The sequence below is a fragment of the Amphiprion ocellaris genome, chromosome 9 (assembly GCF_022539595.1).
Source record: "Amphiprion ocellaris isolate individual 3 ecotype Okinawa chromosome 9, ASM2253959v1, whole genome shotgun sequence".
NCBI classification, from domain to species: Eukaryota; Metazoa; Chordata; class Actinopteri; family Pomacentridae; genus Amphiprion; species Amphiprion ocellaris.
This window is the reverse complement of record NC_072774.1, coordinates 11,706,094-11,827,989: the sequence shown is the minus strand read 5'-3', so window position 1 is coordinate 11,827,989 and position 121,896 is coordinate 11,706,094. Positions and strand designations below refer to the sequence as shown.

General features: G+C 37.2%; 4 protein-coding genes and 1 long non-coding RNA gene across 5 annotated transcripts in view; 2 read left to right on the top strand and 3 right to left on the bottom strand.

The window, feature by feature from the left end:
• Positions 1-4,357: 4,357 nt before the first annotated feature.
• On the bottom strand, positions 4,358-5,991 carry LOC129349579 (uncharacterized). Its single transcript, XR_008602637.1, has 2 exons — positions 5,851-5,991; positions 4,358-4,598 (listed from the first exon to the last, which is right to left on the bottom strand). It is a non-coding gene; the product is annotated as an uncharacterized LOC129349579 (long non-coding RNA).
• Positions 4,877-16,266, top strand: dek (DEK proto-oncogene). The gene is made up of 12 exons (XM_023270515.3): positions 4,877-5,004; positions 7,460-7,621; positions 7,908-8,006; positions 8,544-8,653; positions 8,976-9,070; positions 10,822-10,951; positions 11,145-11,495; positions 12,005-12,163; positions 12,338-12,428; positions 13,741-13,883; positions 13,972-14,040; positions 15,595-16,266. Exons 2-12 carry the CDS (start codon positions 7,498-7,500, stop codon positions 15,604-15,606), a joined length of 1,383 nt encoding a protein of 460 aa, XP_023126283.2. The 5' UTR covers positions 4,877-5,004; positions 7,460-7,497; the 3' UTR covers positions 15,607-16,266.
• A 2,248-nt stretch (positions 16,267-18,514) lies between these two features.
• On the top strand, positions 18,515-29,864 carry LOC111568724 (NACHT, LRR and PYD domains-containing protein 3-like). Its single transcript, XM_023270509.3, has 11 exons — positions 18,515-18,715; positions 20,006-20,131; positions 20,327-20,446; positions 20,797-20,842; positions 22,290-22,515; positions 23,152-24,940; positions 26,570-26,743; positions 26,932-27,105; positions 27,217-27,390; positions 27,472-27,518; positions 28,801-29,864. Exons 2-11 carry the CDS (start codon positions 20,025-20,027, stop codon positions 29,358-29,360), a joined length of 3,417 nt encoding a protein of 1,138 aa, XP_023126277.1. The 5' UTR covers positions 18,515-18,715; positions 20,006-20,024; the 3' UTR covers positions 29,361-29,864.
• Positions 29,865-32,570: 2,706 nt separating this feature from the next.
• On the bottom strand, positions 32,571-104,288 carry npr1b (natriuretic peptide receptor 1b). Its single transcript, XM_055013321.1, has 22 exons — positions 103,833-104,288; positions 98,361-99,133; positions 73,617-73,804; positions 72,790-72,903; positions 67,787-67,922; positions 49,880-49,974; positions 49,278-49,413; positions 47,908-47,992; positions 46,527-46,644; positions 45,221-45,295; positions 43,618-43,695; positions 42,973-43,077; positions 42,827-42,898; positions 42,533-42,695; positions 41,183-41,338; positions 40,397-40,565; positions 39,452-39,598; positions 39,027-39,150; positions 38,846-38,914; positions 38,522-38,696; positions 37,698-37,796; positions 32,571-36,567 (listed from the first exon to the last, which is right to left on the bottom strand). The coding sequence occupies exons 2-22, from the start codon at positions 99,103-99,105 to the stop codon at positions 36,422-36,424; spliced, it is 3,195 nt and encodes a 1,064-aa protein (XP_054869296.1). The 5' UTR covers positions 99,106-99,133; positions 103,833-104,288; the 3' UTR covers positions 32,571-36,421.
• Positions 104,289-114,940: 10,652 nt separating this feature from the next.
• creb3l4 (cAMP responsive element binding protein 3-like 4) overlaps positions 114,941-121,896 on the bottom strand; it is a 13,325-nt gene continuing 6,369 nt past the window's right edge. The window contains exons 6-10 of the mRNA XM_035954067.2: positions 121,497-121,603; positions 120,682-120,750; positions 119,695-119,779; positions 118,907-119,000; positions 114,941-118,052 (exon numbers count right to left, since the gene is read on the bottom strand). Of these exons, the coding sequence (XP_035809960.2) occupies positions 117,748-118,052; positions 118,907-119,000; positions 119,695-119,779; positions 120,682-120,750; positions 121,497-121,603 (660 nt within the window). The 3' untranslated portion in view covers positions 114,941-117,747. The remainder of the gene's footprint in view (positions 118,053-118,906; positions 119,001-119,694; positions 119,780-120,681; positions 120,751-121,496; positions 121,604-121,896) is intronic.

Sequence of the window (121,896 nt, the reverse complement as noted above, 5' to 3'; positions counted from 1 at the left end):
CTGAGAAAATTCCACTTATATTTTCAGCTTAGCATTTTCTTTTGTTAAAGGTACAGGAACAAGAGACGTACTAAAGATGTTCCATCAACATCATCCCAAAAACATCCTCAGAACATTTCAGGCAGAATGTTCCACTTTTGCAAAAATGTCACATGACAGGAATACTTTTATAAAGAACATTCTGTTATCTGAGGCCTCAGTAACATTTTCATAATGTTGCATTAAGAACATCCTACCTCTGATTTTGATTAATTTTTGTAGAAGAATATTCTATAATGTGTTCCCTTAACATCCCCAAAAATTTCTGAGGATTGCAGGAAGAATGTTCCACATTATTGTTATTTTAATGTTTTATAAAGAACTTCCTGTTATCTGAGGCCTCAAGAACATATTAACATTTTTTTGAATGTTGCATCAAACACATAATTGTTAATGATAACTTTGTTATCATTGTGGAAACCCAGCTACCATGGAACATTCTCACAACATCAGATAACGTTGCCTCCATGTTTTATTCATTTTTAACATTTGAATCAAATGCTCAAAGAAAGTTTTATGAGTATTTCCAACGATGTCCCTGTCATGTTTTATTGTTGACTCCAGGGGAAGTTGTCCAGAACACAGATGATGTTCCATGATAACAGAGGAGGAACGTTCTCAAACTAAAATGTAAAAAACGTTGTGAAGCTGTGATCAAAGCCTCACATGACAGAATGTTTTATGTACAGAACGGTTTTTAAATGTTCTGTTGCGCAATATGTTGAAAGTGGAACATTTTGCCTTTTTGTTAAGGGTTCTTCTATAAAACATTTTTTTTAACATCTGTTGCATGATAACAAAAGCAAGACTGTTCTCAAACCAGCATTCCAAAAATGTTTTTCAGATGATATCGAGGTCTCTGATGATTTTTTTTTTTTTTTTTTAAGAATAAGGCATTCCTGTAATGTGATACATACATATTTATATATACAAAAGTTGAACATTCTTTTCGAAATGTTCTGAGGATGTTGTTCAGGGAACATATTATAGAATCTTAAAAACATTCCCACAAAGTTCCACAATGTTAACCCTTGTGTCGTCCTGCAGGTCAAATTGACCCATTTTAAAATTTGAAAATGTGGAAAACATATTTATTTTCACATTTTTGGGAAGTTTTTCAATATTTTTTGGTGGAAAAAAGAAATGTTAAAAAAAAGGTTTCTTAAGAACATTCACAAAAAAAAACAACCAAAATCCAGCGAAATTCGTTGGATTTTGGTTGATTTTTATGTGAATGTTCTTAGAGAAAATATTAGAAATTTTATATGTATGTAATCACTAGATATTTTTAAGATTTTTTTTGGAAGATTTTTATTTTTTGAAATTATTTACAAGAATTTTCTTGCCAAATTTGGGGGATTTTTTTAAAATAAAACTTTTAAGGGAAACTTTAAAGGAAGTATTGAAATTTTCTTCCTGAAAGTTTTACAAATTTTCAGAAATTTGGTGAATTTTTTTTTCTGAATTTTTGGATTTTTTTCAGACAAGGAAATAATTGTTTTTGGTGCCCATAAATGAGGACAACAGGAGGGTTAAATGATAACAAAAAGAAAACGTTATCAGTGTAACATTCAATTTGGAGAACGATAAGGCATAACAGTCCAATAATGTTATCGCCAAACATTTTTAGATGTTTAGCGATAACATTATCCACCTTTAGTTATTTAGTTATCCACCTTTAGGAAGAACATTCTGGGAACTAAAGGAAAACTTCCCGTTGAAAATATTAGAACTCTGCAGAACTTTTTCAGAAAGTTTCTGGAGTTAAAAAAAATTCTACCTGTGTTCCTGACGACATTCTCTGAATATTGATGTTAGACCATTATATCAAATTTATTAGGACATTATTGGAAATGAAAATGTTCTTTAACATTCTGCTGATGTTTTATTAAATTGTTTTCTTTAAAAAAAATACTAGAACTTGAAGGTACTGTTTGTCAATGTTGTGGGAATGTTCCTTGCTAGGTGGGTTAATTCTGGGAGAAAAACATTCATGCAAGTGAAGTTTATTTGTCTTTTTCAGTGTTAACACATAAAAAAATTAATGACTATCAGGGCGAGCTGATGGATGAAGAGTAAAACTGACTGGCTGTGTTGTAAAATCACAGTTTGATCCTCCTCTGCTCTGCCAGCCTCTCCCTGATCATTGATTATTGATTATAGCAGCTGATTCCTGGTGTGTTGCTGTTTCAGTACTCAGATCTGGAGCTGGCCCTCAACACGTTGGTCACCGAGTTTCACAAAGCAGCGGACGACGGGCCGACCATGAACACCACCCAGTTCCAGACTCTGATCTCCAAACAAATGCCTGCACTATCCAAGGTACTGATGACATCATAGCTCATCCTCCAATCACAAAACACTACACTCAATCTCTAACCAATGGGGATTCAACCCCAGACTTCCTGCACAAACTTGCTCTGAGTTAAAATTAAGAAATGATTCCCCACAAATGCAGTACTTCACTCATCTTCATCAGTCTCTTATGTAGCATCCTGTACATTCATCACTCACCTGTAAATCCCCTTGAATTGTATTTGATGTGTGTGAGAGGGGCTGTATGAATAAAGTTTGACTGATTGAACAAACATCTGCAGAGTGAAGCTCAAACTTACAGCATTTATGAAAGGAGGACGTTGTCTGACTGAAGTCACAGTTTTTGCTGCTGCCTGCTGGTGGAGCCTGAAATGACAAAAAGACAACAGAACAAATCCTCCACATTAATAATATCAAAGGTCCCTGAGCTGTTGTAGGAGGCTTCATGCTGAGGCTTTGACTGACTGACCATTTGTTGTATCTGCAGACGGTGGAGAATGAAGAAGGCCTGGGTCAGGTTCTGCAGCAGATGGACGTTCCCAGCGGACAGAACATTTCCTTCGACAACTTCTGGAAGCTGATCAACAAGCAGGCCGTCGACCTCTTCAGCGCCACGTACAAAGAGAAGAGCACTAAGTGCAACTGCCTGCTGCAGTGAGACCTGCAGCCAAACCATCACCTCACCTGAGCCTGGAAACACCACACCTGTATGGTGTATCCCCTCCACCAAGAGGGGGCGCTGCAGGACCACAGTCACACAACAGGAAACACTGAAACAAGAAAGAAATTTTAACGACACACATTGATGATGTATTTAATAAAATTAAAAATCTGTCAAATGTGCAAGTTGCTCAAAAACATTAGAAATATTTGAATTAAAAAATAAGTACATGAAAATTTGCTATAAATCTGCAAAATTTACATTAAATTGGAAAAAAAACCTTGCTCAGATGTGCAATAAAATACAATTGAATAAAAATCAAGAAATAAATTAAAGGAGAATAATGTTTAGAATCAAAGGAATATGTTTTGATACTGTTCAGAGTATATTTTACAAGTTTTTAACCCTTCATTTATTCATTTTCATTAAGTCAGGTTTGGTCCTCCATACAACTACTGTAACAGGCTCAATCCAGATTCACAAATAAACAGAAAAACTGCACCATTTTGCTGCATTTTAAAGAGAAGCAAAAGCAAAGTTTACATGAAATTACTGCTTGATACAAAATAGCTTTTTTTTAACCTAGAAAATGTTCTTTAATATAATCCAGAAGTTACTTTGTCTTATAAATTGCTTCATTATACACATTTGTTCATCTCCTAAATAAAACTGTGATGTTTTGATACTAACTTGACTTTTATACTCAGTCTGAATGTTAATGACGTGAATTTTCACCCTCAGATTATCTCAATGTTTGTGTTAATAAATCTGTCACAGCTTTTGATTTAACAAACCAACTGATGTGTGAACAGAAATTATTTGTAAGGACAACCTAAGGACCTACCCAGCTGTACACTATTTTCTTCTAAAACATTCAGTGAGAAGTTTATTTGTTGATTATCTCCCAAAATGCTCTTTATTTAAAGCAGGATAACTGAAGATATTCTCATAATGTTTAGTGATAACATTATTGGATGGTTACTGGAATGTTGTAGGGAAAACGTGTCATCTGACACTCAATAACGTTGATTTGAGTACATTCATCTTTGTGTTATGATGGAGCATTTTCTGTGGCTTTGAGAACATTTAGTATTTGTTCACATCTCATATTTGAAATAAGCATCTTTAAAATTTTTAAATTAGATTGAAACTTGAAAAAAACAAAACAAAAACAAACTGAGCATGTTGGGAATGCATTAAAATTAAAAAAACCTCAGTAACTGCATTTTTCCAAGTTGAAGTGTAACATATTTCCTTTCTTTCTCTATGAACAATCCAAAACAAATACTTAAAGACTATACAGGATGGGCCATGCGTTTCCATACATAGGAAAAATAAATATTTTATGTTGGACAACCGTTTTTATTTATATAATGTGCTCTATATGATTACCATTGTTTTGAAAACACATATTAATACGTGTTTTCCACTGTTGATGAACTTGCATCAGCACAGTTGAAGCTCGTAGTCGCGTTGGTGATACGCTCCTTGAGAGGATTTAGGTCTCGTATCTTCACCTGATTGATACACCATTCCCTTCAAGTGCCCACAAAGATAGCGTCAAACACATCTTCTAAGGTATCTGAAACATAAAAAAAAATATATATATTAGACATTTTCCTATGTACGGACACTTATGGCCCACCCTGTACTGAAAACGTAGGCTGCAAAGAAAAACACACTGCAAACAAAGTGAATTCAGCTGTGATCACTGACACTTGGACCTATGCATTGTGTAAATGTGCATGTTTGTTGTGTTTCTTAAATTTTGCTGTATGGCAGCAGTGCCAGCAGGGGGCGGTAATGCGACACTAACATGGGTCCATTCGCCAGTAACAACACGAAGAACTGCTACGTCATTGGGCTTCGGTCCAATCGCCGAAGTAGCCTCCGCGTTAGTCTCCGCCCCCCTGAGAAACCGCCATCATGAAATGAAAAACAGACGCTGACAGCTGAGGCGCATCTCGGAGCTCCATCAGTGAAACCAGGTAAAGTTCTGCTAACTGGGTCACCGGCGCACAGCTGGGAAACTGCGGCAGTTCGGTGCACTGTGAGCGGAGTCTGTCGCGGGTCAGAGTCGCTCCGTGTCGCTGTTTGTATCTGATAAACGCGCAGCTGAACATTATTTTAGCTAACATCCGTGTTAGCAGGCGACTGCTAACTGCGCGCAGAGCTCACTACTAGTTATCGTCTGGTTAAATATTTACACTCAGCTGCAAACTAATAAACAGCAGTTTACCCATCCATGGACACCTGAGAGGCAGCACATAGGGAGTGAAAGCTGCGGTTTGTAGCTCAGACTGTTACAGGGCTAACTTAACGCGCTAACGGGTTTGAAAGCTTAAAGCTGCAGCGCGCCAATCCGCATGCACATCTTATTGGGAAGAAAGAAGGATTCAAAAAGAAAACCTGAGATCTTAATGTTAGACTAAAATAAAAGTCTGAAACTGGTGCTCCTTCTGCAGACACTCGATAGAGCTGGATTTAACAGGAAATTCACGGTAAAGCTGGTAGTGTTGTCCAAGCTGCCAGACTCCTTTTAAAATTGTTTTCATGGACTAAAGCACTCAGTTGCTAAAATAAAAGATCTCATTTTTAGGCTTAAGAAATTCTTACAGTGAATAATACAATTCTGCATATTGCTTAAAAACACTTAGTGAAGTGAAATGTAAATAAACTCTTAGTTTATCCGTCGTGTAGTGTAACCCAGCTCAGTACTACAGTCTGTCATCTGATAAGAACCTCTTGAAATTCTGGTGCTTAGTTCTAGCTACAGACTTCCCAGCTGCTAAAATCCATTGAAAATTCTGTTTTGTGGCCAAAAAAACAAGTACCTGGTTTGTGGATAGCAGCTGGACGATGCCTTGTTAGACTCATCAGTGTCAGCACTACAGTCCTATTTATATTTTTAAAAAATTAAGGGAAATTTAAATCCACTGTGTTACAACTTGGCTCAAAACTGTAACAAAAACACGGAGACAACTGTGTGGTGACTAAAATAGAGTCAAAATAAAATAAACTATGCATTAAAGAACCAAACAAAACCCCGAAATTGTGCTGCTGGTGCTCCTGGAGATAACAACTCCTCTCATAGAGCGACGCTGAGAATGATGGAGGCCTTATGTACCTGAGAACTGGACCCAGGTGTGGTTCAATCAACTGATGACCCTCTACTCAGCCTCTCTAGCAAAACAAAGGGACACCTGGTGGACTGGTGGAGGGTCGTCACATCTCTTAGTTTGAACTGCTGAGTTTATGAGAAGATTCACAGTAAAGATATAAGCTGCCAGGCTCCATTATAAAATGTGTTTGTTTTTACAGGTAAAACCACTTACCTGGTGAAAGATGTATGAATGATTTTTAATTTTTAGACTTGACAAATTATTAGTGTACATTCTGCATACGTCTGAAACACATTTAATAAAGTAAAATTTAAATCCTCTGTTAGTTTGTTCACCTCAGTGCTAATCCTCGGCGGTTAGCATCGTCGCCGTGCAGCTAGAAGATCCCTGGTTGGGTCTGGGATCTTTCTGCATGGAGTTTGCATGTTCTCCCTGTGCATGTGTGGGTTTTCTCCGGGTTCTGTGGCTTCTTCCCGTAGTCCAAAAACATGCTGAGTTTAATTGGTGATTGTAAATTGTCTGTAGGTGTGAATGTGAGTGTGATTGTTTATCTGTATATGTAGCCCTGTGATAGACTCCAGGATGTCCCCTGCCTTCACCCAAAGTCAGCTGGGATAGACTTCAGCCCCCCCACAATCCTAATGAGGAATAAACAGTGTATAGGTGATGGATGGATTGTCTAAAACCTTGATCTCAGATGTTACAGGGCATATGGAATAAAGAGAAATCCAGTTGCTCTGCAACATACATTATCCTACCATTCCCATGTAGATAAAATCACCTGGTCTTAGCTTTGGTAAACTTTGGTTGTTTTAAATTCAACTCCTTTAAAACACAATTTTTGGGTTACAAAACTTGATTTTTTTAGAAGGATAACTGTCAGGACAATTCTTCAGTGGAGTCCTGACTTCTCCAAATAAATACTCAGAGTCGTCTCTCAAGTCAAAGCAGAGTTTTCCTTGTGTAAGGGATCAACGTGAACAGAGCACAGTCTGAACAAGTGACCGGTAAAGATGGAAAATAGCACAGTTTTTATACAGGCACATAAGCACGAGTTACACATCTTGGTATGTGTTATCTAGTTCGCTGCGGGCGGCTAGGACTGGTTTCTTATCCTGCAAACTCCTGTGCAAGCAGCTTTTGTCCTTGTTCCTCTTTTAGCACACATCACACAGTATTACAATGAATAAGAGCATTCAGTCATCAAATACAATAATTTTCATAACAGTAACAGAGATTGGTAGAACTTTATTTGTTTTTGTATCACAGACCCCTGTTGGTATTCATTGCTGCTGTAAACATGTTGTCTTTCTCGTGTCAGGTTTATCTGATACTGGGTGAGACTGCTACAGAGCAGATATGAGCGACGTGGCGGAGGAAGCAATGGACAGCTCTGCAGTGTCCGAGGAAGAAGTGGAGGACCAGCGGGAGACGTCGCAGGAGGACCAGGCGAGTCCAAACAAGGGCCGCTCCAAAATATCCGGTAACAGAAATCAGACAGTTTTCTGAATCCGTCTGTGGTGGTTCGACCTCTAGAACCACTCTGACTCACAAACCTGGCCTTTGATATTAAATAATTCCTGGACATACGGCATGCTCAGTCTGTGGTTTACAGAAACTGGAGCTGCTGCAGAGTTCAGTTAATTAAGTCACATCGTTTACACTGGAGATGCATGTAGGAAAAGGATTTCTGCTGGTCATCTGTGTCATTGTTGTCTGATGGAACCCAGGAATGCTGTTTGATTTTTATTTCCACTGTGTTGCTGCAGCTGTGGGTGAAATCGTCGAGGGAAAACGGACAAAGAAGACTGTAGAACGGCTCGACTTCCAGGCACCGAAGCAAATGGAGAAGCTCAAGATTGGAGACGGTAAATAGTATATTTATTATGGAGTAGATTTACGAAGCTGTTTCATTCTTTTCGGGTTGTCAAATTATTAATGCTAAAAAAAAAAAAAAAAAAAAAAAACTTCAGGTGAGATTATATTGTTCCATCATAGAACTTAAGGTTGCATCCAACAGATGTTTATTTTCTGAACAGTGTGTAAAATGTCTCATTATTCTCTACAGATGTTTTGATGTTTTCCTGACTAACAGTAAAAAAAAACAAAAAAACAATAGGATATCTAAATATTCACAATATTATTTATTTATATATATTTTTTGAAGATTGGAGAAACAAACCAACATCTTTTTGCATATTTTCGTCCATTAAGATCACAGTTGTATTTCCCATTCACCATTAAAAACAGCAGCTGAGACGTAAATCCAAAATGTGAATGTAAATGAATCTAAAACTTGTGTAAAGTGTCAAACAATAGTTTAATGTATGCTCCTATTTCAGCATTAGATTGCAGGCCGTTTGGTGTATGAAAACTGTGAGCTTGTTTACTTTTGATATTTTCAGGCAGTGGAGATAAATTAGGAGATATTCCTCGCACCAGCTACCAGATCACCAAGATGAAACCGGCTGATCTGAAACCTCTGCACGCCATCCTATTCGACAGACCAGGAAAGGTATGAACATCGAAATCTGTAAATGAAGAGCATTTAATGAGAAAGTCTCGGTTTTTCATACTTACTACGTCTATCCCAAACAGCCTAAGATGCTGAAGACACAGAACCTAAACCCCACTAACCGTTTTCTACAGATGAGCTGACACAATCTGATGTGACAAATTTTAATCCAAAATACTATCTTTAACTCTCATCACAGGCTCCTGTTATACTTCTGTACTACATGGCCTCAAATGTTAGCTTGAAAACATAAAGTTACATGAGTACAAGCAGGATTTTAAGTCTCCTGACATGACTAAGATTATTGTTTGTCCCCCCTCAGATTTCCACGTTAAAGAAGAACCTGCGGCTGTTTAACGGATTTCCTTTTGATGCCGACAGCGAACAGTACAACAAAAAACGAGAAAAACTTCTCAAGTAAGTTTCTCTTCAGAGAGAAAAGCTCAGTCCCAAACTACAAGAATGAGTTTTTTTTTTAATAGGGCTCAACTGATATGGTTTTCAGGGCTGATGTCAAATCAAGAAAGGCGGCTATTTATTACCAGCATTAGATAGTATAGAACCTTACATTTGAATCCAGATTACCTCATTAAGGATTACTCTAACTAAATATGTACAATAGAAATGGGAAGGGTGACAACACAGTGTTACGTGATGCTACGATGTTCTCCTGTGTTTACTAATTGATCGATTGATTGAAATCGATTAGTTTGTCTCCTGTAGTTCTGTTTTCTTAATCTTTCTTTGGTTTGTCATTTTTATTTCCACTAAGGTCTAGATCTTAAAACATTGTTTTATTTTATAGTTACTGTTTTCCAGACTCTGTTTCAGTGTAATCTGCGCCTGCATCTGCTAGCTTTTAGCGTAGCATTTGCCACTGTGAAAGCTGCTAGTGTCCTGATTTGTGTTGCTGTGCTTCTTGTTGAGTTTTTGTAGGTTGTGTCTCTGCTAGAGAGACGTGTCTGTCATTTAGAGCAATTTGTTAGTAAATCTGACTTTAGAAAGCTGTTATGGTGCTTCAGATAGCGTTAGCCATGGGCTAAGAGGCACAGCTAATCTCTAAGTTATAGCATTAGCCTAGCACCATCAGTAGAATCAGTTCCAGCTGCACTGACACCAACAGGTGGATTATTCAGGTGAAACTGAGCAGCTGTGGAAGGTTGTGTTGTTTCTTACAACTTCAGCAACAGCTGCTACCTCACCTTCAAAGGAGAAGCTCTGCAATCTCGTTATACATTGTATAATGACAATAAAGAATATTCTGTTCTATTCTATTCTATTCTATTCTATTCAAACAGCTCTGCTAATTCACCAGAGCTGCTACAGTCTTATAAAGTGCTCAGTCTGCAAACAGCAACTTTCAGTGATTGGTTTTTAGTGTGACCTGTAACCAATCAGATAGAGTTGTGGATGGGACATGACACATGATGAAACCACAGTTTATTTAGAGATAATTGGTCAATAAAAATAATGGCCCTGATAATTTTTCAGGCTGATAATCAAACCATCCCGAGGTCATAGTGAATTTGGTGATGTAAATACATCTGCCACCCTCAAAATGTCACAAACCTAGTCCGAATGGTGCTGGAAGTCTGTCTGTGGCTGTCCTAATTATTTGCATTTTCTGTCAGGTTTTACAGATATTCGTGGATTTACAGACTTTTGCTAAAATTTCAAAACTGAAATGTCACAAACAGGGAGTGATCAACTCATAAAACTGACAATAAAACCCTTGACTGTCCTAATCCTTTGTTTCACCATTTCATGGTTGATTGAAGGTGATTTTGAAACACAAAATAATATTTACGGTTTTGTTTTACTTTTCTCATGAGTGCTTCAGATATTTTAACTTTTAAACTGACTGTCACCAGATTGTTTTTTTTTTTTAAAGATTTGCTAATGGCATTGAAAATAAATATTCTGCCTTGTTCAATAAGTAGATTTATACTTGGAGGTGGAACTTCCTGAGCAGTGATTACAGATAATTGCTAATTATCAGATATTTGACTTATCAGTACACCTTCTGTTTGAGCTGAGCAACAAGATCGGAGTATAAACGTTCTTTATATCTTAGATTTATCTTCGGTTAAACCTCTTTACCTCAGAAACGGATGTTGTCTAGGACAAACTGATGACTTCTCTTTGTCTTTTCTCTTCTTTTAATTCAGGAGTTCAAACTTTACTAACCCCAAGCTGAAGGTTATGTGCAGCGTTCTGGATCTGGAGAAGAAAGGGACCCACTCAGATCTAGTGGACAGGATCCTGACTTTCCTCGTGTCACCGAAAAACAGCGGCAAGGTGAGCTGACATCTGTGGCTCTAATTATTCGACAGATTACTGTCACTGAATTGTGTTTCCAGTAGAAAACAGTTAGTTTTTCCTCAATCCCAGACTAATTGTGTGTTTATTTTTGGGGTTAATTTCTAAAGAAAATTGAGTTTGAGACCTCATAGTGTGCCCATCTGTAGAAATGCCTGCTTTCATGTTGCAGCGCCTTCTCGTGAAGAAGAAGAGGAAATCCAAGAAGAAGCTGTCGGGCGACGACTCAAAGGCCAAGTCCAAGAAGAAGAGCAAACCTAAAGCCCGCAGCTCGTCGTCCAGCCCCAAGAAATCCAAAGCAGGCAGCAAATCCAAAGCCATCGTCATGGACTCGAGCAGCGACGAGGATGATGACGAGGAAGATGAGAGGGCCGGAGCTTCTGCTGAGGCTGAGGGATCAGACGCTGAGGAGAAACCGTCAGAGAAGGACGAGGACCAGTCGGACAAGTCAGACGAATCTGGAGACGAAGAGGAGGAGGACGAAGATGATGATGATGATGATGATGATGATGAAGATGATGAGGTGAGCATAAACCTGATACACCCCTCTTTAAACCAGCAGGAGCTCATTAATTAGTTAATTATCACCTGTTGATTAATCACTGATGTGATTATTTTGAATTCTCTGTTTTAGTTTGTTTACTGAATGATGTGGAAGTTTGTAGCTGAGACACCAGGAACAGAGAAACAGTCAGTTTTAAGATGGAACCTCAACAGCTCATTATATCATCATATTTTTGCTTTTTAATGACATTACCATACTATATGTCACAGATAATCAGTTTGTGTAATCAAATCATGTAAATTAGTCATATTCTTTAACTTATTTGTTCTCCACGGTTTCCTTTTTCAAATATGTGTTTCATGTTATAGAAGATAAGAAGTTTCTTGTTAAAACGGGATTAGTTTGTATGTTAAGCTTTCCACATTTTAATGGGATGCTGATCGTTTTTTCTTTCTAAGCTGCTATGTGTTACAAAGCTGAACGTTTGTTGTGACAAAATGTGATGTCTGAAACCATTTCTGTGTCAGTCTCCCAAATCCAAGTCCAGCAGAGGGAAAGCTGCACCCAAGAAACCGGTGAAAAGACAGAGAGCTCCAGCAAAGAAGACGGGTCCTCCTAAAAAGAGAGCGAAAAAGGAAGCTTCAGACGAGTCGGAGTCTGATGCCAACAGTGATGATGATGAAAAAGTGAGTCGTTTTCAGATTAACAGCACGAAGAATGTGAGATGTGTGTTTTAGTAGGCTGTAATGTTTTGCATGTTTGATGTTCTCTCAGTTTTCTTTCTGGATGTAATTCCAGTGTTTTGTTCTGGGTGTTTGAAGCTCAGCTCTCCACTGCCTGACTTTTCTGTTGGTTTGCAGCCCAAAAAGAAGAAAAGTGCCGCAGCCAAACCTGCCGCTAAAACAAAGAAGGCCGACAGCAGCAGCAACAGCAAGACCAACACAAACACAGGTGAGAGCATTTTAGTCAGATTATTCAGGTTCACTCACTGTTTAGTTTAGTGATGTGGTTTAATCAGTCTCAGCCTTTTAGTCCTGACTATAGAGCATGATAGCAAAATAAAAGTTCAGAAACAGCAGCAGGGAATGTGCTTTAGAGACACTGATAATCACAAATGGTGCGAGACGTTTAGGGAACGTCTGTTAATAAACAAACATTTACAAAAGGAAGAATTTAGTCTGTGCTGAGTTCATAGAAGAACTGCAATGACCAATCAACTACTCAACTAATCACTAAATATTTTTATGATTGATTATTATTCTCTTTTGAATATTTTTGTAAATTCTGTGATTGCGGCTTTTTAAATGTAAATATTTTCTGGTAAACACGACATTTAAGGAAACGCCAGTCCACACTTTCCACCATTTTCTGACATTCTAAGGACCAAACAACTGACTGATTCATCCTGAAAGTAATCCACAGTGAAAATCATTAGTTGCCGTTTAGTAATGAATGCCTTTAATAGCAATTAACAAATACATTTTTTTTTCGATTAATCCCTCAATAAAATGATTTTAAAAAATATGCTGAGCAGCAGGTGACAAATTCATGTTTTGTTTTGATCAAGTGTAAGTAGAAAAAAACCTCTGCAAATACTCAGTTTATAATGAAATAAGATGCAGAAAATCAGCAAATCTTCTCTTTTGAGAGGCTAAAATCTGCAAATATGTATATTTTTTATTATTTTGCTTTAAAGAAGCATTTAATTACCAAAATATAGGTTAGATTAAGTTGCAGGATCATTTTTTTCAAAGCTAATAACATTACAGAAGCTGCAGCTCAATTATCCTGCTTGCTACTGAATAGAGCTGCAATGAATAATCAATTAGTTATTGATTAGTATTAACTCACAGCTATTTTGATAACTGATTAATCTTTTTGAGTAATATTTTATTAAAAACGTCTAAAGTCGGTGATTGCAGCTTCTTCATTGTTAATGTTTTCTGGTTTCTTTCCTCCTCTGTGACGGTAAAATGAATATCTTTTGACAAAACAAGACATTTGCGGAAGCACAGATCCCCACTTTTTGCTATTTTCTGACATTTAAAATAATCCACTGAATAATCAGTTCAGCTTTGTTTTGATGTTTGATATGAACTTTGCAGCTACATATGATTGAATAAGTAGGTGTTCCTAATAAAGTGCTGGCTGATATGAACATGTTAGTGAGTTTAGGAACAGCTCTATAGACTGATGATCACTTTGACTGTCTGCAGAGAGTTTTACCTCTCATTCTATTTCTTCTTCATGCGTTTCTCTGCAGCGGAGGACAGTTCGGACGACGACGAGCCGCTCATCAAGATGATAAAAAAAGCTCCGAGCGACGAGCAGCTGAAGGAGACGGTGCAGAGTCTCCTGAAGGAAGCCAACCTGGAGGAGATGACCATGAAGCAGATCTGCCAGAGGGTGAGACGCTTCGTCATCCTGCAGCCAGCATCAGTGAACAAACTTTATTCCTGTGGTTTTAGAAAACAGCTTCACTCCTGTGTTTCAGGTGTTTGACACATACCCAGACCACGACCTGACCAGCAAGAAGGACTACATCAAACAGACAGTCAAATCTGTGAGTAACACCTATATGTCCTCTTTATTCTGGTTTGTGGTCAATTAGTTCTTCTTGGTGACGTTTGGTGACCATTTGTACATTTTCTAATAACATCAGGAGGGGTAAAATGTTTTTTAAAATCAGATTATTGCTGTCCTAGCATGTGATAACTAAACCTCATTAAGCAAAAAAAGAAAAGCCAAACATACGGAGTTCAGTTTCTTCATTCTGAAAATTTTAAGCTTTTTTTTTTTTTTTTTTTTTATATCGCAGCATATTAAATATTCAAGATTTGGACATAGAACCATAAAACAAGACACTGAAATCAATCACTTTGGGCTCTGAGAGACTGAGAATGTTCAGTTTTTAAAACATTTTACAGACCATATTAACAGTTGTTTGATGAACAAAAGATAGATTGATAGACCAGATTTTAAAGGTGTTTTAAAGTTTACTTTGTTCAAATTACCAAAATGACACCATTTATCGACTAGAAACTGTAAAAACAGAAAGAATCGTTGGATTTTAAACTTTTTGGTGGTCTTTGAACTACTCATCTGTGGCATGATGTTCTGTTGGGTAAATGTACCAAGTTTCAGCTTGTGTCCAAGATTACCAAGATTGGATTAAGAATGAGTGACGATTCTTTTTATTTTATTGCTAGTAAATGGTGTCATTTTACTGTTTTTTCATTTATTTTTAAAATTCCTTTAAGATTGGATGACTCACTTAGGGAAACCTTATGTTTGCCTCCTTATTTTATGCATAAATCCATAAAAAAGATGCCTCAAGCAATCAGATTTGATTTCAGTTTCTCAGAGAAACTGAAATCCTTCACTGTTTTCTGACATTTTATAAACCAAATAATCAGTCAGGTTGGTGCACAAATATAAAACATTTAGTTGCCGACTCCTCTGCAAAGAGGCTGTAGAAAATAGTACCAAAATGATATCTAGATCTAATCGAACTGTATTAAAACTACACAAGACAGTGAAAACTAACATTTACTTTTGAAAATTAAATATTCTTCATTCAGGTAAAAAAATTATAGGTAGTAGTGTGATTTAATGTAAAACATTCAGCTGCTGTTTGTAAATGATCTTCAGGGTTTGGCAGCTCATCAGCACAAAGTTCAACCAGATAAAAACAGATAGCTGACGAGGCTTACTTTCAGTTCCAAAGGCCAAACTTCAAAAGTTCAGAACTTAATATAGGACTTGGAAATGGATCCCTTGGAGTTAAGAGACACTTTAACATGAATTTATCAAGAATACCAAACGTGACTTGGAAACGGGGAAAGGAATGAGTTGACAGCAAAAACATGAATATTGACTGTGAGCACATCGATACAAAGTTGATTTTGTTGGTTATTTAAGTCCCTTTACAAGCAAAAATGAAAAAAATCTGTAGTTTCGATTTGATTTTCCCTTATCTTGGACTGTCGCATCTAGACATAGTTATGAATATTAAATGATAGACACAGATGTCCTCCTTGTTGACTTGTAGAACTTATTGAAGGCATTTCGTCTTGAGTATGACTTTTTATTTGATGCTTTGAATGTTTCCTCGCAGCTCATCACATGAAGACGTGGACAACGAAGTTGCTGCAGAACTCCACAAGGAGAAAACTTCTTTGCTTTCATATCATGTTTGTTTTCAGCTGTTGATGTTTTTTTTATTTTATGTGTGACTCTGTTGAGCTTTTCACTTTAACTCTGCAGCATTCATGAACTTTAACACGTGTCGAGTCCGAAACAAGGATTTGATTAAGTAGCAAATTATCTTACAAAACTTGTAGACAAGAAAAGTATTTTTTTATACTTTAAGCAATTCATGAAAAACTAAAATGTGTAAAGAAAAATGAACCAGGATTAAACAGTCAGCTTTGTTTAATTTGTCGCTGCAGCTTCAGTTTGACAAACATTCAGCCTCATGAAGCAGAAAAATCTGCAAAAGTTTTTTCATGTCAGACCGAACAGCAGTGGTTTGGACGTTGGAAAAATTCATCTGCTTTATTTTCATTAAAATTGAAGCTGATCTTTGCTTTTGACTCTGTTCTTCATGTTTGTTTCTGGATAAAAGTCTGTACATATGTTTCTAACTAGGTGAAGATATTTTTGATTAACACTGTCCATTCAGGAAACGGCTTCAGGATGCTTTGTTTCTCATTAATTTAGTTAAAATTGTCACATGAAGTGTGCTGAATGATTTACTCACTGATTAAAATGCTACCTTTTTGAAAAACATTGTCTGGAAGTGGTTTGAATTCTGCTCTGAAACATTTTACTCATCCGTTTGACCATGAAAGTATGCAAAATTAGCCAAAATGTTGCAAAACAACCAAAATGTGATGTATAACAAGCACAGTTTTGCAAAACTACACCCACAAGATGCACAAAGCCCACTAAAATATGGAAAGCAATCCAAAATGTTCTGCAAAATGACCAAAAAAAGAACTGCAAACTAAACAAAACATGATGGAAGACAACCACAAAAAGTTGCACAATTATTAAAACGTAATGTAAAGAAACACAAATTTTTACTCCCCCAAGCAATGTGGCGTAGTTGTGACGATAAGCGTTGGTTTGTCTGTGCATAACATTACTCAAAAACGGACTAAAGATTTGACTGAAATTTTCAGGGAAGGTCAGAAATGACACAAGGACCAAGTTATGAGATTTTGTCAGTGATGTGGCTTATAGTCTGGATCTACAATTTATTTTAATTTTTTTAAAGATTTCTGTATCATTGCAAGATAGCGGCATCACTAACTGTGACAAGTGAACACTATGTTACCATCACATGATTGCGATCCTACCACAGATCGCAGCCTTGGCGGAGTACTGCGCTCTCTGAGTGCTTTTCTAGTTTAAAATGTGATGCAAAAGAACCAGAACGCAGCGCAAACTGACCCCCCAAAACTGCAACACAACCAAAAACACAGCAAAAAAAACTACGTTATGCAAGACAACCACAAACAGTTCCAAAGTGACTAAAATGTGATCCAAAACGTGTGATGAGCGCCTCTCACCTGGTAAAGAAAGCCCTGCAAAGACTTCACTTCCTCTGATGGGCTGGACTCCATTCTTGGCTGCTGACAGACTTCTATAGAACCACCACAGAGAGCATTCTCTGTCTCGGTATGGTGATCAGGTATGGCAGCTGCACGGTACAGGACAGGAAGGACTTGGCCAGGGTGGTAAAGACAGCTCAGAGGATTGTGGGACGCCCTCTGCCAAACCTGAACCAGAGAGAAGCTGACAGCATTGCTACAGATTCAATCCACTGTGGTACCAAACTGTTTGTGCCTCTGCCCTCAGGAAGGAGGTACAGGTCTAGAGGACCTGAACCACCAGACTGAGGGACTGTTTCTTCCCCAGAGCTGTAAACTCTGTACCACCTCATGTACACTCACTTTAAAAAGCTTGAGACGAGACGGAGCTGAAACTGCACCTTGCACTGCTGCACTTTAGTCTGTTGCATATATATTTTCTTACTTTGAATATATTTTTACATTTTTTAATGCACTGTATATTTTACTGTCCACATCTTTTAATGCTGAGTTTTAAGCCAGTACTACCAAATAAATTTGATTATGTGACTGGTGAAAACTAATTGCATAATGACAATAAAGATTCTTGACCTTGAAAATGACCCCAAACCATGCAGAACAGCCAAAAAAATGAGCAAAAACCAAATGTGATGCAAGACAACCACAAAACTGTACAAAATGATTAAAATGTGATGCAAAACAACAATAAAATCTTGCAAAATTACCAAATTGTGATGGAAAAGAACCACAAATGCTGCAAAACTGCCACAAAAGTTGCAAAAAAAACCCAAAAGTGGTGAAAAACAACCAAAAAAGATAGCAAAAAAAATGTTATGCAAGAAAACCACAAAAAGCTGAAAAAATACTAAAATGTGATGCAAAACAATCGCAAAATGCTGTAAAACAACAAATGTGGTGCAAAATGACCCCAAAACATTGCAGAACAACCAAAAAAAAGGCAAAAACCAAATTTCCACAAAATGACCCCAAAAGATGCAGTTTAATCCCACTAAAACATCCAAAACAACCACAAAGTTTTGCAAAATGACCCCAAAAAGATGCACAAGGCCCCCTAAAATATTCCAAACTATTCAAAATGTGATGCAAAACAACCAAAAATGATTGCAATGACCAAAGTGTTATGCAAGACAACCACAAAGTGTCGCAAAATTAGTCAAATGTGACACAAAATTGTGCAAAATGACACAAATTCACAAGGCATGACATTTTGGATTTTTTCCCAATATAAAATGTAATGTCTTGTGCAAAATAACCACAAAGATGTGTCCTGTAGAGGAGCAGAAAGTTTCCAGATAGTTTCCTTTAACAGCTGCAGAAAACTCAACAAGTATAGAGCTGGTGATTGACTACAGTTACTTAGTTACTCTGAAGCTTCAGACTGCAGCTGGATTTAGGTTTCAGTTGTTTTCAGCTGCAGTGAAAAAGCAGAACGAGAATCTGCGTTTTTTTTAAGTCCTCCTTTGCGGCTTTAAACCGCAACTGCTTCATGTTGTTACTTCTGTTTTAATAGAAAGTGAAAGTATGTCGCAGATACAAAACGCGTCGTTAACTCGATGGCATCAGTTCAAACCAGATCAAACTAAATAGGACTAAACAGCAGCATTTCTCTCTGACTCTGAGGTAAGTTTGAGTTTCTTTAAAACTGCAGAAATTATTAAACGAAACGAAATGAAAGATTTTGTAGTTTCAAAAGTGAAAGAGCCGCAGCTGAGTTCCGCAGGATGATCCGTGTGTTTGTGCAGGAAGCAGCAGAAACAGACGGTTGGATTTATTCACAGCTTCCTGCAGCTTTGTTCACTTAATAAGTTGAATAATAATTTCACTTTCAGCTCAGTTTTATCATCTGAAAAGTTTTTTGTTAAATGTAATATCAATAACATGTTTCATCAAAAAACAAACATTGTTTAAGTTCAGTCTCTTCCTCATTCTGACTCATATTTACACGGATTTTCTCTGCAAATGTTTGGTTCTTCAAAGCGTTTTTCTGAATAAAAATGTTGTATGCGACGAAAATTTCTGAAATAGATGAATATTAATGTGTTTCCTCCGCTGATTTGAAGTTTGTTTACTTCACAGGAATCTGGTAAAACCGGGTATTAAGAATTTGTGGATCAGAGGCGACATCTAGTGAAGGAATTAAAAACTGCAGTCAAATACAAAATTTTATTTTAGCTTTTTTTATATTACGAATTGTGAACTTCATTTATGTGGCAACGTTCAACAATAAACTTACCAAGTAAGTTGCAGTAATTTTAAAAAATGACAATAAAAAGAGGCAATGAAAACCAGAAGTTAACTATAACTTAACTTTAATATTTAAACCTGTCAATTAAAATTGTCTTGAATTATAAGTCATTTGCATCATGGATGTGTTTGCAGCCATTGTTTGTCTATTTGTGGTCATTTTGCAAATCCATGGTAATTTTTCGTCTTTTGTTGGCCACATTTTGTCCCATTTTGATTATTTTGTCTTGCAGAGCTTCTCTTTGTGGCGAATTTACATCATTTTTTTTGAGGTTTTGCGTCACTTGTTGGTTTTTTTAAATGCTTTTGGGTCCCATTTGGGTCAGTTTCTTTCTCATTTTGTTCTCTTTGCATGTGTCTGGAGCAATTTTGTGTCTTTTTGTGGTTATTTTGTTGCTCCATATGGTCATTTTGTGATTTCAGGCCTCTTTACTGTCACATTTGGTTCCATTTCAGTGGTTCTTAGTGGTAATTGTGCATCTTTTCATGGTTGTTTTTGTTCCAGTTTGATCACTTTATGTCTCACATAGACTGTTTTGCATGACATTATGGTTGATTCAAGTCTTGTGGTGTTCTTTTTGCATCACATTTTTGTCGTTTGAAATCTTTTTGTGGTGTTTTTGCGTCATATTTTGGTCATTTTATATGCTTTTGTGTCTGCTGTAGACTCTCTGAAGCCCTGAAGATGAGTGGTTGTGACTCTGATGAAGAATCTTCTGCAGCCAGTTTAGCTCAGAGTGATCAATCCAAAGAATATCCTCCAGAACTCAGCACAGAACCCAAACCTTCAAAGTAAGATGTTCAGTCTGATGTCATTTTTGTGGTTATTTTGCATCTTCTGTTTGTCCTTGTGTGTCGTTTGTGGCCATTTTGTGTCACACTTTTGTCCTTTTTCTGGTCGTCGTGCATCACATTTTTGTTGAAGTCTTGCACTGGTCATTTTGAGTCACATTTTGGTCATTTTTTCTGTTTTTGTGTCTGCTGTAGATTCTCTGAAGCCCTGAAGATGACGGACTGTGACTCTGATGAAGAATCTTCTGCAGCCAGTTTAGCTCGGAGTGATCAATCCAAAGAATATCCTCCAGAACTCAGTGCTGCTGGAAGAAGGTCAGATAATCAATATTGTCCGATGTTTTTAGCACTAGAGATTTTACAGTTCTGATCCATCATGTGACACCAAAACCGAAAGGTTCTGATGTCCAGTTTTATTATTTTGGTTTGGAACTATTCTCAGAGCTATTACAAATATTTATTACATTTATTTACAGAATTAGTGGATCATCATCCGTAAATGAGAAGATAGTAACTTCACAGTTTTAGTTTCCATACAACAATGTCAGTTAATGCTTATTCCAATAAAAGTTAGTAAATCAAAGTGCACTTTAGGGATCTTTTTAAAAAATATACTCGTGGATTTGATGGAGTATGTTTTGTGACTCTTGTACATTTTTTTTCAGTGATCAGACCACCTCAAACCGACTGCAGATGCAAGGCACCCTGAATGTGAGCACTTTATTAATTACTGTTCGTTTAATTTCAAAGATATCTTAAGTTATTGTCAATAAATGTAGTTTCAACAAAACATACAGTTCTACATTTAAGTGTCTTCCCCTCATAGATGTCTGCTATCACAACACCTCCAGGGTTGCCATGTTTTATTAAAACTGTTCATTTTAGAGTGTGCCATACTTGTTAAAATGTATGTACTCCATAGTTAATTTACACCAACCCCAATACTGAGATGCTTCATGGAGATGTTGTTCCTCACACAGACAAACAGACCATCTGCAGTCAGATGAGTTATTTGCGGGATTTTGAGTTTCAAGTTCTTTTACAAACTGAGATTTCCTTTTGATTGTCACAGATGTCTTTTCTGATTCAGCTTTTACACTTGGCTCCTTCAGAATACTGTTAAATGCACTGATGGAGACTTTAGTCTCTTTTCTGAGTCAGAACTATTACCAGTTTTACATCATTTTGGTTTCAGTAAGTCACACGTCACAGAGGTGAGGCTTTCTCTAGTTTACAAAGTATTATTGTAACAGTAAAAGTAATATAGATGGATGGCAAATTAACTCTCCGAACCACAAAACCTGTCAAAACACCATTTATTAGCCAGAAAAAACACGAGAGTCTCAACTTTGAGACCTTTCAGTCCTTGAAAGTTCTTTTGTGACGGAGAGTTCTTTTGAGAAAAACTACATTTAAGGATTCACAACTATGGCTCTAAAATAGAGCAGAGAGGAAACGAGAGACTGAGAGGAAAATAAAACACACTTTATCAGTAAGATAAATGCAACATGGCTCAAAAACCGGTATACAGAGGAGGAAGTAGATGGAAGACGCACCCATCAGGTATAATTATATGTCCACAAACAAGTGAAGTGAATAACACTGATTATCTCTTTATCATGACTCCTTTTAGTGGGCTGGATATATTAGACAGGAAGTGAACATTTTGTGCTCAAAGTTGAGGTATTAGAAACAGGAAAAATGGGCAAACATAAGAATTTGAGCCAGTTTGATGAGGGCCAAATTGTGATTGCTTCGATGGGTCTGGGCTGTTTTGGCAGCAAAAGGGGGACCAGCACAATATTTGGCAGGTGGTCATAATATTATGCCTGATCGGTGTACATTCGGCATGGTGGACTTTATGCAGGACTTTATATTGCAGTGAAAAATGAACCCACAATGAGGGAAAATGTGACAGGAACAAAAAAACGCACCCAGAAACTGCTTGGAGCTCAGAGGGTTAAAACATCACCTCGTCATTACTTGTTGGTGTCAGATAGATTTTCATCAATGCTGGCAGTGAAAGATGATAACTCCCATAATCCCTCGCTGCTTCGTGACATCATTAACAAAGTTTTGGTTGTTATTTTAACTGAGAAACTTGTAGAAGCAGAAATCACTTACCCTGTTTCAATAAACATTTTTCATGGTCTGTCAGGTGTTTGAATCCGAAGCTCTGGCTTTTCTGAACAAAGCTCTGAAAACACACCAGAAAGTTCTTTCTGGAAAACACAAAAGACTGTTTGAGAAAGATGAGCAGGAGGATGAAGCTGGCGAAAAGCTGTTGGAGTGTGACAGTGAAACAAGTGAAGCAGCTCTGAGGGTCATCCTCTATATCCTGGAGACCATAAACCATGATGAACATCCTCGGATCCTGCAACGAAGTAAGACACTGCTGGTGTTTGAGAAACTGACTGTAGCTACCACTTGATGTAAAAAAAATCACCCCTGTGAAATATCACTTAAATATTATATAATTCAAACACCACCACCATTCAGTAATCAGATTATTTCTATGTTCAATAGAGTATTTGCCCTGGTGAACCTCCAAATCAAACAATACAATACAAATTCACACCCCAAAGTAGAAACTCAATTCAATAAAAGTGAATCCAGCTGTGATCAGTGAAACTAAACTGAGTTTACCTGTGATTTCCAATCAGCCTAACTGCATTAACATGGTTCTACAATGAGCTGTTAACAGCAGAACATTTTCAGTTTTGGATCTATGCACTGTATCCATCTGCTTGTCTGCATCATGGCTCCACATAGAAAAGAACTGAACAAAAGAATTGAAAAAAACCTTGTAATTCTTCTCAAAAATGGAAAACCTGATGACTGTGATACAGTTTCGAATCATTCAATAAGTGACATTGCACAAGGGTGTAATCTCTGCTGTTGAATTTCTGTCTTTTTTGTAGTAAAAAAATTGAATTTAAATATGAGCACTATAGCTTCAAAAGAAATGCTGGGTTGGTGACGGGGATGATGATTTGTTGTTGATGTTTCTGTACTGTTAGGTCACAGTTTTTATGAAACAGTTGGCGAGTACCAGCACAAACTGAAATCTTCCTTGAAGAGGAAACATGGCTGGTTGTTGGAGGTAATAAATGCAGAGCAGCAGCCGGTGCCTCTGAAAAAGATTTATGCAAAGCTCTGCTTGATCGAGGGCGACAGTGGAGAGGTCAACAATGAGCATGAGGTGAGACAAATCGAGGATTCATTCAACAAACAGAGATCTTCTGAGACTCTGATCAAGTGCGAGGATGTCTTCAAGCCCTTACCCAACCAAAGACAACCAATCCGGACGGTTCTCACCAAGGGAATCGCCGGCATTGGCAAAACTGTGTTGTCACAGAAGTTCATCCTGGACTGGTCCGACGACAAGGCCAATCAAGACATCCAGCTCCTGTTCGCACTTCCATTCAGGGAGTTGAATCTGTTCAGGAATCAAAAGGTCAGTCTGATGGAACTCCTGCACGAATTCTGTCCAGGCCTAAAGGAATCTGGGATCAAAGATGTGACAGTGTACAGAGTTCTGTTCATACTGGACGGTCTCGATGAATGCAGACTCCAGCTGGATTTCAAAGACAGATGTTGTGATGCGACACAGTCAGCCTCGATTGATGTGCTGCTCACAAGCCTCATTGCAGGTCATCTGCTACCAAAAGCCAGCGTGTGGATAACCACCCGACCCGCCGCTGCCGGCCTCATCCCTCCAGAGTACATCGACCGGGTGACCGAGATACGAGGCTTCAACAACCTGCAGAAGGAAGAGTATTTCCACAAGAAGATCGGAGATGAAGACCTGGCCAAAAGAGTCATTGCAAACATCAGGTCAGCCAGGAGTCTGTACATCATGTGTCACGTTCCGCTGTTCTGTTGGATCTCCTCCATTGTCCTGGGAAAAATGTTTGCCAAAGCAGGAGCAGGAAAAATGCCAAAGACCCTGACTCAGATGTACATCCACTTTCTGGCTCATCAGACCACACAAATGTTTGTCAAGTACAGCAAGGAGCAACAGCTGGATTCTGAAGGAAACAACGAGATGATTCTGGCACTGGGGAAGTTGGCTTATGAGCAGCTGGAGAAGGGCAACCTGATCTTCTATGAGGACGATCTCAGAGAGTGTGACATTGATGTTAAAGACGCCTCAGTCTATTCAGGAGTCTTCACTCAGGTGTTCAGGGAGGAGTCCTTCATGCAGCAGAAAGTCTTCTGCTTTGTGCATTTGTCTGTCCAGGAGTTTCTTGCAGCTTTGTACGTACATGTGATGTACAAGGTCCACGGCGTAAACTTGATGAAAGAAACAAAGACGACGTCCAAAACCAAGCTTGTATCCAAACTGCACAAAGCTGCAGTGGACCGAGCCTTGCAGAGCGACAACGGCCACCTTGATCTGTTCCTGCGGTTCCTCCTTGGACTCTCTCTGGAGTCTAATCAGAGTCTGCTCAGAGACCTGAAGATACTGGTGGAACCCAGTGATGATCAGAGTCATGAGGAGATTATCAAGTACATCAAGGAGAAAATACATGACCAGAGTCTCCATCCAGAGAAGTACATCAACCTGTTCCACTGTCTGAATGAGTTAAACGACGTTTCGCTGGTGGACGACATCCAGAACTGCCTTGATTCAGACCGAGACTCCATGATAGACGAGAGCAGCCCTGCAGCTCGCTGGGCGGCTCTGGTCTTTGTGTTGCTCACCTCGCCAGAGAAGTCAGAGGAGATCCAGCTGAAGAAGTACTCTGGGACAGAGGAAGGCCTCAAGAGGCTCCTGCCAGTGATCAAAGCTTCTACATCAGCAAAGTAAGTATCCATCAACATTTTCTCATTTTTCACTCTCTGAAGACTGAGCAGATTCAGGTTTGTTCATGCTCTTGTCTTATCTTTCCTTACTGAAGGTTTATTTTTTTACTGCAATATAAAGTCCTGCAAATCTATGGAAACAGCATAACCATTACTAGAAAGAAAGAGAACTCAAAAATGTCTTTTGTGTTCTATACGAAAGTTATGACAGAATTCAGTAAAAATCTTTTATTTTTATTTATAAAAATGTAAAGAACCTGAAATCAACATGTCCAACATTTTCCAAGTGTCCACATGTGTTACCAACAGTAGAAAAAAATGAAGGCTCCACATACTATAGATTATTAACGGCCTCTGCAAACTCTGAGACACAGTTTTGTCTTTTTTGTGTCATTTTGTTTCGTTTGTCTTTACCGTCTCATTTATGTTTGGTGTTTCTTTGGGGAAGGTTTGCCTTTTTGCAGTCACTTCATCTCCTTTTTTGGTTGGTTTATTTTCCGTTTGGTCTCTTTTGTACAGTTCTACAATTGCTTTTAGCAGACGCTTTTATCCAAAGCAACATACATCTGACAGTAGATACAACACAAGCAAGGATCTAGTCAGGAGAAAAGAACCTGGATAAGAGCCATAAAACAAGTCCAAGTGTGAAAATAGGACATTGGTCATCTTCTCTTTGCTCTGTGGAAACACTGCCTGCAGTTCACCTGAAAACTCAAAATTTTTGTCCCAACTGTTGGTTATAGCTGAAGCTGGTTTTATGCTTGCCATGTCCACGAGCTCCGTGCGGATGAATTACGTCATTTTAGCAGCCACGCCCCCTTACACAGCCCTTCTCAAGCAAAATATTTCTGTCGTGCACCTCCAAGTTTTCCTAACTATGCGGACGGAGACATGCAGAAAGCTGGCTGAAGAACAGGAGTTCCTAGCAGCAAAAGTTCAGAAATACAGGCATTTATACGATTCATCACCATGGTAACTGGGTTATGAACAATTCATAGCGTGAAATTGAAACTAACTGCTGAAATGCAACTATTCGGTAAAATGCCATGTTGTAAGTGGTATAAACAATGGCAGACTTCTTCTACTCTAGTTTAGTACTTGAGTAGACTAGGTAGACGTATGTTTGCAATACACTGCCCCCTGCAGTTTGGGCGCTGCATGGAGTATAAAGTCACACAGTCTCTCGAGCTGATTTCCAAGCGTCTCATTTGCACACGGCTCGTTTGTGCGGAAAACATAACCCAGCCTTTAGTGAGTCATGGTTTCATGGTTGCGTAGAGGAGCAAAGTTTTTAGTTTTTTCCAAAATCTGGTTAGAGCAAAAATCGTTTTGGCCATTTTTAAAAAGAAAATTATTTTATTTGAATATCTCTGTTTTGGCTTTCCTGATTCAACCATGTGTCACACATGAGTCGTTCAATGACAATGATCAAAAAGTTGAAAATCAGATGACTGATTCTGTCTTTGTAGTTTCTGGCTGATAATGGTGTCATTTCATGACTTTTTAAAAAATAACTGCATTTCAACCCTGCTGGAGGGTTTTAGAGTTCAGAATGTTATCAGTGGATGTGCTGAATAGATGCACCATAGATCTTAAATAACAACCTGTGTTTGCGTTTCTGTCTTTCAGGTTAAATGACTGTAATCTCACTTCGAACTCTTGCCAGTTGCTCTCCTCCACTCTCAGCTCAGCATCTTCACAACTGTGTGAATTAGACTTGACTGACAACAGCATACAAGACTCAGGAGTCAAGTTTCTCTGCAGCCAACTCCAGAGCCAACAGTTCAGGTTGAAGACGCTCAGGTCAGTCTCACTGCAGCTGACGGGACTCTATAAAGATTCAGTAACTAGTGCTACTCAGCAAATACTAGCATGCTAACACTCTAAGAGTATACCCGCATTATTTTGGTACATTAACATCTAGAGTACCACTGTAGACTCTTTGGGCTGAAATATACCAGACGAGAACTCAGTGTTTTTTGTCACTTCAGTCTGATCAGATGCGGTCTCACCTGGAAATGCTGTCAAAGTCTGGCTTCAGTTCTGAGCTTTAACTCATCACGACTTCGAAACCTGAATCTGAGTCACAACGACATTGAAAACTCAGGAGTCGAGCTTCTCTGTGGTGGACTGGGAAACAAGAGCTGCAAACTGGAAACCCTCAGGTATCACTGAAAGGAAACTTACTACTGCTGATTAATAAGTCTACTGTGGGTTTGTTAGCTGTGGCGGGTTTCTGCCTCCAGTTAAAGATGAGTCCTGTCATTCTGTCGCAGGCTGGTGTTCTGCAGCATCACACAGGAAGGCTGTGATTTCTTGGCCTCAGCAGTGAAGTCCAACCCATCCCACCTGAGCAAGCTGGACCTGAGCTACAATCACCTGGGAAAGTCTGGAGAAGAGATACTGTCTCAGACTCTGCAGGAGGCACGCTGTGAATTTATCAAACTCAGGTAGGGAGTGATTTTAAACTGAGATCAGATCAGATTAATGCAGCTTCCACTATGACAACATGTGTTTCTATCTGCCCACAGAGTCAACCAGAATGCAGAACACTGGTTTAAACCAGGACTGAAGCAATGTAAGTTCACAGTTTAAGCAGAAGCCAAACATAACTTCATTTGAGAATCTTTTGTCTATATTTTTGTATTCATGGTGACATTTGACTTTACCAACACACATGCAGCCAGAACAGAAAGGACATTCCCTTTGTTAAAACACAGCTGCAGCAGTAATCAGGAGGTACAGAAGGAGCCATAGTACCACTAATCAGAACTGTAGTCGTCGACCTCCTAAAATGACTCCACAGACAGTGAACTACTTCCACAATCTAGCTGTAAAAAACAGGCAGCAGCTGCTTCAGACTTGGCACAGAGGTTATCAATGGAATTTAAAGATTTTGTGGAGCCCAGACAGTGTAAAGGACGCTTTATGGCATCACCTCCATGTGGGGAGGACAAGAAGAAAACTTTGTTGCTGCTCAAAGCAAAACTTCCAGATGAAAGTTTATTAAAGAGCACAGAAAGAAACCTGATGAATGCTGGGAGCACAGTCTATGGTTAGATGAGACCAAGAAAAAAATTTGTTGGGCTCAGATGGAGCCTGACCAGGATTACCAGAGTGAATGCATAGTCCTGACAGTGAAGCATGGAGGTGGGAGTGTGATAATATGAGACTGCAGGACTGCAAAAGGCAGTGACATTTATAGATGCACCATGAATGTCTGTGGATATACAAAATATTGGCTGGCAAGTTGACTCCCAGTCTGCAGAAGCTTTAAAAAGAGGAATATTCCAGCATGATAACATCCAGGCATAAAATGACATGGGTTTCTGCAAAAAAAAAACAAAACCCAAAAAACAGTGGCAACTAGTATGTCCAAAATGAGTTAAAAATGTCCAAAATTACTCAAATTTGGACAAATGTCAATTTTTCAAAAAGAGTCACGACTTGAAACTTGTTCAAAGTGACTTGAAACATGAAAATTTGTCTTAAATGATGCAAAAATTTTTTCCAAAATAGCTCCGAACTTGTCCAAAAATAGTTGAAATTTGTCCAAAACAAGGGAAGTCCATAAAGGTGGACAAAATATTGAAGATATTTAAGATTAGAAATTCAACACTGAAAGGTGTCCTGACTTTTGTTGCTCTGAGCTCCTATCGTGTGGCATATATTCAAAATATAGTAAATCTAAACTGTTTGTAATTTGAAATCATAGCAAATACTCCAAGTGGAAGTAGTCTGATTACTGCAAGGTGGTACAGTTTAGAATCATTTTGCTGATATTAAACATTGTGCTCCCTGCTGTTGTGTATTTGCTGACATTGGTAGAAGTCTGACTCTGGCTTTCTTGCTGCCGTCAGATTCATGTGATCTCACACTGGATCTGAACACCATTCACAAACTCCTTGAGTTCTCTGAAGAGAAGCAGACCGTCAGCTGGAGCAGTAAGGAGCAGTCGTATCCAGATCACCCCGACAGGTTCGACTACTGGACCATCGTCCTGTTCCAGCAGGGCCTGACCAGTCGTTGTTACTGGGAGGTGGAGTGGACGGGAAAGTGGGCCGGCATCGGAGTGACCTACAGGAGCATCGGTCGCAAGGGGCCGGGCAATGACTCTGTGATGGGATACAACAAGCTCTCCTGGTGTGTGCACTGCTCTGATCACGGCTACCGAGCGTATCACGACTTCAAGAGCGTCGTCCTTCCGGTGCCTCTAGCCGGCTCTCGGAGGGTGGCAGTGTATCTGGACTGGGAGGGCGGCGTCCTGTCCTTCTACAGAGTTTCCTCTGGAGGCTCGCTGGCTCACCTGCACACCTTCCAAGCCAAATTCACCGATCCTCTTTACCCAGCGTTCAAGGTGTGGGGTAAGGGCTCGTCGCTGAGGCTGTGTCAGTTGAGAAAAAAAGCAGCGAATAACTGAAAACTAGCGATCACTGTGAGGCGATGAAGTCTCCCTGAGCAATACCAGAGATGATAAAAAGGAGAGAGTCTCCATTTAAACTGTAGAGATATTCAAAAAAATGGCACTTAGATGATGCATTACCCACCTGAACAGGTAAACGTCGTATGTACCATTGTTATTTTGGTAATATTATAGGCGGTGTCATCTCGCTTAGCTATACCAGAGGTATTAAAAGTAGGAGAGTCTCCATTGAAAATCTAGAAAGAAGAATCCTGAATAGATTGTACAACACTTAACCTGCCCAAACATCCAGTCATCTGCTTTGAAACAGCCAAACCAATAAAGATCCAGCCAATTCAGTTGTTGTAATGACTTGCAATGCCATAAAACGTGGAAGCAGTCAAACTTATATAGGGGGAAAACCACCAAAAATCTTTTTTTTCAGATTTGACTGGGGATTATGTATGTGTCCATTCAAATTACAGTTATGGCTCTTCCCCAGTTCATTTGGATTAAAGCCTGCTCTGAACATAGCTTAAAGCAGTTTGATATGTGAAAATAAACCCAGTAGTGAGCTCTTAAGTTATGCTGCATTGCATATGCATTTATGTAATCAATTACTTATATATTTTTATTATTCTTGGCAGTTTTGTTGCACTGAGCTTTACCAGAGATGTAAAAATAGAGTGAGTCACATTTTAAAGAATCCTGAATAGAAATTTATGGTAGGATTCCACAAAATGGCAGTTGTATGACGCATAACTTGCCCAAACAGCTAATTGTCTGTTCTGTTAAAACCGAACCGGGAAACATCCAGACAATCCTGTTGTTGTAATGACTCATGACACTATAAAATGTAGTAAATGGATGGTATCATGAAACAACAAGGTCTACCACAACATGGAATCCCTTCTGGATTGAACCTGATTGGTCGTGGGTTCATATACCAAGAAGACAATGACCCCAAGCGTACTTCAAAGATGTGTGGAGACTTCTTGACCAAGAAAAAGGAATCTGGAGTACTGGAACTGATGGACCGGCCAAATCAAAGTTCAGACTTGAATCCTATTGAACAGAACTGGGATTTATTGAATTCAAAATTAGATCGGACAAAAGCTTCATCTTGAACAAGACTCTGGGAACAGCTAGAAACTATTTGGAACTCCGTAACAAAAGAGACTGTGGAAAAGTACATAAAAACTATGCCAGCAAGAATACAAGCTGTTATCAGGGCCAAAGGAGGTCTTACAAAATATTCAGATGTGAATAAGGACTGTTTAGTTGTTCCAGTCTGTTGTTTGCCTAATAAATAGCAATACAAGTTTTAGTTTGAATCAAATTTCTGACAGATTTCTCAAATATTTGTGTTTTCTTGTTTTTATGATGGGTGGTTATTAAATTTGTTCAGCGCTGTATCTATATTAATTCATATCCAATACATGTGTTTCTATTTTTAATTTTTAAGAATCAGTCAGTTATTCATATAGTCATGTGTTTTATTATTCATGTGTGTATTTATGTGTACAAGAGCTATAAATCATACATATAATTTCATAATCACTCTGGGTTGGAGTATTACAGTTACTAATTGATCAACTAATTTGCAGTTTAGCTCAAAGAATTTTGTAGATATATTTTTGCATTTACATGTTATTGGCTTTTACAGTGCCAATAGAAAGTATTCACTGCCCTCGGATGTTTTGCCCTTTTTATTGCTTTTCAACATTGAACCATGATCAATTTAATTCAGCTGTTTTGACAAGAATTTATAATAAAAGACCCTTTCGTGTCAAAATGACAATAGAAATTCATCCCTTTCCAGGCAGAATTTAGTAGAAACACTTTTGATTGCAGTTGCAGCATTGAGCCTGAGTGGATAAATGTCAAATTTTACCCCATTCTTCTTTATAAAACTGCTCAGGCTCTGTCAGGTTACACAGGAATGAATACTTTTCATCGGCACCGTTTACATTATTTGTTTTAACGCTGCACCACCAGTGAAATAAAGTCAACATAAACATGACTGCTTTGCCTGTACTTCATTCTGTTCTATTGAGATCATCCCTGAAGATTTCACCCAAAATGTTTTCACTCTGAATTTGCAGCTGGGATTTTCACCTATCAGTCAATAACTGTGTCTCATAGATTTGCAGGTCAAAGATTTTCCTGTTTCTGCTGGAGATGAAGATTTCTTTAAAGAAAATGAGACACAAACAATGAAACACCAAAGGACACAAATGCGACAAAGTGACGAACACGAGACACAAAACGATAGAAAGGAGACGCAAAACAACAAAAACTAGATACAAATGGAAGTAGACAAAATTACACAAATGAGACACGAGAAACCAAACAAATGAGAGACAGCACAACAAAAAGAAAACAACAAAAATAACAGACATGAAAAAAACAAGGCACAAAATGGCATAAATTACACACAGACAAAATGAGACAAACTGACAGAAAACGAAACTTGAAATAGCAGAAAGTAGACAAAACAACTAAAATGACACCCAAAACATGAAAAACAAGATACAAAACATCTCAAAGTGACCACAAAAGACAAAACTTCCCAAAAGACCTGTAAAATAACAAAAGCGGGACACAACAGAAATACAACCAAATTTTCTCAGTTTGTGGAGGGTTGAAAAAGGGAAATATCTATAAAATGTGGACAATAAATGATCACAAAGAGACACAAATGAGACACAAAACAACAAAAACAAGACAAAACACTAACAAAAAAGACAAATGAGATGAAACAACAAAAAGAAGACAATAGACATAATGGCAAAAACAAGACACAAATGAGACAAACAAGAATTAAACAGCAAAAAGGAAAACAACAAAATCAGACCCAAAACGACAGAAAGTAGACAAAATGAGACACAAATAAGAAAAAAAACACAACAAAAATGAGACACAAAATCACAGAAAAAAAGTGAAAACTGCTCACAAAGTGACCACAAAACTTCCCTAACAAAAGCAAGACACAAAACAACAGAAATGAGACTAAACTGTCTCAGAGTTTGTGGAGGCTTTAAAAATGTGGAAAAACTAAATATCTGTAGAATGCAGAGACTAAACAACACAACAAAATGACACAAATGAGACATGAAATGGCAGAAAAAAGCCAAAACTGACTCAGTTTGTACCACTTCAAGCTTCCATTAGTCCAGTGTTGATGGCTCCTGCACATCACTGTGAACAAAAGAGGCTCATGACCAGTTTTTCAAAAGCAAAACTTTATTTCGCTGCAGCTTTTCATTGAAAACACAGTGAAGTATTTACAGAGTGAACGTTTCCTCCTGAACATCTTCCTAGGAGGATCTGTGGCCTTCGTCTCTCAGTGCAGCTGCTTCCTGAAACTCCACCTTTAACGGAGTCTGACTGAACCCACAGAGCTCCACACAGCAGCGACGATATCCACGTATACATCAGTCTGCAGCAAAACACGCCGTCTGACTCCTTTGGGACCAGTTAGCAGTTTTTTTGTCGTTTTCAACAGGAGCTCATTGTTGAAAACAGTTTTTAAAGAGGAAAACCAGCTGCGATCAAAAAGTTCGTCGACGTTTTTGTCGTCCTGGACAAATTTCAAGCAATGTTGCACAAACACCGAGTCATTTTGGACAAATTTTGAGTCATTCTTAGTAGAATTATGTCACTTTGGACACTTTTTTTTTTGGTCAAGTTTTTTTCGATGTTAGACCATTTCTGAGTCATTCTGTACACATCTGCAACAATTTTAGACAAGTTAATATCATTTTGGACACATTTGAAGTAAATTTCTATAAGGATCGAGTCATTTTAGAGAATGTTTTGAGTGATGTCAAATTTTGAGTCATTTATAGCAGGAATTTGGCATAATAGAAAAGTTTTTCAGAACAGTGTTTCAGTCATTTTTGACAGTTTTCTGTTATTTTGAACAATGCAGTCATTTTGATGAAGTCTTTTTAAAATATTTTGGACAAGTTTTAAGTCATTGTTAAAGTTTTTTTACATTGGACAATTTTTTTGTCATTTTTGACAAAAACGGTCTTAAAACACTCAATATGGCAAATGAGACGTGATCAAGAAGTTCTAACAATTTCTGTCATTTTAGAAAAAAATTTTGTCATTTTGTGTACAGATCGAGTTATTTTGGAGCAAATTTAAATAATTTTGGTCAAGATTTATTCATTTCAGACATTTAGTGTCATTCTGGAAACGTTTTTATTATTTGGGGGAGATGTTGGACCAATTCAGTTTGGACGAAGTTGTTTGTTTTCTTTAACTTTCATGTGATTGCACTATGAATTCATCCCCCTGGATTGAACCATCAATGCAGAGTTCTGCTGTAACGTCCTGAGGTGTCTGAGTGAGAACTTTCAGAATAAACACCTAAACATTGAACATGCTGAGATGGAGCTGACATGTTTAGAAGACAGAACTTCCAGCGAGCGTTCAAAGCATTGCAGGAGCACTGGGAGCAGAGTATCACTGCACAAGGAGGCGACTTCAACGGGTATGGAGGATAAATTTAAATCAAGTTTTGATCTTTGTGAACGCAGTCTGTGAACTTTTCAATTACACATAATAAATCAAAGCTTGTGTTTCAGTCTGGAAGGGGCTCTTTGTTGCCTCTTTTTGCAGCTCAGAGAAAAACACAAACCACGATTTTGACCAGCTGATGCAATATGACGTCTCTGCAGCAGAGGGTGCAGAATCAAATCACATTTCTAGGATTCTCACAACAGCTTCACCTACCCAGCTGGATGACTGGTGACGCACACAACTGAAACACAAAACAGTACTTTCTGACTAAGGATTTAAGAGTTTAAAGGTCAGTGTTTTCTCTACATTCATTCAGCAGCGGCGACCCGCCATTCCTAAATCCAAGAGGCCGCTCCTTCAAATTTCTTTTTTTTTTTGTTATTGTCGCAAATACACCACCACCACATCTCCACCTTCACAGCAGAGTCCTGCATTGTCAGGTACTCGCCAGTACTAAGGTAAACTATGGATAACTATCTTGCTCAGTATCTACTCTTTGATACGTCGGCTTAATACGACTGATGTCATGAGAGCGCGGCCTTGAAAGTGATGTCAAGTCAAGCAACCAGGCACCAGGTCAGAGAGTCAGAGGAGTGTTGTCTTGGAAAATAGGGCAGCGACTTACTGGAGAAAAGTTATAAGCTTAAGATAACTCATAATAACTTAAATAGACATTCACAAAATATTGATGGCCAGCTAACATTACATAACATACCTGTAGCTTTAGTTAACTGGGCCCGGTGCCAACTCAGTGTCGCTAGTGTGAGTAAACTAACTGATAGCATTAAGCTAATATCTACACACCATGATGTAACTGCTGACGGCATTTTCAGATGAGCTTGTTCAAATATTTATTTTATTTTTGTAACATTCAGCCTTCAAAAGCCATTTTCAACTGGCCATTCAATAAACACGTTGTACAAGTAAAATCTGCAGTCAAGTGTCATTTGTTTACGTGTCACTGCTCCCCAGAGAGCCTGCCTCTGCTGCTGAATAAAATCCTAGAGGAAACACTGAAGGTATATCCCATTCAAAATACTGCATTCTGTCCAATGCAGTATTTTAAAACTAACATTTCAAAAGTATAATACTCTGAAACAATATTCTCTTTCAAATGACTAAAGGCTTATTCCACCCAAAATAGAACCTTCCTGTCCAAATACTGGTAGTTTTAATATTTTTTCCCCACACAATTGATATTTCAAAGTTTTTTTCCACTCAAGATACAACTGTTTCCATGCACTGATGGTTTTTAAAGGTTTTCTTTTTGTTTTATAAAAAAATAGTTCTATCTAAAGACTGAAGAGTTTAAATGTATATTTAACCCAAAATACTACTTTCTGTGCAAACATTTATTTTAAACGTTCCTTCCACTCAAAATACAACTTTTGTCAAAGTACTGATAGTTTCAAAGGTTTCTTCACCCAAAATACTACTTTCTGTCCATGTGCTAGCTGTTTCAAAGCTTTATTGAAGCCAAATAATACTTTCTGTCCAAAAACTAAAAAGTTTAAAGGTATAATCCCTCCAAAATATTGCATTCTTTTCAAATACTGGTAGTTTTAAAGGTTCTCACTCTGAAACGGTGTTTTGTGTCAGCTGACTAAAGGCTTCAAAGCTTTATTCCACCCAAACTACTACATTATCTAAAAATACTCCTAAAACAGCGCTTTCTGTTGAATGACTGGTGGTTTTAAAGGTTTATTCCACCTAAAACACGACCTTCTGTTCTGAAACTTAGCTTGGTTACTAAGAGTTGCATGTTAAGCAGTTTGCATAATTAACCAATTAAAATAAAGACGGAATCAAATTCTATAGCCTTTAAAGTAAAAAAGCCTTGATTCACATTTCATACTTGTGCTCTGATTGTAGTCCATGTTGTTCAGAAATGACATGACACTCCCTTAAGTTCCCAGTTTGGTCCATGGTGCTGTAAAAAACAAGGGTCCAAGAAAAACTACAGCCTCCTCTGCTGCAGAAAGATATTTGACTCGGTGGGAGGCAGAAATGAGCTCATTAGGATCCGACGATAAAGACGCAACATAAAGGTGACTTGTACACTTTAACTGTGTTTTTACCGAGGAGTTGAACTGAAAGGATGCAGATTAACTGGCTGGTTTATTAACAGTACATGTGGTTCACCGTCCTGCTGCTGAATAACACCGACCCTGACTGGTCACAGTTTGCAATGAAACTGGACCACATTGAAAAGAGCGTCCCTGCAACAGAATCTAAAATCTTCCCGTTCTTGTCCTTCATGTTGCAGACCTTTGTTTCATTTACCCCCATCATTTGCTTCAGTTTGTTCCTTCCACACTGCAGAGTTTCTATAGCGTTGTGTTTCTGAGCGTAAACGTACCGGTTCTTTCCTGCGTGTTCAGGAGTCTGAAGGTGTTTTTGTTCAAACTTACGAAGGAGGCGATCAGTCGAATCTGCTGCATGACGACGACAACCTGAGACATCCAGAAGTCCTTCCTACCTTAACTTTGTCCCTTATTTACCTCCTCATGTCCTTGCTCATTGGTTCTCCTGCCCGCGGTGCGCTGTCATTGGCTGTCACTCTCCCCTAGCAGCCAATAGGTGGTCATCTTTCCTTTCCCCTTGATGTCAATGTTTCCTCTCAGCTCTAGCTGGAAGCAGTTGAACTCCAGCAGGACGTCATGAGTCGCCGCCGACACATGAATCTTCAGCGCTGCACAGACACACAGCAGGATCTGAGGTGAGACAACTATTAAACACAACTAAACAGACACAACAGGACTCTTTGTGGTCGTTTTGCATCTGTTTGCGGTCATTTTGTTCCAATTAGCAGCTTGTTGTGTCTGTTATGGTCTTTTTATGGATCTTTGTGGCAGTTTTTTGTCTCTTCCTGCTAGTTCTGTGTCTTTTGGTAGTTGTTTTGTGTCTATAAGCATTGTTTGTGTCATTTTTGGTTGTTTTGTATGTTTGTAATCGTTAGTGTCTCTTTGAGTTAATTTTGTTTCACTTTGTGGTAATTCTGTTTCATTTTGTGGTTGTTTTGTGTCTCTGTGTTAGTTTTGTGTCATTTTAGGTTGTTTGTATATCTTTATGATTGTTTAGTGTCTCTTTGTGGTTGTTTGGTGACTTTGTGTCTTTTTGTGGTGCTTTTTGTCTCTTTGCAGTAATTTTGTGTCTGTGGTCATTTTGTGTCTCTTTATTAGCTGTCTTGCGTGTCTATGCAGTAACTTTGTGTCCTTTTGTACTGTTTTATTTCTCATCACAGTAATTCTGTTTGTTTTTGTGGTCGTTTTGTGTCTCTTCTGACTGAGTGATAACAAAAACCTCAAAACTGTCAACGTGACCCACACAGGGCTCCACCCCGCCTTAACCCCAGTATTTAAACTGAAATCCTATTTTCTACAGAGAAGCACTTGTTTTAAATGTGCTGAATAAATAACAGTGATGAACAGATTAAATAAGCTCTAGTTGATTAACTAAATTGAAACTTGTTAACTTTAACTAGACAGCAACAGTAAAGCCAACAGACAGATAACTCAAAATGAAAAAGTTCTGCTCATTGTTGTTAATTTTTCAGTGATCCTCACACCTAAATCAATGTTTTCAGAATAAAATCTTGATCTTGACCACACCTAAATCAAGATATTTTTCAGAATAAAAGCCTGTTAGCTGTGTAGACTTCACTCTAACACTAATTTAAAAATTTCCTTATTTCAGTATCAGTATTAACTGGACCAACTTTGCTCTATTAAGACATTAACTTACTTGGAAACACTGAAAAGGTTTCAGGCTTGACTGAAATGAACTTTGTGTCAGTGTGTGTTTGTGCTGCAGAGTTCAGACCTTCTCCAGTGGACTCCATACGTGACGACGTGTTGACTGTGTCACCAAACAGACAGTACCGAGGCATCTTCAGGCCCACAACTCCTGCACACACCGGACCTACAAACACAAAGACACGCACAACACAATGAGGCATTAAACTGCTTCAGCTCCACAGAAAAAAAACCCAGGGTGCAGTCTGATTGATAATCAGAGAAAAGACTGTACAGTTCCTGTATGTGTGTTTGTGTATCTCTGTTGTGTGTCTGTGTGTCGGTGTGTGTCCGTTATTCTCTCTCTCTCTCTCTCTCTCTGTGTTTTTGGTCCCTAGACTATTATTGAGACTAGAAATGTGTGTGTTTGGCCCCCAGAATGTCTCTGAGACGAGAATGTGTATGTCCCCAGAATGTTGCTAGATTAGAATGTGTGTGTGCGTGCATGTGTTGGTGGTTGGGTGTGACCAAAATGTGATGACTGTGACCAAAATGTGCTGACTGTTATGTTGACTGTATTTTTGTCCAATAAACAAACCAACCAACAACTCATTCACTGTTATTTATGTTCACTCCGTTATTTATACTGTATATATGTAAATAGATTGTTTTTGCACTATCTTTAAGATTTCCTTGCACTGAAAAGGAGAAGCTCTGCAATCTCGTTATACATTGTATAATGACAATAAAGAACATTCTCTTTCTCTTTTCTCAACCAGACCTAGAATGTGTGTGTGTGCCTTTGTGTGTTTGGTTGGTCCACAGAATGTTACTAAGATTAGAATGCATGTATGCATTTGGTTGGTCTGCAGAATGTTACTGAGATCAGAATGTGTGTATGTGTGTGTGTACCACTGTGTATTCCTATCCTAAGCTTCAGCTGCTGCTCTGCTCTGTGGCGGATCTTGAAGGTTCTGACAGCGTCCAGCAGAGCCAGCGCCATTCGAGCGATCTCTCTGCCATGCAGCTTCCCGTTCCTGACCGGCAGCCCTGAAACCACCATGTAGGCGTCGCCGATGGTCTCCACCTGGGGGCGCCACAGGACACAGCAGCTCAGTGTGTGTGTCTGATTGTTTCTCCAACCACTGCTTTCATTAATCCAGTTTGTGTGTTTGAAGCACAAGAAGATCTTGTAAGACAAAGAAATGATTTATTCTGAAAAATAACAGTTTTCACCTTGTACACGTCAAAGTTGTCGATGATGGCGTCAAAGCAGGTGTACAGATCGTTGAGCAGCGTCACCACCTGCAAATAAACGGTTCAACAACTGAATCCAGAAGGTGTTAGAAAATGCTTTAAATTATGTTTTAATGACATATTTATAACTCATCTATTATATTAAACTTTGTCAGTGTACCTCCATCGGAGTACTCTCTGCAGAGATGGCAGTGAAGCCCACGATGTCGCTGAAGTAGATGGTGACCGAGTCAAAGGCTTCAGCCTGAACCGTCTCTCCACGTTTTAGCTGCTCTGCTACTGAGCTGAGAGTTGGGCGAGAGAGGTACAAAAACACAGTCAGAGAGGGAGAGAGAATCACATCAGTAGTCTGTTATATTAACTTTTCTCTGTGTAGCTCCCAGTGAAGCCTGGAGTACTCTGTAGTAGCTCTACAGATACTATATCTGGCACGACAGTATCTGGTAGAGCAGTATGTGTAGTACTTACTGTGGTAGTATCTGGTAGAGCAGTATGTGTAGTACTTACTGTGGCAGTATCTGATAGAGCAGTATGTGTAGTACTTACTGTGGTAGTATCTGGTAGAGCAGTATGTGTAGTACTTACTGTGGTAGTATCTGGTAGAGCAGCGCCTCAGCCTTGCGTTTCTCCTCGTTATAAGCCTGGGTTCGTTCCTCCACCAGCTCCTCCAGGTTGTTGGCGTACTGCTCCATGCGGGACAGAAGGTTGTCCAGGATGTTGGTCCTCGACTCCCTGAACACAGCATTCATTCAACATGAGTCGTAACAGAGTTAGAGGCTGAAGTGTCTCAGCTGGCTGCTGTTACCTTCATTGATTCTGCTCTCGGGGAGTTAAAGCTCCGTCACAGAGAAGATGAACTGTTTTATCAGCTTTAACTGACTTTTTACACAAACAATAATCCCAGCTTATTACTGTAGTAGGACTGGATCTGATCTTAATGGTATGTTTTACAGCATTCAGTCATACTATAGTAGTAGTACTACACTATGACATACAACTTTTATTTTGAAGTTTTTTACTATACTATGACAATATTTATGACACTGTTTATGATTTACTTTAAAGAGACATCTTTACTACACACCACACTGTGACCTTTATAATGACATTTCCAACGGCATGAGATAAGGCACATTTTACGACACAAAATCTTATGAAATTTAATGACACAATACATTGTTAGGTTTTTTAACATGCCATAGAATGGCATGTAGTACTACTGCTAATATTACAGTCACTACTCTGTTGCCGTAAATGCAGCTGAGAGTCAACCCAGTGCTGTTTTAGTAGGAGCACTCTAATCTCCCAGTACCCCTGAACTACCCACCGTGAACTCAGCTTCAGGTACAGTCACAGCAGTATTACGGTAGCACAGGGTTAACATGCAGATGTTTGATCACAGCAGAGGAAGATTCTTCTGCTACTAGTCAGAATAACATTGTTGATATGTGTAATTTAAATCCTGATTAAATGTTGACATATCTGTGTTCTGATTCTGGACGTCTCCCTGACTTCCTCCGAGGTTCTTACTTGTTCTGTTTGCGCAGCAGCACCCAGATGTGGTTGAACTCGGGCCTCTCCGTCGGCTCTTCGGCCCAGCAGCGCTGCATCAGCTGACCCAGCTCAGGACTGTGGCTCTGCGGGTCGAGAGTAGGCCTCAGGCAGGGCCACTCGCCCAGAATCACCCGGTCCACGATCTCTGAAGGCACACATTTCAAGGGGGTGTAATTTTATTTTATCATCATCACTGCTTTAATAGAATCTGTTCAATGAGTTTTCCCTGCAGTGAATGTTCAGTCTACAGAAGCATCAACATAAAACCCTAAAACAAGCTTCCTGCTGGTTTCTGTCAATTCTGTCCTGCAGCTCAGCGGAAACTGGCTGCTAAACTCTTCACTTAAAGCTTCTTCATTCAGTTTTTTTTTACTGATTTTCACAGAAAATTTACACAAGTCATGTCCAGAGGGAAGCACAATCACTGTACATTTGTATATTTAACTGATGTTTAATGTTAAAAAACTTGTCAGAAGACACAAAACAACAAAAATAAGAAACCAAATAATAAAATAGGGACACAAAATAACAAAAACTAGACACAAAACAGCACAAAACAACAAAAATAAGAAACAAAACAATAAAAAAAGTGACACAAATTACTAAAACAGCACAAAACAGCAAAAATAAGAAAACAATAAAAAGGGATGCAAAATAACAAAAGCTAGACACAAAACAGCACAGAACAACAAAAATAAGAAACAAAAATGAGACACAAAACAACAAAAACTAGACATCCATCCTGGGTTTGATGTCTCCTACCTTTGGGACTCAGCGGTTCTCCCTCCAGGTAGAAGGCTCCTCGTCGCAGCGCCACCTCCTGGAGGATGATGCCGAAGCTGTAGACATCTCCTTTCTGGGTTCCCTGAGGAGGAGGAGACTCCAAGCGGAGCAGCTCTGGAGCCATCCACAGCCTCTCTGCAGGAGATCAGAACCACAGAGAGGTAATAATACTTCATAGTGTACAGCTTTGGCTTAACTGATATTTATCTTAAAGACAGTTCTCATCTCCCTGCCTTCCACCAAAACATTTCCAAACATCACTCTTTGGGGTGAATGCTGCTGCTGCCACCTTCACTTAGCTTCAGAACAAGACAGCTGCGATTGGTTTAAAAATATTCAGACAGGTCAGATCATTTTTCCCCCTAGAACAGAATGATAGCGTGTTGCAGCAGACCAAACTGTGCTCCAGAATCTGGTTATGAAAGACTGTAAACTCATGAGCTCATGAGTACTTGGCCATTAACTTCCACAGAAGTTGATGTCAAGGTCCCAGTAGCTAGCTAAACCCCCACAGTGTCTCTGTTTGCCAACATGTACTACCTGTAGTTCAAGTGACCACCTCCCCTGGTCACTGCAGTATTTAACAATAGGAGGCTCCACCTGGTGGAATAACCAGGTACTACAGCTAATCAACAAGATAGATAGATAGATAGATAGATAGATAGATAGATAGATAGATAGATAGATAGATAGATAGATAGATAGATAGATAGATAGATAGATAGATAGATAGATAGATAGATAGATAGATAGATAGATAGATAGATAGATTCTTTATTAATACCAAGGGAAATTCAAAATCTCCCTCATCTTCTGGCTTATCCGTTATTCTTTTTATATCTTGTTAAATTCTTAACCAAGTCAAGAACCAGTCTAAAATCACCTTAAAAGCTAGTCTGAAACCAGTCAAAAACAAGACTGAAGTCAAGTTGAAAACCAGTCCACACCCAGTCTACAACAAACTCTAAGACCTGTTTAAAAGCTACATCTCACTTGAATATATGAACTCTGTCCGAAGGTCATTAAGTGTCATGGAAGTCTTTGTCATGGTGCCCATTACTAGCTAAACCCTCACAATGCTTTCTGCTTGCCAACATGAACTACCTGTCTGAGCAACCGCTTCTGTGGTTGCTACACCATTAAACATTAACAGACTCCACCTGGTGGAACATCCAGGTATTACAGTTAATCTACAATAATAATAATAATAATAATAATAATAATAATAATAATAATAATAATAATAATAATAATAATAATAACAACTATTAAATCATCGGATCTGGACGTGTGTATTTAAGGTGATAACAGGTGAAAGCTACAACTCACGTGCGTAGTAGACGTGAGCGTCGCTTCCCGAATCACTCTCAGATCGGAAGCTGGACAGACCATAATCTGTGATCTTCAGCACGAAGCGGTTGTCGACAACACAATTCGATGACTTGAGTTTACCGTGAGAGAAGATGACACTGTTGTGGAGAAACACCATACCCTGCAGACAGACAGACACACAGCTCAGGTACAATATAAACATCTGTTCCAAGAGTGTACAGGTATAAAACACTAAGATAGAACAACCGATAATAACAGCTATAAGATATGCAACAGGAGGCGGAACCGTACCTTGACAATGTCGTTGATGAGAGAATATTTAAACATCCAGTCCAGAGTGATGCTGTCATTCTCCAGGATGTCCTGAAGACACAAGAATGTAATCAAGCAGGCAGACAGGAATACAGACAGACAACCAGGTGTGTAGCTGCTGTTACCTGCAGACTTCCTCGAGGGCAGTACTCTGTGATGATGCACATGTTGGGAGGGTCGATGCACGCTCCAATGAACCTGGTCAGGTGTTCATTCTGAACATCTCTCATCTGCAAGCAAAAACATTAAGACAAGTCACTCATGTCCTGGAGCACTGGAAGTCCTGTAAAAAAAACTCCAAAACCTAGAAAGCACCTGAAGAAAATCTAGAAAACATGGAGACCTGGAAGATATGGTGGAAAAAAGCCTGGAAAAAACCTGGGAAACCCAAGGAACCAGGAAAACCTGAAGAATCTGCAAAGTGAGTGGAAAACCCAAAGGACCTACAAAAATGCCTGGAAAACATGGAGAAAATAAAACCTTGGCAAAAACCCTGGATAAAGCCTGGAAAAAAACAATCTTTTGAGTGTCTGTATTGACTTTTAACTGGTCAAAGCTCTGACCTTTACCACCACTGCTCATCATTTTAGTCATTTTGAATAATGGGTTTTGAAATTATAGCCTGCAAGACTCTGAGCTTGTAAAGTGATGTTCACATACAAAGTATGTGTTTGTATAGGTGGATTTCCAGCTACAGACTTTGAGAATAATTCATGAGCACCACCTAGCAAGGTTGAAATTTTATGGAACCTAAAGTGTAACATACTCACGTGTTTGAGTTCAAACAGAATTATTCTGTTGAGCTCGATGCGTTTTCTGTTGGTGTATTTAATGGCTATGATGTTTCCCTGAAACAAAACAGACAACAAACATGTATAAAAGAAACTTGTGTGTATAAGAACAATATACAAAACTTCTAAATTAAAAAATGGGTGATAATGCTTTGAGTGATTTATTTTCTCTTGTTTTCATCATGGTTTTACTTAATATATGTATGTGTGAGAACTGAGCAGCAGCATGTCAGAGCAAAAATGGAAACCAGTCCAAAATTAGAGCAAAATCAAGTATGTAACCATACAATAAGTAAGAACAAAAGTAAATTCAAAGCAACAACAATAAAGAATCCAAACTCAAGAATAAAACCAGCCAAAACCAGTCTAAAACTAGTGCAAAACCAAAAGCAAATTCAAACCAAACCCAAAAAACTATCGAACCTCAAGACTAAAATCCGTCCTTAATTAGTATAAAACCAATATAAAACTAGTCCTAAACTAGTATAAAACCAAGTATAAAACAAGTCTTATTCCAGCACTTAAACCAAGTATAAAATCAAGTGTAAAACGATTCTTAAATATTTACAAAACCAAGTATAAAACTAGTCCTAAACTAGTATAAAATCAAGTGTAAAACCAGCCCTAAACTAATTAGAACAAGTACAAAACTAGTCAAGTCATAAACCAGGATAGAACCAGTCCAAAATTGGGTAATAGACCAGTAAAAAACCAAGTGTAAAACCAGTTTCACACCACGTCCACAAGTGGTGTAGTGCAACAAGTGCAACAGGTGCAAAGCCAAGTATGACACCAGTCACAAAACAATTCAAGACCAGCATAAAACCAAGACCAAACAAGAATTTAAACGCAAGTATAAAACCAGTCCTAAACCAGTACAAAACCTGCCGTAAACCAAGTAATCCACCAAACAGACAAAGTATAAAACTCGTGTTACACCAGTCCAAAACTAGTGCAAAATCAAGTTTATAACCAGAGAAAAACCAGCGTAGAAACAAGCTCAAACTAAGTTCAGATTCGCTTTATTTTTGTCTTTTTAATCTTTTTTAATGCAGCTTTCTTTTACTTTTCTATTGTTTATGTCTTATTATGAGACTCTCAGTTTTCTGTGAAGCACTTTGAGCTACACTGAGTGGTATAAAAGGTAGTATCCAAACAGTAAGAAGTTTTATTGACTGAATCATATGTATGTTATAATCACTGCAGTGTGTTAGAGAATGAACGAGAGTCCAAAACCTTTATAAACCACAGTGATGTTTAACAGCAGCTACACCCAGACGTTTGTGGTATAAATGGCAATAAAGGTGTATCTGAACTACTAAAGAGTTTTATGATCGATTCAACATTCCTGCTGCATTAAACTTCCCAGAAAGCTGCCTTTTGTTCTGCATGTTTGAATTTGAATGAGTTTGAATGAATTACTTTCTTACTAAACCTTTTCCTTAACTTTAACTCAGACTAGAGGGTTCTTTGAATCAAACTAGGACAAACTGATTGTTTCTATCAACTACAGAGAAATAAAACCTCTGAGAGGTTGTGGATGTGTGAGAAAATATCTACAATTCACATGTAGAGAACTCACCTTGTAGTATCCTGTCTTTGCAAACACCTGCAGGTTTCCATCTCTGGTCATCAAGGATCCGTAGTTCGAACCTCTCTGCAGACAGACAGTGATTTCAGTTAGAGCAGTTTTGTTCCAAAAACATTCTGACAAAGTTGTGCAAAGTTCTACTAACATTTTCACTGGGAAGTTTTTTTCAGTTCCCAGAATGTTCTTCTTAAAGGTATGATAACAAAAGGTGTTCAAAAAATGTTTAAGGATAACATTGTTGGACTGTTATGCTGTACCGTTTTCAAAACTGAATGTTGCACTGAGAACATTGTTCTTTTGTTATCATATAACATTGTGAAACGTGGGAATGTTTGATGATTCTATAATGCGTTCTTTCAACAACATCGTCAGAACATTACAGGCAGAATGTTCCACCTTCATAAAGACATCACATTACAAGAATGTATTATAAAAAATCATCTGAGGCTTCAATAACATCTGGAAAACATCTTTTAAATGTTGGTTTGAGAATGTTTTACTTTTGTTATCATGGAACATTGTGAGAACGTTTTATAATGTGTGCCATTGACAAAACGGTAAAATGTTCCACCTTTAAGATGTCACATTACCAGAATGTTTTATAAAACATTCTGTATTAAAAAAAAAAACACTCAGAACATTGCAGGCAGAATATTCCACCTTTCTTAGCATATCGCAGGAAAACAACATATTATATATATATTAAAAAATGCAAACATCTGGAAAACATTTTTTCAATGTTTTTTTTACATTCCTCCTTTGTGATCATGAAACATCATCTTTATTCATCACATTTTCTAAATGTCACGAGAGGAATATTGCTGATTATTTGGAAAACATTCAAAAAACTTGCTTTTTTGCTTTTGTTATTACTTGAACTAGTCTGCAATGTTAGCTGATGTTGTGGGAACGTTCAATGGTAGCTGGGTTTCTATAATGACAACAAAGGAAGGATGTTCTCAATGCAACAAATGGAAAACATTAGGACATTATGAGGCCTCAGATGACAGAATGGTCTTTATTAGAGGTTCCTCTAATGTGACAGATAAATAAAAGTGGAATTATGCCAGTAATATTTTGAGTAGGTTCTGTGGACGTCGCTTATGGAACACATTACAGAATCTACACATTCCCACAATGTTACATGATCTCAGTGTAACATTCAGTTTTGAAAACGTTAGGGCCTAGTGAAACTGTAAAGGGAGAGCTGTTGAGTTTACACAGCATTGGACTGCACAGTGTTCCTAACAAAGTGCTCTGCATGTGTCGGTTTGTGTCTCTCTTTGTGCGTTTCTACCAGTGACAGTGTGATTCTGCTGCCACTGCGCAGCACTTTGCCCATGTTGCTCATCTGGATGTCGTCCCATGAAATCCTCCAGAGCTGAGCAACCAGCTCCTTCTCCAGCTTCATCCTCCTGCAGGACACAAGCAGTCAACACAATAATTCACAAAACCAGTCAACACAATCAGTCATAAAACCAGTCAACACAATCAGTCATAAAACCACTCAAGACAATCAGTCACAGCTTGGAGAGTGAAAAAACTAAAGAGATTCTGTTTCATGTCTGACTTCCATGTGTTGTTAAGTGACGTGGTTTGGAGAAGTAAGGCTCTGTATTTTAATAAAAACAAAGCCAACACTTTTGTTGAAATACACAGCAGCAATGAGACAAAGTTTCACGAACAACAGACCCTCCTTCAGCATCAGGAGGCGTTTGATTCATCCAGCAGAAAAATGACAAACTTGAACATCCAGACAGAGTCGGAAAATAACAGAAGAACCAGGAGAGCCCTAATCGCACTATCATGAAGACAGTCCAGATTACAGTCACAAACCTAGTCTACACACCAGTTCAAAGCCAAATCCAAAAATAGTATAAAACCAGCCCTAATTCAAGACCAAAACCAAGTACAAACTCAATGAAACCATTTTAAAACAAAGTCAAAAAATCTATCCAACTTTAAGAATAAAACCAGTCCAAAACTAAATGTAAAACCAGTCCTAGACCAGCCAGAAACCAAAAACAGTCTAATTCTAATGTAAAACCAATGAAGAGACAGAAGACACTGGGACAGACTGAAGTTCTCGAAGATACGCCTGTGCAGATGTACTCAAGTATAAAACCAGTTTAAGACTAAAACCAAATTTCAACCAAGTCCAAAAACACTTTGACACTATTCATTAAACAAACCCCAAAAAGACAGTGTAATCTCAAGAAAAAAAACTGTCCAAAATCAAGTATAAAACCAGCCATCAACTGTCCTGAACCAACTAAATTCTAGTCCTAATCCAAGACCAAATCTAAGTTGAAACCAAGTCCATAAAACAATCCACAGTCATGAGTAAAACTGGTCCAACAACCAGTCCAAAAGTAGTGCAAAACCACATATATAACCAGTTAAAAATCAATATAAAAACAGGTAAAAACTAAGAAAAAAAAAGTTTGATTGAACCAAGTCCAAAAAACAGGTAAAAAAAAAACAGTCCTAAACCAAGTCCCAGCCCTGAGTCCTGATCTAAGCATCACGATTCTGTCTTTGCTGATCTCTCTTTATAAACCTGAGTCTACATTTGGATGGATGTCAATGATAATTTAAAGGTTCTGTGAGGAACTCCACATGGTTTTCTAACATCACTCAGTTCCTTCTGACTTCGTATCGACAGCAGCTCCTCTCACCTGTAGATGAAGACGGCGACGGTCAGAGTCATGGTGATGATGAAGAAGACCACGATGGAGACCATCTGGTGGATGGTGATGGTTTCTGTCGGACGGAAGGAGGCTGTGAGAGAAGCTCTGCAGCCAACAAACAGCTGGATTTTTATCCTGATCAGACAACACTGATGTTGAAGTTCAGATATTGTAATGGAGTATTTTTGTTGTGACGTTGGAGTGGAGTATTTTACTTCTGATGTTTACTTGTAGTGTTTACTTGAAGTATTTAGTTTTTGGTGGTGTGGTGAGTATTTAGTTCATATACTGTTGTAGAGTATTATAATTCTGCAGTTATAACAGAATGGTTTTACTCCAAGTGCTGTAACAGAATGTTGCAGTTCTGGTGTTATACTGGAGTATTTTTTCTTCCAGTGTTGTAATGGAGTATTTTAGTTCTATGGTAATAATGGCATATTTCAGTTCTCCTGTTATAATGGATTGTTTTATTTCCAGTGTTATAATGGAGTATTTGAACTTCTGGTGTATTTTGTTGTGTTGTAGTGAAGGATTTTACTGCTGGTGCTGTAATGGAGTATTTTAACTCCAGGTGGAGTAATGGAGTAATTTTACTCCTGGTGCAGTAATGGAGTATTTTCACTCCTGGTGCAGTAATGGAGTATTTTCACTCCTGGTGCAGTATTGAAGTATTTTTTACTCCTGGTGCAGTAATAGAGTATTTTCACTCCAGGTGCAGTAATAGAATATTTTACTCCTGTTGCAGTAATAAAGTATTCTTACTCCAGGGGCAGTAACAGAGTATTTTCATTCCAGGTGCAGTATTGAAGTATTTCTATTCCAGGTCTAGTAATGGAGTATTTTTACTCCAGTGGCAGTAACAGAGTATTTTCATTCCAGGTGCAGTATTGAAGTATTTCTATTCCAGGTCTAGTAATGGAGTATTTTTACTCCAGGTGCAGTAATGGAGTATTTTCATTCCTGGTGCAGTAATGGAGAATTTTCACTCCAGGTGTAGTAATGGAGTATTTTACTCCTGGTGCAGTATTGAAGTATTTTTACTCCTGGTGCAGTATTGAAGTATTTTTACTCCTGGTGCAGTATTGAAGTATTTCTATTCCAGGTCTAGTATTGAAGTATTTTCACTCCAGGTGCAGTAATAAAATACTTTTACTCCTGTCGCAGTAATAAAGTATTCTTACTCCAGGGGCAGTAATAGAGTATTTTCATTCCAGGGGCAGTAATAAAGTATTTTTACTCCTGGTGCAGTATTGAAGTATTTCTATTCCAGGTCTAGTAATGGAGTATTTTCATTCCTAGTGCAGTAATAAAGTATTTTTACTCCTGGTGCAGTAGTGGAGTACTGTAGTTAGACTGACTTGCGAGGCAGATCGGGTTGTCGTTCTTGAAGCCACAAACAGGGACGTCAGGTGGACGGACTCCACCCAACCAGTGCAGAGACGTTCCTGGTACAGAAGTCAGCTGCTCCTCAGAGCTGTTGTACATCAGGACCATCTGCAGACACACAACAGACACACAACAGACACACAGCCTGACAGGTTGGTTCAAACTGTCTCCACAGTTTATAATTCCAAACACTGGCACAATGACATTTGAGGCTGTTTGAAGAAAGATAAAAGCCTGAAACATTCACGGGTTTTTTCTCATCATGTTGATTCAGAGTCTGTCAAACTGGACAAGTAGATCAGATCATCTAAAAAACATAACGCCATCATGGAAAATCCTGTCTTTGAGCATACATCGTTTGTATTTATTTTCGAATATTATTTATTTACACACATCTATGTATGTATTTCTACATTCAAGTATTTAGGTACATATTTATTTCAGTATTTATGAATATATGTGTTGTGCATTTATTTCAGCGTGTGTGTCTGGGCATCTCTGCATGTGTTTGTGTGTGTGTGTGTGTGTGTGTGTGTGTGTGTGTGTGTGTGTGTGTATTTGTGTGGTTACGTACCTGGAAGGTGCTGCTGTTTGTGTCCATCATGTCCCACAGAGCGAAGTCTGTCTCTCTGTCTCCGTTCTCATCCAGGTGCAGCAGCCCTGTTACACCTGAGAACACACACACATACATACAGATATTTGCTGTTAATGTCACAGTTTTTACAGCATTCCACTGGTTTTAAAGTGTGTTTTCTGACACTCTTGCTGTGAGATTTTTACGGGGTGTTTTTTATTTACAGTGCATACTAGGAAGAGAGTGTTTTCCTAAAAGCTGTGAGGTGACGGAGGTGCTGGTGAGCAGGATGGAGTTTCTGCTCTGTGGGGGAGAACATTAACAAAAATAAATAAATCAAACAGCCATCAGAGGTTAATTGCAGGTGATTAGCGGTAGCATCCATTAGCGGAGGGGAGACTGAGAGCCTATTAGTGGACAGATGAGGCGCCTCTATGGCAACAGGCAATTAGACCTCAACAGAGAGCAGGCTGTGATTGGTTGGAGGATAGTCACACATGTAGGAAACTAATTAAAATACAGGGGACGTCATTAATTCTGTCCTCTGTGACAATAAATAAAAACCTCTTCCCAGTTCACCATCACAGGCAGCTCTGGAACTGGGTTTATAAATCACAGAAAGAAGGTAGAACATCTTTTGACCAAAAAATCTGATCTTATCTCAATAATTACACAGTTTAAAGCTCTCAATTAGTCTGATTATTTTAGGTTCTCAGCTCCTCATGCAGGGATACACTAGAATCAGGAGAGCTCAAAGAACTCTTGAGATATTTACAGAACCCTTAAGATATTTAAAGAACTCTTGAGGTATTTAAGGAATGCTGGAAATTTGAACTTTCTTTTGTTTGTTTTCAATTTTTGAGTCATTTTCTAAAAGTTTATATGATTAATTTTGAGTATTTCTGAGCAGATGTTGAGTCATTATGGACATTTCAAGTGATTCTGGACATGATCTATAATTTATGGCATATTTTGAGTCATTTAGGATGTGTAATTTGGGACGTTTTTCAAATTCTGGACAAATTTCTCAATATTTTTGGACCATTTTCTTATTGTTTTGGACAAAGGTCAGTTTGGAGATATTGTGAGTCATTCTGAACGTTCTTTGGCCAATTTATTTGTCAGTCTTTGAGTTGTTCTGGAAAATTTTCCATCATTTCGAACAATGATTGTTTCATTTTGGTCGTTTTTTAAAAAATCTGATATTGGTCAGATTCAGAGTCAGGATAGACACATTTTTAAAAGCTTTGAACACATTTTTGCAAATGCTTTGTAATTTTGGACAATTTAAATAAAAAACATTTTAATGTCATATTTGGACAATTTTTCAAGTCACCTTGGACATGTTTCAATCACACTGGACGATTCCTAATTAAGGGTGACATCTAGAAATCCTCACAAAGAGACTGAGCTCATTTCAACCCAATGCTCTGGTTAGAAATCTATTAGTTTGGCTCATTAAATAGCTTTTTGCTCTTTTGGCTCTTTAACTTTTCATTTCCATCTCTGTTGAATCTGGCATCAAAACTATGAAATGAAATCCTGCTCATTTTCTCACTGAATAGGGACTTCATTTAAATCCAAATTGAGTCTTTTTGAAGTAAATCCTGACCTTTCAGTCGTCTGTCTCTCCTGCTGCTCTTTACCCTCGTTCTTATTCTACATCTCCTGCTGTGAGCAGCTTGTTCATCCGTACTGGTGCTAAATAGAAGATTACAGTGCAGCTGAGAGGGAGAAGGTGTGAATGAGAGAGATGGGAGGAGAGGAGGTTGGTTTCATCAGAGATAACATCAGGACCGACAGGACAGGAGAGGAGGCAGGTCGACTGTAAGAGGCAGGAACAGCAGATCAGATTACAGCTTCCTCTCGGCTGTTTCCGCTCCATTAACTAATGCACGGCCACTTCTCAGCCCGTCTAAAGGATCTAAAGAAGGTTTTAATGCTGCAGCTCACAGAAGAAACCGTTCACAGCTTTAAAGGACTGAGCTGGGTGTCTCATGCGACAGCAGGCTAATGAAGAATATGGATTTTTTTAATGTGTTTATTAGATTGGAAATGTACCCAAAATAACAAAAAGTCCACAATTTCTTAAAATTTATCCAAAATACCTGGAAATTCAAGCTTGCAGACTGTTTACAGGCACAAGTCAGCTGTACGACGGAAAAAAGGTTCAAATATGTCCAAAATGACAAAAAGGTGTAAAATTACATAAATTTGGTCCAAAATGAGTAGAAGCTCAAGTTTGCAGACCTTTTACCTGCACAGAAAATCAACTGTATACCCCAGTGAGGGAAAGAACGAACTGAAAAGAAGATGATAGATTTTGTAATTTGGTTTTAAAATGATTACCTAAAATCGGTCCAAAACAGACTTCCTCAGAATTACATGAAAATTGTCCAAAACGACAAATCAAAGTGTAAAATAACTTCGAATTTGTGTATAATAACCAAAAATTTGTCCAAAAAAAATGACCCAAAAAAGTTAAATTGTGTTCAAAATGATTCAAAACATGTCTAGAATTACTTAGAATGTGTCCTAAATGGCTCAACAATTGTCCAGAAGGACATGAAAATTGTCAAAAATTACAAAAAACAAAGTGTTAAAATGTCCATTTTGTCCACAATGACTAGAAACCTGTCCCGAATTAATAAAAAACTGAAGGAACCGAAAAGAAGAATGTGTTTTTTAATGTGTTTATTGTATCTATTGACCATGTTGACTTTACTTTCTCCACCTCTGAGAACACTGGTCTGAAAGGATTAGACATGTAAGCAAAATGAAAAAAAAGTTCACAATTACTTCAAATCTGTCCAAAATAGACTCAAAACTTCAACAGAAAAACTAATTGTACAAAATATCAAAAGAACAAAATTACTTAGAATTTGTCTAAACTAATTTCAAGTGTGTCCAAAGTGCTAACATGATTTAAATCATGTTTAAAATGACTAGAAATCTGTCAAATACTACTTAAAAGTTGTATAAATTGAATTGAAATTTGTTGGAAAACCCTAACCAAAAGGAAGAATACAGATTCTATGAGTCAGTTTGGCTTTGCATTCTCCACTTTTGACATTTTTTTTCAAAACAATTTGAAACGTATTAAAAATGAGAAAAACAATATTCTAAATGACTTGAAAATTGCCAGAATGAAGAAAAGTTCAGTTACTTAAAATTTGTCCAGAATGACATGAAAATTGTCCGAAGTGACAAAAAAAAAAGTCTGCAAGGAGAAAACGACTTGAAGTTTCTACAAAATGATTTTTACAAACAGAACAAAGCAGTAATAGAACACACTGAAGGAAAGAAGGAACCAAATAACAGAATAAGGATTCTTAAACATGTATAATGTGTCTCTACGGGTCGTTCTAACCATGTATTCTTCACATCGGTCAAAAAGTGTCCCAAATGAAAAAGAAGGTCCTCAATGACTCATAAATTCATCCAAAATGACAAACAAAAAGCCTTAATGTCTTAAAATTTGCCCACAAATCACTAAAAATTTAAGTTTTTAGATGTCTTACAGGCATAAAAAGCAGTAGCTATATAACACACCGAGGGAGAGAAGGAACCCAATAAAAGAACACAGGTTGTTTAAGAGAACAAAAAGATAGCATGTTTTTGACTCAGAGTGCAGTCCTGTCTTACAGTTTTAAATAAAGTCTGGTTTCTGTGTTTTCCTGCTGACAGTCAGACAAACACACTGCAGCAAAAACCCTGACAGCTGTTTGTTTGTGAAACATCTGCTGGATCTGACAGAAACCTGTTGCCTGGTAACAGCATCACTTCGCTCCAGGTTTATCCTGTTCACGCCTTTACATCGCAGACTAAAGGAGGCCGACAAATCTCATTAGAGCCTCTCAGCTTCATCAGCCGCCCAGGAGAAAAACAGCTTCATCACACAAACGGCATACGGGAGGAAAACACGAAGCTCAGGAGATGAGAGACAGTCTGTCTGCATCTCCTCCACAAATCATCTCTGCTCCCAGAAGTGATTCCTGCAACAGAAATCCTCTGTGAGGCGACACTGACAGGCTGCAGATGTTTTCCCAATGTGGCGGAAATCTGACAGCAAACAACCAATGGAGGTTTAAAAAGAACAAACAAGAAGCGTCAACATCCTCGACTGATGGAAAAATTCATTACGATCCATTTGTTGTCATTTTGGACCGCTTTAAAAGTCATTTTACAATACAAATCTGAATTAAAAACAACACAAAACACAGACCAGAAACATCACAAAACAGCAACTGAAAACAGTCCAAACAGCTTCTAAAAGCAACGCAAAACAGTGACTGAAAATTAAGTAAAACAAGGGTCAAAAATTAAACAACACAGCAAAAAAGAAACAACACAGCCAATGACAGTGACTGACAACACCACAAAAGTACAAAAACGACACAAAACAATGACAGAAAACAGTGACAAAAAGATACAATACAGACAACAGTGACTGAAAATGGCACATAACAATGACAGAAAAAGACCCAAAACAGTGACAAAACATTAAATAAAACAGCAACCAAAAAGATACAGAACAGAAACTGAAGACAACACCCAAAAGGACACGACAGACAACAGCAACTTAAAGCAACACAGTACAGAAAACGCCTAAAATAAGTCTCATGACCCCTTATTTGACTTGTGCATGATGTTTTAAACTACCTGCTTGTTTACGGAAGTCAGGATCACAGTTTTATTTGCTAAAAACCAGCGGAACAGTTCCTGTTTTAATGGAAAACCTAATAAAAAAAGAGTCATCAATAGAGGAAAGACTCATCAGTTGGAGCCTTTTCTGTTTTAGCTAGAAACGGTTCATCGGTGATTATCAGCTCAGAACAGAGCTGCCATCCTGCTGCCTCTCTAACAGCTGCTGTACAGACAGGATGCTAACGGAGGCAGTGATGGATGTGGACAGCAGAGCAGAGAATCAGGCAGAGGAGGCCAGCAGGTGGAGGAACAGCAAGGAAGAGAGGTCCAGCTGAAAGGCAGGTGGAAACGAACCACTCTGTTCTCACACGGTTCGATTTCCAGGCTATTTTAAGGATCTTACTGAAGCTTCTGACAGCGAGACGAGACCGAAGAGGAGAGATCAAGTCACGAGGCAGAGAGAAAATGGAAAATGAAGGACATTAACTAGTCTGTCTAAGTAAAAACATTAATAAAAACAATACTCTATATATATAATACACTGTAAATGACTTAATATTCTTATGCTTTTTATACAGTGTTATAATATCAAGTCTGTGTTATACAGGGTGGACGACAGAAAACAACAAGAACAACACTAACAAAAATGACACAAAACAGAGACTGAAAACTGATAATGACAGAAAACAGCAGAAGAAAATGACTGAAAACGTTCCAAAGCTATGACAAATTGGCAAAAAACAACTGAACAAAAATAGAAGACCGTGACTGAATACAACACAAAACAGTGACCGAAAATGACCACACAAAAATGACTGGAAACTGATCAAAGTCGTGACTGAAAATGACCCAATATAGCAACAAAACAGAAAATGAACAAAAACAGAAAATGGTAACAGAAAACAACACAAAGCAAAGACTGAAAGCAATGCAACACATTGACCAAAAATGACACAAAACAGTGACCGAAAATGACGCACAAAAGTGACAAAATGACAGAAACCAGCGACTGAACAAGAAAGAAAATGGACACAGAAAACAACACAAAACAGAGACTGAAAGCAATGCAACACATGGACCAAAAATGTCACATAAGTGACAGAAAACGACACACAAAGGTGACAAAATGACAGAAACAGTGACTTGATATGATAGAAAATGGTGACAGAAAACAAAACAACTGAAAGCAACACAAAAGTGACTGAAAAGTTCTTTAAACAGTGACTGAAAATGACACAAAACTGACAAAACTGACAGCTACTGAACAAAGTCTCCTCATCCCTCATTTAACTTTTATTTAATGTGGTGCAATGAAAAAGTTCTGATGCTGTTCATGAAGTGAAATTCTTTATATTCATGTATAACTTGGCTCAAAGTGTCCGATCCCCCGTCTCTATTTTCTGTACAATTCGTGCAAAACTAAACCAGTGTGGCAATTCTCCAAAACAAACACAACCAATAATCCGCTGTGTCCTCTGGGGAGCATGAACACAAGATTAATTTATCAGAACGTGGACCACAGCAACAGACAAATCTGCACTTTATTAACGCTGCGCCAAGTGTTTCCCTGCAGCGCTGGAGTCTTTAACCTGAGGTCACACGGAGCGACGACATTAATGCAGGACGGACGAGTGGAAAAATAAAGAGGTGGAGGGGCAGTTTGAAGAGGAGAAGAAAGACATGAAGAGCAGAACAAACACACAAGACCTGCACTTTGTTCACAGCATGAGGGCTGAAACCTCAAAGATATTCAGTTTTTAACTGGGCCTTTTAATCTGACTGACTTTGCAATGACTGTTTTTACATCTACAGAACATTACTACAGTAATAGCACATTTTAAGACTTTGCCTTTTGCATAATTTGCCATTTGGTGAAAAAAAACCTTTGAAATAAAGTGCAGCACTTGCTAAAAAAAAAAAAAAACAAGTATATTTGAGAAGTCTTCGCTTTTAATTTATCTGCAGAGCAACCAAAGTGAAAGTACAAGAATCCCCGTGATGTTTTTGTCTATTCTTGGTGGGAGCTGCATGACTCACTTGTTGAGGCATTTAGGATAACAAGTGATGCAAGGCTGACCAGCGACACCAGTGGAGCTGTAGCTGAAGAGGGAAAATTGCTTCCCTGCAGGCAACATTGCATGGCTGCAAATGAGGAGAATTTTCTTCATTTCCACAGGATCTTTGTTGGCAGAGGAGGCAAATTACATTTAAAAATATCTTTAAATATCCAACATTTCTGTCACCAGCCAGCCTCATTCTCTCCACATGTACTAACGCAGTGTTCATCTTCAAATGCTTTTATGTGTATTTTATTATCAGATATGAAAGAATAGAATAATATATAAACACTGATAAAATAATAAAATTCAAAACATCACCATAAAGTTGTGTAAGTGATGTGTAGAAAAAAGGAAAATTCAACAAACTTCAAAGTCGAAAAGATGAATTAGAGCACAGTTTAGAACAAAATGTGTAACAGAGTAGGTCCACTAAGCAAAATGTGAAATTTTACACACAAAAAACTTTAATTTTCAAGATACGACTGAAATGACAATGAACAGGCTGAAAACGAACAGAAACAGCAACTGAAAGATATAAGACAGGAACAAGATGACAGAAAACAGTGACTATAAATATAATATTATAAATTATAGAACATTGTGACAGAAAATGATAGACAACAGCAACTAAAAACAACACAGAACAGCAACTGAATTTGACAGCAAGAAAAAAGAAATAATCAAAAAGCAGCAACTGGAAAACTACAGGAAATAGTGACTCAATACGGTAAAAAAACACAACTAAAAAACTAATAAATACATAACTTGCACCACCAGAATCCTGCAGGACTTCCAGAGGAAGCAGAACGACTGAGCGCTGAGTATCTGAAGAGCAAACTGTCGCACATCAAGCAGAGGATCCAGGAATACGATAAAGTCATGGAGTGGAACGACGGATACGGCTGAAACTCTGAGATGTCTGGATGCTGCAGTGCAGATACTGAACTACTTCTAGCAGCTGGACACACTGCTGGTGGAAATGACCGACTTAATGTGGACAGTGGAACCCAGACAAAACCACACCTGGGATTCTGACTGTGTTGGGGTCTGTACAGCAGTCGCCTGGGAGAAACACCTCTATCAGCAGCTTGATTTTCCTATGCTTGTGTTTGATTAAGCCCAAAGAGGCAGAATGTTCTGGCATTTAAAAAAAAAAAAAAGGAAGAAAACAAAACAGAGGACAAGAAGGCTGTAGCAAAAATCTCACCCACCTGATTCTCTTCAGCAATCAAATATACAACAATGTACATATTCTCGTTTTAAAAAAACCTAGTTACAATACATAATCTTGTTTATACCTGGTGGGAAAAAAAAGAACATTTATATCCTTTTTCATCCTGCGCTGTCCTTGTTCAAATCTTGTCTGTACGCTGCTATCAAGAATCTCTCTTATTCAGGAAATGTGTCAGAGACTTCTTACAAACTACAACAAGTGACTTCAAGCTGTTATCCAACTAAAAGGATACACAGTTGATTATTAGCATCAAGGGGACTAATAATTTTGACCCTGGTACTTTTTGGTTTTTGTTAAATAATTTTGTTTCTGTGCACAAAGTAAAATAATATTAGCATTGAAAACAAAACTAAAATGTTTGGGAAAACTGTGTTAAATTCCTTGATCTGTTTAACAGCACTTTGGAATTAAAAAAAATAAAAAACTAACTAAAATTTCATAGGGGGGCTGATAATTTTGTCTTTAACTGTACATGGGTCAGTATATAATTGCAGGACTTTTTGTATCATAGTTGACATTTTTGCTGTTTTCAGGCCTAAAATCAACATGGCTGCCTATAACCAAACACCACATGGCATTTTTACAGAAAGATTCTTCTAAACGTTTTATATACAATTGAGTAAAATTGAAATTAAAGTTATTTATAAAGATAAGATGTGATAAATCCACACTTGACTCGCACACTACTTTATATTAAATAACTAGAAAGCCTTGGAGTCTTGTCAGTCTCTTCTTCAGGAGGAAATGACATCATGTGGAGCAGGTCATGTGATCTGGAATTAACACACTTCCTTCAGAGGTGTTTTTGTAATGGGATTTCTCAGACACAGATACAATTTCTCTTTTTCCATATAAAATGTGATATATTGCCAAAAAATAAATACCTCTCATGATTATCTCAACTTAATAAAAAGAACATAATGAAAATAATTTCTGAATAAGCTCATTTTATTATTATTTAGCTAATTAGAATGTGGTTGTTATTAACTTCAGACGGTTATTTAGTTGACATTTTAGTGATATCCAGTCATTTTTTATTAATAAGTGATTGTTTCCATAATAAATAATTATGGAATTTGTAAAGACATGATCACAATGACCATAAAAAACATTAGTTTTTCACTTTAAATAAAAATGTATACAAGATATATCCCATAGACTTCAAAAGTCCCTCAATTACATATTGACTCATATATAAAACCTGCTGAGACGTGAGCAGCGACTTAGGGACCATAAAGTGCATGAACAGTTAACACCATCGTTTCATCACTTTCCTCCTCCACTCAGGTGACCTCTGACCCTTCACAATAAAAGCGCAGCTCAGCTCTGGGTGCAGCAGAACAAACACCTGAACAGAAACAAACACCCGGAGAGGAGAGAGAAACCGATCGATCAGAGCGGAGAGTCCAGCCTGACGGGACGCTACGTTTTATGGGGTTTTCACGTGTGTGTGTGTGTGTGTGTGTGTGTGTGTGTAGGTGTGTGTGTCGAGCCTCTGTTGTCATCAGCAGGGCGGTTTGTGTGTTTTGGAGGAAACTGGTGGAGTTTCATGTCATTCATCAACTGGATCTACAGGCTGAACTCACTCTGACACACAAACACTTCCATCATCGGCACAATAACAGCAGATGTCTGCACACACAACTCACTGGCAAACATGCAGCTACACTTTTCTGCACACACTTTCAGAAAGAAAACACCTCCACTGCTGTTTCCGGCCATTACTTATTGTGATCTTTGGTAGTAGTTCTACATCTTTTTGTGGCAGTTTACATATTTTTCTTGTAGTTTTGCATCTTTATAAAATAGCTTTAAATTTTTTTGCAATAATTTTGCATCTTTTTGTGGCAGTTTCACACCTTTATGGAACAATTTTACACCTTTCCCTGATAGTTATTCATCTTTTTGTAATAGTTTGGTATGTTTCTGTGATAGTTTTGCATCTTCTTTTTTATAGTTTTAAGTATTTTCGTGGTAGTTAACATTTTGTTGCAGGAGTCTACATACTTGTGTAGTAGTTTAGGGTGGTTTTGCATGTTTTTATAGTAGTTGTGCAACTTTTTCTGGTAGTGTTGCACTTCTATGTAAAGGTTTTGAATTTAATTGTAATAGTTCTATATGTTTTGGAATAATTTTAAGTATTTTTGTAGTAGTTTTACATCTTTCTGTAGTAGTTTTACATTTTTATATGGTAGTTTTGCATATTTTGTGCTAGTTTTGTATTTCTATGTAGTAGTTTTGACTTTTGTTGAAGCATTTTTCCATATTTTTTTATAATACTTTACATCTTTCTGATCTGTAGTAATTTTTTTTACATCTTTCTGTAACAGTCAAGCATTTTTTGTGGAACTTTACATCTTTTGGTAGTAGCTTTGATCAATTTCCTTCTAGTTTTCCATGCTTTTGTAGTATTTTTGCCTGTTTTTATAGTAGTTCCGCAGTTTTGGTAGTGTTGCATTTTTATGTAGTTAATTTGAATCTTCTTGAAGTACTTTTACACCTTTTCATGGTAATTTTACATACCTTGTAGTAGATTTACATCTTTCTGTAATATTTTTACATTTATTGTGGTAAGTTTGATTCTTTTTGTAATGGTTTATGTGTTTTCATAAGAATTTTGAATCTTGATGTGCTCATTTTCAATCTGTTCTGTTTGTAATAGTTTTACATCTTTGTGTGGTAGTTTGGCATCTTATCATGGCAGTTTACATCTTTTTGTGCTAGATTGCATGTTTTTGTGGTAGTTTTGCATTTTTTTTGATAGTGTTGCATTTTTTTGTGTCGTAGTTTTGAGTCTAGTCATGGTTTTGCGTCTTTTTGCAGTAGTTTTGTGTGATTTTTGGGGGGTTGTTTTGCATCTTTTTTGCAGCCTGTGCAATGTGCAGTGGCTTACTAAAGTCTTGTGCCAGTTTTTGTTGGATGACCATTTATCAACGATTCTTTAACAACCTTCAGACTATAGTTTTACCAGGAGTGAATCTAAAAGGATCCACTCTGTTCTGATGGACAAAACCTGATCAAATGTCAAAGTCATCATATTCATCAATAAAATGGACATTTCTTTAAGAAGAAGCTAATCAGTTTCAAACTTGAAAATCAGGACAACAGATGCACAGTCCAGAAAACATCCACCACAAACAGCTTTGACAGTGTTAACAAACCAGAGTGAACACAGCAGAGTCTCCTGCTGACAGAACCACATGCTGCCCACCTGCACCTTATTAATGGACTTTTGAACGCAGCACATCATCAGGACAGAGCGGAAACAATTCCTGTGGCATCTTGTCCTGCAGCAAATGGAAAGTAGCTTCCAGGGCAGCTGGAGGCAAAGAGCCCAGCTCGTCTCTGATTTCTGCTGCCGCCACAAATAAGGCGAATATTTCATTCGGCTCCAGGATCCTGAAGAGAAACAGATCGGAACCATCTGCTGAGCCAAAACAAGCAAATAGAGGCCAACACACAGAAGCACCTTTTCCAGCTTCAGTGATGTGAAATCTGCTCCAACATTTACTGTTCTAAACCCACATTCAGCTTCTAATTTGCTGCCTGGACCACAAACTCTGTATAAAAGATGGATGCAGCCTCCAGGTCTGAAAAGTGAAGCCAACACAGAAGTGCTTCAACACTGAACCCCAAAAGCTGCTGGCAGGTTTGAAACATGATTTTCCAATATGCCACAAAACTGTCGATTTTTTTTTTGCTTCAAATTGTGATATTAGGTATAAAAAATGCAGAGATTTCAATTGAACAGCAGGCAGTGTTTCCACAGAACAGACGAGAGACGACAAGAGAAGCTGAGAGGACAATAAAACATACTGGATGAATAACATAAATGTGGCCCGGCTTTAAAAGAGTATACAGAGGATAATTATTGGAAGATACATTCAGCATTGTGAACATCTCTCTATCGCAAAACAACAATGAGACACAAAACAACAGAAACAGGGTACAAAATGAAAGAAAGGAGACAAAATAAGCAAAGAGAGACAGCCCCGTCTCAAAGACACCTAAAATGACAAAAAAAGACATGAAATGACACAAAAGAACAACAAAAACATGAGACAATAAAAAAAAACAGAACAGAAAATGATCAAGAAGAGATACAAAGCAATCAAAACAGGATACAAAAATGAGACACAAGATGCAAAATAACAAAAATGAGATACAAAATGACAAGGAGACAAAAAATGACAGACAAGACAAAATGACCCTAAAGAGATGCAAAACAACATAAAACCACAAAAACAAGACGCAAAGCAACAAAAATGTGGTACAAAGCTGCAGAACAACAAAACACAAAATGATGAATGATGAAAATAGCACAAAGAGACAAAACTGAATAAGACATAAACTGACCAAAACAAGATGAAAAAAGAGAAAAACAAGACACAAAAGAGCTGAAAGGAGATAAAGTTGCCTGAATAAATGAAAAACAGAAATACATGTGTATATATGTTGCTTCATTTGCCTTTGTGGATATGTATGATTTTCTTTTAGTAAGAAAGTTCACAACAAACTCCAGAACTGTTGATTTGATGCATCTTTCCCTGAAGTGTGAGCAGATCCATGACAGCGGGACTGACAGGATGGCAGATGGACGGACAGAAGGACTGAGGTCGACTCTGTCTGCTTGTTTCCAGCTAAAACTGTCCAGAAAACTTGTTAATTAAAAAAATATATGTTTAATGAGGAGCAGATGAGGCAGAGCAGTCGGCTGTGTGGCGTAAAAGAGACGGATTTTAATGTCTCTGGACAGCAGGAACATTCTGATCCAGCAGTCAGTCGAGTCTGTTTGTGCTTCACATTTCTACATTTTAATCAGTCAGAAACTTCACCGACACGACGGCTGCTGGATGTGAACCTGCGGTGTGGAAACCAGAGGTCGCAGAGGAAGAAGATCACTGAACCTCCGCCTCAAACAGGCCAAACACATCTTTCTGTTATTCATGTAACATGTGAAAGTAACAGAACCTCTGTGAGCATCGACTCGTCTTTCTTTGTGCTGATTTCATCTGCTTTGTGTTTGATGAATCACACAGTGACGGAGGAAGTTTTAATACAGCCGCTGCAGGTCAGAGTTCAGAACTGCAAAGAAAACCTGACACTGTGAGGCAGAAATGATGCATTTCTACAGAACGCAGAGCTGAGTGCACAGCCAGCTCTGACACAGGTTCCTCTCTTTGTAGTCATTTTGTCTAATCTTTGTCTTTGTGCATCTCGAGTTGGTTTTGCTTCATTTTGTGTCTCGTTTTTCTAGTTTTGCATGTCATTTTATCTCACAAAGATAAGATTAAAATGGCCACAAAAAGACTAAGCTGTCTCACAAAAACACAAAACAAGAAAAACGAGATTCTAAACAACCCTTGTGAGACACAAAGCGACTGAAATGATAGAAGGAAGACCAAAAAAAATGACAAAGCTCAAACATAATAACCACCAAAAGAGAAAACTGTCTTACAGTGACACAAGAGAAAGAGAGAACAGAGAAGAAGAAGAAAAACGAGACACAAATGACCAAAATGACACAAGGGAAGAGAAAAATTACAATTACACAAAATAATCACAAAGGGACAAAACAAAAAAAAACAAAGATGAGACACACAACAGCACAAAACAATGAAAACAAGATACAGAAAAACAAGGAGACAAAAAATGACAGAAGGAAGACAAAAAAATGACAAACATGAAACAAAATGACGACAAAGAGACACTGTTTAACACAAAACCAAAACGAGATACAAAACAGCACCAAAAAACACAAAACAAGGAAAACAAGGCAGACAACTACAAAAAGAGACACAAAACAAGAAAGAAATAACAACAAGGAGATACAAAATGACTACAAAGTGTCTTAAAGAGACACAAAACAACAAATACTAAACACAAAATGACACAAAACAACAAAAACAAGACAAAACTATAAAAATATTTCCCTTTATCATATGGAATATGTACACTGTGTACACAACACCAGATGTCCTCCATTGTGTAGGTGTCCCAGTGTGTCATGGTGAGTCATGGTGTTGCCCTTTGCCATGTTTCCCTCCTCCACAACGATCCAACAGGAATCTTCCTGTGTTGCGTTCACTGACAGAGCTGACATAAGCCTCTCTCTCAGGGTTTCTCTCTTTACAGGGAACCGCCACGTCTTCATCCACATCTTCTGTTCAACACATTCTTTACCATAATGAAGACTCTCTTTGGGGTCACCATAACGTCTAACAGCTGCTGTCCTCACACCCTGATCTTTAAGCTGAAATAGGTCAGTTCAGGATTCAGACCTTCTGTTTTCCAGCAGCTGGAGACAAATGAGTTTTTACGTCCTGCTGCGCTGATATCAGAGCAGAACATGTTGTACATTCCTGAGAGTTTGCCCAGCAAACCGATGTTAGCAGAGAGAGCAGCGTCACAGACCTGAGTTTTAAGATAAGCTCTGCGAGGAGGGAAATGCAGCACAATGAGAGCAGCAGCAGCTAGACTCAACTCTGAGGGTAAAAGTCTGGAAACACCAGAGAAGTCTTATGTTTCCAAGCTGTGCAGCACCGCATAGAATGGTCTGCTGCACCTCATTATTGTTCTGCTTCTTTATCGTGTTTGTGTATATATGTATTTGTTACGGCCACAGGTAATTGGTGCAAGTTCGCCCTGGTGCCGCTTCCGTCTTATTGTGATTTGTTTGTATTTTGATATAGTCCATCGGTTCCGTAGTAACTGAGGGGTGACTACGGACGTTTAAAGCTTCTCTTGGCAGCTGCTAATTCGGTGTGGAGCCTCCAGTCTTAGTGGAGACTGTGGCTCCTGTTAGCACTCGGCCAACTTCGGGAAGAAGCTATTTTTAAAATTTGAGTCTTCGTGTATTGTGTGTTAAATATCTGTGTTTAGAGGCACTAGGTGTGTGCACTATTCACCTGTTTGTTAGTTTCTGTTACTTTTGGTGGGTGTTGCCACTGTGTTTTGGTTTTGGCTAGGGAGTTCAGTTGTTCTGTTTGTGTTTAGATAGTTTGTGAACTCTCTTAGCCTTGGTTTGGTTTTATTTGGTGCTTTGATTTAGCAGCATCCACCCGCCCTTTTTTTTGTCTTTGTATTATCACTGTTCTTTTGTGCTAATTTGCCACTGAGCAATAAATTGCTTTACCAGAACCAGTAACATCTGGTTACTTTGTCCAGCTGACCCTAGAGGTTTGATCGTAACAGCATTAACCCTTTGATGCACAACATGGGTCAAAAGTGACCCAAATCCTATGGAAAATGGTTATCTCCTGAGCCACGCTGCGCATCAAAGGGTTAAACCAATCACAATCATCGTGGCTGGATCACAATGATAGTGAAGTGCAGTCAGACCATTCTACAAAGCACTTGTGTGTATTCAGAAATTATTATGCCACAAAAGGAATCATGTCTAGAAGATGATTCTGGTATCAAATGTAGGTAAAAATGAGACCTTTCATTTGTTTTTACTTGTTCTGACCCACCACCTTTCCAACATGCTGATATGACCCCTGAAGGTTTACCAAAAATGCACTTTTCAAAGTTTTCTCTGGTGAATTATCACATCCAGGACACCAATGTGTTTCTTTGACTCCCTATCATGGCCATTAAACTGCTGCAGTGTTGCTTTTAAACAATGATATATTCCATAGTACTGATGTTCAAAGTTGGTTATACAGATTTTGTCTTAAGGTTGTGACACCTGGAGTGGATTTAACATGATTTGAGATCAAATGTGTTTTTCAACCCTGAAAGTTCCACGTGTCTAAGAAGTGTATTTAAGAAGTTATGAGGCTCAGAAATTGTGGAAAAGGTAAATAAGAATATATGAAACTTGGACCCACCTCTATGGACTTCAAGGGCTCGCAACTCTAAAAATACTCATAGCATGAAGCTAAAACTTTACATAACTTCACTGAATATATTAAAGTTATTGTAGATTAACCCTTTGATGTGCAGTGTGGGTCAGGAGATACCCATTTTCCATAGGATTTGGGTCACTTTTGACTCGTGTATCAAAGGGTTAAAAAAAATTTAAAAATCATTCACCGGCGAAGAACAATAACTATTCAAAATTGCAAAGCAAACAGGGAGGCAGTAAAAAAAAGAAGGCATTTTAGCAAATTAAACAACTGAATATGTTATTTGCCTTTTTGATCTGCTGTTGGAAAATAAGAAAGGCACAAAAGCAACTTTGATTAAGGAAAATGTTGCGGCTTGGACTAATAATATTTGGTAGCTACGACGTCTCCAGCATGAACACACTGAGCAGAAAGTTATTTACAGCCTCACACGTGTGGATGAATATTTCTGCTGTACTTTCAAACAGAATCCCTCTCAGATCAGTTGAGTGCAACCAAAAGCCCGAGCAGAACGAATGACAAATAATGACGGTACAAACACTTTCCTCTCAGTGTTAAAACCCACTGAGTCCTCACACACGATCACCTCGACAGCATCCTGGAATGAGTTTGACCTCTGTGTCAGCAGTCATTTCGTACGAGTGGGTGTCACAATCCTCAGGTGGCGAGGATTCATTTAGAAGTCCGCCTCTTCAGAGCCGCTTAAACCTCCAGCGCAAGTTTACCTCTGAGTGGACGTTAAACTAAACGAACGTCTCAGGAGCTTCACTTCTGCTGAGATTCACATAGAGCTGCTTCACAACCAACACCACAAACAACACCAACACCACAAATAACACCAATAAAACCAACACCACAAGCAACACCAATAAAACCAGCAACCCAAGTAACACCAATGAAACCAGCAACACAAACAGCTTCACCAACAACAACAAAACCAGCAACACCAACAGCACCAAGAAGAACAGCAACTCCATCAAAATCAACAAAACCAACAACTCCAGAAACACAAACCAACAAAGCCAACAAAAACAGCAACACCAAAAACAAACAAGAGAACCGAGAAGACCAGCAACACCAACAAAACCAGAAACAGCAACTAAACCAACAGCATCAACAAAACCAGTAAGACCAACGACACCAATGTCAGAAACAACAACAAAACCAGCAAAACCAATAACAACAAAACCTCTACCTTTTTAAAATAAAACTAAACTTACCATTGCAGTACAGAACATGTTTTTACTATACATAAACCATTAAAAGAAAATTAAAAACTTGTTCCTTACCCTTTTCTTTTAACCATAGTCACCATTAAAAAGCAGGAAATTTTCATGTTTTGTTTGTTTTTACACTACAGATCCACCATTAAATACAAAAAAAATAGTTTTTCACCATAGATTGACCATTAACACATTTAGTTTTTCATGAAAAAGATCCAAACCATATTTGGAGCTGCTTCAAAATGTAACTCCAGTAAAATTACAAACTATAAACTGCAGTTTTCAGTTGAATTTATCCTTTTTGATTTCAATAACCTACATATTTCTGTATATGTAATGTGTTTTTATGGTAAGAAGCCCAAAAGTGTGACGGTGGTCTGGACCAAGGAACAACCTCTGGCCCTGAAAAATAAAAAAAAGTGCTAAACATTTAAAACTTAAACTTAGAACTCTATTATGAATCAGTTATGAAAGGTAGGTGAAAATAATCTTCTTTTTAATTTTGGGAATAAATATTTTATAGTAAAAAAATGTTTTGTATGCTTGGTTTTTTTTTATTAACATGGAGCTACATAGTGTATTCTCAATCTATGACATGATGAAAAATAACTGAGTGAAAAATCTTGGCTTTTATCATCAAAAGTCAAACTTCAATGTGTTAAAAAACCTGCTGAAAGTTCGTCAACGGACAGTTTTATGTCAGACAGCGTTTGATATATCCAGCTCAAAACGAATAAATATCATTTTATGTATCCATAGTTTATAATAATAAAGTTTTCTGCGGTTGAGCAGAAATTGCTGTAAAAATGTGATTGTCTGAGATGGAAGGACCCAAAGTAGCCACACAGTAGAAATATACAGAAACCCAACAGACAAACATCTGACTCACTGACCGTGGAACGTTCGGTTCCACATCCTCCTGGTCACCACTTCTCCCTTAGGACGACCATCGGACGCCGACATGGTCTCGTTCAGAGCGTGAGCGTAGAGCATGACGCCGTCGTAGAACCCTCCAGCGATGATGTTCATCTGGGAGACATAAAGATCCAGCTGTTACTGTTGTTACAGAACTTACTCTGTGTTCTACTGAGAACAATTTAACAAGTTAGAACATAAACACCTCTGCTGTCAGTTCACTACAACTACTACTATCACTACTACTGTAATACAACAATTGCTGCTAGTACTACTACACCCACAACTACTACAACTGTTACTGCTATTCCTACTACACCTTCTACTACAACTGCAACAATTACTACTACTACTACTATTATTAATACTACTACTACAAAAATTACTACTACTACTCCTACTACTAGTAGTAGTATTACAGCTTCTAATACAACTGCAGAAATTTCTACTCCTACTACTGTCTGTACTATTACTACCACTACCACTACTACAACTATTACTACTACTGCTACTACAATTACAACATTTGCTACTAGTAAAACTACAACAACTACTAGCACCATGAGTACTAAGAGAATTGCTGAAATTCATACTACTACTACAACAGTAATAAATACAATGACTTTTATTACTACCTCAAGTAGTACTACAACTTTGTCAAGATGCACTACTATTACTACAATTAGTGCTACAAATACTACCAGTACACCTTCTACTACTACTCCTACAACTACAACAATTACTACTACTTCTACTAATGCTTGTACTATTACTACCACTACTACAACTGCTGCTACTACAACTACAATATTTACTGGCACTATGAGTGCTAATACAACTAGTACAACAATAAGTAATACTACTACAACAATAATAAATACAGCTACTTTTATTACTACAACAAGTAGTATTACTACCATGTCAATTTTTACTACTGTTACTACAATTACTGCTACAAATACACCTACTACCCACTATTGCTACAACTGCTACTATTACTTCTATGACTGCTTCTACTGTTACTACCACTACTACAACTATTACTACTACCACAAGCAGTACTACAACCATGTCAACTTGTACTACTAATACTACAATTACTGCTACAAATACTAGTAATACACCTACTACTCCGACATCAATTGCTACTACTTCAACAACTACTACTATTACTATGAGCACTACTACAGTTACCAATGCCACTACCACAACTATTACATCTTTTGCTACTACTACTACAAATACAACAATAACAACTACAACTACTACCACTACTACAACTAGAAGCACCACCACAAGTACTACCTCCTTCCTAAAGGAGCAGAAACTCCAGGAGCTTCTTCCAAACACAGAACATAAATACTGACACATTAGAAATAATAAATAATGAACTCTAAGAAATAATTATCATCATTATCCTCATTATCACAATTACCATCATCATTATTATGATAAAAGTCGTGTGTAGTTTCCAGCTGTGTTTCGCTGTCGTCTGTCTGATTCTTAATGCGTCTTTTTTCCCTTGATGTGTCATCTTATTGTGTGTGTGTGTGTGTGTGTGTGTGTGTGTGTGTGTGTGTGTGTAGTGCGTTAACCACATTGGCTTCCCTGTGCTGTCTGCTGCTGATTTACTGACCGAGCACACACACACCGACACACACCGACACACACAGACACACACACAAGCACACAGTGGCTGATAAAGGGACAGACTGCAGCTCTGTAACACGTCTGAGTGTATTATAGAATTAAACAGAGTGTCTGGTTACTGATACAGCTGCTGGCAGACAGCTGGAGACGAGCAGGAACAACCACACAGAGACAAAAAAATCAACACAAAAACACACTAAATCCCGACAAAGATGAAAAATCCTTACTTAATGACAAATCATCCAGAAAAAAGACTCAAAATCACCCATAATATGCGGAATCACCACAAGAAAGATACATAACGACTCAAAATCACCACAAAGATGCAAAATCATCATAAAAAGACTCATAATCACCACAAAATGAAGTACAATCGCAACCGAAAGATCGGAAATGCCTACAAAGATTCAAAATCATGACATAAAGACTGAAAATTCAGGACAAAAAAAAACGAGAAATCCCAATAAAAATGCAAAACCACCACAGAAAGACATAAAATGACAAAAAATTAAGCTGGAATCACCACAAAGACGAGAAATAAAATGACAAATTACAACAAAGAAGCACAAAATAGCCACAAAAAGACTCACAACAACCACAAAGAGACACAAAATGACCACACAGAGACACAAAATGACCACAAAGAGACACACAACAACCACAAAGAGACAGAAAATGACCACAAAAATACACACAACAACCACAAAGAGACACAAAATGACCACAAAGAGACACAAAATGGCCACAAAGACACAAAACAACCACAAAGAGACACAAAATGACCACAAAAAGACATACAACAGCCACAAATAAACACAAAACGACCACAAACAGACACAAAATGACCACAAAAAGACACAAAATGACTACAGAGGTTAATACAACTATAGAGACACAAAAAACACAAAACAACAAAAAAACTACAACCAAAATCACTATAAAGAGCCACAAAACAACCACAAAGAGATAAAAAACACCAGAAAGGACACAAAATGACCACAATGAAAACAGATTAAAAATAGACACAAGATACCACAAAACGACAACAATAAACACAGACTAAACTGACCACAGAACACAAAACGACCATATAGAGACAAAAAGACCAGAAAAAGACACAAAATGACTAACGATAAAAAGACCACAAATAGACACAAAAAGACACATAACCAATCACAAAGAGACACAAAACAGGAACAAAGAGACACAAAACGACCACAAAAAGACACAAAAAGACACTTAACCAACCAAAAAGAGACACAAAACAGGAACAAAAAGACACCAACCAACCACAAAGACACACAAAATGACAAACAACTTTGCTAGAATGTTTAAAGAACACATAAAATCCAGCTGGGAAATGTGTCATGCTGATGAATTAAGCCAGATAATGTTTGTAAAGCACGTAATCTCAGAGTGTGGTTCTTCTTCTGACACATCCAGAGTGTTGATGAGTTCTTTGTCTTGAACACTTCCTCAAAGGGAAGCTGACACGTAGTTTTCCAGGCGTAGCTGACCTGTGACTGGAGGTGTGTTATTTGTGTTGCTGATGCTGTGTGTGTGTTGTGTCTCTGTGCAGTATCAGGATCAGATCAGCAGCTCCTCATGCAGCAGTAATTACACATTTGCATGATAATGTCTCTTTCCACCTGCAGCTTAGCTACAGCATTCATTCTGTCATCGTGTTTAATGACATAGTTCCCTCATTTTCTATAACATGGTGTGTGTGTGTGTCTGTGTGCACCTTGCCGCTGTATTAGGTGGCAGTGATCTGAACAAAGCACGAAAATATTATCAGTTCTTTTTATCATCTGACTTCCAGGATGGCTGAAGCGAGCAGGAGCCCCATGAACCAGATCCTCAATTAACATTTATTACTAAGACGCCAATCAAATATATTAAAAGACACTGAAACCAATTGCAAAAAAAATTCACAAGAACAGAGATGTAAAATCACCACAAAAAATGACAATAACTACAAAATGACAATAAAACTATAAAAAAAATTAATCACAAACAGACAAACAACTAAAAAGAGACAAAAACAACCGCAAACAGGCACAAAATGACGACAAAGAGATAATGAAACCCCCACAACGAGACATAACACAACCACAGTGAGACAAAATGACCACAAAGAGACACAGGATGACCACAAAAAGACATAAAACCACACTGAAGATACTTAAATTAGCAACAAAAAAACAAATTACCACAAAGAAACACAAAATTACTACTGCAAATTACCACAAAAAGTTGCTAAACCACGTTAAGGACACTAAATAACCAAAAAAGAGATGTAAAACCACCACAAATAGACAGAAAACCACGACTAAGATACTCAGAACCACCACAAAGAGACACAAAATGGCCATAAAATGAATACAAAACAATAAAACAACCACAAACAGGAAAACTGAAAATTACCACAAGAAGACACAAAACAAGCCCAAAGAGATACAAAACAACTGCAATGAGACAAAATGATCACAGACAGAAAATTACCACAAAATGTCCATAAAAAGATACAAAACCACACTGAAGAGATGCAAAACCTCCTTCAAGAGACACTAAACCACCACAAAAAGACACAAAATAACCAAAAAAGAGAGATGTAAAACTACCACAAAGACACAAAATGGCCATAAAATGATTACAAAAAAATAAAACAACCACAAACAGAAAAACTGAAATACTCCTCAGAGGGAGATTGAAAACAATCCCAAACACACAAAACCAGAGACACAAAATAACCAGAACGCGACACACAACAACCACAAGTAGACACAATATGATACTAAGATATAAAAGACTACAAACGAGGCACTAAACAACTACAAAAAGATGGAAAATCACCACAAAGAGTCATAGAATAATTAAAAGAGATGTAAACCCACCACAGAGACAAAAGACTACCAACAAAGATACAAAAAACAACCACAAATGGACACAAAATCGTGGTGTGACATTCAAGGCTACAAACAGAAAGACACAGTCAATAAAATACACAAACAAATCCCCAAAACAATAAAAAGTTGTAAAAATAACACAAAGATGCAAAATGAGTACAAAAGACAAGAATCAGCCACAACCAGATGTCAAACAATCCCAACATCGCACAGAATTATTGCAGAGACACACAAAGACACAAAAGATAACATTGTCTTACAATGAGTGCATGATTTCTGATTTACTAAGTCCAAAGTGTAAGAAACAGATTTTGGTTGTGTAGAAGCTTCACAGACACACAGTCACTTTTTATACCATTAAAAAGCCTTAAACTACATTTGTGAGTAACCATCACACACAGACAAACACACAATGGTCTCACCAGAGAGTCCTCGATGGTGTAGTTGAACATCGTCTTGGCGTCTTTCTTCAGGTGGGAGACAAACTGTCGGTACTCGGGGTTCTGAGGCTCTCGGTACGTCAAGATCTTCACGCTCTGAGGACAGAAAGACATCAACGTTAGACAGACACAGTAAAAAGGTTGTGCACATGAAATACAAAATCTGTGTCTCCATCAACAACACGCAGCAGAAGCTCTGTGTTTCATCACCCTGTGGCAGAATGACGATGAGTTTCAGTCAGACCATTCTACAGCTCTGTGAAGAATGGTCTAATAAGTGTAAATGGCTAGAAACAAATCTGAGCATTTTTCACCCTATAGCAAAATATCAATGACTTTAAGTCAGACCATTCTACAGCTCTGTGAAGAATGTTCTAATTACTGTAAAGGAATACAAATGAATCTGACCATTTTTTACGCAGGAGCAAAATGTCAATGAGGTGATGTCAGATCATTCTATATCTCAGTAGAGAACGGTCTGATTGGTTTCAAGATATACAAACAAATCTGAACATTTCATTACCCTGTAGCAGGATGAGGTGCGACCAGACTACTCTACAAGTCTGTGAAGAATGGTCTGGTTGGTGTAAAGAAATACAATTAAACCTGAACATTTCTTCACACTGTATTAAAATGATGATGAGGTGCAGTCAGACCATTCTATAACTCTGTAGAAAATGGCCTGGTTGGTTTAAATATATCCAAACAGACTTGAGTGTTTCATTACCCTATAACAGAATAATAATGAGGTGCAGTCAGACCATTCTACAGCTCCGTGGAAGTAAAGGTATGTGATTCTGACTGTGTACCTGAAAGGCCTCCTTGGCGATGGCATCGTCCTCGTCCCCGCGAGCCCATGGCTGCTGGTTTTTTGAGTTGAGGCTCTCGGCGAACACGTCGATGTAGAAGAAGACGTACTGCTCGTGAGGAAGGTCGGCTCGCCTGAACTGAATCATGAGCTTTCTGAAGACGTCGGGGGAGCAGCAGACGAACATCACTGTGGAGACGAGACGAGGTTTCAGTCAGGAAACTAGAGAACTGGTTCGTGATAAAGCTAGTACTGCATTTTTTAAAAATAAAATCAGTCTACATTCTGTCTTATACCTTCTGGATTCTTTCCTCCTCTATCACAGTAAACTGGATATCTTTGAACAAAACAAGAAATTTGAACAAATGCAGATTTTTCACAATTTTCTGACATGTTAGAACCCAACAGCTGAAAGATTCTTCCAGAAAGTAATCAATAATAACAATCATTAGCTGCAGTCTTATTACTGAACGTCGTAGAATTTATTTTTATTTTTTTGGGTTATTTTTTCAATCAGTCAAACAAAAGACAATCAAACTTGCTGTGCTGAAGGTCACACCTTCATTTGTTTGTTTTGATCAACTAAAAGTAAAAAAAAAGAGCAAATATTCAGTTAACAGTGAAAAGGGACAAACGACAGCAGCAAATCTTTTCTTTTGACATGCTAAATTGTTTTTTCTTATGTATATATTCTTGCCTGAATAAAGAATTATTAAAAATGACAAAGAAACACAAAAGGAGACCAAAAACCAACCATGAAGCGACACAAAATTAACAAAAGAGAAACTGAAATTAGCAAAAAGTGCCAAAAAAATGACAAGAAACACATAAAACACAACATGACTACAAAAGACCACAAAAAGACACGTAAAGAAACAGAAAACAACCACAAACTGACGACAAAAAGACAAGACAAAACCCCTGACTTATCCAGTATGTATTCATCAGAGCTATGGCGTCTGTGGTTTGACTGAGAAAAATCCATCAGAGCTGTGATGTGAAGCTGTGCAGCCGCTGATATGAAGACAGAATCAATACGTCCTGGAGGACCACAGAGAACATGACACCAGGAGGCTTCTTCTGCAGAGTTCACTGTACGATTACATCTGTCAGCAACATGCAGCAGCTTTAAAAGCTCATATGTACACACAGTATTATTGTGGACAAATTTCAAGTCTATTTGGACAAGTTTATGTAATTCATGACAAATTTTAATTCATTTTGGACATATTTTAAGTCATTTTACACAAGTTTGTCAGTCATTTTGGACACATTCAAGTCATCTGAGACAATTTTATGTCATTTTAGACATAAATCTGGTTGTTCTGGACAACTTTAGGTCACTTTTGACTATTTTCTACATCATTATATACAAACATTTAGTCAATTTTGAAAAATTCTGTATACTCGTTTGGAAAATTTTCAGGCAGTTTGTCCAATTTTACTGAAAGGTTGATAAATAAATGGATACTTCATCCCTTGAAGAAATTCAGCAGCTCACACATATCACTCATATTCCAGGTAAGAACCAGGGAAGGTGCAAATTATGCTAACAGAAGTAAAGAAATGTATTTTGGACAACGTTTGAGTCTATTTGAATAAGTTTATGTAATTTCTGACAATGTTTTTATTCATTTTGGACACATTCCAAGTCATTTCAGACAATTTTATGTTATTTTATACATAAATCTGGTTGTTCTAGACAACTTTAGGTTGATTTTGAGAATTTTCCACATCATTATAGTCAAACATTTTGTCAACATATCACTCATATTACAGGTAAGAAAAAGGTAAGAAGAAAAAGAAATGTTAGTCATTTTGGTCAACTTCCGAGTAAGTTCATGTAATTTATGACAGATTCTAATTCATTTTGGACATATTTTGAGTAATTTTACACAGGTTATTGAGTCATTTCGAATAATTTTTGGACAAGTTTATGTCATTCATGGCAATTCTTAAATCATTCTGGATAAATTCCAAGTCATTTAGTACAATTTTGGAATCATTTCAACCAAATTTTGTAATATGTTGGACAAATTTATGTGTTTTTTAAAAATTAATTTAGGTAAGATATTCAGGTTTATGTCATCCTGGACAATGTTGACTAACAGATGCACTGCACCTGTTGTCATGGAGATCACTAATGTAGCTGGATAAATGTCAGACCTTAATGAGTCCAAAGTGTCCGGTTGGACTATAAAGACACTAAAAGATGTTGTTCTGTGTTGAAGGTGAGCAGACCGTCTCAGCCATTACTAAAGATTTCCTCTGGATGCCCACAGTTTCTTGGCGTCCTCCCAGATCCAGTCTCAGGAAGTCTCCAGAGGCGTGATGACATTCCTCCTCTATTGTTTCAGGCTCTAATAACCTCTGAGTAGGAAGCCGGCGGTGAAACCACGCTGGGCTAAAAGCCTTCTTCCGATTGATAGCGAGCTCAGAAATCCCTCACCACCATAGAGCAGAGTGGATGTCTGCTGAAACCAGATCGCTGCACTTTGACTGTTTTATTCTCTGCACTAAAAATACTCTTCTATAAATACTCCCTCTGCAGCTTCTACCTCTGTCCACTTTATTGTCTTTATTAAAACTGTATTTATCCAGAGCAGATTTACCACTGCCAGGGTTATTATAAACATGCAGTTACTGATTACCAGGAGTCAGTAACTCACTCTGAGGATCGCAATGGTAAAATAATGCAACTTTACTGAACTTTGGAATTCAAATAAGAGAAAAGAAACTATGGCTTTTACTTTAGTGTACATTGAAATTAATTAATTCATGTTACAAAATGTTACAACACTGTAACATTCAAAAACGGTTTAAAAAATTGGTGAAAATTGCAGAAAGTTTCTCTACAATAACAATTTTTAGCTGATTTAAATCCATTAAAACTGTGTAATTTTATTCTCATACATTATAAACCAACAAATTACTATTTGTAAAATCACAAATTTGTGTTGTGGACATTAGGTACAAGTTTTGGCCTGTTTTGTTTTTTTTTTTTGTGTCAACAGCCAACTTGTAAATTAATACTTTTTTCTTTGAGTTCAGCGGTAACTATCTGTAATTTAAGCAATACATGTTTGTTTGATTTTTTTAAAATACAGTTAGAAATTGTTAAATAATGATTTAATTTTTTTTAGTCATTAATATTTTACAGTGCAGGACTGAAGCATTGCTAAGAAGTAGCAAGATGTGAAGATGGAGAATGTCAGGCAGAGTGGAATCAAGTTGAGTCAAGTCAAGTTCAGTCAAGTTGAGTTGAGTCAGCTCAAGCTAGGTCAGGTCCAGACGAGTCATGTTGAGTCAAACTGAGTCAATTCAGGTCACGTCAATGGAGTCAGGTCAACTCAAGTCCAGTGGAGTCAAGTCCAATGAAGTCAGGCCAACTCAAGTTCAGTAGAGTTAAGTCAACTCAAGTCCAGTGGAATTAAGTCCAATGAAGTCAGGTCAAGTCGAGTCAGGTTGAGTTTTGTCACGTCAAGTCAAATGGAGTCAGGTAAAGTCCAGTCATGTCAGGTCGAGTCAGTTCCTTTCTAAGCAGCAGTGAGACGTGAGGGTGGACATAAAAAGCGAATCTTATTCCTCCAATTCTGGTCTAGTCTGGTCTAGTCTTGGGTGTTAAAATGTCTGATCACACTGGTTCAATAAGTCACTCCTGTTGTTTCATGGCTTCTTTTCACATCCTTCACTGCTGCACACTGACACTATCGGAATATTTTCTCATTTAATTAGTAGAAAAAAACAAACCTTTATCCCATTACTGTTCTGATGTTTCAGGTTTTTACTGTTGTGCCAATTGAGAGTCTAATTATTTAAGCAGGTATTGTATCAAAGACAGTGAAAATACATACTATATTGGAGCATATTGCCCAACCCTAGTCTAGTATTCATTACTGTGCTGTAAAATGCTCGTCAAGTCAGGTCAACTCTCCATGAGAGGTCAGAGAGCAGATACCAAAACCAGGAAGAGACTCAGAGTCCCAACTCATAAAACACTGTTACCTCTGACCTCCGCACACATCCGGACTCACTGATGTGAATGAATGAAGATGAAAGACGGCAGCTTCCACTCTGCGCTGCACTTTCCACTTCCAGCCTGAGAGCTGAAGATAAAAGGATTCCGCCACTTCAGAGCTCAACCTGAAATCTGAACATCAGGATTATCGCAGCTCGTCTCTGCAGCTTCAACCAGATTAAACCTGAATCCAGCTGATAACACAGAAGTTAAACATGAATCCAGCTCATCAGAGTGAAAGTAAACCAGAATTCAGCTCAGAGTGAGAACAAACCAGAGTCCATCTCATCATGGAGAAATCCAAATCCCAGCGACCACAAAAAGATATAAACAGCCAAAATGTGATGAAAAACAACCAAAATAAAATGTAAATGACAAATGAAAAGCTGTAAAACAACCAGAATGTGACACAAAGCGTCCAAAATTGAAAGCAAACGATGACAAAAATCTGTAAAATGACCAAAATGAAATCTAAATGTAATGCAAAATGGCCAAATCTAATTGTAAATGACCACACCAGTATTTAAAAAGACCAAATTTAATGTCAAACGACCCAAATTTTAGCACAAAATCACCAAAATGATGCAAAATGACCAAATTTAAGTTCAAATACCGACAAATTAAAATAAAACAGCCAAAATGAAATGCACATGAGCACAAAAAAATGTAAAGCAACCAAAACACCACATCAAATAATCCAAATGAATTCCAAATGACCATACAAAGACATTAATCAGCCAAAATGTGATATTAAACAACCAAAACTAAATGCAAAAAGCTGTAAAACAACCAAAACAAAATGCGAATGACGAACAAAGAGCTGTAAAATAACCAAAATGAGACACAAAACGGCTATAACTAAATTCAAATAAAATAAACGGACATAAAAATTTGTAAAATGACCAATATTAAATCCAAATTACCGCAAAAATGTTTAAAACACTCTAAATTAGATCCAAATCACCACATAAAGAGATAAAACAACCTTAATGTCATGCAAAATTACCAAACTAAATTGCAAATGAAAACAATATGTAAAATGACTAAATTATGAATATAAATAACCACAAAATTATACAAAACTGCCAAAATTAAATGTAAATGACAACAAAAAAAATGTAAAATTAGCAAATTTTACGCAAAATGACCAAAGCTACCCCCCTGGGGACAAATAAAGTTTTCTGATTCAGAAAGCTAAATGCAAACAAGCAAAACAAAAAACCATAATACAGAAAACAACCTACACATGATGTAAAATATTTGCAAATTATCACAAAAAGACCTGAAGTAACCAAAATGTGATACACAACAACCAAAATGGGATGCAAAACAGTCCAAGCTAAACGCAAATAGACACAAAACAACCAAAATGTGACACAACAACCAACATATGATGCAAAATAACCAACATTAAATGCAAATGACCACAAAAATATGTAAAATGACCAACATTAAATCTAAAAAGACAAAAACACAACCAAAATGTGACAGAAAGCAACATACACATGACGCAAAATGCCCAAAATTAAATGCAAATGGTTACAACAACATGCAAAATGCCCAAAATGTGGCATAAAACAACCCCAAAGATACGTAAAACCAAAATGTGACCAACAAAGGTCAGGAAATAAATCAGTGCTTTAACCTTTCACTCTCTCAGGATTCATCGTGCTCGATTTAAATGAGCGGCGGCTGTTTAAAGCTCTAATGAGACACGGTGATCTTTCACTGAACATCAGCAGAGATAAATCCAAACCTCAGATCATTAAAGCTGCACAGTCAAATGTCAGACGTTCCCATGCGAGGAGAACCGATTCTAAACATCTGTCTGCAGATTCACACCGACTACCGAGGTGCCCTCCAGGAAAACACTCCCATTTAAACCAGCTGTTTGTAGACAGACTGGAGCAGATCTGACTCCCACAAATAATGTTTGCAGATCGTTCCTAACAGCAACCATGTTTTCCCTAATTAACATCACACTAATTACATTCTGTAAATGTTCAGGTTCTCAGCCAGCCGCCCACGTTTCATGTAGCTGTTGCATCTGCTGCAGCGCTGTGAAGCCCAACAACTGCGGTAACCAACAGCAAACACTCAACAACTTGTTGACATCTCAGCGTCCAACAGGCTTCAGATTCATCCGCATGACAGAGCTCACAGAAATAAAATAAAGAGATTAACAGCCATTTCATTTCAAGAGGAGATAAACAAAAACTTCACACATCAAACCAGCATGTTGTCCAGTTAAAGCAGGATGATGTTGGAGGACAGAGAGAAGCTGGACTCTGACAGCAACGAGGCCAGAAAAATATGAATATCGTAACATTGAAAAACTGTACCAACTCTGAAAGCAACAAAATTAGAATTTAGATACAGGAAAAAATGGCTTTTTCTACAGTCAAATGTTGAAGAACAACAAATCTATGGAATATATATATATATATATATATATATATATATATATATATATATATATATATATATATATATATATATATATACATATATACATATATATATATATATATATATATATATATATATATATATATATATCGCAGATGACATCGCCCACCTGGAAAACAGTGCAGTATAACCTAAAGTCCAGTTGGATTGATTTAAACAACTTTGGATAACCATGACCTGGATGAATGAGAAACTACACAGACATACTGTTTTGGTCGATTTCTTGTTTTGTTTTTGTTTGTTTTACAGTTAACATGGAAACATTTGACATTTGTTTATGAGCTTGGCCTTTTAATGAGCATTTTATTAATTTAAATATGTAAAACTCTATTTTTTGTGCAGTTTGAGCCCTTCAGTTTGGGGTTCTGATTTTATTTTTTCATTCTATAAATCTTTCAACCTGGAAGGCAGAATTGAAAAGAATTCTATAAATAAAATTATTATCCATGTCAACTAAAAGAATGGTCAAATCTGCTGCAGGATGTCTTGGGTTTCTTTGATTCTTTATTTTTCTATGGCAGATACAGAGTCTCTGGTGGCTCCACGCTCATGTTTCTTTCACTTCCCTCCGCTGATGGATGACCTCTGTATGAAGGTAATGTGCTGCTGTGATATCAGGTGACCCTGTGGGGGATCGAGCTCAGAGCAGAGGGTAATCTGTAGGTAGGAGGAGGGACGGTGCTGATGTATAAATAACCTCCGCTGCCACATGGCCAGCATTATACAGAGAACAAAGCTTTAATATTCTCATCTCTCAAAGGTGTGTCGATATAAACATATTAATATATAGGCACTGAGCTTATTTGTTTGCTCTGTTTTCATTGAACCCTCTGCTCTTCATGATGACTCCCCCTCACCTCAAGAAGAAAACATTATTAAAAATTAATGACACAAAACAAAATTCACTAGTTTGTGAAATTATGTGAGCTTGTGGATGTGTTGCTGAAAAATGCCTAGCAGAATTCCTGCTGTTACAATTAGGTGTTTCCTAGCGTGTATTCTGTTCTGTTGTACAGGAAAAAGTCTCAGCCCAGAACACATCAGATAGCCTGAAGTGATGCAGTGGACAGAAGGTCAGATAATCACATCGCAGCATCAGATGGGAAAAAGCAACACAAAAATATAAAATATTTTTACAAGGAAAGTGATCATTTAAACATTTGAGTCACTTTTAATTAGAAAATGTCACTGTGACCGCTGCACTGTGTGGTACCATCACTGACCAATCAAAGATCAGTCTAAATCCAGTTTAAAACCAATCCAAAACCAGTCCCACCCCAGTCTAAAAAAATCAACCAAAAAACAATCCAAAACCAAATTCAACACCAGTCCAACATCAGTCTCAAAAAAGTTCAAAACCAGTTGATCCAAGTCTAAAACTAGTCCCAGACCAGTCTAAAAAACAGCCAAAAACAAATTCCAAAGTCAATCTAAAACTAAATTGAAAAACAGTCCAAAAATCAGTCTAAGACTACTTTTGAACCAAGTTTAAAACTAAATCCAAAACTACAAGTCCAAACCCACTCAAAAATGAAACCCAACTGGTTTTAGACTACAGGTCTAAAACCAGTTCAAAATTTGTGTAAGTCCAATTTAAAACCAGTCAAATTCTAGTCCCAAACCAGTCTGAAAACCAGTATAAAATCTGCCTAAAACTAAGGTCAAAATCAAATTTAACACAAGTCCAAAAAACAGTCTAATACTGATTTTAATCCCATTTAAAACTAAATCAAAAACCACTCCAAAATAAACCAAAGTTCAAAACCAGTCTAAAACAAAGCCCAATTGACTTTCACTATAAATCTAAAAGCAGTCCAATGCAAAACCAAGTCCAAAATCAGTTTAAAACCAACCCCAAACCAGTCACAAACCAGTCCATAACCAGTTTAAAAACAGTCCTATAGCTGGTCCAAATCCAGTCTAAACCCAAACCGAGCTAATGTCAGGGTTTATATATTTCTTTGTAAAAGCTTCTGTCGTCTCTCTGCTTCAGTTTATATTAAGCTGCTGCAGAGTCTTAATGTTGCTACAGCAGAGAAAACAACATCTTCATTACAACACTTTGTGTGTCTTAATTATTCACACCAGAGGCAGATAATTGGCTGTCGGTTTAAACCTTGATGATTCCTCTCTGTAACAAGACGCTCTGTGAGAGAAGCGAGAGGATTGTCAGCTTCTTCAGTTAGAGCTGAGCCTTTCAATTAAATGCTTTCTTTCTTCACTTCGCCTGATCAGAGCGAGGAGGTGAAGAGACGACCCGCTGAGCTGGAACACACCACCACCTCCATCATCACCATGATTATCAGACTGGAACTTATCATTAAAGCAGAGGAGTGGGGTGGATCCGTCTTTAAATTACACATCTACATATAAAGTCACTTCAGTAAGAACAACTTTACTAAAAAAAAATAAAAAATCAGGAGCTTCAGTTAAGGTTCACATCAAAAATCAGAAAGAAGAAAAAGGTTGATGCCGCACAGCTTCAATTTAACACATAACACATATTTTAACAATTTCTATTCTTCCAGCCTCTACTAATGTTTTCACTCTACTCTGCACATCAGCTGTAGAAAGATGTTTGACCATCACAACAACCTGCTGACAACCTGCTCTTCGACATACCGTTTAACAATGCTGCATTTATTTAGCACTGACACAAAACGGCCCAGAAATAAAAAACTGCTAAAGATAAGTGAGAAAAACACCAAAAAGTGATTAAAAAACTCCTAAACAGACACAAAGCTGCCCAAAGAGATGCAAAACTACCTCAAATTATGACAAAGCAACAAAAAAAGTGGCAAAAACAGCCATAAAAAGACCTTAAACTGCCACAAAAATACAAAATGATCACAAAATGACCACCAAGAGACACAAAAGAACCACACAGACACAAAACTATCACAAAGACATACCACAGAGACATAAAATGACCATAAAGAAACACAAAATAACTACAAAGAGACATAAAACAACCCCAACAGGACACACAATGACCACCAACTGTTGCAAAATGGCCAAATATACACATACAAAAAAACAACCAAAAACAGACACAAAACTGCAAGAAATAGACACAAAACAACAAAAAGTGACAAAAAATAACCACACAAGACACATAATGACCACAAACAGATGCAAAAAACACCGGAAATTGATTTTTTTTTTTACACAATTCTACCCAACTGTAGAAATATGTTTCACCATGCTGAATGTATCTTCTAACAATTTGCTCCTCTGGATATCATTTCTGAGTTACTTTGATGAAATATCCACATTTTCAGCTCATATTTGGTTTGGCACATCACACAGGATACCTTCAAAGACTGTCAGAAAACTGAAAAACTGATGATTCTTTCTGTTTTTACATTTTCCAGCTGATAAATTGCATAATTTTGGTGATTTTTTTAAAGATAGCATAACTCTCAGGCAGGTTTGGGGTTCAGAGGAGGAATGATGTGTGCTTTAAACAAATGCTCCATGTGCCCGAGATCAAAGTTGAGCTTTAATGAGCTATAATTCAGTTCACCCAGCAGTCTGCACTCATCACCTTTACCCAGCACTAACAGCAGAGCCTGCAGAGCTGCTGTAAAGTAACCTGCTGGTGTTATATGACCTTCAGTCTGCAGGCCTGATGCTAACTCTGCAGCCGCAGGGAGACCACGGAGACATTTTTAATTACATCTACAAAGCTCTGATGGGCCTTTTTCCAACACGAGGCTGTGCACAAGTGGCTTTTTAAACTGCCAGAGCCATGATGCATCATTATAAATGAGAAACATGTATGAAAAATGCAGGTCCTTCCACAGTTTACAACACTGCTGCTCACAAACATGACAAAACCAAACACCCACTGCTTCTAAATATTAGAGATACTCCTTGTTGTATGTTTGTATATACAAATGTGGAATTATTTATCTGAATACACACCAATTTGCATTTATATCCAGAACTTTAATCTAATCATTGTTTTTTTATGTTTCATTTTGTTGACATATTATCCTTTAATCACTTCATAAATTGGAAAATTGAAGAACAGGAAAAAATTCCTTTGATTTAAGAAATAAAATGTTGTATAAATCAGACTGTAGGCAATATGTGAACAAGCCCCTCTGTGAAAACAACAACAACTTTAAAATGTAGACAGGAATAATACTGGAAAGTTTGTAAGAGATGCTGAAGTGCAGATTGGCAGATCAGAGGTGGAGGGAAACGCCTTTGGAGAAAACTGACTTTTAAAGACTAATTGTAATCTGCTCTTGAAAGTTTTCTTTTCACTAGACAACAACAGACACAAAACAGACAAAAAAACTGAAGTGATAGAAATAACCAAAAATCGACTTGAAACCACAGAAAATGTACACAAAACAAACAGAAACAGACACAAAACCAAAAGCTGATCAAAAAAAACCAAAAGTACACACAAAATAGTCAGAAATAGACGCACAACTACCAAAAACGGCTAAATATAGACACGAAACAGCTCAAAATAGACAAATACACACCTCAATATTCAATGAGGGAAATAAGTATTTGATCCTCTGCATATTTCATGATGTTGGCCACATACAAAAAAACGAGTGGCCTATAACTTTAATAGTGAGTTTATTTTAACTGCAAGAGACAGAATATCAACAAAACAATCCAGAAAACACACGATCTGCTCAGAAATACTAAACAGCCAGTCACAAAACAACAAAAAGGAGAACAGAGCACCTCCAAATTCATACAAGAAAACGGTCACACTAAACTGCAAAAGCAGAGACAAAGCAGCCCAAAATAGACTAGAAACAACTAAAATGTGGCGGAAAAAAAAAAAACATGAATATCAACAAAACAGCCAAAACAGTCACAGAACACTCATAAATACATACAAACTAACTAAAAGCAGACAGAGAACAACTAAAAAGTGACAAAAATGAACAAAAACAGATACAAACCTGCCATAAATAGTCACACAACAGCCATAAATAGACACAAAACAACTATAAAAGCAGACAAAACTGTACTGATGCAAAACATTCAGACATGAACAAAAAACAAGGAGAAAGTGACATAAAATAACTAGGAATAGACACAGAAAGTCACCAAAAAAGGACACATAACTATCAAAAATAGATGGTATGCGGCAACTTGTTGATTTCTAGATGCTTGTATGTGTTTGAATAATAAAATCTGCCGCCTTCATTAGCAGTCTGGTGATGGAAAGTTGTTCCGGTGCTGCAGAGCTTGGCAGGACCATCATCATGCTGATTTTATGTTTGCTAGTTGACAGCAGGCGGCTCGACACCCTGCAGACGTTATCGGTAAACGCAGCTCGACCGGCTGAAACCGCAAATTAAAAACTAAAAATTCCCGCCAGCTTCCAACAAGGAGAAAAACACGTTTAAACACATTCGAGTGTAGAACCTAATATGGAGGCATCTGCTGAGCGCTTTAATTAAGAGCTGCACATTCGGCATCATTATGTTCCTTCACATTCCTCTTCTTTATTTGGTCAGAATATGAATTCAACAGGCCGAGAGTCACATGGTGTTCAGAGCTGGATCTTTATGGTAACAGAAGAGAGCTGGCTGCAGGATGGAGTGAAGGTCCAGAGGGACGAGCTGCACATAAAGAGAAGCAGATGGAGGGTTTGTTCAGCCGGCCAGCAGCCTGATAACATTCACCGACTCTACGGTCCATTTGGCTGCTCGCCTGGGGCTTCTCACAGGGGAACTGATTGGCCGGCGGTGCAGGGGACAGAAAATGCAGTCGCAACACCAGTCATCACGCTTCACGCTGCATTCAGGGCCCTCCTGCTGAGGAAGTTCATGACCAAGCAGAGCCACAGCTCATAGATCGGTTTTAGTTACCCAAGGGACGTCATTACACCACTTCACTAAATGCATAGTTGCAAGAAAAAAATTCTAATTAACCTTCCTGTAGTCTTCACTTTTGGGCACCCAAAAAAAAAAAAGTGTTTCTTTGTCTAAAAAACCCCCCCAAAAATTCTTTTAAAAAAAATCACCCAAATTTGGCAAGAAAATTCTTGTAAATATTTTCAAAAAATGAGTAAACATCTTCCAAAAAAATCCTATAAATATCTAAAGTGACTACATATATATCAGTAAAACTTCTAATACTATCTTGAAGACCATTCACAAAAAAATCAACCAAAATCCAGCGAAATTCGCTGGAAGTAACATCCACATGGATGGTTTCCCAGCAGAACATTGCCCAAAGCATCTCACTGCCTCCACCGGCTTCCCTTCTTCCCATAGTGCATCCTGGTACCATGTGTTCCTCAGGTAAGCAACGCAGCAGACCATCCCTGTGATATAAAAGAAAGCATGATTCATCAGACCACCTTCATTGCTCCATGGTCCAGTTCTGATGCTTACTGTCATTGTTGGTCTTTTGGTGGTGCACAGAGGTCAGCATGGGACCATGATTGGTCTGCAGCTATGCAGCCCCTTACGCTACAAACTGTGATGCTCTGTTTATTCTGACACCTTTCTATCAGAACCAGCATTAACTTCTTCAGCAATCTGAGCAGCAGTAACTCGTCTGTTGGATCGGACCACACGGGTCAGCAGTCTCTCCTCATGCACATCAATGAGCCTTGGCCACCCATGACCCTGTCACTGGTTCACCACTGTTCCTTCCTTTGACCACTTCATAGATACTGACCACTGCAGACTAGGAACACCCCATAAGAGCTGCAGGTTTGGAGATGATCTGACCCAGTTGTCTAGCAATCACAACGAGGTCCTTATCAAACTCGCTCAAACACTTACGGATGTGCATTTTTCCTGCTTCTAACACATCAACATTGAGGATAAAATGTTCACTTGCTGCCTAACATATCCAACCACTAACAAGAGGTATGATGAAGAGACAGTCCGTGTTATTCACCTTAATTATCAGCGGTCATAATGTTACACCTGATTGGTGTATAATACCAATCACAAGTATACGTGTATATCAATTAAAGATTTAGCCACTGTAGGGTTTTTCCTCCAAAGAGGAATTTGTAGCAGCGCTGCTGCACACACTGCAAGACAGGAAAATGTGCAAAAAAGCAAAACAGATTCAAACTTCATGAACTTGAACTACGGTAGTTTTACATAAAACTGAGGTGACTGCAGCTGTTTCTGAGGATGCTCAGCCTTTAGAACCCATCAGTGTTTCCAGCAGTAATGAACCCAACTGTTGGTGAATCCTCTCAGCTGGTCGACGCTCAGATTCCAGCATATTAATCTTTAACTGCTGCCAGATGGACGGCTACAGCGGCGAGGAAGAGGAAAAGAGGCCCGAAGCACGGCCTTGTGGGTACATTTGTTCAGGATGATTGGCCGCCCGCCTGGCCGCCGTGGTGACGGGAGACGAGGAAGTGACATCAGCCACAGAATTCGGAGACAACATCAGGACCGAAGAGAAACCGAGTCCAACAAGCTGCCTGCTGCTGTAGGACTTTATTCATTCAGGAAACTGCTCAGTTCAACACATTTTCTGACAGAAACGTAAAAAACTGAGAAAACAAGTCAGTCTATGACTGAGCAACAGGTTCTAAATACCAACAGGAACAACACTAAGCAGCTACACAGTATTTATTAGCTCCTGTCCAATCTAAAACCAGCTAAAAACCAGTCTGAAATCCCAGCTAAATGCAGGCCAAAACCAGTCTTAAATCCAGTCCAAATCTAAAATACAGTCTAAAACTAGTTTAAAAATCAGTTCAAAGCCTGTCTAAAACCAGCCTAAAACCTGGTGTATCTCAATAAATCCATTCTGAAACGAGTTAAAAATCTAGTCTGAAACCAGTTCAAATCCACTCTTAAATCTAATTTAAAATCCAGTCTGAAGATCACTAGTCTAAAATGCATTCAAAAACCAGCCTAAAATGTAGTCTAAATGCAGAACAAAATTCAGTCTAAAACCAGTCTAAATCCAGTCTAAAACCAGTCAAAATCTAGTCTAAATCCAGTCTAAACCCAGTATGAAATTCAGTTTAAATCCACTCAAAATCCAATTTAAAACCAGTCTAAAAAAATCAGCTTGTCTGGACAAAAATGTCTACAATCTAGTCAGATTAATCAGTCTAAAATTCAAAATAAAACCAATCTGACTCCATTCTAAAATCTCATCTAAAGTCCTGTTTAGAATTCAGTTTAAAATTCAGTTTAAAACCAGTCCAAAAATCCAGTGTACTTTTTATTTTTTGTCAGAAAAAGGTAGAAATAATATCCTTTCTCACTTGACTTCAGCTTTCTTGGCTGCATGTTTTGGTCTTAATTCAGTCTAAAATCCAGTCTAAAAACCCAATCTAAAACTAGTCTAAATCCAGCCTAAAATCCAGTCTAAAACCAGTCTAAATCCAGTCTAAGCCAGCTGTGTGGGCTGGATGTGCTGTTGCTTTCTGTCAGTCCAGATCTGACAGCGTAACGTTTCAATATGGGAGCTTCATCTTGATAATGGCTGTCGGCTTGGTGACAGCGTCGGCTAATCACGGCCTGTTTTCTTCTTCTGAAAGGACACCGGCTCACAGTGCGATGATCTGATAAAAACGCCGGCTGATGAGTCCGGAGACGCTTTGTCCTCGCTGTGATTTAATGTCTCCATCAGCGCTACCACACAAAGTGTCTTTATCAGCGAGTCGCTTCGCCCATCAGGCTGATCAGCAGATTACAGCTTCTGAGGACGAAATGATGACTGAACTAAACCCTGAACATCCAACATCTGTACAGCTTCATTATGATAATGTATAGGCTTCAATATACACCAGTTTTTGCTCTACGACCAACGAGTCCACATCACCATTTTGTAAATATGTCTAAAAACTGGAATTTTGTCCTGCCACACAACAAATTCTACTGATGTCAGAGGACAGAAAATGATGAAATGTCAACCAAACCCTATAATTTAGTTAGAAATAGGGATACAGTACCACCTTAATTTGAAAATTCTGCACTTTTTTCCATTTTCAAGAGCCAGCTGGACAATTTTGTGTTACCTGGGACAAGTTTTCAGTCATTTTGAATGATTGTTAGTCATTTTTTATTCATCTTGGGCAAGCTTCTGGTCAATTTTGGACTGGTTTTAAGTTATTTTGGACTATTGTTAGTGGTTCTAGAAAATATTTTGAGTTACTTGTGGCTAACTTGAAGTGATTTTGAACAATTTTGACTTGATTCTTGGATAAATCTTGAATCATGCTGAACAATTGTTGAGTCATTACAGATATTTTTTGCACGTTTAGAGAGGTTTCAGTCATTTTGGAGTTCTTGCGTATGACTCGGTTTCACTTGGACTGTTTGTCACAGCTGAGTCAGTCATCAGAGAAGCTCAGAATTTTTTGTTTTTTGCAGTATCAGTAAAAAACAAATGGTTTATTTTTGGAGAATTCTTTAATTAAGACATGTAGAATGTGATATAACAGTTTAAAGCTCAGATTTGGCTAGTTTTCCCAACTGAGTGGCACGTTACATATAGAGGACCATCTGAAAGTTGAAAATATAACAAGTTCTTCTGTTTTTGCAGTTATTCGCTAATAAATGATATCAGGAAACTCGCTAGCAAATGACCAACAGAGGAGTCATATATGAACCAGCATCTACAAAAACAGCAGCCTGAGAGCTTCTTTATAATTAGAAGATAAATGTGTATGAATCTTTCTGTAGTCAGAAGGTCACCAAACATCTGGACCTTTTCACAGAGAACGAGGTCTGATTAGTGATTAGAAACACTTTGCCTCTGTTGACACGCCGTGCTGGGAAACACACCAACATTCATTACTGGAGCTGCATCACATGAACCTGACTGGATCCGATCCAAAGTGGCCTTTCAGAGCTGCAGCAGTGATGGATGGATTCTGAGGCACATTATCCAGAGTTTCAGCAGCAGCAGCAGAACCAGGCTGCTGGCTACGTGGACGATACACTCCAAGAAATAACGTCTGGGCTCAACAACAAACACAACAGTTAGAATCAATCTTTTTGATTTATGACCATTTCTAATTAAATTATGTTCAATTAACAAACTATATTGAGTTAAGGGAAGTAGCTTTTCTTCTGCAATCAAAGGTATTTTTAATTGATTAATGAATAATAGCATAAAAATACCTTATTAGGCTGATCACTCAGAAAACTTGAGTTCATCTGATTTTTAAGTGTTGTGTACTTAATTACCATTATGAAACTAGTTTTTAAGGTAAGTTTCAACAACTTGAGTTGCTTCAGGGTTAAGTCTGTAGGGCAGGGGACAGAGAAATCCTGAATTTCATTACCTCAATTTGAATTTAGTTGTAATCAACAGAAATTTGAGTTTAAAAAAACACACAATATTAAGTTCATGGAACATTATGCCAGCCTAACCAATCAAAATAATGTTTGATTTATAATAATTGTTTTAAATTTGTCCATCCAAGTCCTCAGTTTAGTAAACAAGTGGACGAGAATGACAACGTTTCATTTGACAAATCTGTTTAGCTAGAGAGGACTTTCGTGTTTACTAATAATCAGTTTGGACATTTGAATTTAAACAGCCGAAAAACTACTAAAGGAAATTTTATTGGAACAATTTGATTTTTAAATGTTTGTCGATTTAAAAATGTGCGCTCATAATTATGGTGATTAAGTACCAAACACACATGGAATATTTTTCATGGAAAAACTAGTAATAAAACCTTTATTTTAAAAGTAATCAACTTAAAAATGTGTTTATGCTACTAACAGTTGGGTAATTAAAAATACCTTTGGTTAAAGAGTAAAAGCTAATTCCTATAGCTGGACTCAAGACCGACCACGTTTGTTCCTCAAAGATGATGGTTCTCCACTATCCTTCAGGTTTTAATAATGCGCTGGACGGTTCTTAACTTGATTTTTGTTGTTTCATCTCCTTAGTTGTTTTCTTTGCTTGATGCAGGCCAATAATTTGACCCTTCTGAGACAGATTAACATCCTTTCCATGACCACAGGATATGTCTTCCAACATGGTTGTTTAAGAAATGAGAAGCTTCTCACTGCATCAGCTAGTTTTAAATAAGTTGTTGCAGCTGAAACATGTTCATCACTGCAGTAATTATCCAGTGGAAGGCTCTTACCTATTTGCTTAGTTAAATCCAGGTGGTGACTTTTTTTTTTGGCCAGACAGTGTATTTAAATAAATCTCCAAAAATTACCACAGCTACAAACTGTTAAAACAGAAATAATCGCCATATTTTCAGTCATTTTGGACAAGTTTTTTGTTATATTGGAGAAACTATTGACAAGTATTTGTAACATTGGAGAAAATTTTTGTCATTTTGGACAAGTTTTTGTTGCGTTGGACAAATTTTGAGTTATTTTATAAAGGTTGTTATCCCACTGGACACATTTTAAGTCAGTTTGGACATGTTTTTGTTGCGTCGGGCAAATTTTTAGTTAATTTGGACATTTGTTTGTCATGTTGGTGAAATTTTTGTTTTTGTTTTATCAAACTGGACAAAATTTCTATCATTTGGGACACGTTTTTGTCACAATGGGCAAAATTTCTGTAATTTTTGACGTTTTTAACACACTGGACAAATTTTAGAATTTTTAATCACAATTACATGTAATTTTACATAAAAATCTTTTATATTGGATTTATATTCAATGGTAAAGTTTGTCCACTATTAGAAATACCATTATTAAAACACATATTACTTATACAGAATAGAATAGAATAGAATAGAATACTGTTCATTTTATATCATATAAAGTCTACTATCCATTTTAATATGTAAATTTACATACAAATCTAGTATATTTGACTTCAAGGGATTTACTTTTGAAAAAAGTTCAAACCATCATCAAACACTCACTATAATAAGAACAATAAAAAGCGGTTTTAGGTATTTTAGATCATATCAAGTATCTCATGAGTTTTAATGTAGCTATACAATAAAAATCTTGTAAATTTAATGGCTCTTTAATACTTATAAAGTTTATCCATTGGGAAAATGAATCAATTTCTTACAGAGAAAGTTACCAAACAGTTATACAGTTAGTGTTATATGAGTTTTTACATGTAATTTTCTACAGAAATCTGTGAAATAAAAAACAAATACAGTAAAAGTTGCTGTTTTCTTGGATTTTTACAGTGCAGCTGTTAGCAGTGGTTGTGGTTAATGTGCTGCTGCTGATACCGACAGTCTGGTAGATATTCACTGTGACACTCAGCAGCTCTGAAGGAAGCTCTGCCCGGCTGTTAATTAGCCCCCGTTAGCTGTGAGAAGCTAACCAAACTGGGCCTGAGCTGATTAGTTTAAGTCCTGTGAAAGATTAACTAGACTCAGAGTGCTCTCTGGAGAAACGCCACCACGCTGGAATCTCTAATTAGTTTCTGCTGCTGAGCTTCAGAGCAAACACTTCCTCGCTGTTTTCTGACGTCCGTCTTTCCGCGAAAGCAATCAAGCGCTGAGACGCCTCTCAGGCTCTCTCATCCTAATTGCTCAGGTTGTTGTTGACCTTAAAAATGCGACGGCAGCCGACAGGCCACAGTCCTCAATCAGCTGGAGGGCTGTTCAATCAGCTCTCTGCATCCTCTTCACTGTAGAGGAGCCTCTGATTCCTGCACTCAGCTGCAAGGCTTCAGTGTTTCCTGCATCAGGTCGCAACTTCAAAGTGTCAACTGGAACTCTGGGAACTAGCAATTTTAATCAGCTTTTGATGAAAATGTATTTGTTGCTGAAGTGACAAAATGCCCAAAAGGACTTAAAAATTGTCCAAAATTGCAAAACAAACCACAAAATGGCACAAGAATTGTCCAAATTGACTACATTTGTTTTAAATGACTCAGAACCTGTCCAGAATTATGTGAAACTTTTCCAGATTGACTTAAATTTGTCCAAAAGACTGAAGATGTCTACAATGACTTAAAGTTTGCTTAAGATTATTGAAACCTGTCCAGAATGACTGAAAAATGGTGTCTAAAAAAAATCACTCAAATATTTCCACAAAATCTATGAAGAATTGTCCAAAGTCCCTTATTGTCCCTAATTGACCAGCTTTGTCCCAAATAACTCAAACCTTGAAGTCATAACATTTGTCCAAAATGACTAGAAATTTCAGTTTCCAGACTTTTACAGATATAAAAAAATTAGTTACTTGGCACATTAAAGGAAAGAATAAATGAAATAAAAGAAAACAGACTCTTTAATGTGTTTATGTGGGTCCTGCTAACTTCACATTCTCCACTTCTGACCAAAATCTGTCCAAACTGACAAAAAAAGTCCAAAATGACTTAAGATTTGTCCAGAATAATTTGGGAATTATCCAAAATTACTTAATATTTGTCCAAAATTAACAAAAGAAATGTCCAAACTGGCTTAAATATGTTCAAAATGTCACAAAACCTGTCCAGGTTAATGGAAAATTGTCCAAAAATACTTAGAAATTGTTCAAAATGACAATAAATAAATTAATATAAAATGCCTCAAGAATTGTCTGAGAGGACAAAAAATGCCAAAGATTATGTCAAATTTGTACAGAATAACTCACTGTGTGAAATAACTAAAAATGACTTGAGGATTACTCAAACAGCTTCATGGTCATGTTCAAAAATACTTCTAAATTGTGGAAAATGTCTAAAATTTCTCCAAAATTATTGAAGATTTAACCAAAATGACTTAGTATTTGTCCAAAAGGCTTCAAATCCTTATCAGAATGACTAAAAAAATTCCAGAATGACTCAAAAATTGTCTAAAAGGACTTAAGAATTGTTTAAAAGGACAAAAAAAAAATCCAAATTTGTCCAGAATAACTTGAAACTTGTACAGAATGATTTTTTAAAAAATGTAAATATGTCCAAAGGAATAAGAACTTTCTGTCCAAAATATTTTAAAATGGGTCTAAAATGAGTCAAGCATTGTCTAAAAGGACAAAAGAAAAATGTTACAAATAACGTAAAATTTCTTAAGAATGACTAAGAAATTGGGTGAAATAATAAAGATACATCAAAAATGACTTAAAATGTCAAAAAATTATTAAAAAGTAAAACAGAAAACACTTGAAGATTGTCCAAAAACCCCAGAAAGGTTTTCAGAAAGACCCAATAATTTTCCTAAATGACAAAAAACGCTTAGAATGTTTAAAAATTGTCCAAAATTACTTGAAACCTGTCCAGAATGCCTCAAAAATTGTCCAAAAATGACTCAAAATGTGTCCAAATGACTAGAAACTTTTCCTTTTGCAGACCTTTTACCTGCACAGAGAGCAGCGATATGAAGCGGCGAATAACTGAACGTTACAGTAATCAGATGCTGATTCCAGTTGGCTGATATTTAACCAGAGAAAGTGAAACAAAGGAAGGTAAACAGAGTGGAAGTGACTTTGAGACAAACTCCTGTGTCTCAGTAGTTTAGTATTCGACTCATAAAGCTGCTGCGCCTCGAATCTGTGGAGGTGTATCAGTCTGTGAAGCAGCACAAACAAACCTGTCCGGTTCCCACAGAGCCGCCAAACTCCCCACCGCTCATTCATTAACAGAGGTCACAACCTGCCGCCATGTATGGAGGCTGCAGCGGCCTATCAGATCTCTCGGTATTTCCTGACAAACACACTCGGGCTAATTTTACCTCTGCCTTTTGTCTCCAGAATCAAATGCGGCACTCATGTAGCGACATTTACTTAAAGAACCCAAATTCTGCCAATTCGGTCACAGCTTTAACTCTCTGAGCCCCAAAATGACGCCATTTAATAACCAGAAATTGTAAAAGCAGCAAGAATGATCAGATTTTCAGATTTCTGATGGTCCTTGAATGTATCACATCTGACCTTAAAATCAATTTTCATCAAAAACGCTTGATTCTATATGTCTTATTTAAAAATTAGCAAATAATAAGCCGTTTGCTCGAACTACATTTTATAAAAAAACAAGACTGAAGTGTTCAAAGTGTTCAGTTGAATTGCAGTCAGTGTTTCCACAGAGCAGAGGAGTAGTATGACTCGAAACACATTCAATATGATGAAAGAATTTCAAAAATGACGTAAAAATTTGTCCAAAATGCCAAAAAAAAACTTCTGAAATCAATAAAAATGTGTCCAAAATGACAAAAAAAAATTGTAAAAATGACTTTACATTTGCCCAAAATGACAACAGAAAACACCAAAAATGACCTCAAATCTGTCCCAAATAACAAAAATATGTCCAAAAATAATTGAAATTTGTCTGGAAAGCGCTAAAGAATGTAAAAAAACCCTCAATAATTACCCAAAATATTGAAAATGTCCAAAATAAATTTAGATTTTTAGGTGTTTTCTGTCTGTTGTCGGCTAATTTTGTCATCATTGTTTGGGTTTTGCATGTGTTTTCTGCCTGTTGTCGGGTGATTTTGTTGTTGCTTTTTGGCGTGTTTTCTGCCTGTTGTCGGGTGATTTTGTTGTTGCTTTTTGGCGTGTTTTCTGTCTGTTGTCAGCTAATTTTGCCATCATTGTTTGTTTATTTTATGCATTTTCTGTCTGCTGTGTGTCGATTTTGTTGTTGCCGTTGTGTTTTCTTGTGTTGCAGGACTCCCGACAGCCTCCTTTATTGTGGAAATGTGCTGCATCACTGACTGAGGCAGATTTTCCACCGTGTCCTCGGGGCAGAGCCTTTTCCAGCCTGCTGTCTGGCCTGTGGACGCATCGATCGGGCTCATATTTCTGGCTGCTGCTGTGATGACGCCCTCAGCAGGGATCAGGAGCTAATGTGGGGCTAACAAGGTGCTCGCAGGGGGGCAAACGGGGCAGAAATCACAGGGAGAGATGAGCACAAACTTCAGTGTCTGCAGCTGAATCAACAAGGAAACAGGAGAGCAGCGCTGAGCAGTCGGCTCACCCTGATGCCTGGATGAGTCCGTTTGTGAGTCTGTGCGATTAGTGTGTCGCAGGGATCATAATGTGCAAAAGCAAGATAAAAAGATGCTACATTTATTATGGTACATGTATGCAATAAGAGCAGCTCGTGCTGATTTACTGCATCATTATCTCCTAAACGTCAGCTTTTCAGGAACTGAGCCGTCAATCCACCAGAGTCTGAAAATGCTTTATGACTCTGACATTACGTCTCCAATGTGATTTTATTCTACAGCGCTTTAGGGAGGCAGTGGTTCCAAACTCAAAAGATGATATTTTTTGGGGAGAAACCGCAGAAAGACTGGACTATTTTGGTGATCAGTGCACGTACAGAAAAATCTGTTTCCCTTTTTGACAGAAATCTGCATTTTCCAGGTCATTCTGAGTATTTGAAAGAGAAAAGATGTCTATTATGTGTGAGTAAATGACACTCCAACTGGCAAAAATGATGTTTCGACAGTGATTTTTCTTTGCCGCAGACTAAACTCTTCCTTAATGCACAGAAAACCTGAAATTCTTTCATTTAACAGCCATAAAACTCGTTTTTTAGAGATTTGACCACAAAGAATTGAAACCTGATAAATAGTCAAATAGTTCCTACGTTGCAAAGAGAAAAAAATGTTGTCACCATTTTACATGCAATATTGAGCCTCCTGTCCACTTACTTTCTTCATAAGTCATTTTTTAACAAGAATAAATCTGGATTCACACTGGTTTTGAACTAGTTTGGATTGAGTTTTGTAATGGTTTTGGACTTGGTTTTGAACTTTGAGACAGGGCTTGGACTTGCATTTGGATTGGTTTTAGATTGGATTTAGACTAGTTTGGACTTAGTTTTGGACTGGGTTTTGGACTTAGTTTTGAGCTGTTTAGGCAACAGGTAGCTGCTCTCTAACTGTTTACCGTCACCTGTGCTCCGTTTCTGCAATAAAGCAACAAAATTCATGATTAACAATCAGAGTAATTGCTAGTGAAAAAACAGCAGTTTGGGGCAGAACGTTAGTGTTTAGAGGAAATACTGTAACTGTTGTAAAATAGAGAAGAAAAACAGGAATATTTTAATGATTTAAAAATCCCAGATTCCCCAATATATTAGATCTGTACTGATAATGACAAACCTCAAGGTCAGTGAGTTGACAAATACAGACACAATGAGGCCACACCTGCTGCCCTCTACGTCCTTATATCAGAGAGCTGTCTGTCATAAGAATCAGGATTCTCCTTCCACAACTTCATTACTGGAAACAGGAGATGCAGAATTACAGGCTGCACATGTCAAACTAGTCAATAATTAGTTTAAAAGAGGAATTTTTCTACAAATGCATTTGATTGATTAGTGCAGTAATTACACACAACCTCAACCAACAGCGACGCCTCCTCACCTGAATTATATCAATAAAACACAACTGACTGAAGGGAAAAGTGGAAAGAAAAGTGGTTTGAATTATGTTATTAAAACACACAGAAAGCTTCAAATCGATTACTATTATATAACTGAGGTTTGTTGTATATGTTGTCTAAAATGGGTCAAAAATTGTCCAGTGACTCACAAAATGTCCACAATGATGCAAATATATCCGAAATGACTGAAGATTTGTACGAAATGATTCAAAATTGTCCAAAATGTATTTTGAACCGTATAAAGTGAATTGAAATGGGTCCAAAATTGCAAAAATAATTATCCACGGTGATTAAAATGTCTCTAAAAAGTTAAATTGTTCCAAAGTGACTGAAAAAGAACAAAATTTGTCAGACAGATATATCTGACAAACATTTGTCCATAATTACTTGAAACTTGTGTTAAACTATTTAAACTTGTGAAAAAAAGACTTACATTTAAACTCATCAAAACTGACTTTAAATAAGTCGAAAATTATGCAGATTTGTCCAAAATGTCTCAGAATATGTCACACATGACCCAAGATTTGTCCAAAATGAGTTCAAATTAATCCAGAATGAGTCACACAATGTCCAAAATGACTCAAAAGCTGTCTGATAAAGTTATGATGGTATTTCTGGATATCTGTAGAAATTCAGTAAGAAGATTTTAGACTCCATCGTGCAATAATATTCAAATTTTGGACACTTTTATGCATTAATATCCAGATTTGTGACTCCATTGTGCATCAATATCCAGGTTCTTGACACATTTGTGCATTAATATGTCAGTTTTTGATACTTTCATGTGTTATTTTGAAAGGTTTTGACACATTTGTGCAAAAATAGCTAGATATTGTCACTACTGTGTGTTAATATCCAGATTTTTGAGACTTTTGAACACTAATCTGAATCTGTTTTGACTCTAGTTTATTGACATCCAGATTTTTTAACAATTTCTTCCATTTTTATTTGGCAGCTAAGTCAAGTAGCTTTTCCGTTTCCGAATGAAAAACTTCCGCTGACACCCAGATGACCGATGACTTACCGCGACCGTCGTTCTGGATGTCGGACAGGATCTGCGAGTAGTTGATGGGCGGTTTGTTCTCCTCGAACACGCGGTCCACCAGGCTGATGTTGATGCTCTTCAGCTCCGTGTACAATCCCTCCACGGCGAAGTAACACGGCCGGTCGTCCGCCTTGTTGTCGCTGAACATCAGGATCACGTGTTCCCGCCAGTCGAAGTGCTCGCAGATCCGCAGGGCGAACCTGCCCAGCTTCTTGTGGGTCGGGCCCGTGTTGGTGATGGACGGGTAGACGCCGCCGTAGAACGCCACGGCCGGAGCGCCCGCCGTAACCATGGGGACGTCCCAGTAGGTGGTGAAGAAGCCGACGGGGGAGGAGGTGTAGGAGCAGCCGGGCCCGATGAAGGCCCAGGGGTCGTAGGCCATCTTCAGGTCCACGGCCATGAGCGGCGCCACGGACTCGGAGCAGATCTCGTCCTTGTTCTCGCTGTTCTTGAAGGCGTAGGTGAGGTGGTGGTCGGGCAGCAGGGTGGGGTCGGCGTTCACGGTTCTGATGGCCCTCTCCAGGGCGGGGCCTATGCGAGGCCATGCCCACGGGTATTTTGTGTTGCTTTGCGGCAAAATGACGGCCAGCGTGATGTTCTGCTGCGGCCGGTGATCATGGTGGCCTCGAGTGAAACGTCTCAAGCTGCGGTGTCGAGCCGTTCGTCCGGAGGCGACCAGAGCCAGCAGAACCAGCAGAATGAAACCCTCCTTCCAACAGGCCATCCTCCACCCAGCAGCCCAATTATTTATCCTGCCAGACATAAAACAAAGGTGTTAACAAAACAGGCAGACAAACATTTCACTGGACAGTAAATTGGCACAAACTCTCCAACATTATTTTAAATTCGTCCAAAGTGGCTCATTATTTCTCCTGATGCAACATTTATCAAAAACGACTCAATTTCACCAGAACCCATTTATTTCTGGAGATATTTTTCAAACATTATGTCACAGTATTTGATCAAAACTTGATATTCATCCAAAATGACTTAAAACTTGCCCAAAACTGCTCCAAAAAAAATACTCAAATTTGAGCTACAATTCATTTATTTCATGGAATTTTTCCTACCATACTTTTTATAGCTTGCATTATATTACAGTATTTGTTCAGAATGTGTCCTAAATTGCTTAAAACGCATCCAAAACAACACAAAACTTGTCAAAATAGTTTCAAATTTGTCCAAAATGACTCAGAATTTCTCCTGATGCAAAATTGATCAAAAATGACTCAACATTTCACGAGAACTCATTTATTTCCTGGAATGTTTTTCAAACATTATCTCATAGTATTTATTCAAAATGACACAATGACTCAAAATAACTCCAAAATGACTTAAAACTTGTACAAAATTGCTTATTTTTCCCTATTCTGATGGAACATTTTGGATTCTAGTTATATTTTGAGTCAAAAATGGCTAAAAGTTGAACTTGAATCCATTTATTTCATGTCATTTTTTCGAACCATAGATATGTTTGTAGCTTGCATTGTATTACAGTATTTGTTCAAAATTATTGGAAACTTTTTCTGTTTTTTTATTTTTAAACAGAGTTTGCAAGAGTCTGGTGTTGCAGGTATTTAATAAACTCAAAAGACTCCTACACATAGCCAGAAACAACAAACTGAATCTCAGAGGTGCACTTTGGTTTTTCAGTTTGGATCATGTCCTGTCTGCTAACATCAACACACTTTACAGCCCAAACTAATACCTAACCGTTGTGAAGTTTTATCAGAGAGGATATAAAATATGAGACCACGGTGTACTATTTTTATCATGAACCCTCCTCTAAGTCAGGTATTTCTATTTATAGTATCAAAACACACAGTGTGTCTGTATATTGTGATAACCAGTATTACCATAAAGCATTCTCAGCTTTTCCCACAACGGTTAAATACAACAAGAGATAAGAAGAGGCGGCTATATCCCTGAACACACTGTCACCTCCTGGTCTATCAAAAATGGCTCAACATTTCACTAGAATGACTCAAGTTTGTGCAAAACAACTTGAAATTCATCCAAAATGACTTAAAACGTCCAAAATTGCTTGATTTCTTTCCACATAGATGCAACATTTGTAAGAAAAATGACTCAAAATTGAACTAGAATCCATTTATTTCATGTCACTTTTGTAGCTTGCATTATATTGCAGTATTTGTGCAAAATTATTCAAAACTCATCCAAAGTAACTCAGAATGTGTCCTAAATGGCCTAAAACGCATCCAAAACAACACAAAACTTGTTAAAATTGATGCAGAAATTTGTCCAAAATTAATGAAAGTTGATCCTTAATGGCTGAATCCTGTACAAAATTATTTGAAATTTGCTGAGAATAAGTTCAAATTTGTCATAAATGACTCCAAACTAGTCAAAAATTTTTCAAATTTTGTCCACATGGATGCGAAATTTTTTTAAAATTACTGTGTCCAAAGTGCCTCATTACAATCTACTATTTCATGTAATATTTTATCATTTTACTTTCATTGCTTGCATGATGTTACAGGTTTTGTCCACAGATAACTCAAAATTTGTCAAAAATTAGTTAACTATGATGATTCAAAATTCCATTGTTTTACTAGAATCTATTTCTTTCATGCAACATTTTTTGATTTTAATTGCTTGCATTACTTTACTGGTTTTGTCCAAAATTACTGATCCATAGGAACTCAAAATTTGTCCAAAATGTGTATAAAATAAATGATCCCACAGGACTCAAAACTTCACTGTTATACTATAACCTTATAGTTAATTTGTATTTGTTTATTTACTTTTATTGCTTGCATTGCCTGGTTTTGTCCAAAGTGACTCAAATTTGTCCAAAAATTGACAAAAAAAAAGTTAAAATAAAATGTTCAGAATTATTCAAAATATTACCCAAGACTTGATCAATACAAGCTGGACTGGAATAGGTGCATCTTAAAGAGAAAGGTGAGCAACACGACCCCTCTGTGAAGATACACTCCTGAACTTGTTTTATGGCTCTTATCCAGGTTGTTTTCTTCTGACTACACCCTTGCTTGTGTTGTATCTACTCTCAGATGTATGTCGCTTTGGATAAAAGCGTCTGATAAATCAAACTGTAGAATGACAGAGCATCTCACAAAAATTTGTTAACTCTGGAATCCAAAACCAAAACTAAAGGCCCAACTCTTTATTAACCTTTCATTTCCGTGTGAAAGCTGGAGATGTTTTAATCTTCTATCCTGTTACTGACTAACGGCACAGTGAGGACAGTCAGAGCTGCTCCGCTTCACTTCCCTGGAATCATTTTGTCCACGTCAGGGTTGGAGTCGTGGGAGAAAACCTCCCTGATCTCTGCTGCCCACCTCCACTCTGCAAACCCGTCTGATGATTTAATCTGGCTCTGAGCCTCGGCTGCCGTCGCCCATCGATGACAAGCTTTTTGTCTCCTCACGAAGTGAAGCGCCCAAGAAAAGTGTCTTAATTAAAGGAATCCATTGGGCCAGCAGTCAGAGCGACAGATTCACAGTGGCAAGATGAAAGCTGCTAATGGAAGCTACAACGGAAGCTGTGAAAGGAGGCGAGGCTGTCAAAGAGAGGCATTTAACTCATCTAAACAAACACACACATTGTGAAATTAAAAATAAATGAAACTATTAAAAAAGGCTTAACGTCTGGCAGCGTGTGTAACAGAAAAACACATGTTAAAAAACAGTGGAACGTTCAAAAACTGTAAAAACTATTGAAGTAACAGCAAATATCTGCAAAATAATATTTTTAGTTGATTTAAATACGGCAAAACTGTATGATTTTACAGTCAAATGTTGTAAAAGAGCAAATTAGTAAAGAAAAAACAAAAAAATACAGATTTTTGATGTGGACAGCATTTTGTTCCATTTGCTTTTACAGTGGACAGTAAATGAATATTTTTTTTCTGTGATTTTACAAAATATGTGTAATTTCACACAAGGGGGAAAGCTTGTTTTAAAAAGCTTTTTAAATTACCTTTTTTCTATCTTGAATATTGATGTTTTTTATCTTTTATTTACATTAAATATAAGTGCAATTTATGGTTACCATTTTTATAAATTTTTATACAAAAAATATAACTTTTTGATGTGTACATTATTTACAGTTTGAGCTGTCATCTTTTTTGTCAACCTGCAAATTAATAATTTTTTTTCTGTGATTTTGTTTGATTTTATCTGTGATTTAATAAATTCGAGAAAATCTGGAAAATAGCAGTTTTTAAAAATTACCAAATAGCGGAAAATATCACTAAACTGAATATTCTTAGCTGATTTAAATACATTAAAACAGTCAACAGTGATTATGTCAATTAATACACCTGGATAAATTAAGATTGTGTGCAGACTGAAAAAAATATGATAAAAAGAACACTAATAAATTCCACTGAAGTAATGAATCAGTGAATATTTCAGCTGTGATCTGACCAACAGTGGACTCATGTTCAGAGTTTATTCTATAGCTGCTGATACAGTTGATGGAATCTGTTGTTCTGCTGCTGATCTTAGTCATATTTAACTTTTTTTAACCTTAGTTTCGCAAACTAGGGAATAAAAATAATAAAGTCTCATTTGACAAACCTGCTCTGCTACAGAGGACTTTTCATGATGATATCTGATTTGTAGGGGAATTAAAATTAGTGCTGTGGTTGCTTTCAAGATTAAATGTTTAAATGTTAAATTACACGACTCATTCAAAAATGTCTCTAAAGCGACATAAAGAAAAACAGTAAAAAGCAAAACACTACAGAATAAAATCTAACTGCAGCAACTTGTAAACTTGTGTTTATAAAAATTATAATTAAGTATATCACACTTAAAACTTCTAGTTGAAATAATTTAATTTTTATGAGGAATCCGCTTTAAAACAGAGTGATTCAGATAAACTTAATAAAAACTGCAAACATTGTTTTGATGGGTTGTGTTGACATAGTAATCAGATAAAGAATATCTGCAGTTTAAAGTCAGATTTCTGCATTAGTTGGTTTAAAACTGAAGTCAGGTTTTAGTAACTTAAACTGGCTTAACTTTTTTTTTTTTTTTTTTTAACCTTGACTTCAGGATTTCAGATCCCCTCCACTGCTGGAGTAACATTTTTAAAAGTTATTTTTGGTTTTTCACTTAAATGCGATCATAATCTTTGGTAATTGTTAATTATTATGACTAAATATTTCAATAAATCATAAAAATCACCTTTGATTGGAGCGAAAAACGAATTCCTCCAACTCAGTGTAGTTTATTGGTTCGTGATAAGTTGTCTGAACTCAAATATTGATGCAAACTGCAGCATAAATGTCTTTCTTGTTGACCTAAACATTATTTCAGGCACTAATGAGCCTCCATACTTGGATTAATCTGCTGCTTAAAAGCATCGCTTCCCTCCGGAGAGAAACATGCGGATCAATAATCCTCTCAGACGTAAATCAATACAGAAATCCTGATTCCGCGGCTCAGATCTGGTGTTTACCTCAGCGGGTGAACCAGCTGACCGGCCACAGAGGCACCGGCAGCCCGGAGAGTCCGTCCCCGGTCAGTCCGCTCCTTCTCCGCGGAAACGTCCCTGAACGCCTCGTTCCACCGTCAGCAGCGATTCACGGGAACCATCGGTCGCCGTTTGACTTCCAGACGTTCCGTCCTGTTGCGTTTCAGACTCTAATTACTCGTCTTATGTCTGTGGAAGCAGTCAACTTCTCCCAAACTTAGGTTAGACAGACCCAGACACTCCTCCTAATGTTCTCCACACTGATTTAAAATCCACGCTGGATGACAAGAAACCCACAGCTTCCACAGTGGAAACACGCTGAGCTGCTTCCTCCGCAGGTGAAACGAGTAGATAATCAGTCCGACAGGTGAACATTCAGCCAGTAGAGAGACTCACTGACTGACTGACGGCGGGGTGAGAGGGAGGAGAACCGGGGGAGAGAGGGCGGAGAGCGGGGGGAGAGAGGGAGGAGAACCGGGGGAGAGAGGGAGGAGAGCCGGGGGTGAGTGGGAGGAGAACCGGGGGAGAGAGGGAGGAGAACCGGGGGAGAGAGGGTGGAGAGCCGGGGGAGAGAGGGAGGAGAGCCGGGGGTGAGTGGGAGGAGAACCGGGGGAGAGAGGGCGGAGAGCCGGGAGAGAGAGGGAGGAGAGCCGGGAAGGAAGGAAGGAAGGAAGGAAGGAAGGAAGGAAGGAAGGAAGGAGGAAGTGTGGATGGAGGGGTGCGGGGATTCACCTCCAAAGAGGGCCACTGTGAAATAAATGTTCCCGTGGGGCTAAAAATTTATCAAGATTAGTGATCGTTATTAATGAGCTCTTTAAAAAATAAATGAATAAATAAATAAATAAATAAAGAGTATACTGTCAAAATAAAAAAAAAAATCCTAGAAAATGTGAAAATATGTCAGCAAAGGTGCCAGAAAAATTATGTTGAAAACAGTGAAATACTGTAACACTGAAAAACTGTGAAAATAACAGCAAATATCTGTAAAATAATCATGTTTTTGGCTCATTTAGAATAGAATAATCTTTAATTGCTCCCCACACCAGGGGAAATTTCCATTCTTACAGCAACAACATCTTTAGCACTAAACATATGTACAGTAATAATAATATTTCTAATAACAGTAGTATGTACACTATATACAAGAATGAAGAAATAAAAATGAATAAATACACTACACAGTACAATACATTATACATGACAGCAACTTTTGAGTATAGTAAAACAGTGTTGTTTTATGGCCTTCATGGTAAAAGAACAATAATAAACAAATAAATAGATTTTTGATGTGTACATTATTTACAGTTTTTGACTTGTTTTTTTTCTGTCAACATGTGAATTAATTGTTTTTCAGTGATTACACTAGATATCTGTAATTTAACAAAACACAGAAATCTGTTATCACAGCGAACTCTTCAACAATTTATAGTTAAAAACTGTTAAAAATATAAATTTATACAGCGTGGGTGGGATAGTTGAACAATGTATCAGAATTATTAACCATTATTATTAACCTAATTTTAATAAAGAGTGCTCAGTTTAAAAAAATAATCTGTGGGGAAAAAAGAAAATCAGAAAAAATATGCAAAAAAATATGGAACACTGTAACATTCAAAAACTGCAAAATGAAAAAATTACATAAAACATAAAATTTTATAGTCATACATTGTAATAAAAACAAACAAAAAATAGATACGTGATGTGGACATTACATTTACAATTTGTGTAAACCTCCCTGTGTGTAAATTATACTTACTTAACAACAACTGAATCTCAGAGGTGCACTTTGTTTACTTTTTTTTCAGTTTGGATCATGTCCTGTCTGCTAAAATAAACACATTTTACAGCCTAAACTAATACTTAACCGTTGTGAAGTTTTATCAGAGAGGATATAAAATATGAGACCACGGTGCACTAATTTTATCATGAACCCTCCTCTAAGTCAGGTATTTCTATTTACAGTATCAAAACACACAGTGTGTCTGTATATTGTGATAACCAGTATTACCATAAAGCATTCTCAGCTTTTCCCACAACGGTTAAATACAACAAGAGATAAGAAGAGGCGGCTATATCCCTGAACACACTGTCACCTCCTGATATACCCTGTAAAAAATTAAGATAATTTCTCTTAAAATCTGAAAAATATACTAATTCATTTACAGGCTGCACCTGTGACTAACATCCATATCAAAAATATGTCTTTTTACAAACAGTATTCTGTATTTTACAACATTGGACCATATAATGACTAAAATTTGCTGTATTTTAGCGATAAAGATATTAATATTTCACAGATATTTGTTTTTACAGTTTTGTTAATGTCACAGTATTTCACTATTTTTCAGCATATTTTTCCCAGGACCCCTACTGCCAAATTTTGCATTTATTATGTATAGGACATTGGAGAGAGAGACAGGAAATGTGGGAATGACATGCAATAAATGGCCATGGGCTGGATTCGAACCCCTGACCGCTGTGTCAGGGGCTTCAGCCCTTGTTTATGGGTTGTCCGCTCAGCCAGCTAAGATATCTGGGTGTCCCTACTGCCAAATTTTTACCGTTGTTTTGCAGATTTTGTTCTTCCAGTGTGTACAGTCTCAGTACATGTTATCGTGTTATCAGTCCCCCGTGTGTCTGCTGCAGCATGTGGTTCATCGCTTCTGCAGTTTCGTCCTTTTGCCCCCATTTATGTTTTCCTGCCATTACACTTTACAGCAGCGTTATCTTCCATCGATGCAGCTGCAGGATTATCTCCTTATAAATCGCGGCTGCTCCCTTTACGAGCACTTCTCACATCAATAAAAGCAAATGCCAAAGCACAATTTAAAACAGAAGAACAATAGAAAGAACAAAGCTGTCTCCATGGACACCGTGTGGTCCACCAGCTGGTTTCAATACAAGCTGCATTTTTGAATCATTTTAATGGTTCAATTCTGTGCAGATTCATCATTCTGAATTTAAGTGTCACATTTTACTCATTTAGACATGCACGTCACGTCACTAATCTTTACGTTGACAACAAAACCACAATGAGAAGATACAAAGCTACAAAGAAATACAAAATAGCTGGAAAGATTCGTAAAATTAAAACAGATACAAAATAAGCACAAAGAGATGTAAAACTACACTAAACAAACTTAAAACAGCCAGAGAGAGACACAAAGCGACTACAAAAACACACAAATCTATAAAGACATAAAATCACCACACAGAGACACTAATACAAAAACTAGTAAATGCAAGACCACAGCTGTCGCAGAACAACTACAAAGACACAAGAAAACAACTGAAATACATACAAAGCATCCACAAAAAACAGCAAAATCATCCCAAAGAGACAAAAAACAACTGCAGAAACACAAAACCATCTACAATGTACAGAGAGACATAAAATCCCCTGAAAAAAAGACACAAACCCACCACAGAGATGCAAAGCAACAATGAAGAGGTGCAAAAACAACCACAAAGATACACAGAACAACTACAGATACAAAAAACAAGCAAAAATACACACAAAGCAACCACAAAAAAGGCACCAAACCACTACAAGGAGAAACCAATGAAACACACAAATATGAGGAATTAAGATACACTAATTTATAAAAATTACTTCCAACAAAAGCACACTTTATATTTAGGAACACCGTTTTGAATCAAGTTTCTTCCAGTCAAACATAATTTCACACATGGTCACTGTGTTCTTTAAAGCTGTGAGTCCAATAAAAATGTCTTAAACTGCAGCTAAACATCACATCACCATGAAACGAACATGAAAATTTAAAGAGTATGAAGGGTTGGGAGGACAGCATGCTGTTGGGACGTGTTGTCGTGTCACTCAGAAAAGAAGCAACGATGTTCCAGTCGATGCTCAACATCAATAATGGATTTAGTTCCAGACGGCTGCAGCTTTAACCCGCTGAAAACACTGTTTACAGGCTGCTGCTGTGAGACCGGTTCCCCTGTTTTACCTGGGAACTATGAGGGCTCTTTACGGAGACTGATTTAATAAGCTGATAAATATTACACTGACCTTATGTGTTTAAAATATCACACAGGATCAACTTCTGTCTGTTGAATCTGCCAGGAAAAAAAATAAAGTAAAAATGAGTTAATGTTGTTGGGAATATCTTAAAGTTCCATCACTTTATAGGCTATTTACTAATATAATTAAGGTGGTTTTAACAGGGTTTTAAGGGCAATGAATGGACTGTAAATTCACACTATATTATTAACTGTGAAAACTGACTAAAAGCAAATAAAAAACATCTACCAATTAATTTAAATATATAAATTTAAACTGATATTATTGGTATTAGCATCTTATCACTAGATAAAACAACAATTTATTGATCTTCAGGGGAAACTTCACACTTCGGAAAGACGGCAAGAGGTAAGAAATACAAATAAGAAGCTACTGAAATATAATTTAAAAATTAATATAACAAGACAATATTAAACACTGAAAAAAATAGCTAACATTTAAAAAGTTCACAAGACATACCCTGTATGAATTAAGGTAGAAATAATGTCTCCCAAGCATATAATGAAAATGTGGTCAAACTGAACCAGACTTTATTTATATTTTTCACAGTTTTAGACTTGGCTTTATTCATGTCAACTGACATCAACAGTACCAGACTTCATTACAATTTTTTTTTTTTTTTTTTGCAATTTATTCAGTCATTGTGTGACAGCACAGGCATTAGTTGTACCAAATTTTATTCCAAACATTCCCAATTTTAGATTTGATTTTATTTAGTCCTCGTTTGTCTGAAAAGCATCTATATGACCAGACCTCTTTCACAATATTCCCAATTTTAGACTAAACTGCACGGACATCTACTGCACCAGACTTCATTCATATTTTTCACGATTCTAGACTTGTCTGTATTCAGTTCTTTCGTTGCTGCTTGTCTTTGGTCCTGCCACAGTCTGGTAATTAATGTGACTTTTAATGACATGACACCACATTTAATAAAAATGTACAGTATTTCACAATAACATCTACTCAGTTTAGCGCTTTTATTTGTTGTCTTTGGCTGATCGACTGGGACTCGCACATCATCTGTACACAGCTGCCGCTGCCATGGCAACACAAAAGTAAGTAGTGTTGCCATGGCACTTTGTATGCACATCTCCAGGTATACAAGGAAAATATGGATCAAGAAATATATAGGTTAGGTAATTTTTTTGAGGAGTTTAATATCTTGTATTTTCTAATGCAACAACACATTACAGAAAATCTGTCTTTCAGAGGTAAATTAATAATGAGTTGTCATATGTAACTTTACCTAAAAAATAGTGTATATTTCATTCATTTTTAATAATTAAAACATTTCTCCATTTGTAAAAATAATGGATTCACTTATGAAAAAAAATTAAAATGACAGGTATTTAATATTTACGATTATAGTTGCAATAACAAACTGTTACTGAGTTTTTACCTGTAACTTTACATAAAAATCATGTATTTTTGACAGATCTTAAATGGTAAAAAAAACTTTTATCCACTTTTAAAATGAATGGATTTACTTTTTTAAAAAATGTAAAATCATAATTAATTTTAAAATTATAAACATTCATAGTTCTAATTACAATAATAAACACTTTCTAATCATACAAATGTATTATAAATTTGTACATTGAATTTTACATAAAAGTCTTGCACATTTGACAGACTTTTTGATGATAAAAATTTTTTTCCAGTTATAAATTAATAGATTTGCCTTTGAAAAAAGTAAAATCACAGTAATTAAACACTTATGATTATAATAATGAACTGTTTTTGATCATATTAAGTGTAATATGAGCTTTTACATTTAACTTGCTTAAAAATGTCTTATTTTTGATGAACTTTGTACACCTTTGCATGCTAATAGTTAAAATTATAATGATAAAATGGTAATTTTAGATCATATAAAGTGTTATATGAAATTATACATGTAACTTTACATTTTTTTAAAAATTAGTCAGATCTTAAATGGTTAAAAAAAAGCAACTTTTTTCCACTTAAAGGAAATGTAAAAATGTAAAATCTCACATCTAATTGTAGTTACAGTAAAACATTATTAATTTTAGATCATATAAAGTATAATTTGAGTTTTTACATGTAACATTACATAACTAATGTGTATATTTTATTATTATTTTTAATGCTTTTATGTTTTAATGTATTTACTTAGCAAAAGAAATGTAAAATATAAAACTGTTTTACATTATATCAAGTTTAATATGAGTTTTTAGATGTAACGTTACATAAAAATCTTGCTTATCTGACAGATTTTTAATCTTAAAAAAATTCTAATCAAAAGATTAATAGATTTATCTTTTAAAATGTAAACTACTGTTCACAAACTCTTCTGACAATCATTAATAACAATAAATTATCAATCATATCAAGTTTAATAGGACTTTAGACATGTAAATTCACACTCTATTGTTGCAATTTTGTTGATATTTTTGCAATTTTTTTTACAGTGTGTTTTCCTCATTAAAGGAGGTTGATAAAACGTTTGTGTTGATATCAGCAGCTCATCTTTCCATCCATCTTTAATCAGCAGTATGACTAAGCTCTCCCCTCTGAGCTTCGCTGCCATGTCAGCCGGACGTGGAGGCAACCCCTCTCCAGCTCATCAATTATTCATCGGAGAAGGATGTAAATATTCAAAAAGTTGTGGATTATCGCTCTGTGTGCAGGAACAACGCTGTGTTTTTAACTGGAGAAGAGGCTCAGCTCGCCCTGCTTTAAAACCTGCAGGGACTTCATTACCCACGAGCCCCGTGTGCTGAGGTCTGAGCTAACATCCCTGTCTTTGTGTTGTTTTCTGCAGAAGGTAATCTGTACAAACTGGAGAACAACACTGTCCTTTATTTATTTATTGGTGAAGATGTTCAGCAGAGTTCACCATCAGCCGACAAGCAGCAGTTTAACAGCTTTTTAGCTCCTCGAATCATCATTAATCAGCATCATCATCATCATCAGGTGTCAACAAAACATTCAGTGCTTCATTTAATAGCAATAAAATTAATTTTTAGTGGACAAATCTACTTAAATGTTAATTTTTTCTACTTTAATGGATTTACCTTAAAAAATAAATGTAAAACCTTTAAACATTGACTTTCATTTGAGTTTTTACATGTAACTTTATATAAAATTGTTGTATATTTGACAGATTTTTAATGCCAATAAATTTTCTTCCACTTCTTAAGTTGATGGATTTACCTTTTTTAAATAATAAAAATCGCAGTTATTAAACACATCCGATAATTTTACATGATATCAAATGTAACACAAGTTTTTATATGAAACTTTACATAAAAATCGCATATATTTGATTGGTCTTTAATATTAAAATTAATGCCTTTACTTCTGAAAAATGTAAAACTACCATTATTAAACACTTATGATTATAATGACAATAATAAACTGCTATTTTGTGTCTCTTTATGTTAGTTCCTTGTCTCTTTGTGAGAATTTTGTGCCTCTCTGGTGTAATTCTGCTTGTCTGTCTGAACCTTGTCTGTGTCTTTGTGGTCATTTTGTGTCTTCTTGTGGTTTTGTATCTCTTTGCGGTTGTGTTGTGTTTTTTGTGGTAGTTTTTTGTCTCTTTGTGGGAATTTTGTGTCTCTCTGGGTTAGTTTTGCCTTTCTTTGTGTACATTTTCTATGTGTTTGTGGTCATTTTGTGTCTCGTGGGCATTTTCTGTCTTTTTTGGTGATTTTGTGTATATTTGTGGTTGTTTTTATGTATGTTTGTGGTTGTTATTTGTCTTTTTTTATCATTCTGTGTCCTTTAGTTTCTTTTTATGGTCATTTTACATTTCTCTGGGATAATTTTGTTTCTGTTTGTGGTTGTTTTGTGTGTCTTTGTGGCCGGTTTGTGTGGTCTGCTACCACACTGCACATAAACCCATAAAGGTATTTTATAGTTCGTTTGACATTAACAGGATGAGCACGTCACAAACGCCTGCGCAACAGAAATCAGATGACATGAACATGATGTCAGAAGACCGACAACCAATGAATCAATCAAACACTGGTCAAAAATAACATGTAAATGATGCTGAGCTGCAAGAAAATACATCCAAACATCTGAAGGAGTCCATCTGCAGCAACACAAACACATTTACTGCTTCATCTCCAACACAGAACAGTTCCTCATGACAACAGGAATCATAAACACCATTAACACAAATCACACAATCAACACATAAACACACAACAGCTGCTAAATGTCACCTCATAAAACTCCAATCACGCAGCGTTTAACCTGCCGACCTCCTGTAATCCATCACACACACACTCAGGATCACACTGAGATCATCTGGAGCTTCAAGAACCTCAAGACAAACAGTCATAAAACACACAATCTGTAAACACACAAAGAAAAATCATCCAGAGAAGCTTTTCGCCTCCAGCAGGAGAATCTGTAAACAAACGTCATTCTTCTCCTGGACTCCTACATCCAGCAGGAGACAAGAAACTACATGCAATTGGATCCAACATCACAAACTGATAAGACATCTGCAACAACATGACAAAACATACTGCAGAGCCAGAAAACACACTCACATACTGCAGTAAATGCTATTTTTTTGGATTTATGTTAGCCTTTGTTCACTGCCCACCTGTTTAACTTCAGTTATAATCCAACAAAACCTGTCTGCTTTGTTACTGGAATCATTACAAATCACACTTCAAGCACAAACCAGATGTGTATTTATGGATTACATCAACACAGTCCTCTGAGTGAAACAGACTGCTGCTGATAAATCTTTACAGTCACAGAGCAAATCGCAAAAAGATGCAAATAACAGCACAAAAATACAACACAATAAAAAAGAAACACAAAATAACCATTAAGCAAGACAAAATGACAACAAAGAGACACAAAATGACCACGTAAAGTACGAAATGACAACAAAGATGCAGAAAAGAAGCACGAAAGACCCACAAAAAGACATAAATAACCACAAAAAGGAACAAAATAACCACAAAGGGATGCAAAATGACCAGAAATGGACGCAAAATGACCACAGAGAAATGCAAAACAACCACAAAATGACACAAAACCACCACAAAAAGATGCAATATGACTGCAAAAATACACAAAATGGCCATGAAGAGACACAAAATGACCAAAAAAGAGGCTCCAAATGACCACAGAGGGACACAAACCACTACAAAGAGATGCAAAGTGACAAGAAAAAGATAAAATGACAAGAAAAAGACACAAAACAACCACAAATGGACACAAAATGACAACAATAGAGACACAGTTAAGATCCATGTATTTTTCTATGGAACTGGTGGAGACCAAACACAGAGACACATAAAAAGATTTGCCCATCATTTATATAGTTATGATTTTCTTATTTTGTTTTAGTGAATTTTGACTTGTGTCCTTTTTTTTTAATCTATCTTTTATTACTTCCCATTTTATTATTGTGTTGTCCTGATTTTATCATTTGGACTGATTTTTCCTCTGGTGTTTCCTCACTTCCTGTTTTATTTACTCCTTTATTTATAACAGGATGTTTGTCGACAGTTTGTATTTTTAATTTTTTTTTTGCATTTAGCTTCTTCCCTCTGTAAAGCACTTTGATTTTTGTGAAGAATGTTGTATAAAAAATGCTTGATTTATGAACTGCGCCTGTTTTCTAGGCTGTAGGTGGCGCTCAAGTCTACATGTGGACGTTCAGATCTAAACCTGCTGCTCCTTTCATTTAGTAAATTTCAGTCTCCTCATCTAAACAATAATAATAACAGAAAGTCATATTGCTGGCTTGTCAGTGAGGGTTCAGTTGAAGTTATACTAACAGATTTGTGTGGTTGTAGCTCCCCCATGTGGTCAAAGAGACAAAGAGACGAATAACATAAACTATCTAGAATCTACAGGACTGGACCTGAGCAGTTCATAAATCCAGTAAATCTGTGTGGAGTGATAATCTGATGAAGACTGTTTAAACCATACTTCTGCATTACTTATTTATTATTAAGAATAAGAAAAAGAATAACCACAGAAATACACAAAATAACTACAAAGTCAATGACACAGAATGACAACAAAAATAGAACAAAGTGACCAAAATGAGACATAAAACCACAAACACAAAACTGACCACAGACAAAATGAATACGAAGACACACCCCATGCACCATGACCACAAAGACATGCAAAATAACACACAAAGAAACTCAAAATGAACAGAGACACACAATGACAACAGAGACACAAAAAGTCCGCAAAGAATTTCAAAATGATCACAAAGACACAAAAAATACACAAAGACTAAAGTAACCACATAAAGACAAAGTGAACACAGAGACATGCACCATGACAACAAAGGCACACAAAATAAAACACAAAGACACTCAATATGCCCACGGAGACACACAATGAATACAAACAAAACAAAATTATCACAAGGAGACACAAGATGACCTGAAAGGAATGCAAAATTACCACAAACAGCCACAAACTACCACAGACCACAAAAAGACACAAAAGACACGGAGACACTAAAAATGCCTACAAAGAGACTCAAAATCACCATGGCGACACTAAAAATGCCCACAATTAGTCACAAAATGACCACAAAGACACTAAAAATGCCCACAAAGGGATTCAAAATGACCACAGAGACACACAATGAAAACAAATAGAAACAAAATGATCACAAATAGACACAAAATGACCAGTGCAAATTCAAAATTACCATGAACAGACACAAAACTACCACAAAAAGACAACAAAGACACACAAAATGACCACAATAAGATGCAAAATAAAACAAAGACAATAAAGATCCAGATATTCTTCTGTGGAGCAGGTGGAGACCAAACACTGAGAGAAAAAGAGAAAAAATACTGGTGTGATCATCATCAGATGAAGACAAACATAACAAATCCATCTTTAATGTGTTAAAGCTGATGAAAGATTAAATCAGATTAGTTTGAATTTTTCAAAACAGTTCATTTTATTTGAGTTTTTTCCTCTTTATTAATAAAATCACTCACTTTTACGATTGACGGTGAAGAAAACCAGAACAGCTACACATGCTGACAGTCAATAACTGAGTGAGGCACAGTTTCCATGAATTGTTCCATTTTATTAAAGTAAATCTGAAAAACAAACAAAGACATCTCAAGCAAATCAAGTTGATCGATATGGAGCTGTGAAAAAATAAGAGCAGGTTTATCTGATCTGCAGCAGGAGATTAAAACACGTTTTGACCTGTTAATGCACCAAAATAAATAAATCTACTCAGTGAAACAGGACTGTGACTTAAGGGTGGGCAGAGAGAGAAAATTTAACCTTATACATATCGCCATAGCTAACTTTATAACAGGTTTTAATATGCAAATTAATAATACCCTAATTTATTTCCAGAACAGAAATTTGAACACCCAAGAAAAAGAAAAAATATATTAGCATCAGGTTTTTTAAGAATAAAGTATTAAAATGTCCTAAAATACAGCTAAAATATCAAAACAAATATGTTTAGAGTTACTGAAAATAATGTCCCACAAACTGTCATTTAAAAAAAAAAAGAATGAAATATGGCAAAAAAAAATAATCGTTCATGTTCAGGATATTATTAAAATGTCCAAGAAATATAAAAAAAATTGATTCAAATTTCGGATTTTTAAAAAAAATAAATATTAAAACATTTTATTTTAAAAAATCAGAGAAAAAACAACGCAAAAATCATCTCCCAAAAATACTAATAAAATACCAAATAATACTTTTAAAACCCTGAACACTAAACAGTCTCAAATGTATAAAAAAGAAGGGAAAAAAATTACAAGAAAAAGAATGAAATGTGCCAAAATTATTAACAAGATGTTATTAAAGTGTTCAGAAGTGGAGACTGCTTGATCAGAGAAGGAGGAAAAGCTGATTTGAAGAAATTAAAATATGTTCTGTAATGAAATCTACACCCATAAAAAAGACAAAATAGCACAATAAACACCTTACTGTGCATTTTTCAAAATCCAAAAGCATGAAACATGTTTTTGTCTACAGTATTTTGCCTTAAAACCCAACAAATTTACATTTAAAATTCAGTCAAACTCAACAGATTCTCTTCAACAACCCAACACATGTTCAAATATCCAACATTATTTACAGCAGCTTCACTTTAGTAGAACATTTTGAAATTAGGTCTTCCATACTACACATGTTAAAGTCATTTTGGACCAATTGTTCTATTCACTTTAGGTTATTTTGGACATTTTTTGACACTTCAGACCAATTTCAAGTCATTCTGGATTATTATTATTTCATTTGGACAACTGGATGCAGGCTTCCAGAAACTGACCAATCAGAAGAAAGTATACTTTTAGGGAGGCGGCCCTTAAAGAGAAGGTAGTGAAAATAAAGGACCGCGAAAAGATAAATAAATGAATCATACAAAGCTGCTCCAATGGGGTCCCAGAATAAAAAAACAGAGTTGGATATTAAAAACAACCACAAATATCGAGTGATTCTAGACATATTTTTGTCATTTTTGACAATTTGCAAGTTGTTCTGGACATTTCTTGGTCGTTTTGGATAAACTACAAGTAATTTTGGACATTCTTGGTCATTTTAGACAGATTTTGAGTCATTATGGACATTTTTTTTCATTTTGGACAAGTGCTATTTTTGACACATTTCATTTTGGACATTTTAAGACAATTTTTAATTCATGGTAGACATATTTGACATTTTGGACAAATCTGAAGTTACTGTGGAGATTTTTCTTCATTTTGGATGCTTCTTTTTTTCCATTTTGGACAAATTATAAGTCACTCCATACTTGCTTTTAGAATTTTTGTCATGTGACTGTTGGTCACAGAAGAGTCACTCATGGAGAATCGGTTGTTCTGAGGAGTGCAGAATGTTTTGTTTTTAACATAATCTACTTAGAATAACTATGTTTTTGGCTAATGGTTAACTGAGATGATTTTGACGAAATATGATTTTTAGATCAGATTTGGTTAATTTTCCTGATGGAACTTCACGTAACAGAAGATTAGTTTATGGACCAAAATTGAAAACCCAACATTTTTTTCTGTTTTTACAGGTTCTGGCTGACACATGCTGATATTTGGGAATTAAGTTAAAGATAATATATCTTTCCAACCCGCCAGCAGGTTTTGGGTTTTTGAAGACTGACTCGAGTCTTCGTGGTCTTTTCCTCCTGTAGGACATTTCTGTGAATTAAACTTTACCAGAAACAAAGGCAGGCGCCTCAAGTCATTATGTGTATTTGTCTATTTAGGCAAATTTTAAGTTATCTTGAATATTTTTTGTCATTTTGACCAAATTTTTTGTGATTTTGTACATTTTTCTGGTATTTTGCATAAATCTGAAGTCATTTTGGACACATTTTAAGGCACTTCATATTTGTCTCCTGTCTTCTCTGTGTGAACATTGGTGGAAGCTTTGGACAAACAACAGAACAACAAACTGATTCTTTCTTTGTGTTGTTGTTTTTACTGCCGTAGGACATTTCTGTGAATGAAGCTTCATCTGGATATTTCAGGGTTCAACGATCAAACCTCATGAACAGAACGTGTTCATCAGGCCAAAGTAAGACGCTAGTGGAGTTGATGTGTCGTCTTCATTTCAGGCTACTTAAGGCTTGTTATTGATCTGCTACAAACTTTCCAATGCCCTTCTTATATCTGGACTTAAGAACTTACTTGAACTAATAAGATAAAATTAAATAAACTTATTTTAATATAAAACATTTTCAGAAACTTTTCAGACTGCCACCACTGAACTTTTCTAACAGGTATCTGCTGGTACTGATTGATCAGATGATCCCTACTTTAGCAGCTACTAATGCTTTGTGATTTCATGTTCATTAGAACAAAATGTCCACTTATCGTCACTCTGACAGTTCGCCTACATCTCGTCGGCATGCGCCGGTTTTCCCGGGTCGCGGCTTCCTTTTTGGGCTGCCAGTTCAGTCTGCCTGGCAACAACAACTGAGCTGTTTCCTGAATGGCTTGCTTCAAGGGCTGCACCATCAGCGGCTGAATTTTCAGAGTTTTCTGTTAGTTCTTGGAGGATGGTGGCGCCCTCCGGAGGTTCTGATTGGCTGATATCAGAAGGCGCCGATGAGGAGTCGGATCGGACCACCGGACCATCAAGCTCTTCTGCCATCGGCTGCGAAGACATCGGATCAGTCAGGATGTTCCTGGAAATAACTGGAAAGATTTAAAATGATTCATCATCAAATGTTCCACAACATTTCAGAGGAGTGACTTTAACAAAGAGCTTATTGTGTTTAGAATAAAATGTTACAGTGATCACTAAAACTATGTTCTGCTAAATATGGAACAGAAAACAGTTGATTCTGATTATTTCACCTCAGTGTTATGGTTCCACATATTTATGACCTCATTTAAATCATCAAAGCTAAACATTTTCACCTTGCATGTATATTTTTTCCAAATAAAGAGCTATGAAATCTCTAGTTTCAACAAGATCTAAATAAATAAATGTAATTATATTCATTCTAACATTATAAACTGATCACAAACACTCTTCAGTTCATAAAAAAAACACATAAACCAAATCACATTCACACCATTGCACATTAACAAAGTCTTGAAAAGCAGGAATCTTTCACTAATGGAGTCGTCACTGAGGTTTGATTCCCTACAAAATGTCAAATATTTGAATTGATTTCAGCTTCCAAACTTTGAGGATTTGCAGATTTTTATGTCTCAGAAATTTGAATATCTTCAGTCACAGGATTATTAGTGAAAATAACAGAAGCAATGATGGAAAGATTATTTCACAACGATTTGAAGGCATATATTTAACATAGAAGGAATCATTCAACACATAATTTCTCTTTGAAAGTTGCACAGAAGTCAGGGAACTGAAGCATTCCAGTCTGAGATTCTCAATTATTCACTCTCCTGATTTGTTCCTGCTGGTTTTTAACAGAAAGACAAATTTGAAAAAGTGTGCACTTTTCTGGGATTCCTTGTTTCTCCAGTCTCAAAGGAGAATCTGTGATATTTTACACATTTTGAAGAGGAGAGAAACTGACCTCCTGTGGGTCTGTAGTCGATATCAGCAGTCGGGTCCCGTCTGAAGGGGCTGAAACTGGGCAGGATGATGAGACCCAGAGACACCAGGATGATCTGAGGACACAAACACAACATTCATCTACAACGTGCAGAAAAACTAAATTCTTCACAGCCAGTTTCAAAGCTGGAGCTGAACCTTACAAGAAATGAGAACTGATCTAATTAAGATGCTTTCAGATTAAACATCTGACTGAAAAATGACAATGTGTTTATTGTGTAAATAAATGATTTTAAAAATCTAGCTGTAGATGTTTTGCTCTGTCTATGATACTGTTACATTACGTAAATACTATTACTTCATATTTCCCCTATAGTTTGCAATCTCTTTTAGAAACAAGATCTAAGTTTAAACCACACTCCCTCACACCATCTAACTTGTGAAATTATGAATTTCATTTATTAATGCAGTATGTATTGATTGTTTAATTTACTAACAATGCTTTGGTGAATGTTTTTGTTGGTTTGTCGTACTTTAAGCATTCATATCAGAGGATTTCACCCAAATATCTACATCTTATTTGGAATTATGTTGTGAACAAAAAAGTATTAATCTTCAGTATTAGTCTACAATTTATTTAAAAAATTCAATAAAAAGCATTAACTGAGAAGGTGTGTCCAAATTTTTGACTGGTAGCGTATATATAATAATTCTGCATGGGTTCTGGAAGCCTAGATGCCAAATCCTAATAGTATGTTAATAAAAATGAATTAGACATGAAGCAAAAACCTTAAAGTCAGTGTTTCATACCAGTAAGCAGGTGCTGGTCTGGGCTCCTTTGCTGACCGTCTGTTTGATCAGAGACTGAAGCTGTCGCAGTTGAGCCAGCAGAGACCTGAACACACACAACACAAATCATAATAAAAAATAAAAAAGATCTCTGACTTTTACTGCTTCATGATAAAACTGTAAACCAAAGTCAAACATATTCACAAAACACATTTAACAGCAATAAGAGCGGAGCCAAGGTGTTGTACCATTAAAATAACCTGCTTCTTTTTGCTGCACCTGATCGTCTTTGTGTTTGTTTTGATGTTCAACCCTCAACTGTCTGCATGAATTAGTACAGATTTCATTGGTTTCTGTTGTGATGTTGGTACACAAAAGTTACACAAATGTTTATTAACCCTTCATGGGTCAAGTGATCATATTTTCGGCACACATTAAATATGGCGTTGCTCCTGCCTCTCAGTGAGGTCAAGAAGCACATGGTTTTCACCCGACCAATCAACCCAGATCACGCTACGTTACAGCACACTACATCGTGACATTTGACCAATCAGCAGAGACCGGGAACGAATCAAACTTTCTCTTTTCTCCGAAGTTGGAAAAAGACGGACTTGCGGCTCGGTCCTCTTCCATATTTGCGGTCGAAACGTCAAAACTAACCATGGCCAGCTGACAAAACTCACACATTTTATGGTTGAGTAGTTGTGCTAAGTGATGATATACACATTTCTTGGAATGTTTTTTTTAACCACTGTTGGGAACCATATATGGTAACTTCACTGACCGTGAATTTCAACATGAAAATTTCAAATTTTGAAAAATGTCACAAAAGTTAAAAAGTCTTATGTCCTCCAATAACACTGTAGGGTTGAAATTTGAATTTTCAAAGTATTTCAATGATTGCCATTTAAAGGGTTTGTACGCTGTTTGAAAGAAATGTCTGGATAAAATAACTAAAGCACAAAATATTAAAATAAATCAAAAACAAGTGATAAAATGTGCTCGTACATGTTGTGTTTCTCCAGCTGCTCCACCGTCATCTGCAGCTCTTTGTTCTGCGCCGAACACGCTGCCGCCCTGTTAAAACACACACACACATACATTTGCTAAATAACTGCCCCAGTGACCCACATTCAGCCTATTTTTTCACACATTGAAATTTGAGGCTGTTTGAACGACAATATCTCAAAAACTTTCCACTGTGATTTCTCATCACGTCATTCCTTCTGAATCTGCATTATTGGACAAGCAGTTCAAATAATCTCTGACTACAGGTAAGTTGAACATAAAAAAAAAATTTAAGTGAAGGAGTCACAGAAAGTCCCACCTTTGAGCAAAATTAACAAAAAAATGATAATGCAGAAGTCAAGTAATGATGTTTTCTGAACCATATGTAGCTGCATGTCATAATACAAAACATATAGAATGCTTTTTAATGTGAAATAATTGGTTGAAAAGTGAAAAGAACTTGATGAAAGTTTAACTAAAGAAACCTTTCTTTCACAAAAAACATCATTAGCTGACTTCTGCTTGCTATAAGAATTTTAGGCAAAGCGGATTATTTATCAGTTACATTTTTAGCCCTAAGTACAGTTTTTTTTTTTTTTTTAAAATTTAAAATAATGCCAGATATGCAAAATGATGATCACATGAGTTCATTTAATTAACAGTTTTATCTTTGACTAAAAATATTGATGTTGACATTGTACCTAACCACAGACACCCTATTTCTGCCTTAGTTTCAGTCCATAGATGTTTCTGTTCTGTAAATAAGTCTCCCTGCAGTCAGTCAGGAAAGTGAAAGGTTCGGTCAGAAGGTGTACCTGCTCTCTAGCCCGTCGATGTACTCCTTCCTCCTCCGCCGGCTGTCCTGAGCAGACTGCTTGTTGCGGATTTTCCTGCGAACTTTCTTCAGGATTCGTTCCTCGGCCTGCGAGTAAAGGTTGGTTCAAAATCAGCATCATTCTTTACCTGCAGGTTAAACAGTAAGCGGGGGCGATTGCTAAGGGATGCATTTCTTTTTTTAATAGAGGTCTATTTGGTCTGCATCTTCAACTTCCCTTACTGCTGTTCAAAGTGTGTGGGAGGAGAGTCTCAATGTCAAATTAACAGAACAACAAAGGGAATCTGCACTTTCTCTTGTTCATCTGTCATCAATTTGTGCTGATTCAATGTAAGGTCTTATTCAGAGCGCACTACACAAATGCAAGACTCCGTTAGCGA

Excerpts from the sequence above, each read along its gene's own strand:
- dek (XM_023270515.3), top strand. The coding sequence starts at position 7,498 with ATGAGCGACGTGGCGGAGGAAGCAATGGACAGCTCTGCAGTGTCCGAG. Across the intron at positions 12,429-13,740 it reads CAAGACCAACACAAACACAG|CGGAGGACAGTTCGGACGAC; the intron begins GTGAGAGCATTT and ends GTTTCTCTGCAG. Across the intron at positions 13,884-13,971 it reads TGAAGCAGATCTGCCAGAGG|GTGTTTGACACATACCCAGA; the intron begins GTGAGACGCTTC and ends CCTGTGTTTCAG.
- npr1b (XM_055013321.1), bottom strand. The coding sequence starts at position 99,105 with ATGGCCTGTTGGAAGGAGGGTTTCATTCTGCTGGTTCTGCTGGCTCTG. Across the intron at positions 45,296-46,526 it reads GCAGAATCACACTGTCACTG|AGAGGTTCGAACTACGGATC; the intron begins GTAGAAACGCAC and ends GTCTGTCTGCAG. Across the intron at positions 43,696-45,220 it reads CAAAGACAGGATACTACAAG|GGAAACATCATAGCCATTAA; the intron begins GTGAGTTCTCTA and ends GTTTTGTTTCAG.
- LOC111568724 (XM_023270509.3), top strand. The coding sequence starts at position 20,025 with ATGAGTGGTTGTGACTCTGATGAAGAATCTTCTGCAGCCAGTTTAGCT. Across the intron at positions 20,447-20,796 it reads CTCAGTGCTGCTGGAAGAAG|TGATCAGACCACCTCAAACC; the intron begins GTCAGATAATCA and ends ATTTTTTTTCAG. Across the intron at positions 27,519-28,800 it reads TAAACCAGGACTGAAGCAAT|ATTCATGTGATCTCACACTG; the intron begins GTAAGTTCACAG and ends TGCTGCCGTCAG.